Source organism: Siphateles boraxobius, unplaced genomic scaffold (assembly GCF_051911475.1).
Source record: "Siphateles boraxobius isolate OS27281-9 unplaced genomic scaffold, OSU_SipBor_1 19, whole genome shotgun sequence".
NCBI lineage: Eukaryota > Metazoa > Chordata > Actinopteri > Cypriniformes > Leuciscidae > Siphateles > Siphateles boraxobius.
In genome coordinates this window covers 27,327,173-27,458,145 of record NW_027508799.1, presented here as the reverse complement: position 1 = coordinate 27,458,145, position 130,973 = coordinate 27,327,173, and the positions used below count along the sequence as shown (strand labels likewise).

At 40.1% G+C, this 130,973-nt stretch overlaps 5 protein-coding genes and 1 pseudogene across 14 annotated transcripts; 3 read left to right on the top strand and 3 right to left on the bottom strand.

Annotated features, from left to right (window-relative positions):
- Positions 1-2,471: 2,471 nt before the first annotated feature.
- On the bottom strand, positions 2,472-26,785 carry LOC143742044 (scavenger receptor cysteine-rich type 1 protein M130-like). 5 transcript variants are annotated; one of them, XM_077234676.1, is made up of 20 exons: positions 26,200-26,785; positions 20,099-20,402; positions 18,290-18,444; positions 17,846-18,172; positions 17,099-17,457; positions 16,658-16,972; positions 16,477-16,560; positions 16,066-16,383; positions 6,196-6,492; positions 6,010-6,087; positions 5,514-5,828; positions 5,213-5,416; positions 5,031-5,114; positions 4,538-4,597; positions 4,312-4,368; positions 4,115-4,189; positions 3,919-3,981; positions 3,732-3,788; positions 3,014-3,076; positions 2,472-2,918 (listed from the first exon to the last, which is right to left on the bottom strand). In XM_077234676.1, the coding sequence occupies exons 5-20, from the start codon at positions 17,355-17,357 to the stop codon at positions 2,866-2,868; spliced, it is 2,382 nt and encodes a 793-aa protein (XP_077090791.1). In that variant the 5' UTR covers positions 17,358-17,457; positions 17,846-18,172; positions 18,290-18,444; positions 20,099-20,402; positions 26,200-26,785; the 3' UTR covers positions 2,472-2,865. The 5 variants fall into 5 exon arrangements, with proteins under 5 accessions (XP_077090791.1, XP_077090789.1, XP_077090790.1 ...); XM_077234674.1 differs by having other exon boundaries at positions 17,099-17,416; XM_077234675.1 differs by lacking the exon at positions 20,099-20,402 and having other exon boundaries at positions 17,099-17,416; positions 26,200-26,767.
- Positions 26,786-29,420: 2,635 nt separating this feature from the next.
- LOC143741433 (EF-hand calcium-binding domain-containing protein 4B-like) lies at positions 29,421-51,729 on the top strand (annotated as a pseudogene). The gene is made up of 15 exons (XR_013205035.1): positions 29,421-29,705; positions 33,326-33,437; positions 33,562-33,721; positions 33,815-33,961; positions 34,460-34,550; positions 34,894-34,989; positions 35,093-35,280; positions 35,369-35,440; positions 35,513-35,558; positions 42,975-43,031; positions 43,152-43,290; positions 50,374-50,455; positions 50,681-50,886; positions 51,014-51,090; positions 51,638-51,729. The product of XR_013205035.1 is annotated as an EF-hand calcium-binding domain-containing protein 4B-like (transcript).
- A 12,985-nt stretch (positions 51,730-64,714) lies between these two features.
- prmt8b (protein arginine methyltransferase 8b) lies at positions 64,715-110,257 on the bottom strand. Of its 4 annotated transcripts, none has more exons than XM_077234692.1 (11): positions 109,638-110,257; positions 108,236-108,475; positions 106,779-106,934; positions 105,982-106,045; positions 105,074-105,216; positions 104,394-104,481; positions 103,853-103,968; positions 101,948-102,098; positions 101,743-101,864; positions 100,383-100,832; positions 93,904-94,511 (listed from the first exon to the last, which is right to left on the bottom strand). In XM_077234692.1, exons 1-10 carry the CDS (start codon positions 109,704-109,706, stop codon positions 100,749-100,751), a joined length of 1,233 nt encoding a protein of 410 aa, XP_077090807.1. In that variant the 5' UTR covers positions 109,707-110,257; the 3' UTR covers positions 93,904-94,511; positions 100,383-100,748. The 4 variants fall into 4 exon arrangements, with proteins under 4 accessions (XP_077090806.1, XP_077090807.1, XP_077090808.1 ...); XM_077234693.1 differs by having other exon boundaries at positions 93,904-94,530; positions 100,396-100,832; positions 109,638-110,229; XM_077234690.1 differs by having other exon boundaries at positions 108,236-108,472; positions 109,638-110,229.
- LOC143742051 (scavenger receptor cysteine-rich type 1 protein M130-like) lies at positions 72,185-80,783 on the bottom strand. Its single transcript, XM_077234685.1, has 15 exons — positions 80,248-80,783; positions 79,833-79,916; positions 79,424-79,741; positions 75,738-76,034; positions 75,346-75,423; positions 74,857-75,171; positions 74,547-74,750; positions 74,365-74,448; positions 73,816-73,875; positions 73,654-73,710; positions 73,195-73,272; positions 72,999-73,058; positions 72,811-72,873; positions 72,543-72,605; positions 72,185-72,423 (listed from the first exon to the last, which is right to left on the bottom strand). The coding sequence occupies exons 1-15, from the start codon at positions 80,627-80,629 to the stop codon at positions 72,374-72,376; spliced, it is 2,193 nt and encodes a 730-aa protein (XP_077090800.1). The 5' UTR covers positions 80,630-80,783; the 3' UTR covers positions 72,185-72,373.
- Positions 86,414-93,586, top strand: cracr2ab (calcium release activated channel regulator 2Ab). Its single transcript, XM_077234697.1, has 16 exons — positions 86,414-86,618; positions 87,314-87,425; positions 87,548-87,707; positions 87,801-87,947; positions 88,442-88,532; positions 88,879-88,974; positions 89,077-89,264; positions 89,353-89,424; positions 89,497-89,542; positions 90,215-90,306; positions 90,397-90,889; positions 91,126-91,264; positions 92,142-92,223; positions 92,443-92,659; positions 92,792-92,868; positions 93,392-93,586. Exons 1-16 carry the CDS (start codon positions 86,415-86,417, stop codon positions 93,477-93,479), a joined length of 2,304 nt encoding a protein of 767 aa, XP_077090812.1. The 5' UTR covers position 86,414; the 3' UTR covers positions 93,480-93,586.
- Positions 110,258-115,037: 4,780 nt separating the features above from the next.
- On the top strand, positions 115,038-130,630 carry tspan11 (tetraspanin 11). 2 transcript variants are annotated; one of them, XM_077234656.1, is made up of 9 exons: positions 115,038-115,219; positions 117,163-117,254; positions 119,816-120,007; positions 121,695-121,769; positions 121,975-122,079; positions 122,628-122,789; positions 123,448-123,534; positions 125,868-125,992; positions 129,202-130,630. In XM_077234656.1, exons 2-8 carry the CDS (start codon positions 117,168-117,170, stop codon positions 125,943-125,945), a joined length of 786 nt encoding a protein of 261 aa, XP_077090771.1. In that variant the 5' UTR covers positions 115,038-115,219; positions 117,163-117,167; the 3' UTR covers positions 125,946-125,992; positions 129,202-130,630. The 2 variants fall into 2 exon arrangements, with proteins under 2 accessions (XP_077090771.1, XP_077090772.1); XM_077234657.1 differs by lacking the exon at positions 125,868-125,992 and having other exon boundaries at positions 115,123-115,219.
- The last annotated feature ends 343 nt before the right edge of the window (positions 130,631-130,973 follow it).

The window sequence follows — 130,973 nt, the reverse complement described above, 5'->3', positions numbered from 1 at the left end:
CCTTCACCCAGTTCATCATATAGGAATACTCGACCAAGTTTGCAGCTGCACTTGTGTGTTTAATACTGCAATACCGATCTATTCCTATGGGTGGCAGTACAATGACTATGAGATACTTCTGGTTGTAAGTACATCGCCGTACTCAAAGTTTAAAAAACCTTTGACTGTTGTATATTGACCAGGTTCATATTTACCCTACCAATTTCAGGAATTATGTCATATTTTCAGTCTACTGTTTAGAATCACAACTAGTGATTCCCCAAATGAATCGTTTGAGTCGGTTCTTCACACTGAATTGTTCAAACCATAGACATCATATAGATAGACGCCCTATCGACCGCTACTGCCTATTGAGACTAAAGCCCTATTCGGATTAACTTTACAAGGGTAGATGGAGTAAGTTAATAATGTAATTTTACCACAGGACTTCTGTAATATCAATAGCCAAATCGCATGTGATAAGATATAGGTTATCAATAACACTAGAAGTTGGAGGGGTAACTCAATTTGCGCATCGCTGTCATGCGTGTATTACATTGCTTCCTGATATCATGTGCGCAAACACAAATGACCTATACAACAGAGCAGTTGAATGCTTATCTGATAACCTAGAAGCTCTTGTAATTATTACTTTAACAGTTACCCCACCTCTCCATGCCGGGTGAACACCGGCTGATGCAGTAAACAGCATTTCACAACGATTTCAGTACAGTAATAGCAAATATGCTTGCTCCTTCTCGATTATCTGGTAATATTCTATTCACAAAATACAACCAATAGTACGGTAATGTTAAGACTTACTTGCGAAAAGCCCTATTTTCGATGGTCCGGCGATTAGAACATGAAAATGCTCCACAATGCTCTGGCATCTTATCTGCTGCCACGCAACGAAACTAGGAGTACGACCGGTTCAAGATGGCGGCCGGATTTCTCGGTTTCCAGCGGCCAATAGGGCATCTAGTCTCTATATGATATCTATGGTTCAAACGGCTTAACACAACGGAATCGTATGCTTCAAAATTGCCCACTGCATCTTTGGAGCACTGAATCATTGGAGATGTTTTATAATACAGACAACAAATTCAGCGCTCAGCGAAGTGTGTCTTTACCTACTACAACTATCAACTCAAACGAAACCTACAACCACATCGTTTGTCAGCAATCAAGAAGTTCTTTATTAAGTTCAAAACCTGCATGCGCAGCTTTGAATGACTCGGTACTGCAGGTAAGGACAATTTTCAACCAAAAGAATACTAAAAGTACCAAAAAGTAGAATGACCTTACCATGGTTTCATTAAAGGGATAGTTCACCCAAAAATGAAAATTCTGTCAGTATTTAGTCACCCTCATGTTGTTCCAACCCCGCAAGACCTTCGTTCATCTTCGGAACACGAATTAAGATATTTTTGATGAAATCTGAGAGCTGGATCACTCGTCCATACTAGTCCATAGGCTTCTTCAGGGATTGAAACTTGCCAGCCCCGAAAAGTTATTAAAGACATTGTTAAAATAGTCCAAGTGACTACAGTGGCTCAATCTTAAGTTTATCAAGCGACGAGAATACTTTTTGTGCGCAAAAACAAACAAAAATAACGACTTTATTTCAACTATTCATTTCCTTCTCTTAAGATTGAGCTACTGTAGTCACTTGGACTATTTTAACGATGTCTTTAATAACTTTTCGGGGCTGGCAAGTTTCAATCCCTGAAGAAGCCTATGGAGGAGTGATCCAGCTCTCAGATTTCATCAAAAATATCTTAATTCGTGTTCCGAAGATGAACGAAGGTCTTATGGGGTTGGAACAACATGAGGGTGAGTAAATACTGACAGAATTTTCATTTTTGGGTGAACTATCCCTTTAATGGCTGCAACAGTAGATGAAATTGCCGTGATGTCACACAAAGGTAAGTTACTACTGCATTTCGGTTTGTAGTTTTTGACGATGGATGGGCACGAGGTTCTAATGTTCTGTTGTTGAGCAATAACTCATAACATAGTGTTAAAGTTAAAGTGATTCATATGGTTTATAGAGAAGAAATACATATTTTAAACGTGTTACAGATTGTTGATATACACTAACGCAAACAAATGTGTGTGTCTGTGTGCACTAACTTGGACAAGTTAAATAATTCAGACTCCGAGTATATTGCCTTAACATGTCACTTTCACTTTGTTGGGCTGTCGTTGCCTAATGGTTAAGACTGGAGTCAGGACTGGTAACCCAAAGGTTGTGGGTTGGATTCTCAATATCGGCAGGAAAATGACTAAGGTGCCCTTGAAGAAAAACACCTAAACCCCAATCTCACCTCAGGCGTCACAGCAAAAAGATTCCCACTGCTCCGAGTGTTACTGCTAATGTGTGTGCACTAACTTGGAGAGGAAAAATTGAGAGTATGGGTTACCATACTTGCCCTTCACATTCATCTACAGCCTGAGAATGGATTTAAAAGTAAAATGCCAAGCAAGCAAGCTATATGTATATTTATTTATTGGTTAAAACACACCTGACCACATAAATTAATAACATTTGATACAGATCAATTCTATAACAGAGTTATTGTAAAAGTTACTTAATGTAGCCAAAATAAATGCAAAAATTTTAAACATTCAGAAAAATTCAAGTACATGCTGCCACCGTGGTGAGGCTGTGGCATCACATTTTTGTTTATTTGGTAATTTAGCAGAAAAGGCATTGTTGTTTGTTTTATTACTATTAACAAGGCCATTATAAACAATACAATATATCACAGAGGCATATACATTTAAATACAAAAAACAAACAAACATAAAAACCTGAGATTTGATATATCAATAACAATTTAACTCAAATGTAAGTTTTCAAATTTCTTGAACCAGCGTGGTCATTTAGCCGAATGGCCCCCCATCTTTTTTTGACTCCTCCTCCACATCATCATAATCTGTTATTAAAAACAAAATCTTCAATCATGTTCTAATAAGATTAATATTTTAAATGAAGTCTATGAATCTGGAAAACATACTAACAATAACTTACCCAACAGGTTTCTAACATCTTCACTTACACTAATCACATCATCATACTCCTCCTGAACTCCCTCTGATCAAGAATGACATAAAAAAAACATCAGAATATTAAACACTTTAGCTGCGTCCCAATACATAGGCTGCATAACAGATGGATCCTCCATGGCCTTGCCTTGCCCAGAATTCATTGCGCTCCAGTGACGACAGGATTTTTTTAGAAAAATTGCCGAATTACAATTTTAAATGCAAGTATTCTGTTTCAGCTTACTCAAATATCTAACAATACAAATGTAAAAATAAAAAACTTTAAAAGCGGTTCAAATGTTGACATAAGATGTGATTATATATAGTTTATTCTCTTTATTATATAGAAATTTACCATAGTGAACACAGAAGTAGTGAACATACAGTTTGTGAACCCTGTTTTGGTTTCAGATAGTTTAATATAACTTTAAAAAAAGTCCAGTACAAACGTTACTGCCGCTCATCAATGGCAGCTGTCACAGTTGCTAGGCGACAAGAACAATCCTCCGCAGACCGTCTCATTTAACAATGCTCGTTTTGACCTTCGTGGCCTTCAAAGGATGCAGCCTCTGAATTGGGACACATCTTTTATCTAATTTGAAGGATCCCGTTTCCCTTTAAGTGACTTGATTACACAAAACTCATGTCTAATACTTATGTAAACATGTAAGGGTGAAAATAAAATGTAGTTCTGTTCAACCCACCTATTTGCGAGCTCTGTCCATTAATGATGACATCATCATAATTATCTAGCGTGTTAACTACAAGTGCAAAAATATGCCCAAAAAGTTAAATAGAAACCAAAAAACATTAAGACAGTAATTTTAAAATATGATCAGTTATGAGGTTTATTTGAAAGGATTTTTTTTTTTTAAATCAATTAAAAAACACCTTTTTTGATATAAAAGTTCTGTCCACTGGTGATTACATCATCATAGCTCTCAGGGATGTCTTCTACAAAATCACACATTCATCACAAACACACAAATTAATCACATTCAAAACTTATTTTTTAAATCCGTTAATATAATGAAATAAATTTAATATACTGAAGTATTTTTAATATGCCATTATAACAAAATGACACCTGTCTCACGATCTGGTTTCAGTCCATCAGTGATGACATCATCATAGTATCCCGGTGTGATTTCCTTCATCTCTTCTGCATCAACACAGAATATGTTTGGATACAAAAGCCAAAATATGTTCTTGTTGCAGGTCATGAGACCAAAGTTATTAATAATCTGGTAATAAATCATGTGATCAATTAAAAAGGTCACTGACCTTTCAAGTCACTGTTGTTGGTGACATCATCATAATATACAGTCTTGAAATCTTTTGCTAAAAAGGAGAACCGAATGTTAATATATAAATAAACAGCAGTATTTAAAAGGTATTGTGTCATTTGTCAAATATTTATTAGAATTTGTTCATTACGTTTATTTATTTTGGTTGATTTCAATGAAAAAAGTATTTTGAGTGGAATAAATATGCGCTTCTGCTGTCTAACCTGAGAGAAGCTCATCAGCATCTTCATACCCAGAATGCAGTTCTTCAGAGATGAGACTTCCTGTAAAATGAGAGAAAAACAGTCAGAAACATGTCCATCATCACAAACAGACTGAATCCTCATTTCCATCATAAAACTCTTATTTTTAAAAAACATTAGAGGCAGAAATCACATGCTTTTTCTTTTTGTTTTTTTGTTAGGCCTATTAGCAAACACACATGTATCCTCACATGAACCCATTCCTCACTGCCTTCCAGAAATACACACAGGAAGAAACAAATACACACACAAGCACCTTATTACCCTCTAAAAATACATACAGGAAGAAAGACACACACACACACACACACACACCTGCAGCTCTGTGGTTTTCTGTGAGGAATTATTTGGTTTGAATCAGGAGGTTTAACAGCACTAATAATAGATGAAAATCAAGTGTCTGACAGACTCTCTTATTAATCATATTACATAAGTTTCACGGCTCATGTCTCACCTCTTTGAGTGAAGTGATTGTGTCTGTGTTGAATCTCCTCATAAACGGCCTCAGTCGTCGTCCTGTGTCTCCTCTTAGAGAGAGCTGTGAGTGTAGACAGACAAACCTGCTGTCAGTTCACAACACATGACTGATCACACACTGAATAAGACACAATATGACAGTCTCTGGATCTCTCCTACCTCTCCTCATCACTCTGTTCTGCTGAATCAGTATAAGCAGTGGCACTAAGAGCAGTGAGAGCAAAACTCCCAGTACAACCACAAGCACAGAGAGAGACGCTGCTGGAGGAGTTTGTGGAGGAGTGACTGATGTTGAGCGCACTGTCTGAGAAACTGGACGAGAAGATGATGTTGTTGTGGCAGGAGTAGTGGACACTGACAAATCTGGCAAAACAGACACAAACACATTAAAAATCATGCAAATACACAAATAATATTAGCACCAAAAAGTATGTAAAAAACTAATACTATTTGCTGTGACCTGCACATGTGAGTCCAGCGAGCTCTTTGTGAGAACAGTCAGTGTGGTTCTTCAGGGAGAGAGGACAGTCCCACAGGTGAATCTCATTCCCTCTGCACTCGACTCTGTTCAGCCACACAACACCTTCACCAGCACCAAAGACTGAATTCCCATCAGCCCTCAGTGCGTCTCCACAACCCAGCTGTCTGCAGACCACCTGAGCATCGCTGATGTCCCACAGATCATCACAGACTGAACCCCACACAGCGTTATGATACACCTCCAGCCTCCCAGAGCACCGGCCCAAACCTCCACTCAGTCTGAGAGGAACATGATCTAAATCACACACAGCAATACATTTACAATGCATTTGATAACTATTTAAAGTTGTGACAAATTATGAATGTGGAATGTGGATTCAGTGTTCAATTGCACAGATATTAATAATTGTGTGAATATACTGTGAAAGAGAAATAATACTGTGGATAAATAAAATACATCATTTTAATTATCTTACTTGAACACTGTCTCTGGTGAGGAGATTCTGTGGTAGAACATGTCAGACGACTCCGAGGAACTTCAAGAGTCTGCTCCTCTGAGATTAAAACGTTACAATTTGAATCAATACTAAACAGAAAAATTATAATTAATAATCATACTGAAACAAACATGACATTTTCCAACTATATTAAAATAGTCTTACCTGAGCAGATGATGTTGGCCACTTCATTATCACAGTCATTCTGTCCCCATGGAAAAGATGGACACTGCCATAGAGAGGAATCATGACGTCGACATTTAAAAAAATTAAGCCAATTATGAGACTTCAGTCCCTCTGAATTACGCGGTTCACTGCCAGATCTTCCACAGTTCAGCTCTTGACAGATTAGACTCGCTGTGTCTCTATCCATCTGGTTCCAGCACACATTACCCCAGGATCCATTGTAGAAAACCTCCACATTCCCTTCACAGCCCTCAGTTAACCTGATCTCTTTAAACTCTAGATAGAAAAGGATGAGAATCAATGCATTTGAAACAATTAACTCTTTAATATCTTATCACAGTCTTTTAAGAGGAGGATTGTACATGCAGTGGAATAATTGGTCTCAATTTTACATATATAAAATGGAGGAAACTAAATTTCATTCATTAGTGTATAAATATATTTATAAATATATAAAATACAATATTTCTGACACTTTGCCTCCATTTCTTGAAACGGTACACACAAAACCACAAAACATCTACACAAGATGCAAAACATCACACATCTCTTGCAAAAGCAAACACTTTTACACTTGTGTGTAGAGTTACTACGCAAAAGCACAATTTTTAGAAGAGTCACAGTTTTTTTTAAATAGCTTACACACATTTTCTGAAACCGTGGCTCCATTTCTCGAAACTCTACACTCAAAACCACAAAACGCACACAAGATGCAAAACGTCACACTCTTGCAAAAGCAAACACTTCGTTCAAAACTAGTTTAACTTATAAAAATTGTGTTTTTGCATAGTAACTCTACACACAAACATCAAATGATTATACACGCCCAACTACACACAGATGTGAAAAATATAAAACACTGAGTCTATTGTATCTTTTGCTTGTTCAGTGTGCAGTGGAGTGTACAGGAGTTTGTCATACGTACATGTATGTGCACAAATACACTGTATATACAGTAGCCTATGTACACGCAGTTGATAAAATTGATAAACTGATAAATAATGACACTAGCTTGATTTTGTTACTATTGTAAAGCTGCTTTGAAACAATCTGTATTATATAAAGCGCTACAGAAATAAAGGTGACTTGACTTGTATACATATTCAGTATATATTTACAAAATAAACAGAAATCCAAGTGTAACGGGGTTCAGATGTTATGGGAAGAAGAAGGCGGGAACCAGCAAACATTTAACATTTTTAATAATACAAATACAAAAACAAAAGAAACTGCCAGCAGCCCCTCACGGCCGACTGCTGGCAACACCAAACAGAAACAAAACATCAAATAAAACACAGGCCTGTCCTCTCTCGATCTCCTCTGTCGTCGCTCCCCCTTATGCTTCCGCTCCTCCGTGAGAGATGCGAGACCGAGCGGAAGCGAGACCGGTGCGTCTCGCAGGTGTCATTCATTACCAATCACGCCACCGGCCTCGCGCCGTTCTCTCACGTCCCTCGACCTCGTCCTGCTCGCCACACCAAGGGTCGAAAGTTTTATTTGTTTCTCAAAAATTTAGTTTTGATTTCTAAGTGATCAAATTAGGTATATTTAAACAATAAAAAGAAACCCAAAAGGGGTAAAAGTAATTTCTTTCTTTCTGAAAACATTGAGTTTTGATTTCTAAGTGATCAATTTATGTTCTCTTACGAGAGTATCTCTCGAACTGCGTAATATCTTACGCTATGGGGAAAACCTCTTTTCCACGAGATATTGAAGCCAAAAATGATCCTTTAATTTTGATTAATGTAAAACGCTGTGCGGCAGCGTGCAGACATAGGCAAGACGGCTCGCGCGCCTATTGGCTGCCCTGCGGCAACAGCAGCAAGGCTATCGAGAGAGGCCCTGCGTGACGTCAATGGGGGTGCTTTGCGCCCATTTCGTCGCGTCCCGCCAGAATAGGCGTGGCCTTGGCCTATAAATACGCTTGACAGGCTGATACAAACTGATTTTCATCTCTTCAGCGAAGCACTACTGCATCGCTGGATCCGGAGTGAGAAGCCGCGCCGTCTGATAGTAAGCCTTCTGCGGGACGAGCCTTCGAGCCTGAAGCCGCTGGCCTTCACCTCGCCGCCTTCAGCCGCCGTTCCTGCTACGCTTTCCGACGTTATTATCCTTTTTCACTGCTAGAGTGTGTGTTCGCCGTCGCGACTCACACTCTCTCTCTCTCTCTCTCTCTCTTTATCTAAAAGAGCAGCGTCTTTTTGAAGACGCTTCGTTCCTGTGGAACTATTGCCATGGTGACTCTGAGGACTTGCCTGGCATTTTTTCTCCGAGTCTGCACTCCCGCCCGCTGTAGTGCCGCGCCGCAAAGCGCCGTATTCAGCGGGTCCTCGAGCCTTCTCCAGCCCGTGAAAGCTCGCCGGTTCGCCCGCCAGCTTCACCAGCTTCAATCGAGTCGCTCACTGACGGACAGCGGCCGCCGCGTGCCGCCGCTTCCTCCATTAGTGACGACAAGATAGCTGCATCGGTAGAGGAGGCCAGCTATTGCCATGGTGAGTGAGACTCCCGCCCGCTGTAGTGCCGCGCCGCAAAGCGGCGTACTCAGCGGGTCCCCGATCCTTCTCCAGCCGTGAAAGCTCGCCGGTTCGCCCGCCAGCTTCACCAGCTTCAATCGAGCCGCTCACTGACGGACAACGGCCGCCGCGCGCCGCCGCTTCCGCCATTAATGACGACGAGATAGCTGCATCTGTAGAGGAGGCCAGCTGCTATATCCCCGCGTTGGACAGTGAGGATTGGGCGAGCTCTGTGGATCTCCCCCTTCTGCCCGCGAGTCGTCAGGGAAACGGGCCAGCATCAAAACCGCGGCTAGCTTTCTTTACGTTATAAGAAAGCTACCCCGCCCCCGCCCCCCGTGGGCATGCGTCACCGGCGAAATGAGGAAAGAGTGTATTTTTAGTCCCGCCGAGGCCGGACCAATCTCCATTTCTCAAACATTTCTCAGCTCCTCTTAGTTTGAGCGGCTGAAAATGTCAATATTGCAGCAAGTAGCCTGTTGTATAACACGCACGCCTGCAAACAAACGCCAACACACACAAAACTGTGATGACGCTCTATTATCTGGTCGAGCTATTTTAAGTTTTTGTCGTTTCCCCCTGTGGCTCAGTGGCGAAACCTACAGCCATCGCATGGGAGACCCGTGTTCGATCCCAGCTCTCGCAGCAGATAAAATTTAGTCTCGCCGCGGCCAGACTTGCACTGATACTTTTCGCTCGTTCAGTTCCAAGAAAATGTGACTGTTCCAGTGTATTTTGCAGTAAACAAGCCGGTACCATGGCCCGCTTGCCTGCACACAAATGCCGTTTCCACGGCGACCCAGAAAAATCATATAAGCAATGTATTTTCTGGTATTCCGGCCACAGCCGATGGTGTTATGAGTGTAATAAAAATGCCCACAGCCCAGTGTTCATTTCTACACACAAACACAGCCCGCCACAGTGCAGGGCTCGCACATATGAAATCGACTCATGTCAATTGTACATTAAATGTAGTGAATGTGCCCACAACCCAATGCCCACAAATACTACACACTGCATGTGCCACGTTTTCTATAAAACGAAACCAACACACATACAGTCAGCTAAGACCCACGGTGTTTAAGTCTCGCCGCGGCCAGACTCCACCGAAACCTCTCGCTCGTTCAGTTCCAAACAATGTGACTGTTCCAGTGTATTTCGCAGTAAACAAGCCGGTACCACAGCCCGCTTGCCTGCACATCAACGCCATTTTTACGGCGACCCAGATAAATCCAATAAAGAGTGTATTTTCTGGTGTCCCGGCCATAGCCGATGGTGTTATGAGTGTTGTAAGAATGCCCACGTCACAGTGCCCATTCCCACACGCAGACACAGCCCGCCACAGTTCAGGGCTAGCACAAATAAAATCGACTCATGTCGATTGTGCAAACGTAGTGAATGTGCCCACGACACAGTGCCCACAAACACTACACAGTGCGTGTCCCACGGTTTCTGTAAAAACGAAACCAACACATATTCAGTCAGCCCAAGCCGACGGTGTTTTCAGTGCAGTAAATGTGCCCGCTGTCCCCCGCCCACATTCACTCACAGCCACGCTGAACCCTACGGGGTTTGTCCCGCTCGTTCTCTCTCCACAATTTGTCATAGAGAAAGCGAGTGCGAACAGGCTGCCTGCCGTGATCGGCGCGCCCCCCGCCTCGCACACTTTAAACACAGTGTTCATGTCTCAGCACACCGAAGCTCTGCAGCCGCCGCTGTGCCGCGGCCAGAGCCCGGATATCATTCTGCCTCTAGCTATCCACGCGAATGCATGGGCAATGCTTCCCGGGGTATCAGAATGGGTGTTGAACCCTATAAAGAGAGGCTATTCGCTACAGTTCGCTCGACGTCCCCGCCGTTGCACGGCGCGTGTCGAAACCACGGGGGACAACGAAATATCTCATCTACTTCGAACCGAAATAGCGAAACTACTGAGCAAAGGGGCCATAGAACCTTTATCTCAGGCTCAGAGCGAAGGGGGTGTATACAGAAGATATTTTCTGGTACCGAAAAAAGACGGGGGTCTCAGACCCATTCTAGATCTGCGACAATTGAACAAAGCGCTTCTGAAACGCAAGTTCAAAATGCTGACAACAGCAAAATCCTCGCGCACGTGCGCCAGGGAGACTGGTTCATCTCAATAGATCTGAAAGACGCCTATTTCCAAATACAGATTGCGTCACGTCACAGGCGATTCTTGAGATTCGCCTTCGAGGGCCAAGCATATCAATACACAGTCCTACCGTTCGGCCTGTCCACAGCACCCCGTATATTCACGAAGTGCATGGACGCGGCTCTCGCACCCCTGAGACTTCAGGGCATGCGAATTTTGAACTACTTGGACGACTGGTTGATTCTAGCTCGATCACGATCAGAGCTCATAGAACACAAGACCGCATTACTCGAGCATCTCGAGAATTTGGGTCTCACAGTCAATTGGGCTAAGAGTTCGCTGTCTCCCAGCCAGAAAATCTCTTTTCAGTGATGGACTTGCTGTCTATGACAGCACGTCTGTCGCCGGAGCGAGGACTGAACATTCAGCGCGCCGTGAAATCCTTCCGCCGCGGCTCTATAGTCCCGCTCAAACGGTTTCAGAAAATGCTGGGCCTCATGGCCTCAGCATCCTCAGTACTTCAGCTGGGCCTGCTTCGCATGCGCCCACTGCAGTTATGGCTGAAAGCACGAGTTCCGCTCGGGGCTTGGGCCGCTGGTCTGTTTCGCCTCAGGGTCGACAGGAAATGCGTCTCGGCTCTGAAACCTTGGAAAAAAGCTGACTGGTACCAGTCAGGCATGAGTCTGGGGACTCCCTCGAGTGTGATGGTGGTGTCCACGGACGCCTCCACCTCGGGATGGGGAGCGCTGCTCGAGGGCAGACCGTTCTTTGGCCAGTGGTCAGAATGGGAGAAGCTTCTACACATAAACTGTCTAGAAATGCTGGCAGTAGACAACGCGCTAAGGCGCTTTTGTCCCCAGATAAAAGGCCGCCACGTCTTAGTCCGGTCGGACAACATGTCAGTGGTGGCGTACATAAATCACCAGGGCGGAGTCAGGTCCCGAAGCCTTTACAGGCTGACGAAACGCCTCCTGGACTGGGCTCAGCACAACCTGCTTTCACGGAAAGCAGCGCATGTGCCTGGTCACCTGAATCTGGGACCAGACAGACTGTCCAGAAACAATGTCCCAGCAGGGGAATGGTCGCTGCACCCGCAGGCGATCCAACTGCTGTGGGAGACATTCGGCAGAGCGCAGGTGGACCTGTTCGCGTCCCAGGAAAACGCTCACTGTCCGAACTTTTTCTCCAAGAGCAGGGATGCGCTGACCCACGTATGGCCCCGACACCCACTCTATGCTTTTCCCCCCGTCTCGCTCCTGCCTCAAGTGCTGGAACGAATCAGGGAAAATGGATGCCCAGTGCTGCTCGTGGCTCCGCTATGGACGAACCAAACCTGGTTCCCAGTCCTGATGCAGCTGACCAGCACTGCCCCGTGGCCGATACCGGTGAGGAGAGACCTCCTCTCTCAGGCAAAGGGCTCGATTTGGCATCCTCGCCCGGAGTTATGGTCCCTACATGTGTGGGCCATCAACGGGTACCCGCTAACCTCCCGGAGGGAGGGTTAAACACGATCACGCAGGCTAGGGCCCCGTCTACTAGACGGCTCTACTCCTCGAAATGGTCAGTGTTCTCTACCTGGTGTCAAGCTCAGGGCTTTTCACCCGTAGACTGCGGGGTTACGGAAGTGCTCTCCTTCCTTCAGGAGCTGCTGGATAAGGGTAGAACCCCGTCCACGCTCAAAGTATACGTGGCGGCCATAACGGCGTTTGCAAAACCGACGTCTGGCCAGTCACTGGGGAAAAACGACCTCGTCGTGCGATTCCTCAGGGGAGCTCGAGGCTGAATCCTTCCAGACCTCCCTCAGTCCCTATGTGGGACCTTTCTACGGTTCTGGAAGCCCTGAAAGGTGCCCCATTTGAGCCAATCCTTTTGTCAGACATGAAGCACCTGTCTTTCAAAACGGTATTTCTTGTGGCTCTTGCTTCAATGAAGCGCGTGGGGGACTTACAAGCGCTTTCAGTAAGCGCGTCCTGTATGGAGTTTGGGCCTAATGAGTCAAAAGTCATACTCAAACCAAGGCACGGGTACGTGCCAAAATCCCTCAACACACCATTCAGGTCCCAGGTTATTTCCCTGTGCGCCCTCCCGGTGAACAATGAGAAGGCGGATGCTAATCTCCTTTGCCCGGTCAGGGCGCTGAGAGCTTATGTGTCCCGCTCGTCTGTCTTCAGGCAGACCGAGCAGCTCTTTGTTTTGTTTGGCGGACACTCCAAGGGACTGGCCGCATCAAAACAGAGCCTATCCAGATGGATAGTCGATGCCATAGCGCTGGCTTACACTTCTAAGGGCTTGAAGTGTCCTTTGGGTGTCAGAGCGCACTCCACGAGAGGCGTGGCCTCTTCATGGGAGTGGTCTAGTAGGATTTTCCTTGCATGATATCTGTATGGCGGCGGGCTGGGCCTCGCCGTCTACATTTATAAGGTTCTATAACCTAGAGGTTCCCACCTTACAGGACCAAGCTGCTGTCGGTCTAGAATTCAGTACTATCTGTCCCGCTGCGCCGGCGCAGAATGCTGAGTTTTGATTGAGTATCGCTCACTGATCGATGGAACAGCTCCATGGGTGTTGAATAGCCCGTACTTTTGCCCAGTTCAGGCTGAACGCGTTCACCCTGTCTGCGGGATATACTGTTGACATAACTAGCTCCTATGGGATGCTATTTCATGGGGAATGATGCTGGTAGCCTCTCTTCTCCGACTCTCTGTGAGTCTACGGTGATTATGCACTATATGAGCCCCGGGCTACTGCCCTTGGGACTTTGGTGTCGGATCCCAGTACGCACGGCGTCTTACATTGTGTTCCCCATAGCGTAAGATATTACGCAGTACGAGAGATACTCTCGTAAGAGAATAAGAGAACGTACTCGTTTACTAACGTAACCTCGGTTCTCTCTAGAGAGGGAACGAGTACTGCGTATCTTGCCGTGCATACAACAGCGCTGGTTCGCTTCAGCGATGAAAACCAGTTTGTATCAGTCTGTCGAGCGTATTTATAGGCCAAGGCCACGCATATTCTGGCGGGACGCGACGAAATGGGCGCGAAGCACCCCCATTGGATGTCACGTCACGCAGGGCCTCTCTCGATAGGCTTGCTGCTGTTGCCGCAGGGTAGCCAATAGGCGTGCGAGCCGTCTTGCCTATGTCTGCACGCTGCCGCACAGCGTTTTACATTAATCAAAATTAAAGGATAATTTTTGGCTTCAATATCTCGTGGAAAAGAGGTTTTCCCCATAGCGTAAGATATTACGCAGTACTCGTTCCCTCTCTAGAGAGAACCGAGGTTACGTTAGTAACCGAGTACGTTTTCACACCTGGGGCCTGTACCATGATGGTAGTTGAACAAACTCAGGGTTACAGGATTAGTTTTGAGTTGACAAAACCAAACCAATCCAACCAGGCTTTGTTGGTACCATGATGCTGATCATCAACTTTCTCTGTCAACTCAGGCTTTGATCCTGAGTTTAGGAGTTTAAGTGTGACATCAGTAACGAAAAGCCAATCACATGTTGAGAAAGAGTGAAACTGAGATTAATTTCTCGCGAGAAAAGCAGCGCAATTCACTTATTAAATAAAAGTATTAAAATAGGAAGAATTTAAACAAATTTACACAGCAAGAAGTAAACAGCTGTCTATGAAAGAGGACAACTAAAAGAAAAAGTCTCGCTACTGTATATCAGTGCAAGTAAAAGTTGTGAAGTTATTTTATACAGCCGATAAAGGTATAGAGAGAATTGAACATATAAGCTCACATGTAGTTATTTTATAGCTTCATCTATTGATGCTAAAGCGTATTTATATTACCTTTATATATGTATTCATTTAAACTGCGTAATAATAAATGATAAACTAAAATTGTACATCTGTGATTGATTAAGGGTATAATAATTACATAAATAATATCTAAATCATACAAATTTATTATTCTAAATAAGCATCACTAAATAACAGACGATTTTGTCTTTAAAAATCATTTGGTATGTAGTGACCTTTAATTTGGAGTAGAAACAGGTGGAGTGACTTTATCGCATCAGGCATGTGTCACTTTGCTCACAGCTGACTGGTCCAAGTTCGGTTTGCAACCTCTTACCTGGTACATAACCTGCCCCGGACCAGGTTAGCCGTGGAGCGTAAGTTACTATGGCGATGAACACTGCTTAAAGCCAAACCACTTTCATGGTCCCTAAAACCCAGGGTTGTCGCAAACTAAACTGAAACATAGCTGGCTAGCCACCTAAACCGGCTTCATGGTATAGGCCCCTGATTGGGTGTAGGTAACCGGAAAATTATTGTGGGATTTACATGGCAGTGTTTTCTAAAAGAAACACAAGAAATGTTAGTTTTGAATGACGATCTAATGTACAGAACTGTGTTTAGCATTTTGCTAAAAGTTTGTTTTACAATTGCAAAACACCCATGTGTAAAGCAGATAATGTGTTTGCAGTTTTGCAGACTTGGTCTGAAGATTAGGTATATGAGTGAATGGTTTTGCTAAGTGGGCCTCAAGTACCACTTTTAGTGTGTGAGCAATTTTAACAAAACTCAAATACTGACCAATAATGTGTTTCTTTATCTAAACTTTGTCATATGAGCATCCAGTCAGTAGATGTAAGATGCATGCCTTTCATTCACTAAAAAGAACCAAATCATTAGAGTTATTCGTTCGGAAATCAGACTACATTTTCCGCACTCTGTGTTTTACGAGTTCACACTTACAAATGAGCTAGAGTAAACGAGTATGTGTATTTGTCGTGTTGTACGAGGAAGGGCTCTGAGCTCAGAATGTGTCCCGAACCCGGAGTACTCCCTCCGTATCTCTGGTTAGGATAGTAACCAGGCGAGTGTGAGGAGACGGTGGTGGTGGAGGGATGCAGAAAACACTGTCGAGGAACATAGGTGAGTCGGCTATGTATTTATAGGCCCCGTTTCATGCTGATTGGATAGATCATTTGAACGTGCTCCCCCCGAACTTTGTCAATAAAACATCAGTTAGTTCTGTAGATTCAGTGTCGTGCTGCAGCTCAAGTAGTTTAGAAAACTCTGTCAGAGTATTTTAGTACAGTTTTCTGTCAACATTTGAAAAATGCACTTGTATTAACAGAATTGGTTCACATATTTTTTTAATTGATGTATATTTAACGTGTATACGTACACCTGATCACATACATAGGTTATTGAAATGTTTAAAATATCGTCGTTATTATTTAACTTATTGTTTGCTGTTCACCTGAGCACACGACTCCTACATCCTCCTTGTGTTGACAGTCATGTTTCCCCCAGCCTGGAGAAGAGCAGTTCCACAGGGACGTCTCATTCCCCTCACACTCCACCTCATCCAGCCATATGGGTCCAGAACCAGGACCAAACCAGGCTGGTACCTGCTGGTTACTGAGGGCCACTCCACACTGCAGCTGTCTGCACACCACATGGGCATCTTTAATATCCCAGGAGTCATCACACACTGTCCCCCATGAGCCGCTGTGAAAAACCTCCAGCCTCCCTGCACAGTCTCCCCCAGAACCCACCAGCCTGATGGACCCACGACCTGATATTCAGAGAGAGAAAAACAGTGTAATTGTACATGAACATTATTTATCATTAACAAGTAAAGAATCTGCCCAGATGATGATTTTCTCACCAAAGTTTTTGATTGACAGCTGTTGTGTGGAGCTGCAGTTGAGAGTTTGTGGAGAGCTGCAGTTCCTCAGATGAGCTTCACTCTCTGGAGAGGGTATTTATTTGTAATTCAGTATTTATCTCAAATGTACACTACATTTTAATCTGAAACAATGACTTTATCATGGTGTGAATTTGCTCACCAGAGCAGACGACTCCAACATCTCGTCTATGAGAACATTCAGCTCGACTCCATGAAGAGACGGAACATTCTGAGAGTTTTGTTTCATTCCCGTCACAATCAAACACATCAGCCCAGATTTCACCACTTCCCTCTCCAAACCAGTCTGATCCCACAACAGACACAGCAATCCCACAATTCAGCTGTCCACAGAGGACACTGGCAGCTCTCATATCCCAGCATGCATTACACACTGTGCCCCATTCATTGAGGAACCGAAGCTCGACTCTTCCAGAACAAGAGTCTGAACCGTTCATCAGTCTGAGATCAGCGTAACCTGTGAAGTGAACTGGCAGCTTATTTAAACATGAAACTAGAATCCAGATAATTGAGCAATACAACATAAGTATATTAGGTATGTAATTTATCTAGGCTAAATAAATGCCAAATCTTTTTACTTAACCAGAACAAATCACTCCCACATCATTGTTATGGGAACAGCTGTGTATCTGTGAAGATGATCGTGAACAGTCGTCTATTTGAGATTCATTTCCTCTGCACTGAATCTCCTCTGACCAAACTCGACCCGTTCCTTTTCCAAAAGCATGTTCTCCCAGCACCTGTACAGGAGCCCCACAGTCCAGCTCTCTACACACAACCTCTGCATCCTGCTGGTCAAAGGCAGCGTCACACACTGAACCCCATCCTTCTGTACGAAACATCTCCACTCTCCCAGAACACAGGTGAAACCCGTTCACAAGTCGAAGTCGATGCTCTGAGTCTTTGAATTATAAAGATAATTAATTAAACATCTCTATTCACCTGGAACAATAGAAAATTCGTAATTAAATTTTGACATTTTGTATTTCATTAATTCACTTAATCTGAATTAATTTTATCTGTAATGTTATCTTTCATCAGTAATTTTATAATCTTCATTAAATAAAGAATGTAAATAAGATTGTCAAATCAGACTGTGAATAAAAAAAAAGACATTACATATTTAGTGGGGATTTTCTGGATCATATTTTATTATAAGAAAATAAGGAATGGGGATAAATACAATATCATGAACAAAATAATAAAACAGATTGCATGATTTAATAAGATTGACTGATGCAGTTTGTCCTCACCAGCATACAGAAACATTACATTGATTGAGTGAGAATTATGAAAGAGTGATGTGATAACAAGCTGAGGGACAGCTTACCTGAACAGACGACACCAGCATCTCCCTCATGATTACAGTACCGTTCCATATCTGCTGTATATCGGGCATCTAATCTGCAGTCTTTCAGTGCAGTCTCTGATCCACTACAGAGCACAAACCCCATTGAAATTGGTCCTGATCCACGTCCAAAGTGAGCTTCATGTGTTGCTTTTACAGCCGTCCCACAGTCCAGCTCTCTACACACCACTGCAGCATCAGCAATATCCCAGTAATAATGACACACTGTTCCCCACTGACCATCATGAAGAACCTCCACTCTTCCAGCACAGGGATTATTGCCATTCACCAACCTCACACTCACACCGTCTACACATGAGCGACAGGGAGAAAACTAGTAAATATACCAAATGTACGTAAGTGTAACATTACATGTAAATGATTTCAGCTCATATGAAAGAATAAAGTACCTCTTTATGTACCTACCAGAGATGTTGAGTTTAACCATATAGCACAGAAACATCAGCATCAGAAAGCTCTTCATCTTCTTCTGCTCGACACACACTCATCAGCTCAGAACACACCACAAGTTTCTCCTCTGCTCCTCAAACACACTGAAGAAACTGGCTCCTGTCAGTCCCCTAAAGAGAGAGAGACTCTCACAGCTGCCAATGACACTCACTGTTACCTTATTAGACACAACAGAGGAAATCATCAAACATAATCACTGACAAATCAGAGGAGGCTTTTATGATTTTCACCATATATATAAAGAGAACATCTGCGCTGATGAACGGGACTCCTCCTCCACAATGAAAAGACACTTCACAGAAGATAGAATCATAAATTTGATAAGTCAGGATGGAGATAAAGTCACACAACTTAAAGGAGATTGATACAAAAATACTACAGGTTATATTCAGAATCAAAGCCTGTCACACAGGAGATACACGACTGATTTTTGTAAGTCTAATCACTTTATAACACTTGTAACTTAGTAGAAACCTTAGTAGAAGTAGAACAATTTTTTCATGAATTATTTCAATAAATGTAACATTTTAATTTCATTGTTTCTGGATAAATTATGCATAATATTACTATTTGTGGAATTAACTGCTTTGTTCTTTTATTCTAAAAATAATATTGTATTACACCGTAATATAAACTATACTGTTGCTAATCTATTAAGATGTGTTTTTATTAACTAAATTAAATATTATCTACATTAATAGGTTAAGCTATTTAAAAAAAACAGCAATGAATGTGTGTTTAATGCTGTATTTGTCCAGCAGAGGGCAGCAAAACACATCTTATTGTAAAGACTTTATAGTGTTGCGCATGAAGGAGAGTGAACGTATTTCAGGATGTTAATCAATGTTTTTTCTTCACTTATAGCAACATTTATAAGAAACTTGTTTAATGTAGTAGAGCTCATTTCACTGCACATTGATTTTACACTTGATCTGCTGTTGGGTCATTCCACCGAATCGGTGACATTTGCTTGTTGTAACTTCAAAATTAAACTTTACTTTTTTTATCTTTTTTTTCAACACGGAATCTAATACTACATATATTTAACTATTCAAAATGTGTATTGGTCAATCTCAGGCAACTTTATTTGTATTTTTTACAAGGTTTAAGCAGAAGATTGACGCATGTTTTCACAGTCCAGTTACCGAAACTCATGTGCCATGAAGCATGTTTAAAAGCATGTTTTAATTCCTTTGTTTTCCTAACAGTTAAGTGTTTATTTGTAAGAATTTGTTGGTTATATGTTCAAATAATTGATATTTGTGACAAAAAAAATCTCTATATACAGGTCCTTCTCAAAAAATTAGCATATTGTGATAAAGTTCATTATTGTCCATAATGTAATGATAAAAAATTAAACTTTCATATTTTAGATTCATTGCACACCAACTGAAATATTTCAGGTCTTTAATTGTTTTAATACTGATGATTTTGGCATACAGCTCATGAAAACGTCTCAGGTTACGTATGTAACCATGGTTCCCTCCCAGCCAACATGTATATGTGGGCCTCAAATGGTTTATTCTATGTGGGTACCAAGTGGGGATGGTCCCAAAATGGGCATCTTATCTGGGGCCCAATTGGGTCAGCTAAGAAGGTCCCACATGGGCAAAAACAGGTGGGCTCCCTATATGGGTCCTAGTTGGGTCACTAATGGGAAATGAGTGCATGGGCTCAAAATGGGCAACACAAGTGGGGCCCATTTGGGTTCATCAAATGGGTTAGACATTGGCAAACACATTCAGTCCCATATAGGCTACCTACATGCACATATGAGTCCAGCGTGTTCTTTGTGAGAACAGTCAGTGTGGTTCTTCAGGGAGAGAGGACAGTCCCACAGGTGAATCTCATTCCCTCTGCACTCGACTCTGTTCAGCCACACAACACCTTCAGACTGAATTCCCATCAGCCCTCAGTGCGTCTCCACAACCTAGCTGTCTGCAGACCACCTGAGCATCGCTGATGTCCCACAGATCATCACAGACTGAACCCCACACAGCGTTATGATACACCTCCAGTCTCCCAGAGCACCGGCCCAAACCTCCACTCAGTCTGAGAGGAACATGATCTAAATCACACACAGAAACCATCACTGACCAGCAATACATTTATAATGCATTTGATAACTATTTAAAGTTGTGACAAATTATGAATGTGGAATGTGGATTCCAGTGGTGGACAGTAACGAAGTAAATGTAATTCGTTACTGTACTTAAGTAGCTTTTTTGCGTATCTGTACTTTACTGAAGTATTTAAATTTGGGGAGACTTTTACTTTAACTCCACTACATTTCAAAGTCAAATATCTTACTTTTTACTCTACTACATTTTCAAAATCAGTCGTTCCTTTTTATTTATGAGTGGATAAAAACGTAACTGGTCAAACCAGCCACCAATCTCAGAAGGGGAAAATGGGGTGAGTTGTGCCAGTTTTTACTCAAAGTGACTTTAAAGTGAGGCCATGACAGTAATGCCTTCAACTTAAGGATGTACATATATTTCAGGATGTGGTGCATCCCTGAGAACAATAACTTTGGGTCTGAAATAAATTGTTTCAGAAATATAGCTTTTGGGAAAAAAGTGGTCTCGTGGCACAACTTGCCCCTGGTTCGGGGTAAGTTGTGCCTTTGGGGTGAATACGTTGGGGTAAATTGTGCCAGTGATTTCTGAAGTAAAACAGAACATTTTAATGTTATGAACTGTAATGCTATATGAAAGCAAGATAAATTCAATACAAAACTACTAATTTAAGGTTTATTTGGATATTGTCACCCTATTAAACTGTTGGAATAAGTCCACTTAAATACACAATATATGATATCTGTGAATGAAGGCTTTGGCAATAGATGCCTGTTGACATACATAGAACGCTGTCTGTCAATTATGTAACATATAAGAATAAAGTGACTAGGCTAATTTCTAAACCTCTAAACTTTCTAAACGTCTTAGGCCACTTAAAAACTTAATAAAACTTCTCTTTAATTACATAGTGCAAATTCAAAACTGAAATCAGTGTTAGCTAAATTAAACAAATGGCAGGTAGGCCTAAGTCAAACACTGATGAGGCATGCCCATCTCCTCACTTCTCCAGATTATCCCCTGTGAGTATGTAGGTCTAGGTGGTCTGGCTTACTACTTAACATCCCACTATTCAATGCTGCAGGGGAATATAAACTTCTGCTCCCTTCTGCCTGTACCACCAAGTTTTGGTCTAAAAGAATGTCACATAGTTTAAGCGCTAAAATTTAAGAGTACAATGTACAATTACAAATTAATAATATGTTGAAAATAATTATAAGTGGGGGTGCCACTGTCACAACTTAATCCAGGCCCTTTGGCACAAATCACCCCAGACCCACAAGTTTGAAAAACTAACATGATCCAGCAGTTAAGAGCTAACATCATGCTAACTCTATAGACTCATTGTGTAGCCTGCTAAAGCACTAAAACATGTGTGAAATGTTTTCAAACTTGTCAATAATTGTTCAGACACTACAATCAAAAAACCTTAATCACAGAAATTTTACTTTGAAAGGAAAAAAAAACAGTTTTTTTGAGCTAAAATGTGCTTACATCTCATGTCATGTGTCTCTCTTCTTTGGAGGATATGTAAAATGGATGGCTTTTCAAAATTATGTGGTGACATGACCAATTTCTTCTATGGTTTTCCAGAAACAAGGGGTGGATCAACTTCCCCCCTGGCACAAATCACCTCCCTTACAGCCAAGGCCGGCGCTATGGGCGGGCCTTAGGGGGCCGGGCCCGCCTAGAGAGCTCCTGTGCCCCCCCTCCATCCAATTTGCATTTAATAAATTATTTTAATAATAATAATAATTTACGTGCAGTATTTATATATTTATTGATGTGTATTTAAGTGCAATGTTTGACTCATAGGCTAATCTTATTAAAAAAAAACTCCCGGAAGTTTAACTGATTGTTTACAAAAAAGGGGTTTCCCGGTGAGCCGCTCTGACCGCAGCATCTCGGTAAAGTTATAGCGACGCGCTCGGTTTTGCCTATTCAGAAACGAATGGAAAGAGAAACTCATGAGATTCCAATCCCAAAAACGTCGACTTCCGCTGTATTAAGAACGTGAGTAGGCCAGTTGGTTTTATTACTCTTCGTAAGTTGCACCAGACGTGGTGTAAATTATGCATTTGACACTCAGGCCCGGATTGGCCATCTGGCAATTCTGGCACATGCCAGAAGGGCGGGTGTTATTTTCTATTGTTTTGGGCCGAGCTGACCACGTTGCTTTCCTTGATAATTTCAAATTCACTTCCCGCTACTTTTTCCCATGCTTTTTCCCTCTTCCTCGCTATGTTCCTCGCGCTCGCGCCCGCGCCGCTGCTACTGTCTTCTTCTTCTTCTTCGATATTAGCCTAAGCTACTGTCTGTATACTGCCACCTGCTTTACTGGAGGTCTAGCACCCAAGTGCAAGCCGCCACTTCACAGACACAGATAGTTGCGTGTTCTGAGTTAACACAATCAGAGCGTAAAAATACGGGATATTTACGGGAAAATACTAAAACGGGAAGACAGCGGGAAAAGAGCTGTCTGAGAAACCCGGAAAAAATGAGATGGGCAGGCCCATATTTATAGGGGGGTTTCTCCCCCTAGCTACTGGCAAGTGATATTGCAGGACGTGCATGAGGACGTGATAGGCAGAGGCCCTCCCCTCTGCCCAAAGTAATATGCTCCACGTCAAGAGTACGCAACCAAAAGCGGGGAAAGAGTAAAACAAATCTTGCTAGCATGGCAGTGGCCGATCATTGAAAGGGTAGCGGAGAAGAGCGCGCTAATGCAACGGCTGCTGATTTAATAAGGTAGGTCATGCTTCTTTTTATCATATATATTCTATTGTGGTTTGTTCATGGTGCTTTTTCTTTATTAAGCAGTTGTGTTGTGTGCGTCGGGCCGCCGTGCCATGCTCGTGTGTGCGTGTGTTTTTGGCCGCTGTGCCATACTCGTGTGTGTGTGTGTGTGTGTGTGTGTGTGTGTGTGTGTGTGTTTGCCGCTGTGCCATGCTCGTGCTGTGAATGTGTATGGACTAAGGTCTATGCGCCTCAGTCTTATATCCTGACGGGTATGCCTACAGTGTGAAAGTCATTGCTGGCTTGTATGGTGTGTCTCAGTGGGAAAAAATTTCAGATTCTGGGGACGTTTTTTAACGTCATCAATTAGTTGAACAGGTGTTCCGGAAAATTGAGTTCCCCTGTTTCCCCTTCAGTGCGCATGCGCAACAGCAAGACGAAAATCATGATCTCACGTCATTATTCCGCGCAAGCTCCTTGTGCATCGCGGTGTTTTTACTTATTCTCCATCACAGTAATGTACATTTTACGCTGTTTGTTTGCTAATTCACAATTACATGCAGGTTTTAAAGCATAGAATGTATATTTTCGGATGTTTATGGCTCAATCAGATGTAGATAACGTTACATCGTACTTGCTAATGCTAGTTATACGTTCTTTTTATTATTATTATTTTTATCACTGCGTGTGTGTCGTTTTGCTGAAGACATAAATAAACTATATTGCCCTGCACAAATAAGTAATCTGTGTTGTTATTGTATTGATCAGTCTCTTACACTGAGCACACAGGGGGAACCGGTTTACCCGCTGGCCCAGAAAAAGTGGTTGCCCCCCCTGCAATATTACATTTTCAGTATTCATAACGCACTGCAGTGATGCTGGTGATGTATTTAAGTGTCATCTTCATGTGTAAACACTGTCATCCATCGATCAGTCTCTTACACTGAGCACACAGGGGGAACCGTTTTACCCGCTGGCCCAGAAAAAGTGGTTCCCCCCCTGCAATATTACATTTTCAGTATTCATAACACACTGCAGTGATGCTGGTTCTATAAAAACCTGAAAAAGGTCTTGTGAGTGAACCGCCTATTTTTAAGAAACTATAGATATCAGTATGCAATAATTTAACATAAGAACGAAAAGAAGAACCAAAACCGAATGCTTCAAAACATTTAAAAAGGAACTCATGATCCACACGATCAAATGCTTTTTCCTGATCCAAAGATAAAAAACCCACATTAACATTATTATCTCTGGCAAATGAAATCAAATCACGAAGCAGAAAAAAATTAACAAATATCGTACGTTTTGGAATACAGTATGACTGGTCTACGTGAATTATTGTTGATATATAAAGTTTTAATCTATTAGTTAACGCTTTGGACAGTATCTTATAATCCACTCCAAGCAAAGACACTGGTCGCCAGTTTCTTATATCCGCCAAATCCCCCTTCTTGGGTAGCAAGGTGATAAGCGCTCTTCGTAGACTCAGCGGTAAGGTGCCTCTTTCAAAGCACTCTAAAAAAACTGAGAACAAGTCTTCTCCAATCACTGACCAAAACTGTTTATAAAATTTTGCCGTTAAGCCATCCAAACCCGGAGCCTTTCCTGAAGATATATCATTAATAGCAGCAGTCAGTTCGTTCATGTGCAAAGGCTGATCAAGCTTGGCCTTATCACTCTCCATCAGATGCGGTAGATCCTGGAGAAGTGTTTCTGTTATCTCTCCATCACATGGTTCTGCTCTATAAAGATTTTCATAAAAAAGCAGTACTTGAGTAATTATTTCATGCTCATCAGTTGTTTGACCTCCTTCTGGAAGTTTCAGACGACTTAAAATTTTTCTATCAACAACTTTCTTCTCCAAATTGAAAAAAAAAGATGTTGGCGCATCCATGCAATTAAAAGATGTAAACCTTGCACGAATCAGAGTCTCTTTGGCTTTCCCTTCCAGGAGATTGTGGAGAAGAATTTTCCTTGTTTCCAACGCTTCAACAGTACTTCCATCATATTGCTCAATGTTCAGCTGCAAAATATCTTGTTCAAGCTGTCTCATTTTGTTTTCAAGAGTATTCTTGTTGTGGGCAGTATACTTCTGACAAAACATCTTGACTTGAACTTTACCAATGTCCCACCACTGACTCAGGGACTTGTACTGAGATTTACTCTCTCTCCACATCTCCCAGAAAAGTGTCAAAGAGTGCACAAAGTTGTGATCCTGCAAAAGCTTATTGTTAAAACGCCAGTAGGGACATTTAAATGTGCTCTGTGCAGATGTGACATTGACAGACATATAATGGTGGTCTGAGAAAGGGGTAGGAATAATACAACTATCAAAAAACTTTTCACAAACACTTCTTTGTACATAAATTCTGTCAAGTCTTGCTGCAGAAACCCTATTCGAACTTACTTTTATCCACGTATATTGTTTTACATCAGGAAAAGCTTCTCTCCAGACATCCACAAGATCATTAAAAACTATCAATTTTCTAAAAACATCTGCTGACGACCTATGAGGTTCTTCATGATTCCTGTCCACTGTATGATCTAAAGTGCAGTTAAAATATCCAGCCAAAACAATAAACCTACCCTGTGGGACACTGCTTAATGCTGTATGAAGTTTCCCCAAAAAAAGTGTACGTTCAGTCCCAATATTAGGGGCATATACATTGAAGAGTGAAAAATTGAGCCCATGTAAAGCAACATCTACTCTTTGCAATCTACCTGGTAGAACATCTCAAACTAAATCTCAAAGGTGCCATGAAAAAAAGCAAAAAATAACCAAACAATAAAGTAACTCCACAAGGGTTATTTGACAACCAAACTATACTAATTTTTTACTTTGCAAATTCAAAGAACTTCTAAGTTTCTTGAGACGGTACCGTTTTGGTTTATCAAGCTCTTCAAAGGAAGCTTTTCTCATAGCCATGGTGCCGGACAATAAAAACAATTTTACATCCGGAAAATATGAATCAATTCTCGCTTTACGAAGTCCTTTAGTCGTATCCAAAAAGTGATTGATCTGCTGAAGCGAGTAAAGTTTGGTCTTACCTCCAGAGATGAGCTCCGAGTCCGCTGCGTAATCTCTCATTAACTCCGTATCATCGTGCTCATTGTCAGTCATCCATTAAATCCACAGGGTTTATCCACGCTTCTTCAGTTGTAGTATCACTCTCAATTTTATCAGGCTGCGCCTGTCCTCCATCGCAACACAACTCAATTTCAGGCTGCAAACACACCTGTCCCGGGCTCGTCTCCGGCTGCGTTACAGCGGGAGCATGACTCGGCCCGGCCACCTCCTCAACAGCCCCCGCCAGGCCGTCTCCAGAGGCCTCCAGCACCGGTCTCACCTCGGGCACATCACCGGCCGCAGAGAGCGCTCCGTCCGGCTGCGGTTCTGACGCCACAGCCGTCGCAGCAACATCCGGGCCGGCCGCCCTCTCGCTGTTCTCCGCACCTGCAGCCGGAGCTGGCCTATCTCGCCTCGGGCAAGTTTGTCTGACATGTCCAAACTCACCACACACAAAGCATTTCATTGACTCTGAACTTATAAACACAGTGTAATCCTTTCCCTCAATACTCAACTTAACCGACAGATTTAATGGATCACTCTGAGAGTTCAGAATCATTAAAGCCTGACGCCGAAAAGACATCACGTGTCTAATCTCGGGATTTTTACATCCAAGAGGAATCATTTTAATAGGCCTTACTATTTTACCATTCCCCTGGAGAATGTGCTCTAGTTTTTCATTTAACAAACGGAGGTATGTTAGATAAAATGACTTTCTTGGCTGGGCTTGACAAAGGCAAAACAGGCACAAAAATGTCTTTGATTATCAACCCGGTTTCAACTAAATCATCCACCATTTGGCTTTCACTAAGAAAAAACACAATTGCTTTGTTCATACGAGAGGCAGATTTTATATTAGCACCACCGATCGCCGCACTCACAGCTATCAGGCAATCCTCCACTGATACCACGGCCTCAGGCATACACTTAACTTACAACCATGCTTAATTGTTAATCGTGAGAGATCTGCCATTTCCGACCCCATTTACCTCACTCTCTGACCGAAGTCAGGGGAAAAACTAAACCTATTAAGAGAGAGAGAGAGAGAGAGAGAGAGAGAGAGAGAGAGAGAGAGAGAGAGAGAGAGAGAGAGATCTGCCATTTCCGACCCCATTTACCTCACTCTCTGACCGAAGTCAGGGGAAAAACTAAACCTATTAACTGAGAGAGAGAGAGAGAGAGAGAGGCATCTGAATAATATGGGTTCTCTCAAGCTTCTACAAAATATAAGAAAGACAAAAAGTTGAAGTCACTTCATGGCAGACTGGCTCCCTGAAGCATGGTATTATTCACATTGTAAAACTAATACTAATATCTACAATTTAAGCAATTGCAACCTTAAAACTCATAATTCAGGTGAATAGTATTATATCAACTAATATTTACAATATTAAATCAACAAAACAGAGGACTCTACTCACTCCTGTTACTTTAACTCACTGTTATTTTTCATATGAGTAACAGGACTGAAAGTAACAGGATTGAGCAAAACGTTATCAAATACATGACATGGCCACATGCCAATAGCATGAGGACACTGAGCAAAATTTAGTGACTTACCAAAAGCTAATATTTTTTAAATAAACAAATAACATCTAAGAAATAATTTAGGTAACAGGACAGTACAAAAAAAACACTCATAAAAAAAAACATTTTAAATTGGATTTTAAGTCACAACAATGCAAAAAAAAGGATGGATTCTTTCTGAAGGATTTTAATCCTTAATATTTTGTGGAAAAGTTTAGAGGGTGGGGACATGCAACACATTTTTTTGTGTTGCATGTGGGGACACTTTGCTTAATAATAAAATGTAATTTAGGGTTAATTTTCATGCATTTTTATACATAATGTCCTGAGGACAGAAATATCACCCATTCGGTGGAATGGCTCAATAGCCTATAGTGACATAATGTAGGCCTATTCACTCTCTTTATCGGGATTTTAATATAAGGTTTTTCACTGACAATCTTTTGAATTTACCCTGTAATCTTAATTGGCCTTTTCATATGAGTTTAGCATGTACATGATGATGGTTCATTCTAGATGAAATGGAAAAGGAAACATTTAGCACTACATCAACTTAGTTTCAAGAAGAAAAAAAACTCTAGATGCAGTTTTTTTTCACGGCATCTTAAAATATTTTTGAGCTTGACATGGCGTCTTAAAGATTTTGCTGAATACTGGGGAAAAAAGCAGCATGGTAAAAAAACAGCCGTTGAATTTTTACAATAGCAAAACAACAACAACAATAATAAAAAAACAGGGCATTGAACGTTTTGTGTGAACAGAGATGTGGGATAAACAACACATTCTGGTGCCATTGATTTATGACCAACACCACCAGCTGTTCCTTGTAACAATAGCCTATTGTTTTATGTTTTCAGCATAAAAATGTTTCAACTGTAAACAGAAATACTGTTTTGTGGTGTCATACGTTGCTATCATCGAGGATGTGCAGCGTTTGTGTCACCAAAGAAACATCCTGATCTAAATCTGACGCAAGATGAAGATTTATTCCTCCTCTTCAGTGACCGCTCACTGGGATCTTCTCTCACGCTCTGATCCGAGCATTTAGACAAGAGTAAAGCCCGCTCTCCCCACTTCACACTTCACTCATTTACTGGATTTAATCAAACATGTTAATACCAACTTTTTCTGGAAGAGTAACACTGTTCAGGAAAGAGCTGTAATTCTGTATTTAAGAATTCCTCTCTAGGCTATAAGAACTTAGCTTGCCTTGTACAGGCTATACAATTTTAGTTTGAGACTTCATGAAATCAGTATTTCATCATGTATTTAGTTTAATGTCACGAATTACACAGAGCCGTAACATTCAACTCTTATTTTTTTTTAAACACAGAGGAGGTAAATAATAGCAGGACGTGTCAACCTTTATCTGTCTGTCAATCATGTAAAAGTTCATTTTAATTGGTTCTTGCTTAAATAAAAAGTATTCACTACTTGATACCCCCTCATTCAAACCTTAGCAAGTTCAACCTGAGATCAAACAGGAAATTTCACCACAGAAACCTCTTCCTGTTCCCCCTTGACATTGTGGTGGTGGGAAAGGTCTGCTTACCAATGACGTCAGCAGTGCCAGTGATGATGACTAAGACTAATCTGCATTTCACTTCTCAAAGTCTTAACATTCTTAAAGACGAAAAGGATTGCTGATGTGTTGCACTTTCTCTGTTTCTTACAGCTGGGACCCACAGCAGGCGTTCAGTACAAGACACTAAATGATGTTTCCTGAAAGACGGTCAAGGTAAGCAGCGCTGGAATCATGTCAGAGATCGGACACATTAGAGACACACGGGTCACCAGCAGTGGCTCAGACCAGGATGAGAAGCAGCCGAAACCACAGCCAAGGAAAAGTGTGAAGAAGAACTCAGGATGGGGACACATTGCTATGTTGGGCAAAATAGAGGACTTCTTTCAGATCTGTGACAGCGAGGGAAAGGGCTTCATCACACGCACTGATATGAGGGTAAAGTAGGGGTCCTTAACTTGACAGATCCTTCACCACTTGATATTTTTATTCTTTCATTACTTTATTTATTTTTACATCTGCTATGGCTTTGGCATAATACAGCTCTGTATTCAAACAATGTATTTTTTTAACGTTCTATGGCCATTAACGTTTGTTTTATTAAAATACTTAGGGTGCATATGTTGCTGTTACAGTTCAGGCAAAGAAAGAAGAGTTGAGAACCTAAATTGTAGCGGTCTTACTTGTATTTAGAGGTCTGCACTCACGCGGGAGTCCCGCGGGACCCGCGGGTCCCGACGCAAAACAGTGCGGCGCGGGACAAATTTTTAAAGGTCATTGCGGGAGCGGGCGGGATGATGAGGTGCACTTGCGGGTGCGGGCGGGAGGGATGATACGCTGCACTCCCGCAAATTAAATATGAGTGTAAAGTAAAATATATTAATGATTTAAGTAGCGTACATAATTTGTAGTTGTGAGGGAGATTCTGATTCGCAGCAATACAAACGTTTTAAGCAGCCTAAACTTGTGAATGTTGTCGGGTAGGGCGGGGCCTAATCTCACGCACACTTGTTTAGAGACAATTCCTTTCCCGCTGCTTCTACGAGTTCGAATTCGAAACTAAGCTAGTTCAAGTTCAAAATAGACAGCATGGACGAGGAACAGATCGCCTCTAGTGCTTCAGATATAGGTCTAAGCGCTTCAGATGTAAGTACTTCTCTAAAGAAAGGCACATTTACTACAAAAAAATCACGAAACCTCAAATCAGACATTTGGCAGTCTTTTTCGGTTGTGCATGACGGAGAGGGGAATCAACTACCTTTCGCCTGCTGCGATAAATGTCAAAAGGTGTTAACATACAACGGACACAAATCTGGAACATCAGGCCTGAAGCGTCATGTATGTACAGTCTTGAAAGGACAAAGATTGTTGGAGTTCAAGGGAAACACGTCGAAAGTGTCAAGTGCTCTAAAGGCGAAGACAATAGACAAATGTGTGGACTTTGTTTCTGCTGACCTCCGTCCATATGACAGCATTGCTGGTGAGGGATTCATTCAGGTGACACAACATTTGGTAGACACGGCAGCCACAATAGGCAGATATGATGTGAGAGATATTCTGCCTCATCCAACAACTGTGTCACGCCATGTAGATGACAGGGCACACAGATTTAGAAGGGCTGTTGTCGATGACATGACTGAGACAATTGTGAAATATGGATGTGCTGTGACAACTGATATTTGGACAGAGACATATAGAAAAACCTCTTTCCTGTCAGCCACCATACATTACGTCGATTCAGACTACAATTTAGAATCTAGAGTGCTATTTTCTGCCCCATTTGAAGAATGCACTCCAAAGACAGGTGAAAATATTCGGGCTTTATTATTTCAGAACTTAAGAGTCTTTGGAATTGATTGTTCGCTTTTGGGAAAGAAAATTGTTTTTGTCACGGATGGAGGGGCTAACATGGTGGCCTCTTTACGTGGGTTCACTAGACTGAACTGTAGTGCACATGTACTGAATTCAGTTCTCGCACATGCTCTCTCACCTGCTGTGGTGAGCCAAGTCCCCGAAGCGGCCCAGCTTATCACCAACGTGAAAAAACTGGTCAGCTATTTTAAACATTCTGGCCTGCAAGTCAAGCTGGGCAAGTCTCTCAAACAGTCAGTGGAGACACGATGGAATTCGACTGTGGACATGCTGGATTCTGTCTCACAGCAGTATGATGAGGTCACAACAATACTGCTGGATAATAAGCAGTATGAAAAAGTAGGCTGTATCAATAAAAACACTCTTGGATCCCTTGTGGCGTTTCTCAAACCCTTCAAAGACGCAACGAATGACCTGGAGTCGGACAATACGGCATTAAGTGCGGCGCTTGTTCTGCCTTGGTCCGTGAAGTTAAGAGAGCATTGTGAAGTGGCCAAGGTTGACCCCCTACTCAATGCTATCGCATCTGCTTGTGTACAACGCCTAGACGAACTGTTGTCACCAAGTAACCTTGCTCCAAATGGAATTAACATGCTCTATAAAGTAGCAACATTCCTGACTCCCAAACTGCGTCAGCTTAAGATGGTCGATGAAAATGAAAGACAATATGTGACTGAAGCTGTGAAAGAGCTGATTGAGGACTTGGGGTTTGATGTCCAAGCTGAGGAAAATTCTGAGCCACCTCCACCTAAAAAGGTGACATTTCGTGATTTTGAAGAATGGGAAGATGTAGGTGCTACGTGTACTAACTCGCAGAAGTCTGTAGATTCCGAGATAGTGGAGTATTTGAAAGTCAAACTGGATGGATCCGAATCAAACCAACCCAAAGATATCCTCCCGTGGTGGAAGAAACATTCCTTTGAATTTCCCACACTTTCCAAACTGGCACGCCATGTACTATGTGTCCCAGCCTCCAGCGCACCGTCTGAACGGGCTTTCAGCATTTGTGGTCGCATACTGGAGCAAAGACGCAGTGTGCTGAAGCCCTCATCAGTAAACAACCTACTTTTCCTTCATGGTTATTCAAAGAACCCGAATCCGATATCCTAAGCAGCAGCTGCTTCTTTTACCTTTATTTTGATCATTTTCATTTAGACATGCTGGTAGCGACCTGCTGAGTTTTTATTTTTATTCTTCTTCTTATTATTCATATTATTCATATTCATATTATTAAAATTAAAAGGTAGGCAGTAGGCACACAGGCTATTTTCAGTTTAACACCTGCACTGAGCGGCTCAAAGCCCAAATAGTTTTTTAGTCTCAATGTTTTAGTTCATGGCTAGCCTATAATGTGACAGGAACATTATCTAATTATAGCTAGGCTATTTATTAGATAGATAATAATATTACCTAATCGAATATATTTTTGTTTTTGGTTACTGTTAGCTGTTAGTACTGTTGTGAATATTATGCTGTTCGTAATATGGGACCAATAAATATGTTACCAAGTATTGGTAAGGAATTTTGTGTGCACGCATTTTTTTCCCCAAGACCTTTCGTCAGACAGAAAGTGCGGGCGGGAGCGGGACATTATATCACAGATGCGGGCGGGAGCGGTACTAAAAATGACAAATCTTTGCGGGAGCGGGCGGGAGCGGGACTGAACACTGCGGGAGCGGGCGGGAGCGGGTCTGAAAATTGTGTCCCGCGCAGACCTCTACTTGTATTTACAAAAAATGAAAACAAAGATAATCCAAAACACTGAATCATAGGAATAGAAAAAACTTAACAGTTTCCACTTCTACTCAAAGACAACACAGGACAAATGAACTAAAACGATCTGAGAGCTTAAATACACAGGCTAAATGAGGAACCAAACAAGACACAGGTGAACATAATTAATTAACCAATGAGTAACCATAGTAACAAAGGACAAGCAAACAGGAGCTAAACACAGGAAAGAAACACATGAAATAAAGGAAATAACATAAGAGTCCACAAACAGAAAATAACCATTACAGTTGCATTTTTCCCTCCTGTTTAAAAGGATTTGTTATTTATAATGTTCTATTAGTACAAAATAGGTAAATCAGAATATCTAGATGGCAGAAAATAGTGTTAATGATGTCATTTTTCAATCTGTTTCTTGAGTATTTAATCATATACCATCATTCTCTCTATCTTAGAGACTACTCAAAGAATTGCCACTCACTGCTGAGGAACTCGAGAACGTTTTTGACTCAATAGACCTTGACAAAAATGGATACCTGACCATGGGAGAGTTTTCCTCCGGATTCAGTGAGTTTATGATCATCTCCTTCCAGTCAAGAGGATCTATTCAAAAATCATTTGTTATTTGGTACATATTTATAGCACAGCAAATTACACACTTTTACAAGGTGTATCTGTAACTATTTCCCAGGTAACTTTCTGTATGGACGGAGAGTCTCCAAGACTGAGGAACTAATGAATACACCGTCTCAGAGCTCAGGGGATGAAGAGCTGTCAGGGAAAGAGGATGATGAAGAGAGACATTTCAGCGTGTTGATGGAGAGCTTGGGTGCTAGTAATATGTTTGAGGAGTTAGTACTGATGTTTTGCCACTCCACATGGCATTGCAATAAAACATTAGCTTTATATTGCTACAAGCAGTGACGGTTCTCTCTTCAATTCAGCCCGAGTGAGGTTCGCAGCCTGTGGACTCAGCTCAGGAAGGATGAGCCTCACCTCTTGTCCAACTTTGAAGAGTTCCTGGCCCGCGTCACATATCAAATCAAAGAGGCACAACAAGAGAGGAAGGAGATGGAGAGCACCCTCAGAAGGTGACATGATGATTCTTTATGCAACATTAAATGAGAATGAATTTAGAGCAGTGCCATCTAAAGTCCTCCATGTTTAAGAGCCAATAATCTGCTTTGTTTTCTTATTTTCCCCCATGTTACTTGTGAATAATCCCTGTTTAGAGGCTTAATGTAATTCCCTATAGAATGCTGTTTTATCCCAGTGCAGTGACCACCAAGCTTAGGAGTTACCCAGGTTTTTACAGTACTTCTGGTGGGAATAAAATGTATTTTGATCAAATCTAGGTCAGAATGATGTGATTTGCAACATGCATTGTTTAAAGAAACACATTAAATCTTATGATCCTTTAATTATTACCTGACTGGATGTGCAGGTCTGAGACAGTGTTTTGGAATGTAAATACTGTAGGAATTTGGGAAAAAAATTAATATAATATGAATGTCTGGTTTGTGTTTTATCTTTGGATTGTATTAGACTAAATGCATGTTTTAACATTGAACGTCATTGTCATTGCACAGGAAAGCAGCCACACATGACAACGAAATTCGGAGATTATATGAGGAAATGGAGCAACAGATCATTAATGAAAAAGATCAAGCAATTCTGAAGGTAAAAACATTCTTTTGAACAGTTGCATGTGCTTTTACACTATACAGTTGAGAATATTTTTTTAAAAAGAGAAATTAATACTTTTATTCAGCAAGGATGCATTAAATTAATCAAACGTGTCAGTCAGTAAAGACATTTGAACTTTCTAGAACTCTGAAAAAATTGTATCACAGTTTCCACAAAAATAACTGTTTTCAACATTGATAATAATGAGAAATGTTTCTTGAGCAGCAAATCAGCATATTAGAATGATTTCTGAAGGATCATGTGACACTGAAGACAATTCAGCTTCATAAATTTCAGTTAAATTGAAATTGACTAGTATGTTAATTCTCTCTTCCAGGACTCTGAAAATCTGCAGTTGCGCAGTCAGGACCTCCAGCAGCGGCTCCGTAGTAAAGAACAGGATTTGGAGCAGCTTTTCCAAAAACAAAGGAGGGTGAGTGCCACAAATGAACAGGCAGAATCATACAAAATCTTATACTTTTGTGACACCCACACCTTTTTCAACTCATAGCTTTTTTATATCATTTTTTTTTCAGTTAGAGCGACAATGCCGTGACTTTCATAGCGAACAACAGGAGAGTCAACTGGAGAATGTTAAACTGAAAATGAGCAATGAGGAGTTGTCTCGTGAACTTCAGCACACCTGTCAAGAGCTTGTGTTGGCTCAGGAGCAGCTGGGCATTCTGCAGGAGCAGGCGTCTCGACTACAGCAGGAGAGAGAGATGTCAGTCTGGCCATTTATTACGTACACACAGAAATCCCACCAGTATCTTTGTGTCTCTCATACACACACATGCTTTTAACCCTCACAGGGAGATGTACAGAATCACAGAAGGCTTGCAGAGAGAAAAACACAGCTTGATGAAACAGTTAGATCTACTCAGGTGAGTTTGGTACGTCCTCACATATCCTTTAGACAAACTACAAACATCTAAAATTAAATGTTGTTCTTTTAGAGAAATGAATAAACATCTACGAGATGAGCGAGACATTAGCTTTCTGGTAAGTTTACCAATTTTAAATAAATTTTTTTCTTAATTTGTTATATTTTTTGTAATTTGGTTGTGAGTTTGTCTCTTTTTTTATACCTATTTTATTTGAGTAATTTTAGTATTTCAGAAACTTTTTGTAAACAAAATAAACAGGAATAAATCAAAGTAATAATCCAAGGCACTCGAATTGTGTATACAAAAAGGTAAAAAGCCTTTATTGAATCATGGCTTCTATCATTAAAATTGGTGACAGATACACCTACGTGTTGCGGCTATTGCCTTCGTCAGGGTGTGTGTAACAAACAAAGCCACAATTGCATTTTAAATAGCAGTTCATTAATCTAAATAGTAAACACCTGGTCACACACTACGCAAGGTAACCAACAGGGAGCAGAATTCAACAAATGAAATAGTATATTGCATAATATCAAGCCAAATCAAACTAAAAAAAAAAATAATAAAAAAAATAAAAATAAAAAATAAATAAATATATATATATATATATATATATATATATATATATATATATATATATATATATATATACACATACAAACACATACATATACACACACACATACATACATATATACACATACATACACATACATATTAGGGGTGGAGCCGAACCCGAATACAGTATTCGGAAAGGCACAAATAACGTGTTTTTTACGAATACTTATTTCGAACAAATACTTTAGAAAATATTTGTATTCGGGAACAAGAAAAACTTTATATCAAAAAGCTGCGTTTCCTCACGAGACCGCAGTGCGCGAGTGAGTGAGTGACGTTCAGGAAGAGGTGACTGACACAGGCTGCTCCACACAGCAACAAAGAGGGCTCGGCTGAGCGAAAAAACACTTAACTGCATTACTATTTTTGTTGAATAGATTTTTGTACCTTAACTGGGTTCCGGAGGCAGTTTATAACTTTCGGGACGTGGAGTTTGATCGGGAGATTATTTCATTACGCTGCATTATTGACGTCTGCAGCCGGGTGCTCTCATGTTCGCTCTGTTTACGTAGCTCTGTTAGCTCCGTAATTATTTGTTTTTATTACATTAAAATTGGTTGAATTCTAATGTAGAATGCGGTCTGTTATTTCCATGGTTATTTCTTAATAACAGACCGCTGCTAAGTATAACACACCGTTGCCACGAAAAACAGAGCGTTGCCATGGATTCTAAACGTAGAGACGGAACGGACTATTTTTTTTTAGCGGAAGCAATACAATAGTTTTTAAATCAATAAACTCCTTTTTAAATCAATATTTTGAGTCAAATTATTGATTTATTTGGTAGGTAGCCATGTAGTAAAAGGGATAATGTATAGCGAGGTGGTTGTTATAGCGAATACAAACCCTTCAGGCTGATTCAAGACCCCTCCGCTTCGCGTCAGGCTCATAATCAACCGCCTCGCTATACATTATCCCTTACTTATTCTGTCTGTTCAGCGTCCTCCAACAAGGACGGGTTGTGGTGGGATTCATAATGTTCACAATGGTATTTTATTAGTTGTTGGTTTAACCATGGATGAGGTAATGGCTGTTATGTTATTTTCTTTTCAATGACGTTCCTTGGTAGGCTACATGTTCATTGCTGGATTTATATAATTAAAGAATACTTACACTATAACGTAAATTAGAAGTGTAACGCAAAAAAACTAGATTTTTACGCCTATTTTGGATTTTACTCGAATACAAATACAAATACTTTTCCCCCCTCAACAAATACAAATACAGATACAAATACCGGCTGCTTTGCACACCCCTAATACATACATATACACACATAAAAAAAATAAAAAATAAAAATATATATATAATTTATATATATATACATATATACACATACAAACACATATATATATACACATACATACATACATATATGCATATACATACACAAACATACATACATACATACATACATATACACATTATTTACTTATTATTTTTTTATTTACTATTATTTTTCTTATTTTTTATTTTATTTTATGTGTGTATATGTATGTATGTATGTATGTTTGTGTATGTATATGCATATACGTATGTATGTATGTGTATATATATATGTGTTTGTATGTGTATATATGTATATATATATAAATATATATATAAATTATATATATATATATATTTTTTTTTTTTTACTATTATTTTTCTTATTTTTTATTTTATTTTATGTGTGTATATGTATGTATGTATGTATGTATGTTTGTGTATGTATATGCATATATGTATGTATGTATGTGTATATATATATGTGTTTGTATGTGTATATATGTATATATATATAAATATATATATAAATTATATATTTTTTTTTATTATTTTTTTTATGTGTGTATATGTATGTATGTATGTGTATATATGTATGTATGTGTGTGTGTATATGTATGTGTTTGTATGTGTATATATATATATATATATATATATATATATTTTTTTTTTTTGAGTTTGATTTGGCTTGATATTATGCAATATACTATTTCATTTGTTGAATTCTGCTCCCTGTTGGTTACCTTGCGTAGTGTGTGACCAGGTGTTTACTATTTAGATTAATGAACTGCTATTTAAAATGCAATTGTGGCTTTGTTTGTTACACACACCCTGACGAAGGCAATAGCCGCAACGCGTAGGTGTATCTGTCACCAATTTTAATGATAGAAGCCATGATTCAATAAAGGCTTTTTACCTTTTCGTATACACAATTCGAGTGCCTTGGATTATTACTTTGATTTTGAGCATTACTATCCCAAGCAACCAAAGAGCACCGAGATTTTACACCCTGTGCAGCACTTCAAATGCATCTTTATGCTGTGATGAATTAAGGACGTGGAGGGATCGTCTTGTGCAGAAGTTGCTCCGTCTAGCAGACGTATTTGGGGATCGAGATACAGACTTCCATCAAAAAGATGACGACGAATTATTTTTCCTACTCTAAAGAAGAAGGTGAGAAGATTATAGTAACTGATACATTGTTGAGCCAAGAATATAGACCGCAGTATGCAGACTCTAAAAAACTGTGTTATGAACTTAAGAGACATTCAGAAAAAGAATTAAGATTACATTTACATATGGTTACACTATCTGACTACTGGAGAGAAAACATGATCCCAAGAGGACTTAGAATTAAAAAATTTCCTTCATTCGGCCATGAAGATGGAGAATTCAAACAAAAGTGGGAAGCAATACTAAATAAATGTTCCCAAGATCTAATGCTGCTACTAATTGAGGAAGCAAAAAAACAGAAAACTGAAACGCAAAAACAGATCGTCAAAATCAAACAAGAGTTTACATCAGATGGACATGAAGTACTTATTCAATTTGAAGAGAAACTTAAAGAAGATTTAGAACAACTATCCAAAAAACTCAAGCAAGAAAAGCTGACAAAATTTGGAAGAGATGAAAAAGATTACAAGGAGCAGAAGGTTTACACATGGTCACAATGGAATGTTAAGACTCCTAGAAAGAGATCAGTATCTTTTAATTTACCTAGCAGTGATGAAGACCGCTCAGTAGTGGAGACTTCACCTAGAAGAGATTTTTTAGAGAAAAAGTCCAGAGCAAATCAGAGATTCAGAAGACAAGACAGCGGAAGACGAGACGAGGAAGAAAGAGACCTACCAAGATTCCCAATTCAAGGCAGATACACCAGGAGCCAAACAAAGGGGATGAAGTGATAAATGTTTCAAAGGTTACTCTATCAACAAGCTGTGTTTCTGTATTGTCAAAAGGTTTGTCCTATGCCCCTATAAATACAGCCAAAGATTTTCAAACTAAAGTGGACCTATTCAAGTTTCATCGGAGTCTTCAACTGAAAGCTTTGTACTACACTTCTGAAGCAGCTACTCGTACCTATGACAAGAGGGCAACAACATTCAAACCCAAGTCAACATTCATGCCAGGTTCATCTAATCCAACTTTGAACTCCTTCTACAAGAAAGTAATGTATGACATTGACAAGATCTTCACTTCAAAAAAACGAAAACAATATAATCTTTCAAAAGAAGGAGAAGCTTTGAACTGGATTTCTAATAATGAAGAGCTAGTAATAAAAAGAGCGGACAAGGGAGGTGCTGTTGTTGTATGGGGCAGAGATCAGTATATTGAAGAAGCCTTGAGACAACTTCAAAACCGTGAGTACTACCAGTGCCTGAGATCCAATCCAATAGAAGTAATGACAAATGAACTGACTGATATTTTATCACATGCTAAAGATGAGGGATGGATTTCAAAAAATGAATGTGATTTTCTTTCCTGTAAAAATCCTAGGATTCCTACATTTTATATGCTTCCTAAAATACATAAAAATCTTGAAAATCCGCCAGGGAGACCTATAATTAGTGGAAATGAATCTATTACAGAGCCAGCTTCAAAATTTGTAGACAGCTTTATCAAACCATTGGTTGGAAAACTTCCTTCATTTATTCAGGATACTACCCATGTATTAAATACCATTAAAAAGACTAAAACTACTGAATCATCTATTTTGGTGACTATGGATGTTGAATCACTGTACACAAACATAGACCATAAAGATGGACTGGAAGCACTATTATACTATCTGGATATGAGATCATCTACCGAAAGGACACCTGCATGTTTTATTATACAACTAGCGGAATGGACATTGAAAAACAACATATTTTTGTTTCAAGATAAATTCTATAAACAAATTAAAGGTACAGCTATGGGTGCATGTTTTGCCCCTAATTATGCAAATTTGTTTTTGGGATTTTGGGAAAAGAATTTTGTATTTTCTGACTTAAACCCATATTTAAAATATGTGGAGTGGTGGGGAAGATATATAGATGACATTATATTGATATGGACAGGATCGGAGGTGGATTTAATAGCTTTTCACGCTTATCTTAATAATACCAATGTAAATCTGAAGCTGAGTCTTGACTATTCACATACTCAGATTAATTTCTTGGACTTAAAAATCTTCAAAGAAAGTAGTGGTGCGCTGCATACTACTATATTTAGAAAAGAAACTGACAGAAACACTATATTGAGGTCAGATAGCTTTCATCCTTTATGGATGACCGAGAATATTCCTGTTGGCCAGTTCCAGAGGCTGAAACGAATATGTGATAAGGAAGAAGATTTTAACATCAGAGCACAAGACATGACTCAAAGATTTAAGGAACGGGGCTACAAAAATAGCGTGATTAACAAAGCATACAATAAAGTGAGAAACATCAGTAGAGACGAACTATTACAACAAAAACGTAAATCACAGGATCCAGATAACTCTGTATATTTCGTGACACAGTATAGCACAGAGGCAAACAGAATTAAGAAAATTATAAAGAAGAATTGGGAAATAGTTATGAGTGACCCTTATCTCAGGGAAGTCATGCCCGAATCTCCTTCCATTGCATTTCGGAAAGCACCAACAATTAAAGACAAAATAGTGAGAAGTCATCTTTCTCCTAAGAAAGCCAATACCTGGTTAAGTTCAAGTGCAGGAAATTACAGGTGTGGCAACTGTAATCACTGCGATAATATGATCAGGACAAAAACATTTAGAGACGTAACCTCTGACTCCGAACTGAAAATAAGATCTTTCATTAATTGTAATACCTCATTTGTGATCTACAGGTTAGAGTGTCCATGTGGATGTTTCTATATAGGGATGACGACTAGAAAACTAAAGATACGACTATCAGAGCATAAAAACGCCATTCGAATCTGTAACCCTCTATATCCTATGGCCATTCATTACAGAGATACAAACCATGGTAGTCCGAATACACTCAAGATAATCGGTATTGAACACATCCCCAAGTCCATAAGAGGAGGTGATAGGGTTAAGAAGTTACTACAAAGAGAATCTTTCTGGATTTACTCACTGAAAGCCACCACATTCCCAGGTTTAAATGGAGAATTAGATTTTGTACCATTTCTGTGAAATTTTTCATGAAATTAGTCGTATTGTGTATCATTAGATGTATACATCCATTGACGTGTATATTTTGATGTTTTTTTGCTCTATTTTATTGTTATGTTTTGATTTGTATACTGTAATCTAGATATTGCTGAAAATATTTCAATTAAATTTTTTTTTATTTTTATTTTTTATTTACTATTATTTTTCTTATTTTTTATTTTATTTTATTTTATGTGTGTATATGTATGTATGTATGTATGTATGTATGTTTGTGTATGTATATGCATATATGTATGTATGTATGTGTATATATATATGTGTTTGTATGTGTATATATGTATATATATAAATATATATATAAATTATATATATATATATATTTTTTTATTTTTTTATTTACTATTATTTTTCTTATTTTTTATTTTATTTTATGTGTGTATATGTATGTATGTATGTATGTTTGTGTATGTATATGCATATATGTATGTATGTATGTGTATATATATATATGTGTTTGTATGTGTATATATGTATATATATAAATATATATATAAATTATATATATATATATATATATTTTTATTTATTTATTTTTTTTATGTGTGTATATGTATGTATGTATGTGTATGTATGTGTATATATGTATGTATGTGTGTGTGTATATGTATGTGTTTGTATGTATATATATATATATATATTTATTTATTTATTTATTTATTTATTTATTTTTTAGTTTGATTTGGCTTGATATTATGCAATATACTATTTCATTTGTTGAATTCTGCTCCCTGTTGGTTACCTTGCGTAGTGTGTGACCAGGTGTTTACTATTTAGATTAATGAACTGCTATTTAAAATGCAATTGTGGCTTTGTTTGTTACACACACCCTGACGAAGGCAATAGCCGCAACGCGTAGGTGTATCTGTCACCAATTTTAATGATAGAAGCCATGATTCAATAAAGGCTTTTTACCTTTTCGTATACACAATTCGAGTGCCTTGGATTATTACTTTGATTTTGAGCATTACTATCCCAAGCAACCAAAGAGCACCGAGATTTTACACCCTGTGCAGCACTTCAAATGCATCTTTATGCTGTGAAAAAATAAACAGGAATGTTGCCATAGGTCTTAACTCAAAAATAAATTTGCTTTTATATTTAATTTAACATTTATTTTATTTCAATTAACGTAAATGTTTTTTTATATTTCGTTTTTAGTTAATGATAACAACACTTTTATGCTTCTCATGATCTTAAAAACATTTTCCCCTAAAGAGTAGACAATAAAAAATAAATTTTATTATAATTTGTGTGTGTATAATATTTAATTTTAATATTTCACTTTGGTTTAGTTTGGATAAGCTCAAATAAGACAGCTTGGGCATTTTTTATTTGTGTTTTGATGACCTTAATGACTGTTTTTGTCAAATGTCGAAAAAATTTGTAAATGAAAATTAGTTTGTGTGTTCCAACTTTTGACTAATAAGAGCAATTATAAACAGAAAATCTCCTTGTAATTTACAACAGAAACGCAGCAATTCAATGAAGAAATCCTCACGCAAGCACAGACTGATCGCAGCTTCAATAAAATAAAAAACGTCAAGACCATTTAAAGTGTAATCGTGTTTGTTTACTATATGCACTCAACACCCCTAGCTGTTAGCTTTACTTTAAAGATGTCACTGTGTGTAACTTTGGCTACAGGGTCTTGCAGAAGGTGCTGCCGCATCTCCTCAACGCCTCTTTAAGGTCATTCTGGTGGGAAACTCCAGTGTCGGTAAAACCGCACTGCTGAGACGCTTCTGTGATGGACAGTTTCATTCTGCCACCTCAGCCACTGTGGGTAAGTTGCTCTCCCCCTACATGTGCAATTTACTATTTAACTTTACACAAGTTCAAGTGGTCAGTTCAAGTGGGTTTAACAGAATGCAAAGAGGGATTTTCAGTAAATGCAAATTGGTTGCTCTTTTACTGGAGTTTACCTTATTTGACCAGAAGGATGAATTGCAATGTTTGTGGTTATGATTTAAATGGTCGGTGCATTATTATTGTGCATGCATAGTATTACACCTTAAAGGCGCTTCAGTGCATTGGGTTTGAATATGTGTGAGAGAGTTAATGAAAACCTACTATGCTATATCAGATGGATTTCTTAAGGCAAGCAACATCACATGAAAGGGCTTGGGAAGTCACACTCCCTGCATTTAAACCATAGACAAAATATGGACAAAGCGTCTGTGACGTCACCCATAGACTTTCTGACGAACGGTTTTGAAGCCGTTTATGAGTGGTATGGGCGGCGCCATCTTGGAAAATCTTTTCAGAAAGGATAGGTAGTATGATGTGTTGTGTCAGATCATGGCTGAGACGTCAAATTTCAGGAATTCCACTCGACGCAGCCCATTATCAGATGTCAATCACGCTGTCAATCAAAGTTAACCACGTCCTTATTTGTCATACATTTTATATCTAAATACGATCTAAACTAACGAGTTAGAAAAAAATTCACCCCCTAACAGTTGTCAGGCACTCGGAACCTATCGAAAAATACAGTAAAAGTCCATGGGACCAACCTGTAAAAACATGAATTTATGCTGTGAAAACGGACATTTTAAAATGGGGGACTATGGACATTTGCTCCCTTTTTGGACCTGCCCCTAGCGGATTTTCGATGTATTGCAGTTTTTCGCACTTCCGGGTAGGCTTCATTTTTCAGATTAGAATGTTGCCGCTTGATTTAAACCCTGCCACACATTGTGCAGCAGATTATGTCAAACACCATCAGTTCACTTTATTCAAAGTTTCTAGCCTTTCACCCCTGGACTCTAGTGGCCCAAAAACAACCTGGACGCTTAAATTATTCTGATAAAAAAAAAAGATCATTGTTTTAGTTACAATTAAACCAAAATGGCAAACAATTAACACTGGACTTTTCTTAGACATTTAGTTACTTTCAACCAGCTGATCCCAAGTAATTTTTTAGTCAATGTATTTTGTTGTCTTTCTTTAGAATAAATGCAACTTGGTTCAATATTTTGCTTTATAATTCAATGACAATCATAAAGTGTTCCAAACACCTGTGTAATCCACACAGAAATATTACTCAAGAGTAGCCTCTAGTGGCCATTATCCCTCACTGCAGTAATGGTTTGTTGTCTGTTTTGATTTCATAAAGGAACATGACTTCAGCAGTATTTTTATGCCTTTATTTTGTTGTGTATATTTTTATTTAGCTTTATGTGTGTAGTGCACATTTATATATAAATTCAATTGTGTTGTGCTGTACAGTGTTGTAAACCTCTTCTTCAGTGTAGAAAAACTCAGAAGCGAAAACCAGGAGACTTATTTAAGCAGGATTCTTTATTTGCTGTAGTCTGCTTAGTACCCAAGTCAAGTGAAGTCTAGTCTAGTCTAACTAAGGCAGTATACATTGAGTTCATATATACATTTCAAGGGGGAGGGATTACATTGTGATGAACAAAGCATGTAAATGAGCTGAGACAACGAGAACAGGAAAGGCATAGACTTCTCGTACTGAGATGAGACAAATGGTCTCAGTAATAAAATAACAGGTGTTCAAACTTGCTCAGCATGACTCTTCACCCGGTAAACAACGAGAACAGGAAAAGCCTAGCCTTCTCGTACTGAGATGGGACAGTCAGGAATATCCCGCTGAGAACCCCTACCGTTTGCAGAGATTTCCTGGTCTCATCATTTCTAAACTTTCTCAATATAAAATACTATTGTATTGGAAATCTAAATTAAAGATTTAAATAAATTTGTAATCCTACATTTCCCCCTTTGAGAGTTCTAAATAACTCTCACAAAATACAAATTTAGACACTTAAAAGTAAAATTCTTGTAACTTGTGATCATTACAGGCTCATGCTTCTGTGTTGCTGTTTCTGCAATTGCATGCTGACACAGAAACAAACATGCAAATTTAGGGTCCGTGAAGTCCTTAAGGGTAATAGTCTTTTCTGTTTGGAACTGTCATTTCTTTGTGAGGGGCGTGAGTCATTTGTTGAATGAAACACTTGATACTGTGGACGCATAGATAGTACGCTATTAGAAGAAATAACAGCAGAATTGCTATTTCCTTTATCCACAGTTTACCTAACAATTTTCCGAACCATGAAGAATTATCTTCAATCATCTGGTGTAATTTTGCTGAAAGATCAAGAATGTCTTGTTGGATTTTGTTCAAGTTCTCTGTTGGATCCATTAAAACCCGGTGCAGCACTCAGGTCCGATGATGGTGCAGGCTCCTTGCGTTGCTAGAATGTAATCTAAGGCCACTCTGTTCTGTAAGATCATTATCTTGTGCGAAGCGAGAGTGTCTGTGATGTTACTGGTACGACAATCTTGATCATGTTGATGGATGACTGAAGGTTTCGTATGTGAGTCTCTGCGTTGTGTATTTTTTTCTTTTTCTTTTCTTTATCCTTTTGTGATAGTTGGCTCGGAAGAGGGTCAAGTTGTTTCTTGAGGTTTTCTTGTGGCTTCATACGCAGATGACGAGGTCAGTGCGTATGGGTCTCGGGAAGTCATCAGTGGTATCTGCACAGAGTAAGAAAGAAAACAAAAGACAGGAGAGCAGTATTTATTCAAACACTAGGGTTGTAAACTTTTCCGAGTCTGCTAAGCAGTAGAGCAGTATTTGTTCAAACTACACTAGGGTTGTAAAAAATTTTCTGGGTCTGCTATTGTCGTTCCATCTTTCCCTATTTCTTAATTCCTTTGACACCTAAAGAACGCAGTGAGGTGAGGATGGATTAATGGATGGGAAGGCCTATGAGGGATTCTTCACCGAAGGGTTGGCCTCCGACGCCTGTTGCAATCGGTTCTTCCCTCGGCTCCTCACTGGTTCGTGTCCTATCCTATCCCTGTAGGTGGGGGAACACTTTACAGTGTGTACAATTAGTCCAGGTTTTCCTTCCCTGACACAATACTGCAGCTGCTGTAATCAACATCACTTGATGTGGCCCATGCCACTTTGGTTCTAATGGAGGAAAACGTCTTTGTACAGATCAATTATTGATTCAGGATGCATCATTTTCTTCCGTGCTGCACTACCTGAACATACTTGTACAGTTGCATAGAAACAAGCCTGTTTAGCTGCCATATCAGCAAGAGCATTACCTTAAGCTTCCGTAGTATTAGTTGTGAGATGTGCTTTCACTTTGATCACTGCTAATATCTTTGGAAGTTTCATGGAAAACATTAGATCTTTCACTAATTCAGCATGCTTAATGGGGGATCCCGCAGAAGTTAGAAACTGCCTGGTTTGCCAAATGACACCAAAATCATGAATTACCCCAAAAGCATATCTGGAATCTGTGTAGATATTAGCAACTGATCCTGAAGCTAGCGTGCATGCTCTCGTTAGGGCTACTAGTTCTGCAGCTTGAGCTGAAAAATGATCTGGAAGACGTCCTGAAGCTAATACTTCCGTGGTGGACGTTACTGCATAACCTGTTCGTCTGTTACCAATTTCTTTTACTTCACTCATAGGTGTATATGTAAGCGTAACACAATTGTGAGTAATTTCTCCTTCATCCTCTAACAAAACTTCAGTCATAGCAGACATCATACATGAGGACGGATTCGTGACAGGTGCACGCTGTAAAACAATATTCGGCATTATTGTGGACACTGCATGAGGGCTTTTTTTACGTTTACAGTCTGACCTAACACTATTAATGATGAAAGGCCTGTGTTGTAAAATAACATTTAAGGCTGTGAGTCTACTTTAACCAGTGTCCCCCAAAGAAAAAACTGAGATAGTCACTTTCCTTTTGTTCTATTAAACAAAAACAGAAGTTTTTTTTATCTCTGTTGCAAGTTAGTGGGGAAATAAAGCACTCACAGCCCAAATGGTTAACGCGTCAACCAGCTGCCTCAGTTTAATGACGAGGGGACGGGCTGCTTCAGAGTAGCAAGCAGACTGAGTAGGAGCTGAGTAACATTGTTAACTTGTTTAAAGTTCTTTTTGTTTTTCCTACACTCTTTTCCCCAATGTCCATGTTTACCACAATAATAACAACTACTGCCCTCTCTCTTAGGACATTTGCGTTTCTGTTGATTCTCTGTGTTGACCTTAAAGGATGCTGTTGCAATTTTTACTCTTTCCTTGACATCAGAGTCTCTTTCCCATGCAGCCAAACTGTCTAAGTTGTTTTGTATGGTTCTAGTGGACCATGTTAAGTCTAAGAAAGGCAATGCTTTTCTATGTTCTGACAACAGACCATCAAACCATGTGCGAACTAGGGGACCATTATCTTCTAGCACCTTCTCTGAAGTGTCAGCTATACCACTGGATGCAGCTGCTGACTGGCAAAATCTTTGAGTGTACTCACTAACAGTTTCACCCTTCTTCTGTAAACAACTAGTGATCTTCGGCCAGTCAATTTTAGGTCCAACAATGTTCTTCAAAGCTTTCAGAACTCCCTCTCTCAATTCATCTTTTCTGGCATGTTGTAGTTCAGAAGTAACAGCAGACTCAAAACTGTTGAATTCAGATTCAGTTAGAATTTGTGACATCAGCTGTGTGACTTCTGCCAACGACATGTCGTAAAGACGCATTTTACTGATCAATGCCCTTCTAAATTCAGAAACATCAGTGCGTACTGAAGGTAAGCTTTGGGATAGTCTTTCTATGTCTCTAGGTCCGAGTGCTTTGGCAACAGTTTGGTTTTGGACAACAGAAGAGTTGGGAGGAACACTTTCAGTTCCCTCAATTCCCTGAGATCTTCTTGCAATACAAACCTTTACTGAATCTACAGGCTTATCAGTTACTGATGGGATGTCTACATCTGTTTCAAAGAATGCTTTTAAGTCAGGATAAGTTTCATCTGACTGTTGGTCTTCTGAGTCACATTTGGTTGATGCCTTGTTATGGCCCACCTTAGTGTGCATTTGTTTGTTCTGTTCTTTTAATTTAGCTATACACCTAGATTGTTCTTGTGCAATGGATAAGCTAAATTCCCTATGGCAACAGATTATGCCTTTCATGTTTTTCTTTCTGATACATGCACCTAACACCTTCTTGCATTCTTCAATAGACCAAATCGTATCTGGATGAATCTCATATTTCTGTGTTAGTTCTTGTCTAACTTTTTCAGTGACTATTAGATCCATCTGTTCTCCTAACAGTGTTTTAAATTCGCTATCTGACCAAAAAAAGGGTTAGCAAGACCACCTTTTTTAGTTGTGGAGATTAGTCTAACACTTTTCTTAATCATTTTGTGGATTTCTTTGTTACCACACAAACAAACACTAAAAGTTCTCTGATCCACAGAAGGGTACACTCGTTAACACCGATTACTGTTGTTAATGCTAACCTTCTCTGCCTAAAGCATAGGATACACAAATTACTAGCAATTTATGCTAAAATCTTCCCTGCCTGAAAAAAACATTTGCCACTTCCCTGGCAAAGCAGAGGATAAAACAATATTAACATGTACGTTAATCTTCCCTGCCTGAAAACAGAGGGTACAATATATTAGCACTTGATGCTAATCTTCCCTAATTTTATAGAGGATAAAACAAACAAAAACACTAAATCTTCTCTGATCAAAAGAGGCTACACTCGATAACACAGTTAACCTTCCTTGCCCAGAGCAAAGGGTAACACACAAAATATTAGCACGTTACACTAATCTTCTCTAAAAGGAAATGCAAAGGATCTTTCACCTTCCTAACTTTTAGAGGATAAACACATCCCTGTTTGAACAGAGGTTCACCAATATTAACACGTAATGTTAACCTTCCCTGCCTGAAAACAGAGGGTACAATATATTAGCACTTGATGCTAATCTTCCCTAATTTTATAGAGGATAAAACACTTCCCTGGCAAAGCAGAGGGTAAACAGTATTAACATGTATGTTAATCTTCCCTGCCTGAAAAACAGATGATACATTTCATCTCTAAAGCTACTTTAGAGGATAACTTTAGTTAACAAACCCTACAGCTGTCTGTTAACTTCTTCTCTGATGGCACAGAGGATAATTTTTACTGGTTTTTCAACGGTTCTTTGAATGGAGTGAAACTCACCAAATTTTTGTTGTATGGAAAAATTCCGTCTGGAAACTCAGTCAGAGATCTTTGTTGAGCTTGGTTCTGGAACTCAGTTAGCTTTGTTGAGATCTTTGTTGAGATTCAGTTCTGGAACACAGTCAGCTTTGTTGAGATCTTTGTTGAGATTCAGTTATGGAACACAGTCAGCTTTGTTGAGATCTTTGTTGAGATTCAGTTCGCGAACTCAGGCAGCTTTGTTGAGATCTTTCTGGATTCAAAAGATTCAGTCTGGAACTGGAAAGTCAGATCTTTGTTGAGATCTTTGAGCTTTGAAGTTTCAAAAGTTCATTCTTTGTTGAGTTTCAGTTTCTCCATCCGGGTCACAGGGCACCATCTGTTGTAAACTTCCTCCTTCTTCAGTGTAGAAAAACTCAGAAGCGAAAACCAGGAGACTTATTTAAGCAGGATTCTTTATTTGCTGTAGTCTGCTTAGTACCCAAGTCAAGTGAAGTCTAGTCTAGTCTAACTAAGGCAGTATACATTGAGTTCATATATACATTTCAAGGGGGAGGGATTACATTGTGATGAACAAAGCATGTAAATGAGCTGAGACAACGAGAACAGGAAAGGCATAGACTTCTCGTACTGAGATGAGACAAATGGTCTCAGTAATAAAATAACAGGTGTTCAAACTTGCTCAGCATGACTCTTCACCCGGTAAACAACGAGAACAGGAAAAGCCTAGCCTTCTCGTACTGAGATGGGACAGTCAGGAATATCCCGCTGAGAACCCCTACCGTTTGCAGAGATTTCCTGGTCTCATCATTTCTAAACTTTCTCAATATAAAATACTATTGTATTGGAAATCTAAATTAAACATTTAAATAAATTTGTAATCCTACACAGGCATTGACTATAGTGTGCGGACACTGAATTTGGGGGACTGTCACGTTGCTCTTCAGCTATGGGACACTGCAGGCCAAGAAAGGTGAGGCCCTGATACTTAGGCTACATACAGAGTTTTGCATTTATATATTCTTATTTAGGATATTGACATTCAGCTTCAGTTTGTATTCTTCATTTTTGTTCCCCAGACTGTGCTGTTATCCCTTGAAGCATCTCTAAAAAGCTTGTCGCAACCAAAACATGAACTCACTTGTCACTGATGATAAACATCCAGCGTGAAAAAATGCAATGTCACTGTGACCTGCAGATATCGCAGCATTACCAAGCAGTTTTTCCGCAAGGCAGATGCCGTGGTGGTCATCTACGACATAACAATGGAGGACAGTTTCAGATCAGTCCGCCCCTGGCTGACCAGCATACAGGAGGCCCTAGCCGGTCATGCTTCTGGGAAACAAATCGGACCAGGAGAATGAGCGAGAAGTGCAGACAAAGGAGGCTGATATGCTTGCAGAGGTGTGCTCTTGTGCTTTCTCTCACACACACAGTATATCCTACGATATTTACATCATACGCTTTGCTTTCACAAGTCTACATCACTATATCCAACACATTATGCACAGATTTCTGTTATATTTGGTAGGAAACAAACCTGATGTTCTACGAGTGCAGTGCTTATACTGCAGCTAATGTGTTGGAGGCCATGATACATCTGGCCAGGTAAGAATTGAAAAACACATGAATGCAACGGCTGGGCTGCAACCTGCAAAAAAGAGACATTTATAAAACTGAGAGACAGCTAGCGGTCTGCAAACATTATCAGATGTCAAACGGAAAGCTTGTGGATTTTTTTATCTTCAAAATGTGATTCTCTCATCTCTACATCAGTCGTTTTTTTATTGCAGACCTCGTGAACCTAATGTAGTTTATTTACTTTGAAAGGTCCACTAAGTGTGCATGTTGGCGGCCATGTTTAGATCACATGACCAGCCCAAAACTACTAAATACTACACAGTAACCCCACTATAAGACACTTTCAGCTGTCGAACAAATTAAAAATGGTTACATTTTAAATGAATGTAAGTTACATCTACTTAAGTGTTCAATAAAATACTTACATAATGATAATAAATATCAAAGTTGTATTTACAGAATCCAATAAAATATAAATTATTATTTTCCCAAAATGTTTTTGGTTGCGCTTCCATTTTTTAAATTTATTCGACAGCTAAGACTTTGATGTTAAAGAACACTGATATTTTTGCAGAGTCCTGAGGGAACTGGAAGACAGAGTATGGGTGAACACAGTCAAACTGGTGGATCGACCACTGAAGAAGAAATCCTGCTGCAAGTGACCACACACACACGCACACACACATTTGAACTATTTATTTAAGTCCACTTAAAAGAAATGATTTACAGGGACACAAATACTATAGATGCAGTCAAATGCATGCACATAATCAAGGACCAGTGGCGTACAGCAGATTTTCACAATATTTAGCGTCACTCAGTTGTTATGGGTAAAAGTAGCATCATCTCCGCCAGATATGACGGCTGCCTATAATAGCAGACAGAGCGGAGTACTTTGCTAGCCGTTTAGCCCTCTTTTTGGGCAGTTGTTGAAGCCCCCTAACAACCAGCCTGTGTGTGTGTCCTAAGCTGCCAAATATGAGCACAAGAAGTCGGCTCTGATAACCTAATTCTGAGATGATGTTTAGGAGTGGTTGATATTTAATCATCTTAGTCATAAAGGCTTCTTCCATACTGGAGTCAAAGGTACATGCAACCTCCACAACGAACACCTCGCTGATCTCTTCATTAATCACAACATTATCTGGTGTATTTGCAAGCACATGAGAAAAGGTTTCAGAGCTATTACAATTCTGAAACCTATATGATTTTACACAAGAATGTATGTACATTTTTACAGCAGATGAGAAATGGCTTGATATGTCCTTCACTAAAAGATCCACTATTCTGTCGTGGCCTGCGATATACATTCCTTTATAGGCATGGCAGCTATTCAAGATGTGTGGCAGTGTTTCAGTGATCTGGGGCCCGTTCTTCGTACGTTGCTTAAAACATCCAAGTTCAAACGAGACATCCAAGATAATATCATCGTGCTCATCATGGTCCGGCTAATTAGGTTCTTCGAACACTCCTGCCGGTTATGATTAGTATAGCTGGATTGGGTTATCTGAGATAATTGCGTGTTCATGCGCTGGGTTAAAAGGGGATATGTATCGATAGTAGAAACATTGATCAGCAACGCTGCTATTGGCTGCTCACCGAGGCCAAAGAGCGCGCTCAGTTTCTTTCTCCACAGAAGAGCAAGAGTTATTGCTTGAAGGATATGCAGAATTTGAAAACTTAATTAAAACGCCAGGGAACACCTCAAAGTGTGCAAAAGCCAAGAGAGAGGGCTGGCAAAACGTAGCAGACAAATTAAGTTTGTAGTTAGATGTTTTTATCACTTATTACAGTATATATTTGTATATTTTAATAATTTCTAAATAATTAATAACTTTGTTCATTGTAATGTCAGAGTCACCATCCACTACTAGAACATGGGAACAAGAAAAAGTGAAGTACTAGAATATTCTACATTATAGTAATTTGTACTAACTAATCTCTTTTAAAAAGGCACTGTTAATAAATGTTTTCCTGTTTATAAATGCAACCAAGAAAAAGGCTGAGAAAAAAAAGAAAAGAAAAACAAACAGGTGGTGGTCCTGCACCCCCACATTATACCCAGGCAGAAGAGCTGACCCTTGGGTTGAGTGTGAACCTTGTGGAGGGCATCCCTGGGTTCAGCTCTTCCTCAGACCCACAGCCAGGAGCAGCAACACCTTCACTGCTGGTAAATGAACTTTAAATGATCCTACACTGTAAAATAATTTGTTGCTGCATTAAATTAAGTATAGGCCTATAATCCAAATGGCTGTCCAGTCATATCAGCTGTTAAACCTTGAGTTGCACTGAATTTCTTTGACTTGTGAAAGTCTACATGTGTAACTGTGAAACTACATAGTTAATGTAAAAAAAAATGTTGCCATGAGTTATTGATCACATTTCCCCCCAGTGTACTTCATTGTAATGAAATTGTGTTTTCCTCTTTTGTGCAGTATTAAACATTACACCAACACTTTTATGTGTTCCCAAGCAAGTGGCTGAAGCATGTGCAGTAAGTGGACTTTTTCTAATGTTACATCAAAAGGGAAGAAAGTAGCTACAACACTTTGTAATCCCCATTTGGTTTCACTTTATTTGGATGGCCAATTTAACACATTCAGTTGACTATAAGTAACGTTGCACCTACATCTCTACTAACTCTCACTAGAGTGTTAGTATAGTATTAGTAGACTGGTAGGGTTAGGGATAGAATAAGTTGACATGTAGTTGCAAAGTTACTTATAGTCAGTAGAATGTCTGTTGGAGGACCATCACAATAAAGTGTTAGCAGATATTAAGCAGACAGTCTACTAATAAGCAGACAGTCTACTAATACTCTAATGAGAGTTAGTTGACATGTAGTTGCAAAGTTACTTATAGTTAACAGAATGTTCAAAAGGGACCATCAAAATAAGGTGTTACCGCCCATTTTTCCCCCAATGCACAGGACAGTGAAGAAACCCTCTCAGGTATCTTTAAGTGCATAAATAACTTTACTTAATTTAAACTTGAGTACCTATTATTTCTAATATGAGTTGCAGGAGTCCACATCTACATAAGAGTCTGCACAAAGCAGTGATGCAGAGGTGGGCAGTGTTGTACTTTTCCGTTTAATTTTTGATGCATAAGCCATGTGTTTGACAGGTTTACCCCTACCCCTAGAAAACAGAGTATTTTGAAAATACTTGACAACTTAAAGAAAAAAAAACTGGCACTAGAGATAGAGTTGCTTCATAGGAACTTCAGAGTAAGTGCTAATATATTATTTCACAAACAGTACAATATATATATATTATTTGCAGGCAAAAGATTACTTGATCACTGGCTTTTCTTTACAAAGAACAATAAAAATAAAAATCAAGGAAGTAAGCATATTTGTCTTGTCTTTTATTAAATATTTAATGAAATGTTTTATATTTTTTCTGATGGTGCAATGTTGTGTAATATGGGACATGCGGTGTCACAGGCCCTGTCAGGTGCAACCCTCAGACTTTCAGACACTTTAGTTGGCTAAAGTTCACTTCATTGTGTACCCTTGTCCTGGCTAGAGCTGCATTGTAACTGGTCTTGGGTTTGGGTCAGGGAATGGGGTCATAAAACACCTGTCTCCAAGCAGGATCCTGATGTAATCACCTGTTTAATGGATAAATTCAGTTCTGTAGGATAAGCATGTATGTAATACAGTGAGCTTGATATTTATATTTTTCCTTACCATGTTCAAATAATGTGCATAAATCTCTGAAAATTCTTGAGTCATGCACAGATCCTGGCCATATTTGTGATATGGAACTAGACACACCATCTAAGAGATTTTAGTCAGTCAACTGCCTTTTTAAAATTTTATATAATACTAATCTGGATAAGAATCGCAATAGTAACTTGCCTGCACTGTTATTAAAGCCCGACTCCGACGTGTCGAACATTTATGCGTTTCCAACAAATTAATGATGTAAACGACATCCTCACGAATCATGAGAAAAATGATATCTCTCAAAAAGTGCACTATCGCGCTGCGCTAAAAGACTTCCCGTATCAGCTCCACTCATAAAGCCGCGATCTAATCCTGTTAACATGAAATAAGCCTGCTCGCGAGCAGGTTCAAGCTGGCGCACCTGTTGCTATGACAGCAAGTCCAGGATGAGCGTCGAAGAACCAAACAATCTAAGATCATGACAAATCGCCAACAATCAAATCCAGCTAACTGAGTTAGCGACGTACGAAGAACAGGCCCCTGTTCTGTAGTGTGATGCAAACAATGAGGTACCTGAGTTGTAGGAAACCAGATGGAGAGATTGAGTCTGGTTGGAAGAACTTATAGTCTGGCTTTTACTGTAAAAATGATAATGTCCTCACTGAGTGCAGTATTCTTAAAAAATGAGTGAGAAACAGAGTGATCAGCGGAGGAGAGACACGCAAGTTTCCCCTGAAGTTTCAGTCCTGTCCAGTGTTGTTTCTGATGATGTTGGTGGTGGTCCAGGAGAGTTGGCCGGGCCCCTGTGGATGTTAGGGTGTAGCTGTGACCACCGTATGTGGCTGTGGCCTTGACAGAGGTCAGGGGGTCACTAATGATGTCCTCGGAGACCCTCACAATCTCAGAGTCAGACCGCAGCCACTCCAGTGATACTCCAGTTCGAACACAGAGGTCGTTTAGGTCTGGCCAGTCTGACCAGACGCCAAAGCCGGCAGAATGGGTGTCAAGTTTCCCGCTGGATTTTCTCTTGAAGCCAAGGAAGTGTGTCTCTGAATCTCTGGACAGCGGCACCTTGCGTCTCCGGAGATCCAGGAACAGGGAGGATCTGGCCAGCTCTCTCACTTCCTTGTCATCATTATTCAGCATGTTCAGAAGATGGGAAATCCGCATGCTTGTATAAATCCATATCATGTTTGGTACCCCCATCCCTCCTTCCCATTTGGGGTGAAAAATAATATCACGGGTACTATATGTGTTTAGTTCAAGCCATTTTCGCACTAGACTCACTGTCTTGTTATTCATTTCACTCAGCACTTTCTGTTTGATATGAACGTTGGAGAATAAATGTTGTACTTTAGACAGCGCCACCTGTCTAATAGCCTCTAACTTCATAGTCAATGCTAATGGGCATTTGTCAATCAAATCCAGCCTAGATGTAAATTCTGACAAAATTATGCATACTTGCTCCTTCCATTCTCCTGGTATATTAATTTTATGTCCAAGATAAGTGTATGTCTCATGAAGAGAATATACACATACAAGTTTTGTTGCTACTGTAAACACTGGGCATTTATCAGTTTTTGAACGGTACCACCTGTTCCCTACACTTTTCCTCTCGTACAGAACAGCACATTTAGCGTCATTGATCTCCAAGCCTGACCATTTCAGAAAAGAGTCTGTCCTGGCCAGCATGTTCTTAATGACGCTTTCTTCTCTGGAGGCAATCTGGACATCATCTGCATAGCCCTGAACTGGAATAGGCGATATCGCACCAGAGGGGGCACATTGATGCATCCACTTTATTCATTGGTTGATGGGAATTATAAAATGAATTGCACTCCAAGGGCAGCCAGTTTTAATGCCTATCTGGAGTGGTATTGGCTGGGTGAGCTTTTCTCCACAGATTACTTCAATAAAGGAGCCTTTATATACATCTTTCACTATGTCGATGAACAGTTTAGGTAGCTGTATTTCCTCCAGTGATCTGAACATGACATTGTGAGATAAAGTTCCGAATGCATCTCTAAAGTCTAAGTAGACTGAGTACAGTTTACAAGACTCATGATTAAAATCATCTATCCCTGTTTTGAGGCAAAATACATGCTCATTCATACCTTGTCTATTGATGTAGCGTACGCCTTTTGTTTAAAGGATAAAATGTCGGCTTCCACCAACCCAGGGAGAACTCTATCCAGTATGTATTTCATGAACACCTTATAGATGGTAGGGAGAAGGGATATATCCCTCCATGTTGAAGGTTCATTAGGAATGTTGTCTTTTTTTGGAATACGGTGGATTAGTGCTCCTTTCCATGAATCTGGTACCGTCTTAATTTCCAAACAGACGTTAAAAATAGTTGTTAAAATTTTACGTGACTGTCTCATATGTCACACCATCCTTACCATTTGCTGTCACATGCCTGTCCTGTGATCAGGAGCCCGTGTCTCCTGTATTGCACATGGGTGTTTTGTTATTTTGGGCCATGTGCTATTGTCCTTGTCTGATCCCTCCCCCTCGTTACCTGATTATTGTTTGAGTTCTTCCACCTGTCCCCTCTTGATTTGTTCCCTTCTTAAGTCTCCTCTTGTTTGCAGTCTTTGTCGGATCGTTTGTCTAATGTTTTGTATACGTCTCCTGTTTTCCCGTGACCGCCGGTATGTTTGATTTTGAAGTTGTTGTTTTGTTTTATATTATGTTTTTCCCCCTTGTGGGTTTTTGTTTTACTTTGTTTCTTTTATTAAATAAATCACTATTTTTTTGCAATTGAGTCCTCACCTAGTTTTCTTTAGTTGTAACGTGACATAATGATCCGACCAAATGAGGACTCAGCGGAGAAGAGGGGCCAAGTCAGAGACTGTTCACGTAGCGTCTGCCCAGCGAGAGACTGTTGACGTCACGTCTGCCCAGCGAGAGACTGTTGACGCCACGTCTGCCCAGCGAGAGACTGTTGACGTCACGTCTGCCCAGCGAGAGACTGTTGACGACACGTCTGCCCAGCGAGAGACTGTTGACGTCACGTCTGCCCAGCGAGAGACTGTTGACGTCACGTCTGCCCAGCGAGAGACTGTTGACGTCACGTCTGCCCAGCGAGAGACTGTTGACGTCACGTCTGCCCAGCGAGAGACTGTTGACGTCACGTCTGCCCAGCGAGAGACTGTTGACGTCACGTCTGCCCAGCGAGAGACTGTTGACGTCACGTCTGCCCAGCGAGAGACTGTTGACGTCACGTCTGCCCAGCGAGAGACTGTTGACGTCACGTCTGCCCAGCGAGAGACTGTTGACGTCACGTCTGCCCAGCGAGAGACAGATCAGGAAATGCCCATTCGTGTGGCTGCCAAGGCACTTATGGACTATCTGGAGCGTCTGGCTCTGATCCTGGACATGCTCGTGTCTCCTGTCCCAGAGCCGGAGCCCGTGTCTCCTGTCCCAGAGCCGGAGCCCGTGTCTCCTGTCCCAGAGCCGGAGCCCGTGTCTCCTGTCCCAGAGCCGGAGCCCGTGTCTCCTGTCCCAGAGCCCGTGTCTCCTGTCCCAGAGCCCGTGTCTCCTGTCCCAGAGCCCGTGTCTCCTGTCCCAGAGCCCGTGTCTCCTGTCCCAGAGCCCGTGTCTCCTGTCCCAGAGCCCGTGTCTCCTGTCCCAGAGCCCGTGTCTCCTGTCCCAGAGCCCGTGTCTCCTGTCCCAGAGCCCGTGTCTCCTGTCCCAGAGCCCGAGGCAGAGCCGGTGCCCGTTCCAGAGCCGTAGGCAGAGCCGGTGCCCGTTCCAGAGCCGTAGGCAGAGCCGGTGCCCGTTCCAGAGCCGTAGGCAGAGCCGGTGCCCGTTCCAGAGCCGGTGCCCGTTCCAGAGCCGGTGCCCGTTCCAGAGCCGTAGGCAGAGCCGGTGCCCGTTCCAGAGCCAGTGTTTGTTTCTGTGTTTGTGTCTGTTACCGGCTCAGGTACAGCAGACACCGGCTCAGGTACAGCAGACACCGGCTCAGGTACAGCAGACACCGGCTCAGGTACAGCAGACACCGGCTCAGGTACAGCAGACACCGGCTCAGAGAGACTGTTGACGTCACGTCTGTCTTGTGTCTGCTGTTCCTGAGCCGGTGTCTGCTGTTCCTGAGCCGGTGTCTGCTGTACCTGAGCCGGTGTCTGCTGTACCTGAGCCGGTGTCTGCTGTACCTGAGCCGGTGTCTGCTGTACCTGAGCCGGTGTCTGCTGTACCTGAGCCGGTGTCTGCTGTACCTGAGCCGGTGTCTGCTGTACCTGAGCCGGTGTCTGCTGTACCTGAGCCGGTGTCTGCTGTACCTGAGCCGGTGTCTGCTGTACCTGAGCCGGTGTCTGCTGTACCTGAGCCGGTGTCTGCTGTACCTGAGCCGGTGTCTGCTGTACCTGAGCCGGTGTCTGCTGTACCTGAGCCGGTGTCTGCTGTACCTGAGCCGGTGTCTGCTGTACCTGAGCCGGTGTCTGCTGTACCTGAGCCGGTGTCTGCTGTACCTGAGCCGGTGTCTTCACCGCCCTGGCCGCCCGATGGACTGTCTGCTTCGCCCTGGCCTCCCAGGACTAAGCGTTCTGTCCCTCCCGTCCCGCCCTGGTGTTTTCTTCCTGCCCCGCCCTGGTCTGATGGAGCGTCTGGTAGCCGCTCAGTAGGGAGGGGGTAATGTCACATGCCTGTCCTGTCTTGTGTTGCACATGGGTGTTTTGTTATTTTGGGCCATGTGCTATTGTCCTTGTCTGATCCCTCCCCCTCGTTACCTGATTATTGTTTGAGTTCTTCCACCTGTCCCCACTTGATTTGTTCCCTCCTTAAGTCTCCTCTTGTTTGCAGTCTTTGTTGGATCGTTTGTCTAATGTTTTGTATACGTCTCCTGTTTTCCCGTGACCTCCGGTATGTTTGATTTTGAAGTTGTTGTTTTGTTTTATATTATGTTTTTCCCCCATGTGGGTTTTTGTTTTACTTTGTTTCTTTTATTAAATAAATCACTATTCTTTTGCAATTGAGTCCTCACCTAGTTTTCTTTAGTTGTCACGTGACACTTGCTTTATTGTTAGGGAGGTTTTTTAAGACTTAAATGTTAAGTGCTTGGTTTCAGGGAAAAAAGGTGGCTTCATTGGTGGCACGTTCAAATACCAAGGTGGGGGTGGAAGATCATCATTACCCCTCTGATCTTGGCATTTATTGTCATAATACGTTTGTATGACTGTGATATCGCTAGAGCACGATGGACGGCCAGGATATTCACTACTGTTTAAAATGACTTGAATCGCTTTAGATATTCTATGCTGCCACAGGTATGCAAGTTTATTCCTGCTCACCTTTTCTATTCTGCTTGGGTTGAGTCGCTCGCGTCCGCAAAGAAGGCAAGACGATTTTCCGCAGATAGCGCAGCTGTTGGTGGATCCAGTCAGCTGTCGAGACCGAAGTTACGTTTTCAGGATATGATTGTGTCACCGGGAACTTCTTTAAAACTCGCGCCACATATTTCAGAAGTTGTATTCCGAAAGGCTTAACGTACCAATGTGGCTTTAAGCTGTAAAAAGTCAATTTTTAAAGAATATCCTGTTTAACAATTTAGCAAGCGTTATCCACTTTCCCGGGTCACCAGAGGAACAAAAACTTGTCTCGCGTTGGCGTTTGGTGCTCAGACTATCTCTATAGGCTTTTTCGTAAGACTGGAAAGCCATCCATTGATGCTCAGACAGCGGGCACACATACTACTGGAAAGCTGTGGGCTCTTCTCCCATTAGATGTAATCCACGGGAGAGATCATGGGAGTGCAGCACTGCAGTCAAGTGGGCCGCGCGTTGAAAATTCACGGTCAAGCCAGCCGCACATTTTTTTAGTATGCGCGTCTAATTGTGTACTTACGGTATGGGTGCTGGAAGCGGTCAAAATTGTTTTAAGACTCTATTTTCCACTATTTTACATTTTATTAGGACACAAAGAATACATTTTCATGATATTTTTTTTAAAAGCATGACTGTTTTATTATTATTTTAAAGTGTGTAGGCCTATGAGTTACATTAATTATTACATAATATATTCATGTTCATAGAAATGTCAATTAACATTAATAATTTTCACATTTTTATTGTTAATTTTAATGTTTTTTAGACACTATTTTCTGCTATTTTCCATCTCATTAGGACACAAATAATACAGTTTTATGATTTAAAAAAAAACATTACTTTTTTTATTATTATTTTAATGTTTGTAGGCCTATATGTGATTCATTATTACACAATTTATTCATGTTCATATTAATGTTAATTATCATACAACATATTTTTTTACATTTTTATTGTTAATTTGAAAATATATATATATATTGTACTTTATTTATTAACTTTAATGAAATGTAATATTAATGTTAATTATCATACATTTATATTGCATTTTTATTGTTGATTTTAATGTTTTTATATATAAAGTATACATTAATTATTATACATAATGTATTAATGTTTATTTTCTTAAAAATTTTTATGCTAATGTAAATGGCAAATATTTGGCAAATAAATGGCAAATAAATACAACAGGCTTTTGGTGGCTTTTAATCTGTCAATTATAATTGAATTGCATATATATAAGCTATAAACACCTTTATACAATCTATGAAATATACATTCATACCTGAAGTATGAAATATGATACTCAAAACACACACACACATACATACACACACGCACACACAAACACAAACATATACATTTTATATATAATGGGAGTTTTGCCATTTTACTTCAACTTCTAGCACTTACATCATGTCCCATATTCAAACACTCATAAAAAGTGTTCATAGGTTCATTAACCTTCATAGGTTTGCTCATTCTTTCATTTGATTCCTGTTCAGAGTGTCCCTGGCTATTACTGTAATTATTATCAAGTCATGTTACTGTATAGTTTTGGAGAAAAGTAAAGGCAAACTCAACCACATCCATCAAAGTGCATTATAGCACTTACACCATGTCCTATATTGCAACACTCATAAAAAGTGTTCCTTCATAGGTTTGCCCATTCTTTCATTTGATTCCTGTTCAGAGTGACCCTGACTATCACGGTTTTTTTTTTCAAGTCATTTTGCTGTATAGTTTTGGAAAAAAGTAAAGGTAAACACCCCAAACATCAAAGTGCTTTCTATCACTTAACACCATATCCCATTTTCAAACACTCATAAAAAGTGTTCCTCCATAGGTTTGCTCATTCTCTCATTTGATCACTGTTCAGAGTGACCCTGGCTATTAATTTAATTATTCAATTTAACTGTATAGTTTTGGGGAAAAGTAAAGGCAAACACCCCAAACACTTTCTGACTCGAGGCCCAAAGAGAAGGAAATGAATAGTTGAAATAAAGTCGTTATTAGGGGCCAAGCACCGAAGGTGCGGAGGCACCTATTGTATCTGTTCCGGTTCTTATTATTATTATTATTCTTCTTCTTCTTCTTCTTCTTCTTCTTCTTCTTCTTCCGACTGGGCGTCTATGGCAGCCCATAGAACCGTGTCCGGGAAAGTTGTTTTGGTTTGACATTCTGATAGAGGACAGTCCCAACATCAATTGCACCAATTTTGGTGTCTCTAACTCATTGCCTCTAGCGCCACCACCTGTCCAAAGTTTCACTTTTATTATGCTAATAACTTTTGAACCGTTTGGCCTATCAACAAAATTCTTTTTTCCTCTGATTCCTGAGCTCATGACGATTCGATCGCACCCTATGACGTCATTTTCCGTCATAAAAATATGGCCGCCATTTTGAATTGTCCAAAAAACCTACTTTTGCGAACTCGTCCTAGGCGGTTTGTCCGATTCTCACCAAAATTGCACCAGATCATCTCCAGGCAGTTCCGACAAAAAGTTATGGAATTCAAGTTGATTCGTCAAACCACTTTCGATAAACGCGCAAACAAATTTTACGTAGCGCTTGCGAAAACAGACGTAAGGCTGTATCTCCGCAACGCTTAATCGTATTTAGACCAAACTTGGTAGATGTCATCACAAGCATGACCTGAGGCTACATGCTGCGTTTCGGCGCAGCGCCACCTACTGGTCCGGAGATATGAAAAACGGCTATTTTCGCTTATAACTTCTGAACGGTTTGTCCAAAAATCATAAAAGTGGTCTCTGTAGATTCAGGGCGTCATGCCGAGTCGACTGATATCGAATTTTCCCAGATCGGCCATTTTGGCTGTCGGCCATTTTGAATTATGTGCTAAAATGCTGTATTATTTGAACGCATGAACGAATTGTTACGAAACTCGGTATGGGTCATCGGTACGATGCCCTGAAGGAGCCTGAGAAGTTTCGAAACAGCGCCACCTAGTGGTAAAATTTATTTTTCAAATGCTTATAACTCTGGCTGTGGTTGATTTATTTTCACGGGAGTCATCTCGTTGAGGTCCTGAATCCTTGCCGAGTCCAGAGATACCAAATATGCTAGGTTTCGACTTATGGTTTGTGTAGCGTTGTGATTTAGCGCTTAAAAAACATTTGCCGATATCTTCGAAACCGTTAGTCCGATCGAGACGAAACCACCGTCAGAAGTTTGGAACCATAGCTTGTTAACTACATGTGAGAGCCCAAATGCCAAAATATTGATGCTAAGGGGTAGTAAAATCAAATCAAAGTCACGTGTCAGTGATTTTTGACGCTTTTTTTCATATAAATGTCTAAAACTCCGAAGCGAATTGAGATATTTTCACCAAATTTGGCACACACATGTATGGGCTCATTCCAAGGACACATGAAAAAAAATTGTGAGATTTTGCCTCTTGGTGGCGCTATAATAGAACAAAACATGAAAATCCCATTGATTTCAATGCAGTTTTGTGATGTGAAATGCTATACTTAATGAACACATTGCTGCAACATTATGAAACTCAGAATTTGTTACCAGCACCTTGCCTTGAAGGTACTCAAAAGATTTCAAGACAGCGCCACCTGTTGGTCAAAAGTTAAAATTACATTTCCAAAAATGCTAATAACTTTTTTTAAAATGTGCTTATTGTAATGACACTGGTCTTAATAGATTCCTTGGGTCATGCCGAGAACATAGATACCAAGTTTGACGTATTTGGACGAACTTCCTGTCCGCCATCTTTATTTAATTTCAAAACCTTCTTTTTCGAACTTCTCCTAGACCATTCGTCCGATTTTCACCAAAATCGAATCGTGTCATCTCCATACCGTGCCGACCAAAAGTTATGGATTTCGTGACGATAGACGAAACCGTTTTCGTATACCGCAGCAGCAAAGTTGAGACATGCTGCCAAAATGACTATTAAGTCTTTATCTCTGCAATGCCTTGATATTTTGACACCAAACTTTGTATGTGTCATTGTCACCTCACTCTGACCACATCACATCGATTTCGTAACTGCGCCACCTATTGGTCGAAAGTGATAATCCATTAAATCATCTTAAAAGTTACTGTATATATGATTTTTTAGCCATTTGCCTAAATTCATCTTTAAATGTCTTTAATTGCTCCTTGCTGCAGTTGGTCTGCCACTCCCACCCATGATGGCATCTGTTGCCGCTTCTTGCGCTTGGCCCCGGTAATGGCTGCTTGCAGCTATATTTTTTGTTTGTTTTTGCTCACAAAAAGTATTCTCGTCGCTTGATAAACTTAAGATTGAGCCACTGTAGTCACTTGGACTATTTTAACGATGTCTTTAATAACTTTTTGGGGCTGGCAAGTTTCAATCCCTGAAGAAGCCTATGGACTAGTATGGAGGAGTGATCCAGCTCTCAGATTTAATCAAAAATATCTTAATTGGTGTTCCGAAGATGAACGAAGGTCTTGCGGGGTTGGAACAACATGAGGGTGAGTAAATACTGACACAATTTTCATTTTTGGGTGAACTATCCCTTTAACTCGTGTACAATAGTTTTTTTCCAAATACGATAATTTTGAACTTCTAGTAAGATACTTGGACATTTCCAATCTGGCAACACTGGGCAGAGGAGAGACACAGTCCATCTCTCCACCGAATCGCCCTGAAACGGTGTCTCGACTCAAGATGCCGCACGAGTTTTACCGCATCTTTTAATCATGGGAGATGGCTGCGTCACAGAGCTGCCCTTTGAAATCCAGCTCGAAGGTGAAGTCCAAGTCACGCTGAAAGAAATCAAGTTCTTATTTTGTCATTTAATAATAAGATAAAGCAAGCTAAAAAATAAGTTAAACGGCTAACATTTAAATTGATTTGTTATACGAGGGAATTTAAAAGTGCGATTTCTATGCCTGAGAAAGTTATGGAAGTTGATAAAAAAGTTGTGCGATTAAAAAACAAAAACTAGAAACATAATGTAAATTCTCTGAAGTATAAACCCCGGAGAACATTCAGTTATTGAAAATTAAGAAATTCTGGAATTAAATTATATTATTTGTTTTAATATATAACTACTAGTGCTGTAAAAGTGCATCTAACAAAAGTAACAAAACAAAAATTAATTCACCTATATAGAAGGAACCCTGGTGAAAAAAATGCTAAATATACTAATTATCAGTATACTTGAAGTGTGTTAAAGGAGCCGTATGTAAGAAATTTATTTCAATTAATCATAAAATGATTAATTGAATGATATGTCACTAGGCATTAAGAAATCATGTTCATTTCAAATACTTATATCACTGACAACAGTAGTCCGGCCAGGATATTGTCATTTAAAAAGTGAGGTTGCAGCCCTCAACTGATGTTGATGTCATGTTGTGTTTTGGTCTGATGCGCCACCCTCCACCTATCTACCAATCACAAAGTCAGTGGTGTTGCGGCATCCGGATCGCCAGCTCTGCTAGTTACCACAGCTGCAGCTACAAATGTGTCGGAATCGGATAAAAAAAATGTCTAACGTTGCGAAACCAAAAAAAACTCTTTATGAACCTGAAATACTTCGTGACAAAGTCCGAAATAAAACAAGGATCTGTATAGGAGATGCCTTTGAAAGATGGAGACGGCTGAAAACGGAGAAGAATTTGAAGACATATGCCAACGTTGCTAATTTTCTCCTGGACAGGTAAGATTCATCTATGTTTGGCTAAATTGTACTTGATGGATGGTAAATGGACATTTCAAATATTCATGACAGTCAAACAAAGTTATGCATGTTCGTGCAAAGTAACGTTACTTTAGCTCATATGGAGGAGGTGGGTCATCGACTTGAAAAGGTAAGTGTAACGGAGAGGCAGTATCGTGAGGATCCATGTGAAGCTTTATTAAAACAGTATGCAAGTCAAACAGGCAGAGTTCAATCACAGGCTTCGAGTACAATGCAGACAAGGCAGAATCAGAGTCAGGGTTCAGGCTGAAGATCGGGGCAGGCGACAAACACTCAGGGTAATCAGATGACAAGGGAGATACAATCAGAATAGGCAGGCGGCAAAGAATCAAAGTCCAATAAACAGTTCAGGTCATACACGGGTAATCACACACGGAATAAACGCTCAGAAATGGTTGCATGGCAAGACAAGACTTCGCAAGGAGGAAGCTGAGAGCACAGTTTAAATAGAGAAGGTCAATGGGAAACACCTGTGAGTAAAATCAGCCACAGGTACGGGGTATATGGGAAATGAAGTCCAGGGAATTAGTACTCAGGAGATGGTGACCTCTGGTGGTGAGCGGAGGGAGCCACAGAGGCTGCATTCGTGACAGAGCCCCTCCCCTGTGAGCGGCTCCTGACGCGAGGAGGCAAACGACGCCGGGGTCTTCCTCGAGATCTTGGAGCAGGTTTGTCCGGGTGATCTTTGTGGAAATCAGTAGTGAGTGAAGGGTCTAGAACATCATTAGCATTGATCCAGGATCTTTCCTCTGGACCGTATCCCTCCCAGTCCACGAGGTACTGGAGGAACCTGCCCCGACATCGAGAGTCCAGGATTTCATGGACCCGGTAGGCCTCCTGACCGTCGATGATGATGGGAGGAGCTCTCTGGTCACCAGCCCCATCTAGGACCTCCTCTCCTCTCGGACCACCAGCGGGTTTGAGCAAAGAGACATGAAAGGTGGATGAGATACGGTAAAGTCAGGTAAGGCTAATCTAAATGAAACTGGAGTGATTTGTCTAATGATTTTGAAAGGACCCACGTACCTGGGACTGAGCTTTTTGCAGGGTAACCGGAGCCGTATGTCACGGGTGGACAACCAAACCCATTGCCCCGGTTGGTAGTTGGGATTGGCTCGCCGATGACGATTGGCCTGTCTTGTCCTGGTGCGATGCACTGCTCTTTGTAGATGCACATGAGCATTATTCCACGTCTCCTCACTGCGTTGTAACCACGAATTAATAGCAGGTAAGTCCGGGGGTTCTCCAGACCACGGAAACAATGGGGGTTGGTAGCCTAGGATGCACTGAAAGGGGGTGAGCCCTGTAGATGGTTTGCGGAGTGAATTTTGAGCGTACTCCGCCCATAACAGATAGCGGCTCCAGTCGAGCTGATTCTTCTGGCAATATGAACGAAGGAAGCGGGTGAGTTCCTGGTTTAATCTCTCCACTTGACCGTTGGCTTCAGGATGATATCCGGAGGTTAGGCTGACATTAATGTTCAGTAGCTGACAGAAGGCGGACCAGACTCGGGAGGTGAACTGTGGACCCCGATCAGAGACTATATCCTCCGGTAGACCATAGAATCGAAAAACATTATTGCAGAGGACCTCCGCAGTCTCCAGGGCAGTGGAGAGTTTGGGAAGAGGTATTAGTCTGCAGGCTTTAGAGAAACGATCAATTACCGTGAGAATGGTAGTGTGGCCCTGAGAGAGAGGTAGGTCCGTCACGAAGTCGATGGCGATGTGTGACCATGGTCTTTGTGGGATGGGTAATGGATGAAGAAGGCCGGCAGGTAATTGACACGGAGATTTGGAGGTATTACAGATGGTGCAATTTTGAATGAACGTGATGGTGTCCGCTCGTATAGAAGACCACCAGAACTTGTTGTTGAGGAGTTGTACTGTAGCCGTTATACCTGGATGCCCGGAACTGGGGTTATTGTGTACCATGTGTATTACTCTGTCTTAGGGCCAGGGGAACGTACATTAGGTTGGATGGGGTTTCAGCCGGTGGTGGCTCGATGATCTGGGCTTCTGCGATTTCGGTTAGTATGTCCCACTGCACAGGTGCGAGAATGATAGTGGATGGAATGATGGGTTCTTGATCTGGCGACAGGAGGTCTGATTCATAAAGTCGAGAGAGAGCATCCGCCTTGGTATTTTGAGAGCCTGGACGATAAGTAACTCTAAAATCGAATCTGGAGAAGAAGAGTGACCATCTGGCTTGTCGATGGTTGAGTCGCTTGGCTGATTTCAGATATTCTAGGTTACGATGATCAGTGAGAACAGTGAAAGGATGTTTAGCCCCTTCCAGCCAGTGACGCCACTCCTCAAACGCTGCCTTCATTGCGAGAAGTTTGCGGTTGCCAACGTCATAATTCTGCTTGGTAGAGTTTAATTTACGGGAGAAGAAAGCACAGGGGAAAAGCTTGGGAGGTTCCCCCTGGCGTTGTGAGAGCACTGCCCCAATGCCTGTGCTTGAAGCATCTACTTCCACTATGAACTCACGTTCGGGATCGGGATGGTGCAGGATGGGAGCGGACGTGAATCGCTCTCTTAGTGAGCGGAACGCTGCTATGGCTGCTGAGGACCAGGTTAGACGGTGGGTTCCCTTCTTGATCATGGATGTCATAGGGGCAGCGATACTGCTGAAGTCACGGATGAACCGCCGGTAGAAATTGGCGAAACCTAGGAAGCGTTGTAGTTCCTTGAGAGTAGTAGGTTGGGGCCAGTGAACTACCGCCTGTACCTTCTTCTCGTCCATGGCGACCCCTCCCGAGCTAATCACATACCCGAGGAAGGAGATGGTTTCTTGGTGGAACTCACACTTCTCTGCTTTGGCATATAATTGGTGTTGAATGAGACGTTTCAGAACCGCTCTGACGTGTTTAACGTGTTCCTCATAAGTCTCAGAGTAAATGAGGATGTCGTCAATGTAAACAATTACATTTTGGTTCAGAATGTCTCTGAAAACGTCGTTAATGAAAGCCTGAAACACGGAAGGACTATTGGACAGGCCGAACGGCATAACGAGATATTCGTAGTGCCCCGTCGTGGTGGAGAAGGCGGTCTTCCACTCGTCCCCTTCAGGAATGCGGATGAGATTATAGCCACAACGAAGATCCAGTTTGGTGAAATATCTTGCTTGTCTGAGTTCAAAGAGCTGCAGGGACGAGAGGTAAAGGATAACGGAATTTGGTTGTGATGTCGTTGAGAGATCAATAGTCGATACAGGGACGAAGACCTCCATCTTTTTTCTTGACGAAGAAGAAGCCTGCTGATGCGGGTGACGTGGAGGGACGAATGAAACCTTTGACGAGTTCCTCCTGAATGTAGGATCTCATAGCCTCTGCTTCGGGTTGTGACAGCGGAAAGACTTTGCCCTTGGGAGGTTGTGATCCTGGGAGAAGATCTATGGCACAGTCGCTGTCTCGGTGAGGAGGTAAGTGTGTTGCTTTCACTTTGCTGAATGCCTCGGCTAGATCCTGATAGACACTGAGAAGTTGTTCTGTTAAGGAAGTCTCGCTCACCTTCTTGACGGGTAAGTTGTGTAGACAGTTGTGAAGACAGAAGTCTGACCATTGAGTGATTTGCTTCTTAGTCCAGGAGATAGAGGGGTTGTGCAGCTCCAGCCATGGAAGTCCGAGGATGATGGGATTTTGTGGTGATTGAAACACAAACAGACGGATTGTTTCAGTGTGGAGGACTCCAGTGCTCAACTGCAGATCTTCAGTGGTGAATTTGATGCGACCGGAGCCCAGAGGTCGGCCATCTAGCGCTGCAATTGCCAAGTGAGAGTCATAGGGAACAAGGGGAATATGGTTATTTTCTGCAAAAGACATATCAATGAAGTTTCCTGCAGCCCCCGAGTCGATCAATGCTACTGTCTCGACGACCCTCCCATTTATCTCCAGAGTAACTGCAATCTCTAAACTAGAAGTAGATTTGGGAATCGGACTCACCACAGTGGGATTGCGGGGCGGACGAGTAGGACAGGTTGCTCTTAAATGTCCCGGTAAACCACAGTACAAACATAGGCTTTGTCGAATCCGTCTCTCTCTCTCCTCCTCGCTGATGCGTGTACGCCAATTTGCATGGGTTCTATGTCAGAGTTAACTGTAGCGAGTGACATGGGGGAAGTAGACAGACGGTTGGTGCGACGAGATCGAAGGAGATTGTCGATTTTGATGGACAGCTCGATGAATTGCTCCAGTGACCTCCCCTCGTCGCGACAGGCAAGTTCAGACTGCAACTCCATAGACAAGCCTTTACGGTAGTGGAGCTTGAGAGGATCGTCTGGCCACCCTGTCTGAGCTGCGAGAGTGCGAAATGATAATGCATAATCCGCCGCCGAACCCCTTCCTTGCCAGAGGGACAGCAGTTGCTCACCCGCCTCCTTTCCTCCAACGGAGTGCTCAAACACCTCTTTGAAGCGTTGAATAAAATCCCTAAATGAAGGGAAAGTGGGTCTATCCTCTCTTCATACTGCAGTAGCCCAATCCAACGCTCTCTCCGTGAGAAGTGAACACACAAATGCGATGCGGTTCTCATCTGCAGGATACAACATGGGTTGTTGATTGACAAACATAGAACATTGAAGTAAGAATCCCTTACATCTGTCTGAAGATCCATCAAACTTTTCGGGGAAGGCGAGACGAGGACTGGAGGTGTGGGGAATAGTCAGTGCCTGAGGTGGAGTGGGGGGTGGAACAGGCTCACTGGGTGCTGGGAGTTGAAGTGATTGTAATGCCTTTACCAGATCTTCAGTAATAGCAGTCAATCGGTTGAGCTGTTGTTGGTGTGTGGCCAGGACCGATGCTTGAGCAGTGACCTGTGTGGTGAAGTGGTAGAACGCCGCTGGATCGAGATCTGGCGAAGTCTTCTGTAACGAAGAGGCAGTAGCGTGGGGATCCATGTGCAGCTTTATTAAAAAATCAGAATCAGAGTCAGGGTTCAGGCTGTAGATCGGGGCAGGCGACAAACACTCAGGGTAATCAGATGACAAGGCAGATACAATCAGAATAGGCAGGCGGCAAAGAATCAAAGTCCAATAAACAGTCCAGGTCATACACGGGTAATCACACACGGAATAAACGCTCAGAAATGGTTGCATGGCAAGACAAGACTTCGCAAGGAGGAAGCTGAGAGCACAGTTTAAATAGAGAAGGTCAATGGGAAACACCTGTGAGTCAAATCAGCCACAGGTACGGGGTATATGGGAAATGAAGTCCAAGGAATTAGTACTCAGGAGATGGTGACCTCTGGGGGTGAGCGGAGGGAGCCACAGAGGCTGCATTCGTGACAGTAAGGAATTGTTTGGGTAATAAAAACGGCGAGTCGTCATTGCTAACATTAGCAATGCATTATCAGAGCCCGTTTCTCTGTCATTATGCTGAGATGCTGAGGAAAACAACATTAACACGCCCATTATGGCAATGTGAAACGTAATTGAGACAGTAGCCTAACGTTACCTTGGTAAAAATGATTCCTCATTCATTCTTCGCGTATATTGTGGACAACACATGCTGCAAGTTGATCTGTATGAATAGCTGTATCTTTGATATCGGTTACACACCAGTACAGAGGCTTGTGCTTGTAATTACGTTAATGATAGATACCTACTGTTACAAGTTAGACTAACAGCTACTGTTCTAACAATGTACTGTCACATACGAGCGTACATCTTTACGATTATATTTGCCTAATCGCCATTAGTAATTTTTCGCGATATATAATTAATTTGCAAAACATCTCTCATTTGAAGCATAAGCATAATTAACAGAAAAAGCTTCTTGTAGCAGCCTACGTTCCTGCTGGATCCTGCAGCCTCGAGTCAGGGAGGAGGGGAAGGGGATACACCGCTCTACAGTAATTTGAAAGTGATTGCAGTACCAGTTTTGGACACAATCTTACATATGGCTCCTCAAATACGTCAAGTCATGTGACTCGAGTCCCCCATCTCTTGATGGAGCTATGGCTGCAAACGATTCATGCTCAGCACAATAATTCAACATCAGACGTAACTGTTTAAAGTTGTTTAAAGTATTTTAAAGTAAAAATGCACCACCACACAATAAAATGTGCAGTTTGGGCGAGTGTTTTTTACATAGTGTGTAATTAACTGTCTTTATAGTAATATTTTGTTTTTAAAATAAAAGGTTAAATTCTGCTCTACTTATGTTAATTCAAGCTGACAGTACACTATAAATACTATTACTAAATACTATGGCAGTACATTTATGGAAAAATGTGATGCCTAATAATAATCTATTAAGTTGTAAATCCATTTTATTAGGTAGATAATGCTGTCAGCAGCTGAACTGCCTAACTGTTTTTTCAACTTTTTAAAACATTTATAGTGTTTTGCATCATTTTTTCATTTCCTCTAACTGCTTTTTAAAAATACATACAGTATATAATTTGTGACAAACGTAATTAATGAATGGTATCTTTTGTTTATTATGTAAAAAATATTGATATCAAAATAAAAAATAATAGGCCAAATATTAAAATACAAATAGTAAAAAATTTGTTATACAAAAATATTTCAGATAATGAAAATGAATCTTGAACAGCAGTTTCAGAAATCCCCATATCAAATCCCCTGTGGGTGTGGTCTGTGAGTCACATGGCCCCTCCTTCTTTATTTGACTCCTCCTCCACATCATCATAGTCTGTTTTTACAAACAAAAGCAAACTGATCATTTTCATTGTAATAATTACATCAAGATGTACTTTAAATGAGAAACATAACAAATAAAAATGAATGTATATAAATGTTACAATAACCTACCCAACAGGTTTCTGTCATCTTCATTGTTGTTCTTCACATCATCATACTCCTCCTGATCTCCCTCTGATTCACATGTGAAAGAAAACCTCATATTGCAGTTTGTAAATCAGCTTGTGTCACTGATGATGTCATTGATCTCTTTCCCTCATGACTGTCTGAGATTATTAGACTTACTCCTGATAGTCATGATGATTCATTAATAGTAGAAATGCATGTTCAATGTTAGTGGGTGTAGGGTGATAATGAAATGCTGTTCTGTGTGACTCACCGGTTACATCTTCAAAGATCTGTTCATTAATGATGACATCATCATAATGCTCTGGTGTGTCCACTACACATGAACATATAGACACAGCAAACATTTCATTATATCTTATAATGTAATGGGATTAACCCTATCATACATCACTATAAAAGGATTATGGTAAATACACCAATAACAATAAAAGTAAACACCATTTTTGATAGAGTTCTGTCCACTTGTCATTACATCATCATAGCTCTCAGGTGTGTATTCTGCAAATTTAACGAGACAATAATATTTATTGAGATATATTTATATATAATATTTAATATATATATATATATATATATATACAGATTTTAATATATTTTAAATATTTCTTTCTATTATAGAATAACCGAGTGACACCTGTCTCACAATCTGGTTTCAGTCCATCAGTGATGACATCATCATAGTATCCTGGTGTGATTTCCTTCATCATCTCTTCTGCATCAAAACGTGTATATTTTGGGCATTTTTTTGTATTTTGGGAAACAAAATAAATGTAAAATAAACCGTTGCAGGCTTTGGGTAATGAATGTTAGCTGTGTCCCAATTCGGAGGCTGAGTCCTCCAGAGGTCTCGTTTAAAGACTGCATACCTCATCAAGAATGTCTTATTTAAGAAAAGTAACCGTAATAAAATTGACTTATTCCTTGTGAGATGTAAAATATTGAAACTTCTTTCTTTCTTTGCAATCTAACGGTTATTTTTCTTAAATGAGACCGCCTCAATGACGTATACAGTCTTCAAATGTGACCTCCGGAGAACACAGCCTCTGTGACACAGCCGGGTAATAATAATGAATCATGTGATCAGTTAACTGACCTTTCAGGCCACTGCCATTGGTGACATCATCATAATATGCAGTCTTGAACTCTTTTTCTAATAAGATAAAAGTTTACGTATTGTGAACAGTTAAATTAGTGTTAAAATGTGTTGACATTTGTAAATAAAATTATTGATTTGAATCTTCTTCAGCTCTCTAACCTGAGAGAAGCTCATCAGCATCTTCATAACCAGAATGCAGTTCTTCAGAGACGAGACTTCCTATTAAAGGAGAGCAGAACAGTCAGAAACAGATTAAATCCTCATTTCTCCTTTGGATCATAAATCATTGTGTTACACAACACAAATATTAATTATTTACTTTTTAAAAGCATTAGAGGCAGAAATCTTAAGTTTTAGGCCTATTAGCAAACACACACATGTCCTCACATGAACCCATGAATCCTCACTGCCTTCCAGAAATACACACAGGAGGAGACAAACACACACACAAACACACACACACACACACACACACACCTGCACCTAGACTTACAAACATATGAACCCCTCCTTATTACCCACAAAATACACACAGGAAGAGACACTCACTGACACACACACACATGCACCTGCAGCTCTGTGGTTTTCTGAGAGGAATTCTGTGGTTTAAAGCCAGAGGTTTAACAGGACTAATAATAGATGAACATCAAGTGTCTGACAGACTCTCTTATTAATCATATTAAATAAGTTCCACGGCTCATGTCTCACCTCTCTGAGTGAAGTGATTGTGTCTGTGTTGAATCTCCTCATAAACGGCCTCAGTCATCGTCCTGTGTCTCCTCTTAGAGAGAGCTGTGAGTGTAGACAGACAAACCTGCTGTCAGTTCACAACACATGACTGATCACACACTGAATAAGACACAATATGACAGTCTCTGCATCTCTCCTACCTCTCCTCATCACTCTGTTCTGCTGAATCAGTATAAGCAGTGGCACTAAGAGCAGTGAGAGCAAAACTCCCAGAACAACCACAAGCACAGAGAGAGACGCTGCTGGAGGAGTTTGTGGAGGAGTGACTGATGTTGAGCGCACTGTCTGAGAAACTGGACGAGAAGATGATGATGTTGTGGCAGGAGTAGTGGACACTGACAAATCTGGCAAAACAGACACAGACATATTAAATTATGCAAATACACAATTAGTAGCATTAAAATGATGTAGAAATGACTACGGTACTATCGGTCAGTGTATTGCAGTGACCTGCACATGTGAGTCCAGCGTGCTCTTTGTGAGAACAGTCAGTGTGGTTCTTCAGGGAGAGAGGACAGTCCCACAGGTGAATCTCATTCCCTCTGCACTCGACTCTGTTCAGCCACACAACACCTTCACCAGCACCAAAGACTGAATTCCCATCAGCCCTCAGTGCATCTCCACAACCCAGCTGTCTGCAGACCACCTGAGCATCGCTGATGTCCCACAGATCATCACAGACTGAACCCCACACAGCGTTATGATACACCTCCAGCCTCCCAGAGCACCGGCCCAAACCTCCACTCAGTCTGAGAGGAACATGATCTAAATCACACACAGCAACATCACTGACCAGCAATACATTTAGAATACATTTTATGGCTATATAAAGTTGTGACAAATTATGAATGTGGAATGTGGATTCATTGTTCAAGTGCTCAGATATTAATAATTCAAGATACTGTGAATAAAGAAAATGCATCTTTATAATGATCTTACTTGAACACTGTCTCTGGTGAGGTGATTCTGAGGTAGAACATGTCAGACGACTCCGAGAAGATTCACGAGTCTGCTCCTCTAAAATTAAAATGTTAAAATTTAACTCAATACTGAATAGAAAAATTATAAATGATAATAATATTTTATTTAGCTGACGCTTTTATCCAAAGCAACTTACAATTGCTATATTTCAGAGGTCGCACGCCTCTGGAGCAACTAGGGGTTAAGTGTCTTGCTCAGGGACACATTGGTGTCTCACAGTGGATTCGAACCCAGGTCTCTCACACCAAAGGCACGTGTCTTATCTACTGCGCCCCCTCCCCCCATAATAATCATACTGATACAAACATGTCGTTTTCCAACTATCTTAAATCCGTTAACTATCTTCTTACCTGAGCAGGTGATTTTGGCCACTTCATTATGACAGTCATTCTGTCCCCATGCTGAAGATGGACACTGCCATAGAGAGGAATCATGTAGTCGACATTTAAGTTTATCAAGCCAATTATGAGACTTCAGTCCCTCTGAATAATTGGGTTCACTGCCAGATCTTCCACAGTTCAGCTCTTGACAGATCAGACTCGCTGTGTCTCTGTCCATCTTGTTGTAGCATAAATTTCCCCAGGATCCATTGTAGAAAACCTCCACATTCCCTTCACAGCCCTCAGTTAACCTGATCTCTTTAAACTCTAGATAGAGAAGGATGAGATTGAGAATCAATGCATTAAAACAATTAGCTCTTTAATGTCTTCTCACTGTCTTTTTAGTGGAGGCATACTGTGAAATAATTGTTCTCAACTTTACATATAAAATGGAGGACACTAAAACCAAAAATGTGGAAACATATTTAGTGAATAAATATATAAAATACTAGTTTTTTATTGCTTAGACAAAATTTCTTAAACTTTGGCTCCATTTAATAAAACTCTACACACAAAACCACAAAACATGCACACAAGATGCAAAACATCACACATCTCTTGCAAAGCCAAACACTTAATTCAAATCTATATTACAGTTTTTTAAAATTGCTTACACACTAAAAGTGGTACTTGAGGCTCACTTAGAGAAACCATTCACTCATATGCCTAATCTTCAGAACAAAACTACAAACACAATATCTGCTTTACACTCAGTTTGCAATTGTAAAACAAACTTTTAGCCAAACCCTAAACACAGTGCTGTACATTAGATCATCATTCAAAACTAACAGATCTTGTGTTTCATTTAGAAAACCCTGCCATTTAAATCCCACAATCATTTTCCGATTATCTACACCCAATGATCAGGTGTGAAAACACGTTTACATAAATTGATCACTTAGAAATCGAAACTCAATGTTTTCAGAAAGAAATACATCATTTTTACCTTCTTGTATGTATGTGTATAGTGTAAATATACCTATTGTGATCACTTAGAAATCAAAACTCAAAGTTTTGAGAAAGAAAGAAATTTTTGACCCATAGATTTCTGTTTATTTTGTATTATATTGAATAAGTCAAGTCACATTTATTTCTGTAGCGCTTCATACAATACAGATTGTTTCAAAGCAGCTACACAATTGTAACACATTCAAATTGTGCTGTAAAACAGCTCTAACAAGCCAATAGTGTCATTATTCAGCTCAAGTCAGTTCAGTGTTGATTCAGTTATGTTCAATAACTGTGAAGTTTTTCAAATGTGTAACAATTGTACATACAGTACATACTGTATATACAGTGTATTTGTGCACATAAATGTGACAAACTCCTGTACACTCCACTGCATAGTGAACAAGCAATAGACACAATATAGTAGTGTTTTACATTGTTCACATCTATGTGTAGTTTGGCATGTATGTGGCTTTGATGTTTGTGTGTATGTAAGAGCCAATTAGCGCTCTTAGTATAAATAGGAATCAATCTTTGGTTCCTCAGAGGTTACCCGGAAGCACAGACAGTTTTTGATCACACATACATATGCACACGCCGATGCCAGTACAAAGTCAAATACATGTGTAATGAAGTCTGTCTGGATATGGCGATATGATGGAAATAAACCGAACCCATGGTTTTAACTGCAAATACGACTTGGACTTTCATTAATCTAACAAGGTAAAGGTGCGTCAATTACTCAACCCCGGGAAAACATCTCAGGGGCTTAAAGTTTGGTCTTGGCCTCTACAGTGTAGTTATCATGCAAAAACAAAATTTGTGTTGAAAATGATTGTGGCATTTAAATGGCATTGTTTTCTCAATGAAACACAAGAGCTGTTAGTTTTGAATGACGATCTAATGTAGTTTAGTCTGTGTTTAGATTTTTGATAAAACTTGTTTTACAAATGCAAACTGAGTGTGAAGTAGATAATGTGCTTGCAGTTTTGCAGACTTAGTCTGAAGAATAGGTAGGCTATATGACTGAATGGTTTCGCTAAGTGGGCCTCAAATACCACTTTTAGTGTGTAAGTAGTTTAAAGCAAAACAGCCCAATAATAATTATGTTTCTTTATTTACACTTTGTCTTATGGGCATCCAGTCAGTAGTTGTAAGATGTATGCCTTTCATTCACTAAAAAGAACCAAATCATTAGAGTTATTTGTTCGGAAATCAGACTACATTGTTGCACTCTGTGTTTTACCAGTTCACATTTACAAATGATTAGCTACAGTAAAAGAGTATGTGTATTTGGCGTGTTGTACGAGGAAGGGCTCTGAGCTCAGAATGTGTCCCGAACCCGGAGTACTCCCTCCGTATCTCTGGTTAGGATAGTAACCAGGCGAGTGTGAGGAGACGGTGGTGGAGGGATGCAGAAAACACTGTCGAGGAACATAGGTGAGTCGGCTACGTATGTCTAGGCCCCGTTTCATGCTGATTGGATAGATCATTTGAACGTGCTCCCCCTGAACTTTGTCAATAAAACATCAGTAAGTGCTGTAGATTCATAGTGTCATATTGCGGCGCAAGTAGTTTAGAAAACTCTGTCAGAGTATTTTAGTACAGTATTCTGTCTACATTTGAAAAATGCACTTGTGTTAGTGAGGTAATCAAGTAGGGCTAGTTCATTAAGGGTTTCAGCCAGTAAACAGGATGGTGTATCGGTCAGGACACAGGAATAAAGACGAGGAGATGTAATTTCTTCCTTTAACTATATTGAGCTCCAGCAGTACTCATCAGAACATTCCAATATCCATGGTCATTATGTTCTAATAAAAACAAAATAAATCACAATTAGGTACTGTCATTTTAAACAGTTCCAGTACTTAAATTATTATGCAACATGAATAATAAATCCACACACATAATACAAATCAGGATCATCAAACATAAATATCTCAATAAACATTGCTATGCCCCTTTAAACATAATCTACAATTACATAAATGAGGATATCCCTCTTTGGAAAGATATAAGGAGCTTCACCTATCTCACTGACCAGTTTACATTTCAAACTGTATTAAAAGGGGTTAACAGACGGAGCAATGGCGACACCCTCAGGCCAGACAGGGCTACTACACAATAGCGTCCGCACATGGTCTCCTGAGCACGATATTAAATCTTAACTCAATGTTATAAATGTCACTACGTAACTTAGACATCAGAAAACTCACAAAATTTAACTTATTATTTCCTGCAGTGTTTACAGCATGAACATTGTTCTTACACTAGAAATATCACTCATCACGCTGGGCACGTTAATACACGGTGAATCTACGATATAGAAACATAAACACAACAAAAATAACAATCACTTACTTTTCTTCATTCACTCAACACATGGAATATTGAAAACTGGATTTCTCAGGATGAACTAAAGAGGCTAATCAACCCATGTACGTGGGCTAAACTATAACTGTTAAACTTGAACTTGTTTTCGTTCCCACTATAGCTAACACACACTACGCACTTCCTTCACCGTAACCACAGAAGAAGAGTCTTAAAGCGGCAGGCATCAAAAAAACGTCTGAGCCTTTTATACAACTTGTATTAACAGAATAGTTTCATGTATTTTTTTAACTGATGTATATTTAAAGTGTATAAGTACACCTGATCACATACATAGGTTATTGATTTTTTTATTTAACTTATTGTTTGCTGTTCACCTGAGCACACGACTCCTACATCCTCCTTGTGTTGACAGTCATGTTTCCCCCAGCCTGGAGAAGAGCAGTTCCACAGGGACGTCTCATTCCCCTCACACTCCACCTCATCCAGCCATATGGGTCCAGAACCAGGACCAAACCAGGCTGGTACCTGCTGGTTACTGAGGGCCACTCCACACTGCAGCTGTCTGCACACCACATGGGCATCTTTAATATCCCAGGAGTCATCACACACTGTCCCCCATGAGCCGCTGTGAAAAACCTCCAGCCTCCCTGCACAGTCTCCCCCAGAACCCACCAGCCTGATGGACCCGCGACCTGATATTCAGAGAGAGAAAAACAGTGCTTGTACATGAACATTATTTATCATTAACAAGTAAAGAATCTGCCCAGATGATGATTTTCTCACCAAAGTTTTTGATTGACAGCTGTTGTGTGGAGCTGCAGTTGAGAGTTTGTGGAGAGCTGCAGTTCCTCAGATGAGCTTCACTCTCTGGAGAGAGTATTTATTTGTAATTCAGTATTTATCTAAAATGTGTACTACATTTTAACCCTTTATGACCTGCCATAGAACAATTCCACCAGAGTATATCTTTGTATTTTTACATGCTGTGCTGTCATTATTTTCATCATTCTGTCATTCTGTCAGCATTTTCATATGCCATACATCAAAATAATCCTTACTCTCCCAATTTGAAGGCTATGTTTGTAATAAATCAATAGTAACTAGATAAATATCTCAAAAGTGAAATAAACAAAAAGAAAAACAATTTAAATTTTTTTGAACCAATGACTTTATCATGGTGTGTAATGAATTTACTCACCAGAGCAGACGACTCCAACATCTCGTCTATGAGAACATTCAGCTCGACTCCATGAAGAGACGGAACATTCTGAGAGTTTTGTTTCATTCCCGTCACAATCAAACACATCAGCCCAGATTTCACCACTTCCCTCTCCAAACCAGTCTGATCCCACAACATACACAGCAATCCCACAATTCAGCTGTCTACAGAGGACACTGGCAGCTCTCATATCCCAGCATGCATCACACACTGTGCCCCATTTATTGAGAAACCGAAGCTCCACTCTTCCAGAACAAGAGTCTGAACCATTCATCAGTCTGAGATCAGCGTAACATGTGAAGAGAACTGGCAGCTTATTTAAACATGAAACTAGAGTCCAGATAATTGAGCAATACAACATCAGTATATCAGGTATAATTTATCTAAATAAATGCCAAATGTTTATACTTAACCAGAACAAATCACTCCCACATCATTGTTATGGGAACAGCTGTGTATCTGTGAAGAGGATCGTGAACAGTCGTCTATTTGAGATTCATTTCCTCTGCACTGAATCTCCTCTGACCAAACTCGACCCGTTCCTTTTCCAAAAGCATGTTCTCCCAGCACCTGTACAGGAGCCCCACAGTCCAGCTCTCTACACACAACCTCTGCATCCTGCTGGTCAAAGGCAGCGTCACACACTGAACCCCATCCTTCTGTCCGACGAACCTCCACTCTCCCAGAACACAGGTGAAACCCGTCCACAAGTCGAAGTCGATGCTCTGAGTCTTTGAATTATAAAGACAGATAATTAATTAAACATCTCTCTTCACCTGGAACAATAGAAAAATCTTATTTTTAAAATGTTTAATCTTTTATATCTTATTTATAAAATTTTGACATTTTGTTTTTCATTAATTCACTTAATCTGCACTAATTTTATCTGTAATTTTATCTTTCATCTGTAGAAAAAGAATGAAAATTTAAAGAATGTAAATAAGATTGACATCAAATCAGACTGTGAATAATAAAAAAGACATTACATATTTAGTGGGGATTCTCTGCATCATATTTTATCATAAGAAAATAAGGAATAGGGATAAATATAATATCATTAACAAAATAATTAAACAGATTGCATGTTTCATAAAATTGACACTGATGCAGTTTGTCCTCACCAGCATACAGAAACATTACATTGCTTGAGTGAGAATTATGAAAGAGTGATGTGATAACAAGCTGAGGAGGAGCTTACCTGAACAGACGACACCAGCATCTTGATTATGATTACAGTACTGTGCATATTGACTCTCTGATCTGCAGTCTTTCAGTGCAGTCTCTGATCCACTACAGTATACATGTGACATTGAAATTGGTCCTGATCCACGTCCAAAGTGAGCTTCATATGTTGGTTTTACAGCCGTCCCACAGTCCAGCTCTCTACACACCACTGCAGCATCAGCAATATCCCAGTAATAATGACACACTGTTCCCCACTGACCATCATGAAGAACCTCCACTCTTCCAGCACAGGGATTATTGCCATTCACCAACCTCACACTCACACTGTCTACACATGAGCGACAGGGAGACAACTAGTAAATATACCAATGTAACTGTAACATTACATGTAAATTATTTCAGCTCATATGAAAGAATGAAGTACCTCTTTATGTACCTACCAGAGGTGTTGAGTTTTACCATATAGCACAGAAACATCAGGATCAGAAAGCTCTTCATCTTCTTCTGCTCGACACACACTCATCAGCTCAGAACACACCACAAGTTTCTCCTCTGCTCCTCAAACACACTGAAGAAACTGGCTCCTGTCAGTCCCCTAAAGAGAGAGAGACTCTCACAGCTGCCAATGACACTCACTGTTACCTTATTAGACACAACAGAGGAAATCATCAAACATAATCACTGACAAATCAGAGGAGGCTTTTATGATTTTCACCATATATATAAAGAGAACATCTGCGCTGATGAACGGGACTCCTCCTCCACAATGAAAAGACACTTCACAGAAGATAGAATCATATATTTAATAAGTCAGGATGGAGATAAAGTCACACAACTTAAAGGAGATTGATACAAAAATACTACAGGTTATATTCAGAATCAAAGCCTGTCACACAGGAGATACACGACTGATGACTGATTTTTGTAAGTCTAATCACTTTATAACACTTGTAACTTAGTAGAAACCTTAGTAGAAGTAGAACTATTTTTTTCATGAATTATTTGAATAAATGTAACATTTTAATCTCATTGTTTCTGGATAAATTATGCATAATATTACTATTTGTGGAATTTACTACTTTGTTCTTTTATTCTAAAATACAATTTTATTACACCATATTATAAACTAATTTGTTTCTAAGCTAAGATGTGTTTTTATTAAATAAATTAAATATTATCTACACAAAATTGGTTAACCTATTTTTTTTTTTTTAAACAGCAATGAATGTGTGTTTGTCCAGCAGAGGGCAGCAAAACACATCTTATTGTAAAGACAATAGTGTTGCACATGAGGGAGAGTGAATGTATTTCAGGATGTTAATCAATGTTTTTTTCTTCACTTATAGCAACATTTATAAGAAACTTGTTTAATGTAGTAGAGCTCATTTCACTGCACATTGATTTTACACTTGATCTGCTGTTGGGTCATTCCACCAAATGGGTGACATTTGCTTGTTGTAACTTCAAAATTAGACTTTATTTTTTAATCTTTTTTCAACATTGAAATATTTAACTATTCAAAATGTGTATTCGTCAATCTCAGGCAACTTTATTTTTATTTTTTACAAGGTTTCTAAGCAGAAGATGGACAGTATGTTTTCTCAGTGTTTCCGAAACTCATGTGTCATTTAAAAAGCAAAAGCATGTCAGTTTTGCTTTGTTTTACCCACAGTTAAGTGTTTATTTGTAAAAAAATGTTGGTTATATGTTCAAATAATTGATATTTGTGACTAAAAAAATCACTATGTATTAAGGCAAGGTGTATTTTAATAAAAAACACAAAGCCATTTTTTCATTTTAAAGAAGACCGAAGCCTCGCGTTTATCAATTTTTTAAAATAATTTTATATAATTTAATAATTTAAACCTTTTTTTTTTTTTTGGAAAAAAAGAGGAATGAACATTGGGTAACAGGAATGAGTGTCCATATGTGTGTGTATGAGAGAGAGAGTGTACATGACTGTGTGCATGAGATTTCTGTTGAAGTGATGTACTCTGTGCCAGTACTTAACAGTGAAGGAGGTGGAAAGAGAAAGAAGTATAGAGAGGAGAAGAGAGAGGGGGGAGAGGAGAAGAGAGAGGGAGGGAGGGGAAGAGAGAGGGAGTGAGAGGAGAGGAGAAGAGAGAGGGAGGAGAAGAGAGAGGGGGTGAGAGGAGAGGAGAAGAGAGAGGGAGGAGAAGAGAGAGGGGGGAGAGGAGAAGAGAGAGGGAGGGAGGGGAAGAGAGAGGGAGTGAGAAGAGAAGAGAAGAGAGGAGAGGAGAAGAGAGAGGGAGGAGAAGAGAGAGAGAGAGAGAGAGAGAGAGGGAGAGAGAGGGAGGGAGGGGAAGAGAGAGGGGGTGAGAGGGAGAGAGAGGGAGGAGAAGAGAGAGGGGGTGAGAGAGAGAGAGAGGGAGAGAGAGAGAGGGAGAGAGAGGGAGGGGAAGAAAGAGGGGGTGAGAGGAGAGGAGAAGAGAGAGGGAGGGGAAGAGAGAGAGGGAGGGAGGGAGAGAGAGGGAAGTTAAGACAAAAAGGGGAAAAGAGAGTTGCGGTGTGATTCACTCTTTCTCTTGCAGGATGCCATGAGTGAGTGTTTCTGGCATCTGGGTAGTACGAGTTATCTCAATCTTCTACAAAATATAAGAAGGACAAAGACAAAAAGTTGAAGTCACTTTGTGGCAGACTGGCTCCCTGAAGCATGGTATTCACATTGTAAAACTAATTCTAATGTCTACAATTTAAGTAATTGAAACCTTAAAACTCATAATTCAGGTGAATAGTATTATATCAACTAATGTTTACAATATTAAATCAACAAAACAGACGACTCTACTCACTCCTGTTACTTTAACTCACTGTTATTTTTCATATGAGTAACAGGACTGAAAGTAACAGGATTGAGTTTTTAAGCAAAAAGTTATCAAATACATGACATATGGCCAGATAGAATACATGCTAATAGCAAACATTGAGCAAATTCTAGTGACTTACCAAAGTTAATATTTTTAAAATAAACAGATAACATCTAAGAAATAATTTAGGTAACAGGACAGTAAAAAATAAAAAACTCTCATAAAAAAAGAAAAACTTTTTAAAGCATAGATTGGATATAATTCAATTCAATTCAATTCAAATTTATTTGTAAAGCGCTTTTCACAATACATATTGTTTCAAAGCAGTTTTACAGAAAGTGGATTTCAGAAATGTACATAGAAAAATACAGTTAGTTAATCATGTATTAATTTAGGGCATAACATATCGCCGGCGTTGAGTCGTGTCTTCACAGGCGTTTAGTCATCTCATCGCAGGTGTTGGGGGATCTGAAGTCTCCGTGAGAGGCTGGATACAAACTGGAGCTGACGAACACCATTTACCTCGGGACTAGTGTCCAGGAGCTATTAAAGCTCCTAAATCTCACATTTTGGAGCTAAATGTGAGAACGCCCTCCCACCTTTAGTGGACTTAGATATCCTAGGAATATAAAGTCACACAACAATGCAAAAAAAAAAGATTTCTGAAGGTTTTTAATCCTTAATATTTTGTGGTAAAGTTTAGAGAGGGGACATGCACCACATTTTTTTAGTGCTCTAGGTAGTTTTTATGAATTTTTTTAATTATACATTTTAAATTTGCAGTTAGCTTAATGTGCGGGACACTTTGCTTAATAATAACATTTATTTTAGAGTTAATTTTCATGCATTTTTATACATATAATGTCCTGGGGACAGAAATGTCACCCATTCGGTGGAATGGCTCTGACATAATGTATGCCTTTTCCTTCTTTATCGGGATTTTAATATAAGATTTTTCACTGACAATCTTTCAAATTTGCCCTGTAATCTTATTTGGCCTTTTCATATGAGTTTATCATGTACATGATGATGAAATGAGAAATGTGAACTGAGATGTGAACAACACATTCTGGTGCCATTGATTTATGACCAACACCACCAGCTGTTCCTTGTAACAACAGCCTAATATTGTTCCACGTAATAGTCACATATTTTCAGCATAAAAATTTTTCAACTGTAAACAGAAATACTGTTTTGTGGTGCCATACGTTGCTATCATCGAGGATGTGCAGCGTTTGTGTCACCAAAGAAACGTCCTGATCTCTAAATCTGACGCAAGATGAACATTTATTCCTCCTCTTTAGTGACCGCTCACTGGGTCTGATCCGAGCATTTAAACACGAGTAAAGCCCGCTCTCCACACTTCACTCATTTACTGGATTTAATCAAACATGTTAATACCAACTTTTTTTTGGTATAGATCTGGAAGAGTAACACTTGTTCAGGTAAGAGCTGTAATTCTGTATTTAAGAATTCCTCTCTAGGCTATTAGAACTTCTTGTACAGGCTATGCGATTTTAGTTTGAGGCTTCATGAAATCAGTATTTCATCATGTATTTACTTTAATGTCACGAATTACACAGAGCCCTAACATTCAACTCTTATTTTTTGTTAAACACATAGTAGCTAAATAATAGCAGGACGTGTCAACCTTTATCTGTCTGTCAATCATTTAAAAGTTTATTTGAATTGGTTCTTGCTTAAATAAAAATTATAAAGATACCCCCTCATTCAAACCTTAGCAAGTTCAACTTGCGATTAAACAGGAAATTTCACCACAGAAACCTCTTCCTGTTCCCCCTTGACATTGTGGTGGTGGGAAAGGTCTGCTTACCAATGACGTCAGCAGTGCCAGTGATGATGACTAAGACTAATCTGCATTTCACTTCTCAAAGTCTTAACATTCTTAAAGACGAAAAGGATTGCTGATGTGTTGCACTTTCTCTGTTTCTTACAGCTGGGACCCACAGCAGGCGTTCAGTACAAGACACTAAATGATGTTTCCTGAATTAATCAGCATAATTTACTGTATTGGATCTAGCTTTGGATTCCGTCCCAGTTGTGCTCTCACGTCTCTCTTCTACATTTTATCCTGACCTGTTCAAAGACGGTCAAGGTAGCAGCGCTGGAATCATGTCAGAGATCGGACACATTAAAGACACATGGGTCACCAGCAGTGGCTCAGACCAGGATGAGAAGCAGCCGAAACCGCAGCCAAGGAAAAGTGTGAAGAAGAACTCAGGATGGGGACACATTGCTATATTGGACAAAATAGAGGACTTCTTTCAGATCTGTGACAGCGAGGGAAAAGGCTTCATCACACGCACTGATATGAGGGTAAAGTAGGGGTCCTAAAATTGTTCAGGTCCTTCACCTCTTGTTATGTTTATTCTTTCATTACTTTATTTATTTTTACATCTGACATGGCTTTGGTATAATACAGCTTTTATTGTATTTTTTTGTAGCTTTCTGTGGCCATCAAAGGTTGTTTTTTTTATTAAAATATTTAGGGTGCATTTGTTGCTTTTACAGTTCAGGCAAAGAAAGAGGAGCTGAGAACCTAAATTGTAGCAGTCTTATTTTCATTTACAAAAAAGAAAACAGATAAACCAATCATTATAATCAAACGAATAAATAAACTTAACAGTTTCTGCTTCTACTCAAAGACAACACAGGACAAATGAACTGAAACAATCTGAGAGCTTAAATACACAGGCTAAATGAGGAACCAAACAAGACACAGGTGAACATAATCAATTAACCAATGAGTAACCATAGTAACAAAGGACAAGCAAACAGGAGCTAAACACAGGAAAGAAACACATGAAATAAAGGAAATAACATAAGAGTCCACAAACAGAATATAACCATTACAGTTGCATTATTTCTCTCCTGTTTAAAAGGTTTTGTTATTTACAATGTTCTATTAGTACAAAATAGGTAAATCAGAATATCTAGATGGCAGAACATAGTGTTAATGATGTCATTTTTCCATCTGATTTTATCAAATACCATCATTCTCTCTATCTTAGAGGCTACTCAAAGAATTGCCACTCACTGCTGAGGAACTCGAGAACGTTTTTGACTCAATAGACCTTGACAAAAATGGATTCCTGACCATGGGAGAGTTTTCCTCCGGATTCAGTGAGTTTATGATCATCTCCTTCCAGTCAAGAGGATCTATTCAAAAATCATTTGTTATTTGGCATATTTATAGCACAGCAAATTACACACTTTTACAAGGTGTATCTGTAACTGTTTCCCAGGTAACTTTCTGTATGGACGGAGAGTCTCCAAGACTGAGGAACTAATGAATACACCGTCTCAGAGCTCAGGGGATGAAGAGCTGTCAGGGAAAGAGGATGATGAAGAGAGACATTTCAGCGTGTTGATGGAGAGCTTGGGTGCTAGTAATATGTTTGAGGAGTTAGTACTGATGTTTTGCCACTCCACATGGCATTGCAATAAAACATTAGCTTTATATTGCTACAAGCAGTGACGGTTCTCTCTTCAATTCAGCACGAGTGAGGTTCGCAGCCTGTGGACTCAGCTCAGGAAGGATGAGCCTCACCTCTTGTCCAACTTTGAAGAGTTCCTGGCCCGTGTCACATATCAAATCAAAGAGGCACAACAAGAGAGGAAGGAGATGGAGAGCACCCTCAGAAGGTGACATGATGATTCTTTATGCAACATGAAATGAGAATGAATTTAGAGCAGTGCCATCTAAAGTCCTCCATGTTTAAGAGCCAATAATCTGCTTTGTTTTCTTATTTTCCCCATATTACTTGTGAATAATCCCTGTTTAGAGGCTTAATGTAATTCCCTATAGAATGCTGTTTTATCCCAGTCCAGTGACCACCAAGCTTAGGAGTTACCCAGCTTTTTACAGTACTTCTGCTGGGAATAAAATGTATTTTGATCAAATCTAGGTCAGAATGATGTGATTTGCAACATGCATTGTTTAAAGATACACATTAAATCTTATGATCCTTTAATTATTACCTGACTGGATGTGCAGGTCTGAGACAGTGTTTTGGAATGTAAATACTGTAGGAATTTGGGAAAAATAATATAATATGAATGTCTTGTTTGTGTTTTATCTTTGGATTGTATTAGACTAAATCCATGTTTTAACATTGAACGCCATTGTCATTGCACAGGAAAGCAGCCACACATGACAACGAAATTCGCAGATTATATGAGGAAATGGAGCAACAGATCATTAATGAAAAAGATCAAGCAATTCTGAAGGTAAAAACATTCTTTTGAACGGTTGCATGTGCTTTTACACTATACAGTTGAGAAGATTTTTTTTAAAGAGAAATTAATACTTTTATTCAGCAAGGATGCATTAAATTAATCAAACGTGTCAGTCAGTAAAGACATTTGAACTTTCTAGAACTCTGAATTTTTTTTTTTTATCACAGTTTCCACAAAAATAACTGTTTTCAACATTGATAATAATAAGAAATGTTTCTTGAGCAGCAAATCAGCATATTAGAATGATTTCTGAAGGATCATGTGACACTGAAGACAATTCAGCTTCATACATTTCAGTTAAATTGAAATTGACTAGTATGTTAATTCTCTGTTCCAGGACTCTGAAAATCTGCAGTTGCGCAGTCAGGACCTTCAGCAGCGGCTCCGTAGTAAAGAACAGGATTTGGAGCAGCTTTTCCAAAAACAAAGGAGGGTGAGTGCCACAAATGAACAGGCAGAATCATACAAAAACTTATACTTTTGTGACACTCACACCTTTTTCAACTCATAGCTTTTTTATATCATTTTATTTCAGTTAGAGCGACAATGCCGTGACCTTCATAGCGAACAACAGGAGAGTCGACTGGAGAATGTTAAACTGAAAATGAGCAATGAGGAGTTATCTCGTGAACTTCAGCACACCTGTCAAGAGCTTGTGTTGGCTCAGGAGCAGCTGGGCATTCTGCAGGAGCAGGCGTCTCGACTACAGCAGGAGAGAGAGATGTCAGTCTGGCCATTTATGACGTACACACAGAAATCCCACCAGTATCTTTGTGTCTCTCATACACACACATGCTTTTAACCCTCACAGGGAGATGTACAGAATCACAGAAGGCTTGCAGAGAGAAAAACACAGCTTGATGAAACAGTTAGATCTACTCAGGTGAGTTTGGTACATCCTCACATATGCTGTAGACAAACAACAAACATCTAAAATTAAATGTTGTTCTTTTAGAGAAATGAATAAACATCTACGAGATGAGCGAGACATTAGCTTTCTGGTAAGTTTACCAATTTTAAATAATTTTTTTATTTTTACATCTTAATTTGTTACATTTTTTGTAATTTGGTTGAGAGTTTGTCTTTTGTTTTTTTTTATACCTATTTTATTTGAATAATTTTAGTATTTCAGAAACTTTTTGTAAACAAAATAAACAGGAATGTTGCCATAGGTCCTAACTCAAAAATAAGTTTGTTTTTATATTTTATTTAATTTAATTTAACGTTTATTTTATTTCAATTAACGTAGATGATTTTATATATATATATATATATATATATATATATATATACATATATATATATATTTCGTTTTTAGTTAATGAAAACAACACTTATTTATGCTTCTCATTATCTTAAAAAAGTTTTCCCCTAAAGCTTAACAGAAATACATTTTATTATAATTTGTGTGTTTATAATAGTTTATAATATTTAATTTTAATGTTTCACTTTGGTTTAGTTTGGATAAGCTCAAATAAGAAAGCTTGGGCATTTTTTATGTCACATAATAATTCCCATATTTCTTTTTTTGTGTTTTTTCATAGTTTTGATGACTTTAATGACTGTTTTTCTAAAATGTAAAAAAAAAAATGTAAATGAGAATGAGTTTGTGTTCCAACTTTTGACTAATAAGAGCAATCAAAAACAGAATATCTCCTTGTAATTTACAACAGAAACGCAGCAATTCAATGAAGAAATCCTCACGCAAGCACAGACCGAGCGCAGCTTCAATAAAATACACTGAGAGAAAACCATCAGTCAAAAAGTGAGACATCTTCACATATTCTCATGCGAATACCTTCGTACATGATTTAATAATGGAAACATTTACACTGACCTCTCACTGTCGTTTCAGAGAAGTTGATAAGGAGGAAGTGACTCAGCACTCCAACAGGAAGTCCTCCTCTTTAGCAAACAGTCAATGTTCACCGTTCAGCGCAGGGGATGCTGGGAAGTCGGAGGTGGATGTGCAATCTCAGAAGGTGTCTGGGGACTCAGAAGGTGTAAATGACAGAGGCGATGTGGAGGATGCGCCACCGGATGGTTGGCCTCTACGCAGAGTCATATCCATCGAAGAGGACCACCTTCCCCACCTGTTACAAGGAGACCCTCACCTTCTTCTGCATCAGCTCAGTGAGGAAGAAGAGGAGCGAGCCGGAGAGGAAGAAGGTCAGGGGGATCTAGAGACGAGCTCTCTCTACCAGTCTAATGCGTCTCTGGCCTCTGCTGACTCTCCACCACCAGTTAGAGTGAAGAAGACGTCTAAGAAGAAATGGATCAGAGGAAACATTCCCTCATCTGCACGCGGTCAGCCTGTCGGAAAGGAGACCCACCAGCAGGAAAGTGACGTCATTTCATATGCATTTATATATTAAAGTCTTAAAAGTACAGTAACCAAATAATTCTTGATTAATTAAAAAATCAGAAACAGAGTGAAAGTGCAAGAGACTTTAAATAACATAATATGTGGACTTCAAGACTATGGCCCATTTAAAGTGTAATCATGTTTTTTACTATATGCACTCAACACCACTAGCTGTTAGCTTTACTTTAAAGATGTCACTGTGTGTATTTTTGGCTACAGGGTCCTGCAGAAGGTGCTGCCGCATCTCCTCAACGCCTCTTTAAGGTCATTCTGGTGGGAAACTCCAGTGTTGGTAAAACCGCACTCCTGAGACGCTTCTGTGATGGACAGTTTCATTCTGCCACCTCAGCCACTGTGGGTAAGTTGCTCTCCCACTACATGTGCAATTTATTATTTAACTTTGCACAAGTTGGTGAGTGGACAGGTCAGTTCAAGTGGGTTTAACAGAATGCAATGAGGGATTTTCAGCAAATGCAAATTGGTTTCCCTTTTACTGGAGTTTACCTTATTTGAGGATGAATTGCAATCTTTTAGGTTATGATTTAAATGGTCTGTGCATTATTATTGTGCATGCATAGTATTACTCCTTAAAGGCGTTTCAGTGCATTGGGTTTGAATATGTGTGAGAGAGTTAATGAAAACCTACTATGCTATATCAGATGGATTTCTTAAGGCAAACAACATCACATGAAAGGGCTTACACATTGCACAGCAGATTATGTCAAACACAATCAGTTCACTGTATTCAAAGTTTCTAGCCTTTCACCCCTGGACTCTAGTGGCCCATAAACAACCTGGACGCTTAAATTATTCTGATAAAAAAAAATCATTGTTTTAGTTACAATTAAACCAAAATGGCAAACAATTAACACTGGACTTTTCTTAGCCATTTAGTTACTTTCAACCAGCTGATCCCAAGTAATTTTTCAGTCAATGTATTTTGTTGTCTTTCTTTAGAATTAATGCAACTTGGTTCAATATTTTGCTTTATAATTCAATGACAATCATAAAGTGTTCAAAACACCTGTAATCCACACAGAAATATTACTCAAGAGTAACCTCTAGTGGCCATTATCCCTCACTGCAGTAATGGTTTGTTGTCTGTTTTGATTTTTAATAAAGGAACATGACTTCAGCAATATTTTTATGCCTTTATTTTGTTGTGTATATTTTTATTTAGCTTTATGTGTGTAGTGCACATTTATATATAACTTCAATTGTGTTGTGCTGTACAGGCATTGATTATAGTGTGCGGACACTGAATTTGGGGGACTGTCACGTTGCTCTTCAGCTATGGGACACTGCAGGCCAAGAAAGGTGAGGCCCTGATACAAACATACAGGATAGAGTTTTGCATTTATATCTTCTTATTTAGGACATTTACATTCAGCTTCAGTTTGCATTCTTCATTTTTGTTCCCCGGACTGTGCTGTGAAAGCATCTCTAAAAAGCTTGTCGCAACCAAAACATGAACTCACTTGTCACTGATGATAAACATCGAGCGTGAAAAAAATGCAATGTCACTGTGCCCTGCAGGTATCGCAGCATTACCAAGCAGTTTTTCCGCAAGGCAGATGGCGTGGTGGTCATCTACGACATAACAATGGAGGACAGTTTCAGATCGGTCCGCCCCTGGCTGACCAGCATAAAGGAGGCCGTAGGCGACCCTATCCCGGTCATGCTTCTGGGAAACAAATCGGACAAGGAGAATGAGCGAGAAGTGCAGACAAAGGAGGCTGATATGCTTGCAGAGGTGTGCTCTTGTGCTTTCTTTCACACACACAGTATATCTTACCATATTTAAATGACATCATATGCTTTGCTTTCACAAGTCTACATCACTCGATCCAACACATTATGCACAGATTTCTGTAATATTTGGTAGGAAACAAACCTGATGTTCTACGAGTGCAGTGCTTATACTGGAGCTAATGTGTTGGAGGCCATGATACATCTGGCCAGGTAAGAACTGAAAAACACATGAATGCAATGGCTGGGCTGCAACCTGCAAAAAAGAGGCATTTATAAAACTGAGAGACAGCTATAGCGGTCTGCAAACATTATCAGATGTCGAACAGAAAGCTTGTGGATTTTTTTTATCTTCAAAATGCGATTCTCTCATCTCTACATCAGTCATATTTTTAGTTGCAGACCTCGTGAACCTAATGTAGTTTATTTACTTTTAAAGGTCCACTAAGTGTGTAGGTTGGCGGCCATGTTGAGATCACATGACCAGCGCAATACTACTAAATACTACACAGTAACCCAACTGTAATCAGACACATTTAAATAAATGTATTAGTTACATTTACTTAAGTGTTCATTAAAATACTTATGTAATAATGATAATAAATATCAAAGTTGCATTTACAGAATCCAATAAAATATAAATTATTTTCTCAAAATGTTTTTGGTTGTGCTCCCATTTTTTTAATTTATTCGACAGCTAAGACTTTGATGTTAAAGAACACTGATATTTTTGCAGAGTCCTGAGGGAACAGGAAGATAGAGTATGGGTGAACACAATCAAACTGGTGGATCAACCACTGAAGAAGAAATCCTGCTGCAAGTGACCACACACACACACACACACACACACACACACACACACACGCTTATGGGTGAAATCACTCTGCGCTTTATGTATCATCAGACCTTATACTCAATGTAAATAGTTTAATGTTGGCTGAATCAAGCACTAATAGTGTAATGTGTAAAAAGGTTTATGTCCAATAGTCAAAGAGCATTGTAGCTCTGTGCTTATCTGATATGTGTCTGACATGAACTGTAGATGAAGTATTGTAGTCACAGGACACTTTGTCACACCTCATTTAAAATGATCTTTGTACATATTCTATTTGTTAACAATTCCAACCCATTATTTTTTTAATGGGAAATATGTTCAGCCAAGCTGTGTGTGACAAGTGTGGTTGGCAGTACATCCAACTAAACACATTCAACCAGCTAAAGAACAAAGTCATTTAGGAAAAAATGTGATTGTTTGTTACTTTCCATTTATTTAGCATTACAATAGCCTCATTCAGTCCACCTAAAGTACTAGCATCATGAAACCTAGATTTCAAAATGGCCAGTAAAACCTCTCTACTAGAACAAGAAGTGTTTTCAGCAACCGTTTGCAGTTCAGTTCAGTTGATGACAACATCGATAAGCACTAAAATCTTCGATGTTATTGAGGGAAGAACATTGTCTGTAGTCGGTGTCGAACATGTCGTGCTTTCTTCTTTGCCTTCATCTGAACTGCTCTGTGACCATCTTGTTTTACTCAAAAAACAAACAAACTGGTGGTTCAAACTGGTTGTATGTGAGAGGGATCTGACATTTAAACAAGAACTCAAATCCAATAATATTCTTAAGTTAAAACTCTCACATTAAAGTTACTCTAAAATAACAAATCTTGCATTTGATAAGAATGATATTATATAGTTTAGCTGCTCTTAGAGGTTCTTTAAATTTTTTAGTGAAACATGAATTAATTGAAATAAAAGCAAAGACAGAAAACATGCCAGTGGTCACTATATCAAACAACTCAACACTAACCCAATAAATATAACTCAATAAAATGCACTTAAACATAAGCAAAACGTCTCGGTTACGTATGTAACCCTCGTTCCCTGAGTAGGGAACGGAGACGTTACGTCGGATGACGACGAATGGGGGTTTCGCTTAGAACACCTATCGACTTCGAGTATTACAAAACGAGCCAATGGCGATGAAATGCCATGGGTCTGCGGAATTTGCATAGCGTATCTCCGCCCCACCGCGTGGGTATAAAGGAGGACGCCGGCAACATGCAGGTATGTCTTCGCTGAGGAGCCGAGACTGAACTCAGGCGTCTGCCCAGCGGTACAGCGGAAGTGGCAGGGAGACGTAACGTCTCCGTTCCCTACTCAGGGAACGAGGGTTACATACGTAACCGAGACGTTCCCTTTCGTAGTCACTCCGAGTTACGTCGGATGACGACGAATGGGGGTCCCCGTGAAATCACGCCACCTTCACAGCTGTCTTCCAGTGCCCTGCGAAAAGTCTGATCCCCCTGTCGTGATACTGGCACAGACGAAGGAGTCCTACTTAACACAGGAATACCAAGGTACACTGGGAAGCATATCTCAGAGGAGATATGCCGCAGCATGCCTACCCGTAGGGAGGACTTAAGATACACATATGGCCGGAGGGCTACATATGGAGGAACACTGGAGTGACCAGCCCGAGGGGTGGCAACTTTCAACTCCAGGAGGGCAAGATGGCTTGCCAAGGGAAAGACACATGCTCAAGGAGGCTTACAGTGGAAATACACATGTGGGGGTTACTCAGGGAGGAACCATGCACACGGAGGCACCTAGCCGACGCCCAGGCAATAGACACTGGCGCCAGCATCAACAGTGCTGGAGGAACTCAGGGCTTCAGAGAGGAAGGCTCACCTGAGGAATAATCGCACGTATCCAGTCCGTGGAGTGGAAAGGCGAGCAAGCGAAGACACCTGAGCGGGTCCAGTACTAGCTGACTGAAGCGAGTACACGAGAGGACACAGGCTCCACTCGGAGATTATAGAATCTGGCGAATGTGTTGGGTGTCGCCCAGCCTGCAGCTCTACAAATGTCTGCCAGCGAGGCGCCATGCGCTAGAGCCCAAGAGGAAGCCACACTCCGGGTGGAGTGGGCTGTCACACCAAGGGGGCACGGTCGGCCTTGCTGTTGGTAAGCCAAAGCAATGGCGTCCACTATCCAGTGAGACAACCTCTGCTTTGAGAGAGCCTTTCCCTTCAGTCTCCCACCATAACAGACAAAGAGCTGGTCTGAGGTCCTGAAACACTGCGTTCTGTCTACGTAAGCGCGGAGAGCGCGTACTGGACAGAGCAGTGCCAAGGCTGGGTCTGCCTCCTCCCGGGGCAGCGCTTGCAGGTTCACCACCTGGTCCCGGAAGGGAGTGGTGGGAACCTTGGGCACATATCCAGGCCGGGGTCTCAGGATCACGTGAGAGTGACCGGGCCCGAATTCCAGGCACGCTTCGTCAACGGAGAATGCGTGCAGGTCCCCTACCCTCTTGATGGAGGCCAAAGCAACCAGGAGCGCTGTCTTCATAGACAGGAACTTAAGCTCCACTGATTGCAGAGGCTCAAAGGGAGCCCTCTGCAGGGCATTTAAGACCACTGAGAGGTCCCAAGAGGGAACGAGAGGAGGACGAGGAGGATTTAGTCTCCTCGCTCCTCTCAGGAACCTGACGATCAGGTCGTGCTTCCCCAGAGACTTACCTTGAACTGCTTCGTGATATGCGGCGATAGCGGCCACATACACCTTCAGGGTGGAGGGAGACAGCCTTCGCTCCAACCCCTCTTGCAGGAAGGAAAGCACGACAGAGATCGAGCACCTCCTGGGGTCTTCTCGACGAGAAGAGCACCAGTTGACGAAGAGGTTCCACTTCAACGCATAGACATGTCTCGTGGACGATGCTCTAGCGGAAGTGATGGTAGCCGCCACCGCTGGTGGCAGGGTACTCAAACCTGCCTCGTCCCGTCCAGGAGCCACACGTGGAGCCTCCAGAGATCGGGTCGAGGGTGCCAAAGGGTGCCCCGTCTCTGAGAAAGGAGATCCTTCCTCAGAGGAATTGGCCAAGGAGGTGCTGTCGCGAGGAGCACTAGTTCGGAGAACCAGGTCCGGGTGGGCCAATACGGCGCAACCAGAATGAGCTGCTCCTCGTCCTCCTTGATCTTGCACAAGGTCTGTGCGAGAAGGCTCACTGGGGGAAACGCATACTTGCGTAGGCCCCGCGGCCAGCTGTGCGCCAGTGCATCCGTGCCGAGAGAGCCCTCGGTCAGGGAATAGAACAGGGCGCAATGGGTCGAGTCGTGAGAGGCAAACAGATCTATCTGTGCGTCCCCGAACTGGTCCCAAATCAGCTGAACCGACTGGGGATGGAGTCTCCATTCGCCGGAGATGGGCCGAAACCGTGACAGCTCGTCGGCTGCAAAGTTCCGATCTCCCGGAATGTAGATAGCACGAAGGGACCTCAGGTGCTTCTGACTCCATAAGAGGAGGTGGCGTGCGAGTTGCGACATACGGCGGGAGCGTAGACCACCCTGACGGTTGATGTACGCTACAGTCGCGGTATTGTCTGAACGGACTAGTACGTGTTGACCCCTGAGCAACGTGAGGAAACGGTGCAGGGCAAGGCGTACTGCCAGCAACTCGAGGCAATTGACAAGCAGAAGGCGCTGGGGTCCTGTCCAGGAGCCCGCGGCAGCATGTCCGTTGCACATGGCGCCTCAGCCCGTGGAAGAGGCATCTGTGGAGACAACAACATGCCTGGAAACTCGTTCTAGGGGAACACCGGCCCGTAGAAACTGAGGTTCCACCACGGGGTGAAGGTCTGACGACAGGTCGGAGTTACTGTAACTCGGAGCGTGCCATGATGCCATGCCCACCTCGGGACTCGATCGCGAAGCCACAGCTGAAGCGGTCTCATATGAAGCAATCCGAGCGGCGTTGCCGCAGCTGCAGATGCCATATGCCCCAGGAGCCTCTGAAACAATTTCAGTGGGACCGCACTCTTGTTTAATGGCTGAGTGGAGAAGGCGACCAAGTCCATGCCGAGAAAAGAGCTCCCCTGCACGGGGCAAAGTTTACTCCTTTCCCAGTTGACCCGAAGGCCCAGACGAGCTAGGTGCCGGAGCACTGGGTCCCTGTATTCACAAACCTGGTCTCAGGAGTGAGCTTAAGACAGCCAGTCACCGAGATAGTTCAGGATGCGAACCCCGTGCTCCCATGGAGGAACAAGGGCTGCCTCAACAACCTTGTGAAGGCGCGAGGAGACAGGGCTAGCCCGAATGGGAGAACAGCGTACTGACATGCGCGCGCCCTGACAGCAGAACGTAGGTACGGTCTGAGTCGAAGGAGAACGGAGACATAAGAGTAGGCGTCCTTCAGGTCGATCGCTGCAAACCAATCCTGTGGCCGCACACATCCAGAAATGCGTTTGGCCAGGAGCATCTTGAACGGCAGCCTGAGAAGGGAGCGGTTCAGATGCATAGGTCCAGGATTGGCCGTAACCCACCAGACTTCTCCGGGACAATGAGGTAGGGACTGTTAACCCGGACCTCATCTCGGCTGGAGGGACAGTCTCAATCGCACCCTTCGCCAGTAGGGAGCAACCTCCGCTCTCATGATAGGGGCATAGCCACCGACGAAAGTGGAGCGGACTCCCGTGAAGACGGGAGGAGACCGTGCGAACTGAATCGCATAGCCGAGCCGATGGTTCGCACGACCCAGCGGAACAGATAGGGAGCTCTAGTGCAGGCTCCCAACTGTGCCAGCGGAGTGAAGAACCACAGACGTCCCCCCGGTGGTGCAGCGAAGCGGAAATGACCAGCCCAGACGAGGGCGGCATAGCGGCCCGGTGTGGGGGCAAGGTCATAACCGCACCCTGACAGAGGAGGCCAGGGAAGGACCAGCGTTCCACGGGGGCCTGCTCTGTCAGGGGTCTGGCGACAGAGGGGGACAGGGGCGAAACGGTCCGTGGACGGCACGCCGTGTCAACCACCTCTGGGGCAGAGGGGGAAGAGGAGAGCACGGCTTGTGGGCGGCGCTCTGTGTCGTCCGAGAACTCTGTATGCTCAGAGAGGAGAGAGTCAGTTCTTCCTGAATAAGGATTCTTCCCCAGCCCTCCACCGGGGAAAGGAGTGGCCCTGCTACCAACTCCTGGAAAGAACTGAGTCTCATCTCTGAGCAGCCCATCTCAAAAGTGCCGCTTAACCCGGCGTTTAGCGGGGTGCGGGGCTGGAGAGGGCTGAGGCATCCCCCTACGGTCTTCCAGAGCCAGGCCCGGGTGGACGGGCGGGGTTGGAACCGTGGGAGGGAGCCTTCGGCGGTGGGCAGACTGAGGGATCTGAGCGGACGGCGGGCCGTCGGGCAGAATAACCTCAATCTGCTCACGGGCGGTTGAGAACTGTGGGCAGAAGCACTCAACCGCACCGCCGAAGAGGCCGACCTGGGAGATGGGGTGTCGAGCAGACGGGTCCGCCCGACATCTTGCACATCAGACCGGTCAGCCCCAAACTGGTGAACATCACCTGACTCCGAGAGCGTACGGCCACTTTCGTCGCTCGGAGAGCAAGGTCAGTGGCGGCGCGCAGCTCACTGAAGAGCCTCGGGTCAGTCCCGCCCTCCTGCATGTCCATGAGCGTCTGGGTCAGGTAGACCAGCAGAACGGTCATGGGATGCAGTGAGGCAGCTGCCTGTCCTGTGGCACTATAGGATTTCGCCACAGATTACTGTGACGAAAAGAACTACAGGCTTGGACGGGTGCTTAGGATTGCGCCGGGAAGCACTCTGAGGACACAGTAGCATGGCAACAGAGCGTTCAACCGGGGGAACCCCAGTGTACCCATGGGCAGCGGCCCCTGAGGGGAGGAAAGGCGGATGAGACCAACGAGAGGACCCGTGAACTCATCATGCACGTCCGGGAGGAAAGATATTGGGGTATGCCGTGGACGCGTCGGCGGCCTCACCCAAAAACCAATCGTCCCGGGAAAGCATGGCCATCATCTCCGGATCAGACTCAGGCACAGCCGTATGCACACCAAGGGGTGGCAGCTGTGAAGAGTCGTCATTTCCAGAAGAATCAAGCCCACCTAGTGATGCTGCTACAGACACAGCATCATCCTCTGTAGCTTCAAAAGAAAACACACGGGCCACCCGTGGGTAGACTCGTGGAATCATCAGTTCGCTAGCGGGCACCGTCATTAAAGAGGGGGGGCTGGGGCGTGGACACAGAGTCGGCGCCTTGTTCCAGACCAACACCCTCAGGTCACCCTGTCCACCAGCCGAAGATCGGGTAGTGGATGAGGGGACTCTCACTCTTGCGAGTTCACCGAGTCTCGACCTATATATGACGCGATGATCACGTTCCCAGAGAGAACATGAGTCATCCACGAGCGCTGTTCAAGCATGATCAAAGCCCAAACACACTAGACAGCGCTCGTGCCCATCAGAGTCCGATACCAGTCCGCTGCAACCAGAAATGCACGGGCGAGCCGTCTTTAAAAAGACGTGCCGCGTGCGAGCTCTTTTATGAGAGGAGAAAAAAACTCCGCGATGTTGAAGCGCACAGGGAGACACACACACACTGGCAGATCACTGCACAGATCAGCAGGCACTGTGAGCTCGCTGCAGATCGCCGTCACACCAACACCGGAGAGAGAAGCTCGTCTCATAGAGCGAAGTCAGAGATGATTGTGGAGTGAAGAAATATTCTTGGCTCCGAAGCGAAAACATACCTGCATGTTGCCGGCGTCCTCCTTTATACCCACGCGGTGGGGCGGAGATACGCTATGCAAATTCCGCAGACCCATGGCATTTCATCGCCATTGGCTCGTTTTGTAATACTCGAAGTCGATAGGTGTTCTAAGCGAAACCCCCATTCGTCGTCATCCGACGTAACTCGGAGTGACTACGAAAGGGAACTCTTCATTTATGCATCCAAACTGAAGCCTTTGTTCTATGAGGCATTGCACGATCTCACATTGGCATATACTGTTATTAGCACTTTTCTATCTTATGTGGTTGAATAAACACAAACTTTGACATTCTCAGACTTGTTAACAGTTACATTCAGAGTGATGTTTTCACAGTCTATTCTTTACGTGCATTTAAGAACTTGACTCGCGGTGACTATTGCTTGAGTGCTGGCCTCGCACTGATGACATCACAGAAGGATCCTGTGGTTCGACAGCCTCTCTTATCCAGACAGAGGCAGAGGAGAGACACAGTCCATCTCTCCACCGAATCTCCCTGGGAAACGGTGCCCCGACTCAAGATGCCACGCAAGTTTTACCGCATCTTGTAGTCATGAGAGATGGCTGCATCACAGAGCTGCCCTTTGAAATCCAGCTCGAAGGTGAAGTCCAAGTCACGCTGAAAGAAATCAAGTTCTTATTTTGTCATTTTATTTCTTTGAAATCTGCCTCCTACTTTTAATCTGGGCAAGAACCACTAGAGGGCACACTGGCTTAAAATGATTTAAAGTTAAGACCAAGCTATCTAAAAATAAGCTAAACCTGCTCAAATTTATTTTTATTTGTTATACGAGAGAAATTAAAAGTGTGATTTCTAGACATGAGAAAGTCATGGAAGTTAATAAAAAGTCGTTGAAATTTTTTTCCTTTTTTTTTTTCTTCTAGTTATGTCAAGTCCTAAAATATTTTATTGGGTAGAAATTGCTATTTGTGAGTAAAATATAATTTTAAAAACTATAATTTTTAAAACAAAAAATAGAAAAGTCATGTAAATTTACTGGTAAGAAAAAGTAAACCATGGATAACAATCAGTCATTGAAAATTAAGAAATTCTGGAATTTAATTATTTTATTTGCTGTAATATATTGCTACTAGTGCTGTCAAAGTGCATCTAACATAAAAGTTTGTTTACATATTATATGTGTACCCAATATTATATCTATATATGTCTGTGTATACTGTATACACATACACACACATATATATATATGTGTGTGTGTGTGTGTGTGTGTGTATGTATATACACAGACACGTACACACATACATATTATATAAATATAATGTATACACACATATATATTACATAAACGCAAACTTTTAAGTGAGATGCGATTAACAGATTTAACGGCACTAATTGCTTCTAATGATTTATGTAAATAAGTTTAGAAATGAGAATCTTTGTTATGACAGCAGAAGTAGGCTTACCAGAAATATCTTGGGTGGGCTTTCAAATATTGTCTTTCAGTCAAAAATTTTGAGAACCACTGTTCTAAACATTCGATTTCTCTCCATTTCCCACCCCCACACACCTGGTTATTCTCGTTGGGCTTGACGGTGATGCTGCCCAGGATTTCCTCTCCTCTCCGCACCGTTAAATAATCCTCCAGATAAAACACTGTTTGCTTCCAGTGAGTACTGGGAGCGTCAGGGGCTGGAAGGGAATGTACAATGGCTCGGTTAGTACTGGATTTATTTATAAGAGATAATTGGGTACAGAATAAGTGAAGGCTGAACCTGTAGAAAAGCCCGTCTTCTTGTGACACTTGGTGAACTCAATGTTGAAGTACGTGATGAGAGCGTGGACATAGTCATTCCTCTGAATCTGCAGGCAGAAGGCTGAGGTGAACGCCAGGTCCTCCGGCTTCACCGTGTAGATGTCCACCTCCTGAAAGCCATATGTCCCGTTTCACACATAGAGATTTTGATTGGCCCGCATACTTGCACTAACAAAGTCCTTTGATGATCTGCCATCTGTGATCTAAGCTTGTTTATGTCATATAGCCTTAACCCATACATCATCACAACAGATCCAGTTTCAGACTAGATTGTGTAGCTGTGGCTTTATTGCTGCCTCTATAAGTAGAGAAGTTGGCACAAATAACAGCCTCGGTGAACAAAGATCCTCTTACTCTTTGTGTGAACAACAGATCAGTGGCAGCATTGAGCCCTTCATTTGTTCAATTCAGCCTTTCATTAATAAACCTCACAAAGAGGCCGAAATCATTCTCCTCTTCAAAGAGCTTGATCCCGCAGGTGATTCAGAGACTCTTTCTTTCTTTCTTTCTTTCTTTCTTTCTTTCTTTCTTTCTTTCTTTCTTTCTTTCTTTCTTTCTTTCTTTCTTTCTTTCTTTCTTTCTTTCTTTCTTTCTTTCTTTCTTTCTTTCTTTCTTTCTTTCTTTCTTTCTTTCTTTCTTTCTTTCTTTCTTTCTTTCTTTCTTTCTTTCTTTCTTTCTTTCTTTCTTTCTTTCTTTCTTTCTTTCTTTCTTTCTTTCTTTCTTTCTTTCTTTCTTTCTTTCTAGCTCTCGCTGTCCCTTACATTGTCTCTTTTCTTTTGACATTCTTGATATTCAATATGTCTTCACTGACAAACGGATCAAAAACTCTTTTTTTCTTTGTTCTTTTTTTTTGCTCATGAAAAATGAAGGCCAATGCTCATAGGTTGCTGTTTTAGAGTTCGGGAGATTTAAATGAGATCTCAGTTCTCTCTCACTTAAGTATCATCTTTATACAGTCATCTTAATACATTAAAGGATTCAACGAACGAAATGACTCGAAAAAAAAGATTTGTTCATTTTGATGAACGAGTTCGAAGAGGAGAGTCACGAACGCGCATCACAGAACAGAGAAAGGCTCCTTTTTTATTTATTTTTTAAATGACCGATCGTTTCGCAAGATAAGACCCTTATGCATCGTCTGGTATCGTTTAAAGCCATTTGAAGCTGCACTGAAACTGTCATTTGGACCTTGGACCGTTTGGTACCCAATGAAGTCCATGGAGAAAAATCCTAGAATGTTTTCATCAAAAACCTTAATTTCTTTTCGACTGAAGAAAGAAAGACATGGACATCTTGGATGACATGGGGGTGAGTAAATTATCAGAAAAAGTTTTTTAAAAAGTGAACTAATCCTTTAAGACTAGAGAGCTATGGCTATGGAAATATAGATAAGCATAGCATAGCTCAGATACTTTGAGAGTTAATATATTTAGAATTAATATCTAATTTTGATAATTATTATATGTATTATATTATATTGTCAATTTAATCGCATTCCTGTTTAGGTGAAACAACCTTACAGTATTAAAGAAATATTTCCTACGGGATAATACACTTTTATTAAGCGATAACGAAACATTTATAAACAAGGCTTCAAATGACCTACATGATGATATTATTAGCATTATATTTCTGGAGGACTTATTTCTGCCCTGCTAATTTAAATGAATGATTGGTGTTTGTGTGTTGAGATGAACACACGTTACCACGCTGTCATCAGGCGGCACGTCTCTGTGAATTATTCTGTTGTGTAACACTCACGCTACATGTGTTCCATAGTGGCCTATCGCACGGGCCATCAGTATGATTCAAATCTGATCTTGCTCACATATACATACACTGAGAGGCGAGCACATACTCGTACCTTAACAAGGCAGGAGTTGGTCAGGACTTGTTTAGGATCTACTATGTCCACCAGTGGCTCCATCATAGCAACGTTCCGAATGCACGTCATGTCAAAACCATAGACATTCTCCCACCCTGCATCCACAGAGAAATATAATTTTAAGGCATTTTTAAACTCGCGTGTGTCTGAGAAGTCGAAAATCTGTGTGGCTGTGTTTAGGAGTCTTCGTTTGGCCCTAAAATAGACTCCTGCCTCCTCTGTGTCTGGCAGCATTTGATTACATTCCATCACATGAGTGTTAGGTCGAGGAGAATCTCATACTTTCATCCAAAACATGAAGGAGGGAGTGAAAGGGATGGAGAAAAAGCAAACGTTTTGCTGCGGGGGAGTAATGGAGCTCAACAGGAATTTTTATTTTTTAAGCTAAATAATGTGAGGGAACCAAAGAGATACAGTTTAAATTGTTATTTAATACAGGACATGTAGTTGCCTCGTGTGTGTGTGTGGGGGGGTGGGTGTGGGTGTGTGTGTGTGGGGGTGGGTGTGTGTGTGTGCTCACAGTGGATTTTGAAGTCTTTGTATTGTCGATCCTCAATAGCGACAACATACAATGTCGCTCTGTCTGGAAACATGAAACCGCCAGGTTTCTGAAAAATGACAGGAAAGAATGCATGTCCAACTTATTTTTTTGTAAAAGTTCAAATATTATTAATAGCAGAAATATAAATAATAGGTCATAAAACACCGTAACAATATTGGTTTAATATTCGTATTAAGGTTTTTATAATTATAAAGGTTTAATAATTATATATATGATTGTAATTATAATCTAAAGTAGACACTGTTGAAACTGCTTGAAATTTAAAGTCAACTACCCTCATATAACATTTAAATTTACAAAAATGCATTCTTGGCATTTGCGTGATTATATTCCTATTATTCTAGTTGACTACACATCATTCTTTCTTTTCCTTCCTGTTCAGTGCACCTTAAAAAAAACTCTAGGGTGAAACAGTGTGCTGGCACCAACACAATGGTTCTATAAAAATCTCTAACAAGCCACTTGTCCTCTGGACCAAATTGTCATTCAGTGATAGACATTCATCAGCAGCCCAATGACAAGCCACTCATTCCCATTATAAATGATCATTTTCATCATGGACACATACTTCACATTCTAATTAGTCAAATAACCTTGGCCTTGAGACAGCCAACACACAGAGAGAAACACACACTGACCAGCCATTTGTCCCTGGCGTAGATGACAGTATTGAGCATAGACTCATAGAAAAGACAGTAGCCCATCCACTCTGAAATGATGATGTCCACCTGATCCACGGGCAGTTCAGTCTCCTCCACCTTCCCTTTAATGATGGTAATAACTGCAAGATGCACAAAACATAGAGAAGAGACAGTGAAGCTTGAATATATATATATATATATATATATATATATATATATATATAATTTTTTTTCTAAATAAATATATTTATAACAAGAAAATTTAAAATATTACAATTCCTGATGGATAAAATCAAGTCTCACCTGACTTTTATTTTGTTTCATTAATAAATGTCACATTACAGAAATCAAATGGGTTAAGAACCCAGGATTTACACACAAGAATGATAAGAATGTCACAAGAATGCCAATATAAAGTTACATTTGATTGATGGGTTTCTTTGTGGTTGTCTCTCCCTCTTCTTTTATCTCAGCCTCTCCATTATTCCCATTTTTCAAAAGGTCTCCAATTTCCATACCTGTGTGTGTGTGTGTGTGTGTGTGTGTGTGTGTGTGTGTGTGTGTGTGTGTGTGTGTGTGTGTGTGTGTGTGTGTGTTTGCGTGAGTGTGTTTGCGTGTGTGTGTTTGCGTGTGTGTGTGACTCCTCTCTCGCACTGACTCAGGCTTCTCGCCCGCCCGCTGCTCTCCAGTGTTAATGAGAGCTGGTGTGGACAACTAAACAACAACTTCTGCCATCACACCATAAGTGGAGAGTGTCAGCTACAGGAAGTGACTATGCTACTTCCTGTGTCATGGAACTCCACTTGCCTAGGGGAAAATGTATGACTCTTCTATTCCACACAAGAATGAAGATCAGACCTAAAACCTGTTGTGTCCAAACAGGAATGAGCAGCAGAATGTCTTACCATTGTCCAGGTGATTTGATTTGATGATTTTTTCGGAATACTCTGATATACTGGAGCATTCAATCTACAAGACAAAATGAAAATTAGCCCAATTATATTAGCATATTTAGCAAGAACTGTATTAGAGGTATGCTAGCTGACTCAAGCCAGACGGAACCCTTTCAATGCATAACTTCAAGTTTTATTGGAATGGGGTTTGTATTTAAAGAAAAAAAAGAATATAATTCTAAAGTAATTGTTATATATATTTTTGGTGAAATATCCTGTTTTTATAACTCCGCTTGTTTTTGGCCATTCCACTGTCACTAGTTACATTGCTTTGCCAGTAGGTGGTGAAAAGTGACTGCCTCAGTGAGTGAATCAATGATTCATTCATTCGACCTATTTGTTCAAAAACTTATTCATACAGGAATAAAACAAATAACTACTGTTATCTGCCAAATGCATAAATGTGCATTTTAAATTTCTATAAACCTGTGAACCCTTTCTTATATCCGTGCTCTGGACAGAAACTTCTTTTGCTTATTGTGGCATATGAAAGATAAGCGACTAGAACTGGACCTAGTGGGTGGATCAATGGAGTGTTATCTAATACAGACCAGAAGCACAGTAACACTACTGATATTATCAGCACACTCTCCCACTCTTTCTCTCCAGATATACATAGTTAAGATTTAGTTTGGGAGTGTAAAAAAAAATCAGATTTGCAGTAAAGTAAAGCCTGCATGTTACCCTCTAACTCAAACCTATTGTATATGACAGTAAACACACTTGAAATGAGTTAATTGAGTCCTCACCCCATACACATGCTTGGCTCCTGCCTTGGCAGCAAACATGGAGAGGATTCCGGTTCCGCTGCCCACATCTAGAACAATCTTATCCTTAAAGATGTGTTTGTTGTGGTACATGGAGTTCCTATAAGTCAGGGTCCTCACCTCATCCTTTAGCATTTCCTATTGTGAGCGAAAAAAGAAGAAGTTATAAATGGTAACATATATATATATATATATATATTATTTTGATGGTCCCCTTTAGACATTCTGTTGACTATAAGTAACGTTGCACATACATGTCAACTAACTTTCATTAGAGTATTAGTAAACTGTTAGGGGTAGGGGTAGTAGAATAAGGGGTTTGCGTTAGTAGAATAAGTTGATGTATTTGCAAATTTACTTATAGTCAGTAGAATGTCTTTCGGGGGACCATCAAAATAATGTGGTAGCAAATGTTAAGCAGACAATCTTATACTCTAATGAGAGTTAGTTGACATGTAGGTGCAACGTTACTTATAGTCAACAGAATGTCTAAAAGGGACCATCAAAATAAAGTGTTACCAAATAGAAAGTTAAAAAGAACTGCATTTAAATACAATTTTATAACATTATAATTTGTCTTTACTTTGACAATCCTTGCTGTAATCATTTTATTTGATCTTACTGACCCCAAACATTTGATCGCTATATTGCTGCACATATTTGACTGATGACTTTTATCCCTCTTTTCTGGACCATTTCTCTTGGACTGTGCTATGGAGGAAAATATATAGGACACAAAGCGCAGTGTCTCCAGGATTCTTTTTATAGAGACAGGTCTCCATTTAGCCTGGTGGGATTAACTGATACACATCTTCCCAAGCACCCCCTCCCCCCGCTCCAATTCTCTTTCCTTTTCTTTCTCTCTTTCTCCATCTTACTCTTGTCCTTCTTTTTCTGTGTGTTATCAAGAACTGTTCTTTTATCTGCAGACAGATCCAATTTGACCCTCATACTCTAAATGTCCCGGTATCAAAGGTGTTCTCTCACTTCTTCTTCAGTGAGGTTAGAAAAGGGTTTCAGTGACAAATTTAAGTATGTTCTTATCATCAGCTGCACGTGATAAAAGTTCTTTAACAGAAACAACTTTCTGTCCTTGATAGTGAACAAGATAACATTTTCATCTTAGCCCCTTGAGCCGCAGGGATCACTGGTGATCCCGAATTTTACATTAAAAAAAATTGTGCATTGTTTTTGAGCTGCTTTATCTCTCTATTAGTAATTGCTAGAGCACTTCTGAGTATTTCACAGTAAACTGTCAAGTGTTAGCTTTTAAATGATACCTTGGTTTTGTGTGTAGTCAGAAGGACTCCTTAGCAACAACCATTTTATTATGGGTATGTCATTTTGCACTCGATTGCCAAAAAGGGGGGCGACTACTAGCATACTTCACCAACTCCCATACTAGATGGTAAAACCATCCGAACTGGACCTTCGATTACCTCATGAATTCCAAAGTGGGCATAGGAGTCAAAGTAGTAGTCCCGTGATGTCATCTCCTCTGGGTTGAGTAGCTTGGCCATTTTGCCTCGTCCCGGACAGGGAGACAGTGCAGAGACATGTGGTGTGTGTGGGGGATGTGGAACATGATGGACGGAGGTCACTGGCTTTGGTAGCGGAGAAGGTTGCAAGGCCTGGGATGAGGGAACACTGGAAATATGCTGCTGATGCTGCTGGCGCTGCTGGTAAAGCCAACAGTAAAATAATCTGCAATGGCTCTCTGTCCTATAACCACTTATTTGATTTAATGAGTGTAATTATGCGTTTGACAAACCGTTTTATCTAAAACAACTTATACTGTGTTCTGCTATTTAATCAGTTTATGCACTCTTTAGGAATCAAACCCATGACCTTGTTATTGCTATACCCTACGGTTTGAGCTATAAGTACAATTTATTAATTTATTTATTGAAAGTGATACAAAAAAAATGCCTTGAAAAAAAACACATTTGCGGAAATAAATATTACATTGAGTAAAACTGAATATCGTAAAGCATTTCTGTGAATGCTTTTTTTTATAATTGAATTTTTTCATGTGATAGATAAATAATGTCAAAACAGTTTTGTAAAATAGGCTATGGGCTACGTGTAAATGGTCTCAGGAACATAAATGTGCTTCACCTTTTGATTTTTTTTTACCTTGCTTTTCTGTGCATTTTCAGTGCGTTTTTGTGCATTTAGTGCACAAATTATCAACGTCGACGTTTAAATCAGGTAGCCTATGCAAAGATGAATATGCTAATTAGCCGGTGGGGGGGGGGGGGGGGGGGATTGGGGGGTGCAAATACTGCAGCACCAAGGACAGCGCTCAGCCGTGTAGAGATGACCCAATAGACTATATAAAAGAGTAATTGAGTAGGTAGCTTAGTAAGCCTACTATTCAGCACGCACACGACTAACTTTACTGTCTTTCTTGTCTACTACCTTACTATCGTATAGTTACAAATTTAGGCTTATTTATTGTGTTCGAGTTTCTAAAAGGCATCTTGCCTTAGATCCGCTTAATCTTTAAGCAACCTACGCGCAGAATACATTTTGATAGCCTATAAACCTCTATATGTAGAATTTGGTGTGGTGTGTGATCGCTATTATTTCAGGACGAGGGAATTGGACGTGTTCTGTTCTGCTTTCTGGTCTGGTTCTCGCTGTTCTTTAGCCTGCATAGTCACACATCACCGGCATGAATTTGTATGACCTCCAAACCAGCGCGTCATTTTACGCGATCATGCACTTAAGCACACATATGAGCGACTAGAATTAATCACATGCGATTTACAAGTGTGCATATGAATGTTTGGACGAGCATTGGTGTATTATGCATAACTTAAGGAATCTTTGACTTACCTCCGAGCTCTCCGCATCCGCCATCTTTCTCCGCAGGAGCAGGCACCGCGATGAGTGCCTCAGTCCCATGCGAGCCAACGGGATCCGGATTAACTAGATAAGGGCAAGTCTTGGCACTAAATGTCCAATAAAAGTTTTAAAACGTACTGCAATAAGCAATACTCGGTTTGCACTTTAAAACCACACATTTGTTAATGTGCACAGTTGTGTTAAATAAACAATGAAGAGCTAAAAGGAAACTAATAGGGAATATGTCATCAAGACTTCTTAGATAGTCCCTTAACTCCATGGTTCCGACTCCTACTGAAAGCCCATCGCGCAAAAGTTCTTCCAGAGGTGCTAAGCGCCACTTGGAGACCAGTTGAGCCACGACGCGTCAGCATCCACATCACCTGCCGCTGCGCATCGCCGTTAACTATAGCCTGACAGATCAGAACGCATCTTTTATTTCAGTTTAACACGCAGATCCATTCTTTTTCAGATCGCAATAAGTCATCGAATCTTGTTGTCCACTTGGTCGCGTTGAGGTCAGTCAAGTGCGTGGTTCGCGCTGAAAGTTGGAGTTGAAAGGCTGTGCTGACTGAACTCGAGCGCAGCGAGTGCAGAACTGGAGCGATATCAGTATAGCTGAATTAGTGCCTCCCACATAAGTATCGCACCTCCACTTTCTCCAAATAAAGGACTCAAGGCTTTCAATTCATTACAAGGCTGTAACTTTTCAGACGAACATGTACTTTTGCTTTTATTCAAAGCTATTACATTACATTCAAAGCATACATCTTAACCAATGACCTTGGCGTTGCTAATGCAAGTATTCAGGTTGATGAATATTCCTCGTTTTCAACACAAATTTTTAATTGCAAACTTAATAACGTGATTATTGTTAAATATTCCTTATGAAAAATACATAGCATTACTTATTTTGGGGTCTCAAAGAACCAAGATATAAAACATAACTAAATGCAATGAACTTTTCATTTGTCACAATTATTTCAGACATTTTTCATGAAGCCACAAACTAGTCATAAAAGTGTTTGATACTGCTTGTTTAGGAAATCTTTATTTACATGGTTACCACAGACAAAACTTTACCAACAGCTGTTGTCTGTGCCAATCGAAGCTCATGCCGTTTGAGTACACATGTGTCTATAATGTGTGGGATTCTAGTTTTGGAGTCGAACAACGGCCCCCTCGTTGTTTTTACATGCCACCCACTTAACTGCTTGTGTAATCCCTGGATCTAATGTGGGAGGCAGTCCTGGCCAGAACATACTCCCTTTCTCTCTGTCACACACACACAAACACTCTCATGTATGAGTTTAAAGGCCAATATCCTCTCTATCCATCTAAATATTTGAAAACATGTGGAATTAGCAAGGGTCATCAATGAAAATCATATTTTCCCAGCACTGAAATGTCAACACGATAAACAAACTCAATGAGAGCACTCACAATAATGGAGCTCGTGGTGTGATCTACCAGACTGAAATAAAGGTACGCTCTATTGTATCCTGCTGAGAGGACTTCCAACACACGGGCTGCTCATGTATAACACTGAAGGACGAATGCCCACGCATGCTGAGTAATACCACACACTCGGCACCACAACACCATACACTGTCAGTCACACGCACACGCACACACACACACACACACACACACACACACACACACACACACACACACACACACACACACACACACACACACACACACACACACACACACACACACACACACACACACACACACACACACACACACACACACACACACACACAGGCTTAAAACATATCCAGGAGAAAATGTGGGCAGTGCAAAACACGAATTCTTTTCTGAATATCCATAAGCCCAACACTGTTTCTGGCATTGAGACAGTTTGTGTCAAGTAAATATTCTTTCAATTGCACATTTTTTTCTGAGAATTTTCTTTTTTTAAAGAAATGACCAAACAGAAATGGTTTGTTTTGTGGTCTAAAGTCTTTATCTGTGTGTTGAAACGGTCCTATAACAGCAGGATCGTCCTTGGCCTTGTTGCCAGTCTGCTAAATGAAAGAGACTTTTCTGAGACTTCATGGAGGAAGTGTGTGTATGTGTGTGATTGTGTATTTATGGTCTGTGAGTCAGTGGGTTTCTTTTGTCCTTCTTCTGGTTCTTTTCACTTTCACTTTTCACTAGTCATTTTCATGTGCCTGTTCGCACATATCAGTACACACAAACTCTTGCCGTCCACCATGAAGGCGCCATTTACTAGCTTAGAACTGAGGACAAAAAGAGGACACAACAATAAAATAACCGGGGAACGGCAGAGAAAACCAGACAGAACCAGGCGGGAATCACAATGAGTCAAATTCAAAAGGGTAAACAACAGTTCAATAGGCTGAGTTTCTTTTCAAAGTTATCTGTCATCTGCTGCATTGTTAATGTCATCTCTACTTGCCATCTTCCCGATGCTTGCATGTTTGTTGTCCCCGATGTCGCCGCTTGTACCTGGATTTACACTTGATTTGGCTCAGTTTGATTCCCTGAAATGAAAAATTTGCAGTCTATTGTCAATCAACAGACGTTTTATCAGGAAAATAGAGATAGAAGATGGAGAACTCAAATCCCATATTCAATGAGTTTGTGTTCATTTCCATTAGGAGGCCTAACAGAGCCAGATTTCAGATTAGCGATGACATTTCTCACATTAAGTGGCATTGTCGCTCTCTCAGTAGACTCTTTCCATTAATTCAGACATGATGGATAACATTTTCCTCTCTAACGCTGTTTCAGCTGAAACTGTGTCACAGGCAGGTGACTGCGGCTCATATCGCTGCCTATGGCGGCATGTGTTCTCCTAATGGGGTTTTGACTTTATTAGGTTACTGGGATTTAAGTTTGAAAGAGAAAGGAGCACAGAGGAACTTCTGTGTGCAAAAGGGCAGAGAGTTTAAGTTCGAACGGAGAGTCAACTGAAAGTCAAGCAGTATGCATCAAGAAACTGTCAGTATTATTTCCATATCGTGAAAGATTATGTGAAAGTGAATTATTGAGAGGCATTGGGAAGCGTAATTTATTTTGTCCCTGCTTTGTCCTGGCTTTCATCACAACTGGGGGAAATTGACAGATGTACTTAAAATAATTAAAAGAAGATTTATGACAAATCTATACTTTGCACATGGCTCTAAAATAATGCTATAAACATGAACAACGTAAAAACAAAAAATCTTCATTTGTTAAGATGCTCAATGTTTACAAAAATAAGAAACATGTGCAACAAATGTGATTGTTCATGCAGGGAATTCTGGGAATACCCATTGTTATAAGATACTTTTTACTTTTACAACTTCTCCATGTAAATTATAAGCCTATTATACTTTCTACTTTGTTTTTTCTACTTTCAAATACATTTAAAAAAATAATTTTAGACTAAAATCACGTTTTGTACATTGTTAGGAAAAGTTACTTTTAAAAGTAATTCATTACAATTATTGCATTACTTCCTCAAAACAGTTTTTATGAAAAGTAAAGCATTACATTACTTTTGCATTACTTTTTCTCACCTGGGCTTTGCTTGCTTTTTTGTTTATAAGCAGAGGTGGACAAACTACACAACTTCCTTGAGTGAAAGTACAGATAGTACTGGTCAAATATTACTCCGTTACAAGTAAAAGTTGTAAAGACCGATTTTTACTTAAGTAAAAGTTCAGTTCTCGTTTTTAAAAGTACTTAAGTATCAAAAGTAAAAAGTAAATGTCAATGCATTGTTTTATTATTGTTGCATTTGTTGTATGTAATACTTACAGAACCGTATGCCTCTGAATCTGCCTGCCTACCTATCTTCATATCAATATCAAATTTATTTCTAGAACACAGTTCCAGTATTGGGATTGAATGTGAGATTGAATAACTGCACTCAATAACGTCCACAATGGTTTCGGACACCCAATGGCTGTTCCCTCAAATAGTGCCCTATTTAAAGTTTTTTTGGCTTTTAGTATGAATATGTTAGCCTTACTGTTGTGTTATCTATAAGCTAGTGTGCTCCAAATCAATGAAAAAAATTTGCATTGCATTTAGAAAACCAAACCCAATGTTGAAAATGAAAATCAGGTTGATGGCAGAATCCAACATCAGATTGACGTTAATCTGACGCCAACCCAACTTTCATTTCCAACCACAATGCAACCCCTGCAACCAAAATCATCTCCTGACTGACGTTACAACTTTCTACATAAGGACCTTGACAGAAATGTAGTGGAGTTAAAAGTACGATATTTGTCTTTCAAGTGAAGTTAAAGTAAAAAGTTTCCAGAAAAAATAATGCTCAAGTAAAGTACAGATACTCAAAGAGTGTAGGCCTACTTAAGAACAGTAGTAAACTTTGTTACTGTCCACCTCTATAATAAGTTATAAGTTATATTTCTGGCAAATGTAAATGCCCTTTTACACCAAAAGTGAAATGAATAAGCTTTCGGCTGAAGGAAATGTAAATTCACGCTGGTACAATATGGGTAAAGCTCAAACAAACCTTTCAGTTGTGATGTCACTCTGGGTTGCAGAAGAATGTCAGCAGCAAAGACATTGGTTAATACAAAAAGTTTATTTAACATATTTCATTATTGCAGATTTTGCGTAATATTCTGAGTTTAACAGAATCTGTTTTTGTGCACATGAGATGAGTAAATGCATTCTCATATTTAGTACAATAATCATCATGTTCACATAGCGCACCACACCTCTGTACTTTCTCCTGATTTCTCTCAAGGACAGGAGAGGTGTCAATACATGGAAAAACAAAGACACTTCTGTTACTTATTTGAAAAACGAACTCAGGTATTTTGGTTGTAAATATAAAAGTAATGCGTTACTTTACTCGTTACTTGAAAAAAGTAATCTCAAACAACTTATGTGTTACTCCTAACACTGTTTATTTAAAAGATTAGGCCTACACTTAAAAATATTTAGACCTAAATTTATTATTTATGTATTTAAAGTATAAAACTTCCATCAATTTTTTTGAAGCAGTTTTAACATAAACTAATAAACTTAATCTGATGCATATTTACCTGTTTATTTATGCATATCATACATAAATGAAACAAGAAAGACAAAGATTTTTGTTTATTAGTTTGTTTATGTGAGAACTAAGTAATCCAAATGGATGGAAATTCATGCAATTCAAATACATAGGCTAATTCTTAAATTTAGGCCTAAAATATTTTGGAGTCAACAGGTTTTTACAGTAGAATTCTGTTAGAACAACTACGATTATTTTACATTAGCCTATTCAACAGCATTTGCAGACAACAAAGTCCAGTTCAAATTCAACTCCAGGAGAGAAAAATAATTGTTTTTTCCCCCAGAGAATGAGACAAGGCAACTTACTTAAAAGCACTAATAACAGTTCTTCAGTCCACGGGCAGCTTTTGAAGATGAACAGCTCGTTGTATTTAATCTCATGAAATGAAGGGGCGGGCTGTAGTCGCATTTCCTCCTCACATCCTGCGCTGACCCTCCGGCTCCGGCTGAACACACACGCCTCCGGATTCTGGAGCAACAAGCCTCGCTGGGGAAAACAACCGCAATCTGCTGTTACGGTAAGTTTAAACAGGAGGTTTTCTCTTTAAGCAATGGAAAGTGACTTTGGTGTTTGTCCCAAACACGGCATAAGAACAGAAGGTTTTATTAAAAAAAATAAAAAAATAAAGCGTACATGACATCACGCAGTTTAGATTTTTTTATGTTCATGAGCGCGCAATGCCACTGCGCGAAAGCGCGATGCGCTTTGCGGAAAGTATAGGGCAAACTCCGGGGGAGGAAAGAAAGAGAATCGTCAGCATTGGATCAACGTTGTCCTCTTTTTTTTAGGGGCAACCACCATTGCTTTCATTGTATGTGGGGTGTTGAAGGAGGAGCATAATAACGTGAATTTTAATTATCTAAATGCTCAGCGGAGTAATTTTATGCGGTATTTAGTCACATCGCATCCGTGGCTTTTGAATCGATTAGCGTGTCAGTTGTTGGAGAGGAAACCACAACAAACTCCCTGGCCTGAACACATTGAGAGAAAACAGAGCGAAAGTGAAACGCGGTAGAATTAGAACTAAGAAAGGTTTTCAGCTTCCATTAACCTTAAATATACCTGATGGTATGTTTAAAAATGTTAGTTTTAACGAAAAATATTGGCTTACTCTAATAAACTTAGGCTACTCTAATATAAATGTTGTGTTTAATTGGACAATATATAGGCCTAGTTTTTGCCAATTAACTGCTTACATTTTTTTTGAAGTACTACGTATTATTACCACATAAATTACAGTGAATGTCTACATTATATTTAAGAAGACAGCACCCTGCTTGCCGGAACCCCTTCTATAACCAGCCAGAGACCAGCAAACCCAAAATAAATAAAAAAGATCACTTTACAGTTTTCTGCAAAATAATAAAAGGAAGTTCCTGCATGACACATTACTTTTGATAATGTGTTTTATGTTATGTTTTCTCTAATAACCATTTTAAATCTTTCAATAATTAAACTTTTTAAGTAAAAATCAGTATATGGAGTATATAAGAAGACCAGGCTTACTTAAAATTCTTGAAACACTTCTTTGAATACTTGTCGTACTCGTAACCCATAACAACACAAAGCCTGCATGTGTCTCAAATCCCAGCCAAAGCCACTGGTCTGTCAACAGAGTGGATAAGATGATAGTTTGTCTTTATCAGGCAGACCTTCACAATGAGGTGAATAATAAATGCAAATGCAATGAATAAAACATTATTTTCTACTATCATAATTCAGATTTAGTGGTATACTTATGTCTGCATTTGGAGTCCATCAGCATCATAAATAATCTGTATTTACTGCTCAATACAGGTAGATAACCCTTTAAGAAAAAGCACTTTAACTGATTACTTTACTGACACACAGCGAGGGCTTTCTCCATACATTTACATCATGTGATCAGCAAATCAATATGTCCCCACAGTCATTCTGAACACATTCTTTATGCCTCTGTATCCAAAAGAAATTGATGGGTCTTACAGTGAAAATCTAGGCAAAGAAGCCCATTATAGCAGGGATTTTTTAATAAACCAAAGTCTGCAGTCAAATGTTGTGTTTTGGAACAGAATGTCAGTCACCTTTCCAATCTGGTGCTCTATTCAGTGTCCTCAGTATTTCTAAAACCAGCCTAATGGGTTGGATTGTGTGTAGTTTTGTTGTGCTTGCCACCATTTCAAACCGAACACCCTCATTTTATCGGCCATACATGGCTGCTGTTTTGACATGCGACGCCTCCACACTAGGCCCTAAGATGGAGCGTGTCGTCTGTCTGTGGCAGAAACCCATGGGCCACAGCTGTTAATTAACATGTCATGGAAAAGAACAGTGTTTGACTGCCATCTTTCCAAAAGCCTGTTTACGCTCCTGCCCACCTCCCCCTCTTTGTCCTTTCGACAAAGTGAACATCTACCACTTTATGAGAACTTATTTTGTGTTCCATTTCCTTTCTTCTCTCTTCTCTGTTCTCTCCAACAGAAAAGATGGGCAGCTTGTATAAGGATGAGCAGGACGACTGGTTCACAGTGTGTCTCAAATACCTCCTCTTTGTTTTCAACTTCCTGTTCTGGGTGAGTCTGAGATCCTCTTTGGTATTTAAACCCCTTTGGATAACTATCTTGCAACATGCAAAATGTGCTGTTTAACATGAAGCATCAAAATGTACTTTCTCAATACACATTTCTGGTCTTATAATGAATAATGCATGTTGTTCAGAGGATAGAAAAAGTTCAAGCTGTTGTTTCAACTTTTTCATGCATTAAACAGTGGTGTTAGAAGAATGTTTCCAGATTCTGTTTTAGGCAGCATTCTTATTTAATATCAGATGTGATGAGAGACGAATAACAAGGCAATGGAAGTGTGTACGTGAATGAAAAAGTGCAGGGAAGATGATTTCATAACTTAAATCTTAGTCTTGTCCCATCATCCCTTCTCTCGTTCTCTTCCCCCTCTCATTTCCTCTTCCCACCCACTGCCTGAGCTCAACAAGTACAGCGCCCTCTAGGGTTGAATTTGTTTCTTTAAAACTTGAGTAAATCTGAATGGAGAAAAATAAACCTGTCTGAAAAAAGCGTCCCTAGGTATAAAGCATTCTCTCATTGAATTGATCTTTGTAGATAATTCTAAGCATTAAATAGATAGGTTTTCATAAATCCTGGACAAGAAGAGAAGTTCAGGAAATGAGTCAGAAACCACAACTTCAACCAGAATGCACAATCCTGTGCATTTATCCACTTTGTCCTCATTGTCCTCAGAAATTCTATCCTCATTTACTATCCCTCGTGTTGTTTCAAACCTGTATTGCTTGACTCAAACGACATGGTTGAGTAAGTAATGACTCATTTTCATTTCCGGGTGAACTATTACTTTAAAGCATAGCCTCTAATATATTCAGTATATACTCTAGTGATTCCTTCAATGCAGAACTTTTGTAAAGACACAGTTAGTTTCTCTCTCAAACACAAAGTCCTCACTGTGTGTGGTATGCAAGCAGCTCTGGGGGCATGAAAGACAATGGGAGTCTGGAACGTCTGTTGTTTGAGTTTGGCACTGGAGAATCTCAAGGAAAGAGCTGGGAGTGTTGAAGCGAAGAGCCATGTTGGAATTTCCTCTGCTTCCGACTTGGATCAATCTGAAAAAGCGGATAGTGGATTAGTTTGTATGTGCACACAGATTAATGGAGTGTTTGTTTACTTGCACAGCACCACACAGGTGGATAATTAACCTGTGCTGAAATCTCAGGGTAAATTAATGATTATTTGAGTTGGTTAAATAATGACAAGCCTGTCAAACAGGAGTTTCAGTTTGATATCTATAATTAACTCCATTATTTTCTCACTCCAGCTACTATGACACCATTGTTTGTCCTCAGCCATCTGTCTAATCCTAGAGTTTTCATAATTGTTAGTCTTTAATCTGAAGACTTTAAAAAATGTTTTTGCTGTCATTATTGCTTATCCAAGGGGTCATATCATTTTTTTAAATGTAATTTTTCCCCTCAGTTCCACTTTCCACATTGTTAAAAAACAGTCAAAAAGTTTATTACAAATATTTTAAAAGCCTAATTTTGCTTTGGGGGGTCTCTTACAAGAGGTTTACATAAATAATTTAACTTTCTCATAACATACATTGCAGCATCAGCTCTTTTCTCACTGTCTCTCTCAACCCTCCTGTCCGAGAGCCTACTCTGCTCTGATTGGTCAGATGGCCCAGTCTTTTGTGATTGGTCAACCACTTACAGCGTGTGTTGAAAACCAAACAGCCATTAGGCCTACCATATCTGAATTTCAGCTGAGAGGCTTTATCAGTGTATATAAATTGATACGAATAGTAACAATGGCTTGGTTTTACTGTATAAATTCGAGCCAGAGTCCACCAAAGTGGATTTGCTTTCGCACACCTTAAGTTCTTCAGGGAGCTTTGTTTAAAATGCCCATCAGAATGTACTGTAACCTTAATAAATGAGTTCAAAGTAATAATTAAAGAGGTTAATGACCCCAGAAAGTCAGAACCTCGGTTTAATATCTCATATGAAGGGTTTTTTCCTCCTTTCAGCGTAGTATCAAATCAGTGGTAGCACATCCTGACAGGCTCAATATGCCCATCAGAATGTACTAACACCTTAATTTAATTCAAAATAATAATTAAAGTCGTAGTAAATGACCCCAGAAACTCAGGACTAACTGTGTCCCAGGTGCCTATAATAAGAATTGATAGGCTACCAGTGCTGCTGACAACACCACCCAAATTCTTCCAGTCCTCAGCTACAACTACAGTGTTTGAGGAGGGCGGGTCAAAGTTGACGGTTTTTGACGGCAGCCAATGAAGACCATAGGCTGGCATTATGCAAATCTGTTACAAACCTATGTAGGTTTTTGCAGAAATTAAGATTACAATTCAGAATTGGTTCTTTCTTTAGGGTGACAATAACTCAATTTATCGTGAACTTTTAAACTTACCAGACCTTTTAGATTCACAAACATTATAGAGGCACTTTACATTTAATTTAATTAAAATTAAAATGTATACATTAATGTTTGAGGTCTAAAAGGTTGATTTCATTGTATTTGTCCCCTTTTGAACTTAGTGTATTAGCAGGAGCACTATGATATCCTGTGATTCTCTCTTTCAGATGGGCGGTGGGGTGGTGATGGGTGTTGGGATCTGGACGCTGGTGGATAAAGGAGAGTACCTGAGCCTGCTGGCCTCCAGTACATTCGCTGTGTCCGCCTACATCCTGATCCTGGCCGGGGGGCTGGTGATGGTCACCGGGTTCTTGGGTTGCTGTGCCGTCATACGTGAGCAGAGGAGCTGTCTGTCCACGGTGAGAAAAAGTGATGAATGTGAAAGACCACACTGACTGAAAGGTTGTAAATTTGCCAGTTGCGTCAATTCATCCATTGTGCTTCACTCATTAGATGTAATTGCTTTAGATCCCACTCATTTTTTTGGTCAACTCAGTTATTGTTGCCTGTAAGTTGAGGTGGGCGGCACCAAGTGTCCACAGACAAAGTAGAACAGGCTCCATGGCAGCCGTGACTAATGAGCTGACAGGCATGTGCTTTCTTGCCATTTTTTTAAAAAAGATAGTACCTTGTGTTTGTTTGAGGGAGTGAAAGAGACAAGCAAGGTTGTGACTGCCACTGCAGCAGTGCTATTTATAGCCCACTCTCGCTTCGATGTATGAATCTACGGAGGAGCGCCAACCTCGGGAGGAATTAGAAATGAGGATACTGCCTTTCTGGTCTGATCTGAATGCATTGCATTTGGGGGGGGGGGAACATATACTGTATAAATGTCAACATGCGACAGCTGGCGTAAGGTTAACAGCTGTTCATTTGTTTGAATAACCTTGAATGGGTTCATTTAATTTGCTTCAGTGCTCGTGTTGGTGTTTATATAAATTACATTGGACTTCCTGTCCTTTCTTTTGACCTCTAGAAGAGAAGTGTCGCGTGGATGTGTGTACAGTATGTGAGTTTATTCATCTCTCACACACGTCCACCTTGACAGGCAATTTGTCAATCAGTCTGTGGTTCAGTCTACAGTGTCCTCTGCGCATAATTTGATGTGAACATTTCTGTTCTTTGCTTACATTTAACTCTGCTGATTAGTGATGGAAACTAAAGTTTAACAGACTGTTCAGTTCAACTTCAGTACTCACTTGGCAATTATAATAGAAATCAGTGTATGCACAAAGGCTTGGTGAGTATGAGTTATGTATAATCTTGAAAACATTTTTTTGTTTGTTTTTAATTATGCCACGAAAAATATTTCCCTGAAAACATGTTTTGTGGCAGATTTGTGGTTGTTATCACCCACTCGCTCTCCCCCCCACTGTAAACTGTGACAGCTTCTTCGATTTAGTCATTTATTGTTTTATTTTCCTCTGAGGAAAATGTCACTGTCTTTTATTTTGGTTTGTCAGGCAGGCGTCTCCACCTCTGCCAGCTTTAAACAAGACATTTCTGAAAAAACAATTTTATTTACTTTTCCTCATGACAGTCCAAATATTGTTATATTTTGAATCATTTTGAGTGTTGATGTGGTGTTTCTTTTAGAGAAGCTATTTAAACTGAAAAAAGACAAAGGCAAATGAAGATTTTCTGAACCAAAGTGCTGTAGTTACTGTAAGTTTGTTGCTTCTATGTGATATTGCAGCATTTAGTTAAATTCAAGATGGCTTAAATTTATTTATTTGAAAATCTCTTGCATTATTTTTGTTTTGATGTCATTAATTTATTTTGTTTTTACATTTTACTATTAATCAATTTTTTTTTTAGTTGTGGAACCACAAACATCCCCTTGACATTCATGACTTTCTGAAATAATGAGAATAATAGGAATTGTGATATTTTATATGCTCCCCATGGATTATTATGACATCAGCATTTAATAATTTGTATAGTATATCTAGAGCGGCAATGGCTGGACTTCCGATTTTCTGATAAAGATCACTTTGTTTGCATTAATTGTATTTGTATTGCTCACTGGTTCCTGTCTTCTTACAGTACTTTTCCTGTCTGCTTCTGATCTTCATCATTGAGCTGGTGGCTGGTGTTCTGGCTTATGTTTATTACCAGGCGGTGAGTGCAATTTTAGGAAGTATTGCTATAAAACAAAGCTCTAAAGAACCAACTCCCAATTGCATTTATGATGGATCTAGTGGTAGGGCCGTAGCCGACTGGCACAGATGAGACATTTTGAGTGATGACACTGCCTTCTGCTCACTCTCCGTTTATTTTTGTTCATTTCTCTCCATTTTTCTTCTCTTCTCTCTGTCTCTCACAGTTGAGTGAAGAGCTGAAGCAGCACTTAAGCAAGACGATGACAGAGAACTATGCCCAACCTGGAAAAGAGAGCATCACTCAGTCTGTGGACAGACTACAGCAGGATGTGAGAAACTCTAAATCCCAGCCGGTTATTTGGTTAGATTAGTGACTAAAGACAAGTGCATGTGGCTTGGGCAAACAAATTTTATATTTTATTAAATTTTTGTGAGATGGTAACAGAATGTAAATGATCCTAATCAGTTCTAAAAGTAGAAAATTCAGTGCCAGTAGTTTTAAGTATTTTATTTTATTTAATATTTTTTATTTTGTTTTAATTTCATTTTTTTTATTTATTGTTTATTTATTTCACATTGTTTATTTTGTTTTAATTTCAGATTTGTTTATTTCGTTTTTATGTTATGTATGTTATAACAATAAATATGTATACATTTAATGTTTATTTTAAGTTAATATTGTTTTAAATTTTATTATATTCTATTTTTTTTTTTTTTTTTTTTTAAATTAAATGAGCTACACAATATACTGTCCCTAAACGTCATGTAAAATCACTACTATGAACAAAATAGTGCAGAAATGCATAAAATACTGGACTACTTTGTGCACTGATCCTAATTGTAAAATAATCCTAACTCCCTCACCTTCACCTTGCAGTTCAAGTGCTGCGGGAGCAACAACTCTTTTGATTGGATGCACAGCGTGTACATCATCATGTCTCCGGAGACGGAGAAAAGGTTGGTTCCTGACAGCTGTTGTAAGACCATCACGCCTCAGTGTGGAAAGAGAGACCACCCCTCCAACATCTACAAGGTGGAGGTGGGTCTGATACTGTTAGCATCAAATCATTCTCCACATAACATTTATTCAACATGATCATACTTGTGTATTCATCTGTACTTCATTTCCTTTACAAAACACAGAACTCTATTAATGTTCTGTTGTGGCATTGAGGTTTGAGGCAAAGCTGCCACATGCTTAGATGCGTCCTCATTGTCTGTGGGAACTACAATGCGCCTGTGAACCATATCATCATGAAGTGTTTGATACACCCCTTGGGAGTAATTTAGACTACGAAAGCACAGCTGTGAGCGAGACAGGTGCGACTGGTAACATATATGAGCTTGTGAAGTGTGAGGTAACACTACAGTGAACTGCTGCCAAGCTCTCTGTATGCATTCTTTGGGAACAGACCTCCGGTGTGATACATAATACATTACAACATTGGTTTTACAGCCCTATCGAGAGCCATTCGTTTTATTCTATATGCGATTTGTTGTGGCAGTATTCACAATAATGTCTTGTAAATCACACAATTAAAAATATCTCCCTATCACCCATACATCTGTAAGTCTTTATCGGTCTGCAAAATAAATCGATTTACAAATCCACATATGGATGTTGACACTGAAAAGACAAGCACATGATATGTACATTTATGAACTGAAGTAGTTTAAAATGCTGTGGTCTCTCACAGGGCGGCTGTATCACGAAACTGGAGCAGTTCCTGGCGGATCACTTGCTCATCATCGGAGCTGTGGGGATAGGCGTGGCCTGTCTACAGGTAAGCCCCTCCCTCTCCCTCAGGTGTCCAATTAAAGGGATAGTTCACACAAAAAGTAAAATTCAACTTACCATTATTTATTTATATATATATATACGTGTGTGTGTGTGTGTGCCTGTAATACCATTCAAAAGTGTGTTTTTAATGAAGTCTTTTAAGCTAACCCCAGCTGTATTTATTTGATAAAAAAAAAATACAGTAAATACAGTAATATTGTGAAATATTATTATTTCCTGAGATGACATGGCTAAATTGTCAGCAGCCATTACTCCAGTCTTCAGTGTCATTCTAATCTTCCCAATAGGTTGATTTGGGGCTCAAGAAACATTTTCATTATCAAATAGTTTTGTGAAAATCGTGATACACCGTTAATTTTTTGATGAATAGAAAGTTCAAAAGAGCAATATTTATTTGATATAGAAATCTTTTGTAATATTCTAAATGTTTCTTTAGATTTTACGAATAAAAAGTCATTTCTTTCTTAAATAAAAAAAAAAAAAGAAAGAGAATTTACTGACTACAAATCTCTGACCACAAAACATTTAGAACTTGCATACTTTACAGTGATGTTAATGTCCAATTACTGTGAAGCATACCTCAGAGAAACAGTAGGAACAATGGATCATTGAGGTCTTCTGATGTGGTTCAATAACATGAAAGCCTTCACTAAAATAGCTGATGCACTGACCAGAGGGCAATCGTTTAATGGACTCTGCTTTTGCCCTCGACCGGTAATGTGCACGGTAGTAACACGGAGCACTGCCCGCTGGGTAAAAATAGGTGGAGACGGCATTCGGGCTTGAGAAAATGAAAGAAAGGGAGATTAGAGCTCTCAGCTTTAAGAGCAGATCTCACAGTGAGCGTGCTGCATTCACTGCAGGGGTGCAGAGGGCCATTGATCTGTTTCCTTTGAATAAACTCTGTATATAAACACCACTGAAATGTGACTCCAGCTAAGACCTCCTATTGATTCTCGTAGCTGGGAGTGATGTATAATGACCATAGATTATGTTTTTAAGAAGTTTATCCCTCTTCTTCTCTTTTTAGTCGGTAGTATATGGCTTAAATGGTTTTATATGATTTTTTAAATACGTACATGAATCTAAATGTTTGCTGTCAGGCATGTATTTATCTGAAATTCAACAACCGGCATAATATGTGTTAAAGTTCCCTAACCAGACGTGATAAAATCAATGTCTTTCATGTAATATCATTAGTTTTGGTTCTAACAAGCCGTTAGAACACAGTGTTCTTCTAAAAAGCTATTTGTGTGCATTGTGTACTGCAATACATAGTGTATGGGATGTAGTGAATAGGATGCAGTCTGTACTGTGTATGTAGTATACTGGATGTTAGTTTCAATTAGTAAGTAACATTTTTTTATAAGTTCCCTAAGGTCAATTGAATTTTCTGTAAAAAAATAAAAATAAAACCCCAGTAAAAATCAGTCAAGTTTTAAGTGGATGTCTAAACCTGTAACCGTACGGACTTCATTATGAGCAGCGTTTTCAGCATCAAGGTCTCAGCTGCTGGTCATGTGATCATTTCATCCAGTAAATGTGAAGCTCTTGAGTGATTAGGGGACTAAAAATAAGTCGTGTGTTAAATTCAATGTAATGATTTTACTGCAAAAAGCCTCAAAGTGGCTTGAAGCGAGCTCTCTATAGGGAGCGCTAATTAAATTGATCCTCTTCAATGATCTTTCATTATTACTGTCGTTATGGCAGTAAACAGTGCTGCTCCACAGGGGTCTGGAGCATAAGAGTTCACTTTCATAACATAACAAATAGTTTGTGTTGAAGAAATACTTTAAAACTGTTGCTTTTCAAGCTACAAGCTACTCATCATTTGTAATATAGTGTAAACTAGTCGAGCTGCTAACAGAAGTTACTAACAAACAAAAAAAATGCACTGAAATCAAGGGGTCAGTATCTTACCTCATAGTTATGCATTGATAGATATTGATTTATGATACTATTTAATAATGCAATTAAAGTAATTATTTAATATAAAAACATCTTATTTAGAGTGAAAGCCTTTAATTGAGCTTAATTTTGCAATAATACAACCAATAAAACACATTGAATTATGTAACGGAGTTAAAAAATGAATAAAGCAGCATTTAACTTATTATTTTACTTAAGAAAAGAACATGCCATGGTTAAAAGAATCAGTGCATTGTTTCTTCTGAAGCGAACACTGTATTTCAGTGATTTGTAATGTTTGTCTTAAATTACAGCGTGTCTCTGTTTTGTCTTGGTTTTGTTTGTCTTTTTCTCTGTTTCTTTCTTTTTGTCTCTATTTATCTGTGTGTGTGTGTGTGTGTCCTGTAGTTAATAGGAGCAGTGCTGACTGCCTGCTTTATATATCTGCTTTATAAAGAAGAGGAAGAGGACTTTTCTGACGTTTGATTGGCCAGGGGCAATATTTGACTCCTGAACCGCTATGCGATGAGAAGGTCGGCTGTTTGAGTTTATGCTGTGTGTGTGTGTGTGTGTGTGCATGTCGATGTGCTTGTTCCTGTCACCTCATGTTCACCTCATGCTTTCTGTATGACTTCTGTGTATGTGTTTGGCATGACAACAGCACTCCAGCACCACACATGCTGAATGCTGCATGGCAAAAAGGAGCAAAACTAATGGCACTGAATAACATTTTATGTTAATCATTTGTATTTTGAGATAATTTTTCTTTTGAAGACATTCAGTTACAAATACGTTTTTGTGAATCAGCAACTTTCACCTTGGACTGCAGACCTGATAAAACCTTCTACCCAGAAACCTGCTGTGAGACTCCCAGTGTGTCCGATCTATTTCAGACTTTACTTATCCTGTCTATTGTATCCCTCCCCGTGGACACAGACTGTTGGAGAGGAGAAGTTTCAAAGGTGTCAACATATCTGCTCAGAAAAAGAGACGGTTTTTCCCTTGGTTTTTTGTATAGGTCTGCTGATTGCATATAAGTCTCATCTCACAGTTTGTTGTCTGTCGTGCCTTTCTCCAGTGCAGTTAATCCCACTTTTCATCCGGCTTTATTTTCCTCTAGAGTAGCATTAGAAGTGCTGGCAGAGAGCAGTAATACTGCTTCTCACTCAGTGCTTTATGACATGGAGGAGAGATGCATGAAAGACCAAACTTGTTAAAGCTGAAAATGGACACAAAGGAAGGTATTTTGTAGATTTTCTAAGCTGCTCTTTTCCACACAATGCTGTTAAGATCCAAAAATGATAAGAGGCATAAAAGCACCATAAAATAGTCTATACATTTTGTTCACTATATTCTACATTTGCTAATGTCATATGACAGCATTTGCTTAAAGATTTTAAAGACATATTTACACTACTGTTCAAAGTTTGGGGCTAGATTTATTTCTAAAACACATTTAAATTTTTATTCAACAAGGATGCTTAAATTGATCAAATAGTGACAGTAAAGTCATTGACAACATTACAAAAGATTTCTAACTCAAATAAATGCTGTTCTTTAAAACTTTTAAATCAAATTAGCATATCAAAATGATTTCTGTAGGATCATGTGACACTGAAGACTGGAGTAGTAATGCTGAAAATTCAGCTTTTTCATTACAAGAATAAATTACAAATGAAAATATATTAAAATAAAAAACAGATATTTTTAATTGTAATATGACTGTTTTTACTGTTTTTTTTGGACCAAATAAATGCAAATAAAAAAAAATTCAACCCCTAACTTTTGAGCACTAGTCATTATTTGCTGAAATGTCTCTTTTTGTTGTATTTTTACATTTAGTCATTTAGCAGACGCTTTTATCTAAAGCGACTTACAACTGATGACTAAGCGAGTCATTGTGAAGAGGGAAGAACAACGCAAGAAATGCTCAAAATACAAAGTTCAGCCATTGCTCAGAGTAGCAAAAGCCAGACAAGGGAAGATTTAAAAGGGAAGGAAAGATTTAAAAGAGAAGGAATTTTTTTTTTAATTTATTTATTTTTTATTTTTTATTTTATGTTAAGTACTCACGGAAGAGATGAGTTTTCAGTTGTCTTTTGAATGCTGTCAGGGATTCTGCATTCCGGATGAGAGTGGGGAGATCATTCCACCAGCATGGAACCGTGAATGAGAATGTTCTGGAGAGTGATTTAGTGCCTCACTGTGATGGCACCACGAGCCGTCGCCCCTTGGCCGATCGTAGGCTTCTGGAAGAGATGTAGACTTGTAGTAGGGAGTGAAAGTAGGACGGAGCTGAGTCTGTGGTAGATCTGTAATTTTTTATATTTATTGTGCATATTTGCATTATAAAACATTACATTTTGACCCCATTGACATCAAACATCATTGGTTCTTTTGTCAATGATTTAAACAGTTTTTCTTTTTTATTGACCCCAAGCACAAATAAAAGTCCCTATTCGTTTTGAATGAAAAAGAGCAGTTTTGACATTCTGTGAAATATCTTCAAAAGACTCTTAAAATTTGTATATGGGTTTAGGATTAGGTTAAGTAAATTACATATTTTTTAAGCAATTATATGGTAGTATTTTCTAGGGTTTAAATAGACAATGTGAAAACTGATATTACTAAATCTTAACTTTGGTATATTTGAGACATATTTGGTTATAAACGAACTTATAAATGTACCCCATTATTAGTCCATAAACTACCACACATTCACACCAACATTACAGTTCCCAGAGGGTGATTTGAAACCTCAAAAAACACTCATAAACCAGACTCCGAGATCCTTACTTGCATGTGCCATGAATGCTCATTTACCCTACAATTAACGCCACATTAACCAATTTAAAGTTTATGTTTTTTCCTATAAAAGTAGAACATTATTAAGGGAAGGAAATACTTGAGTTGAGCTGCACTTCCAGCTCTGGTTTATTTCTGAGTTTGTGGGTAAGATGAGGCTCCATCATTTTTGTAGAAATAATCGCCCACCACAAGCCCTCCCAGGACCTGGCTTCCGATTTGTCTTCGGGTTTGCTTTTTCCATAGAGATAGAAAAGAAAAAAAAGCCTGGATAGATGTTGAAACGCTATATATTTTTAGATTATGTTTTGTAACTTGCAGACTGAGTTTATAGAATTGCAGCCTTATATTTTTATCTCCTAAAGATGTTTTTCCCAGGATTACAACAGCTAGAAGAGCAAACTTTACAACAAGGAATGCCCAGACTCCCAGAACTCACCTGTGTGAATCTCAAATGTGAAAATGAATGTGTATGCTCTCTTCATTATGAGAGTTACCACTGTTCTGATTCTGCCTACACACTGTAGCCTCCGTAAACACGTGCACATACACACACTCCCACACATGCTAATTGACCCAATTACAACAACACTGCTACCGGCTGCCGTACACCTCGGTTTCCATAGTAACTGTACACCTCTTCCCTCTTCCTTCAAGCCTTTTATAAAGAGAGTTTCAACAATTGCCACAAGGCCACATCGGACCATATCTGTGCTTGAATCAACTGAAAAAAGAAATACTGAACATCTATTATTGTTGGGGCTCTTTTTATGAAATGTACTGCTGCTTGATGCCTGCCGGTATCTCATTCTGTCCCAATTATTTTGAGCATTTGACCGGACGGATGTCCACCAGACTGAGGGACATCTTAACTATTGGACCAAACTTCATCATTTAAATGTTTCTTTGATCACATATTTATGTCTGTGTGTTTCAGATATGTGGAATGGTGTTCACCTGTTGCCTGCACAGGCGAATTAAACTGGACCCGTACTGATGCTTGGAAACGATATATATGCCTTTCCTGACGCTCCAACACACGCATACACAGCCTTACTACTGTGCCCATTTAAAACTGCATGACCAAATGCATTTTCATCAACGTGAGGGCTTTATTATCTTTTTTTTTGCCACATTTTAGACAAATGTTGATATTGTTGTTTGCCTATTTATGATCCTAACACTTTTAAAAGATTGCACTGTGGTCATTTAGATGTCAAGGAGGCAGTTAGAAAAGACATTTATTTTCACTTTTAATAAATTGTAATATCATATATCAAAATATTTTTTTATGAACCACATATTTGTTTTGATTTGCTCATATTAAATGTATGTAATGTGCTGCTAGAACTCAAACAGGTGTGGGAACCTGCTTATGGGCACAAAAATACACTGGACCAACATCAAAAATGGGTTGAAGAACATTATTATAATATTTTCTTAAAAAATATATGTAGCTTGTGGATAGAGCACTGTTTAGCAAGTTTCAGGTAGTGTTGGTATTTATATTCTGGGGGGGGGGAAATTGTGTCATGTCCTAAAACAGAGCGGAAAGCATGTCTGTAGTCTTTATATCATGTTTATATCATGCCAAACAGGAAGCAAGTGTCTTATTTTAAATCTGTGGATCTGTTCATTAGTTGTTCCTGAATTGTATGTCAGGTTGCAAATTCTAAACCATTTAATGCAAATCCTGCCAATTGTTTTACACTTCATGTAAGATAGGCTATCAAAAAAAATGCAGGAGCTTTTTGAACCTTAATGATATCCCTCAGATGGATTGACTGAATATTATGCTTACTGGATTTTACTTTCATTGAATTGATGGACTCCCAGAATGAGCACTATTCCATTACATTGCAATACAAATCACTGCTGCAAATCTTAATGTAGTTGCCACAGCAACGTTGGCCTTTTCAAATTTCAATGTCATTTGGGGGGAATTGGTTTAGAAAAAGAAAAAGATTTAATGTAACATTCTTGTTTTCTGTTGTACTGATTACCATATGTAATCAAATTGCTTTATGCTAATGACAGATTATGCATATTTTAAAATGTTAGTAAAAACATTGTGCAAATTAGCAATCTCTCATCAGATCTGCAAGAAAGTCTGTAGATTGTGATTTAAAATATGCATCTAACCATCTCATTAGTTGAGATAATATATTTAATCTTTCATGTGTTTGTAGATTGAATATTCATAATGTTATATCTCCATTTGCTTTGATAACAATGGGTTCACTTCATAAATTCTTTGCCTTAAGACTATTTCATCCTTTTGTGGGCAGTAGAGCTTGATCAGAAACAGCTGTATGTTTATTGAATATTTTTAAAAATGTACTTCTAATAAACGTATTTTTTTGACATGTTCTTGTTGACTGCTTGTACTGACACACTTTAGCCAGTAGATGGAGACAAACACAAATGGATAAGCTTGCTTTAAGGACAAGAACTCGACTTTAACTTTAAATTGAAAATCCACCCGGTTCTCATGTGCTTTTCTATTAGCAAAGACCCAGTGACATGCAGCCACACATATCCGGATCATAACTTTAATATCCGGATAATATCCAGATCCAGATTGTCCTTACATTTGACCACATAAATTTGTCTCTGTTTTCTGTTTCTGTCAGATAAAAATCTGATCTAATGCTTTTCCCTTGTTGCAAACAAATCCGAGGAAGCTAATTTCCTGGTGCCTTTTTGAGA

Coding starts and splice junctions, on each gene's coding strand:
- LOC143742044 (XM_077234674.1), bottom strand. CDS start 18,347: ATGAAGAGCTTTCTGATGCTGATGTTTCTGTGCTATATGGTTAAACTC. Junction 6,493..16,065: donor TGTAGGAGTCGTGTGCTCAG/GTGAACAGCAAA, acceptor TTTTCTATCTAG/AGTTTAAAGAGATCAGGTTA. Junction 6,088..6,195: donor GGCCAACATCATCTGCTCAG/GTAAGACTATTT, acceptor TTTTAATCTCAG/AGGAGCAGACTCTTGAAGTT.
- LOC143742051 (XM_077234685.1), bottom strand. CDS start 80,629: ATGTTGTATTGCTCAATTATCTGGACTCTAGTTTCATGTTTAAATAAG. Junction 74,449..74,546: donor GAACAGAGTGATGAGGAGAG/GTAGGAGAGATG, acceptor CTACACTCACAG/CTCTCTCTAAGAGGAGACAC. Junction 72,424..72,542: donor AGATGACAGAAACCTGTTGG/GTAGGTTATTGT, acceptor TTGTAAAAACAG/ACTATGATGATGTGGAGGAG.
- cracr2ab (XM_077234697.1), top strand. CDS start 86,415: ATGTCAGAGATCGGACACATTAAAGACACATGGGTCACCAGCAGTGGC. Junction 89,265..89,352: donor CTACAGCAGGAGAGAGAGAT/GTCAGTCTGGCC, acceptor TAACCCTCACAG/GGAGATGTACAGAATCACAG. Junction 92,224..92,442: donor GACACTGCAGGCCAAGAAAG/GTGAGGCCCTGA, acceptor TGTGCCCTGCAG/GTATCGCAGCATTACCAAGC.
- prmt8b (XM_077234692.1), bottom strand. CDS start 109,706: ATGGGACTGAGGCACTCATCGCGGTGCCTGCTCCTGCGGAGAAAGATG. Junction 101,865..101,947: donor GAAGACGGGCTTTTCTACAG/GTTCAGCCTTCA, acceptor ATTCCCTTCCAG/CCCCTGACGCTCCCAGTACT. Junction 100,833..101,742: donor AGCCCAACGAGAATAACCAG/GTGTGTGGGGGT, acceptor GATTTCTTTCAG/CGTGACTTGGACTTCACCTT.
- tspan11 (XM_077234656.1), top strand. CDS start 117,168: ATGGGCAGCTTGTATAAGGATGAGCAGGACGACTGGTTCACAGTGTGT. Junction 121,770..121,974: donor CTTATGTTTATTACCAGGCG/GTGAGTGCAATT, acceptor TGTCTCTCACAG/TTGAGTGAAGAGCTGAAGCA. Junction 122,790..123,447: donor CCAACATCTACAAGGTGGAG/GTGGGTCTGATA, acceptor GGTCTCTCACAG/GGCGGCTGTATCACGAAACT.